General features: G+C 44.9%; 2 protein-coding genes across 3 annotated transcripts; one reads left to right on the plus strand and one right to left on the minus strand.

The window, feature by feature from the left end:
• Positions 1 to 36,075: 36,075 nt before the first annotated feature.
• Positions 36,076 to 94,730, minus strand: RALB (RAS like proto-oncogene B). 2 transcript variants are annotated; one of them, XM_045825900.1, is made up of 6 exons: positions 94,561 to 94,730; positions 93,838 to 93,976; positions 56,214 to 56,379; positions 47,968 to 48,176; positions 42,423 to 42,600; positions 36,076 to 37,626 (listed from the first exon to the last, which is right to left on the minus strand). In XM_045825900.1, exons 3-6 carry the CDS (start codon positions 56,325 to 56,327, stop codon positions 37,507 to 37,509), a joined length of 621 nt encoding a protein of 206 aa, XP_045681856.1. In that variant the 5' UTR covers positions 56,328 to 56,379; positions 93,838 to 93,976; positions 94,561 to 94,730; the 3' UTR covers positions 36,076 to 37,506. The 2 variants fall into 2 exon arrangements, with proteins under 2 accessions (XP_045681856.1, XP_045681855.1); XM_045825899.1 differs by lacking the exon at positions 93,838 to 93,976 and having other exon boundaries at positions 94,561 to 94,729.
• Positions 94,731 to 126,709: 31,979 nt separating this feature from the next.
• TMEM185B (transmembrane protein 185B) lies at positions 126,710 to 128,966 on the plus strand. The gene has a single exon (XM_045825897.1). The coding sequence runs from the start codon at positions 127,226 to 127,228 to the stop codon at positions 128,276 to 128,278; it is 1,053 nt and encodes a 350-aa protein (XP_045681853.1). The 5' UTR covers positions 126,710 to 127,225; the 3' UTR covers positions 128,279 to 128,966.
• Positions 128,967 to 144,179: the final 15,213 nt, after the last annotated feature.

Here is a 144,179-nt window from a genome sequence, read left to right on the forward strand (position 1 = left end):
TTTAAGGCCTCCACTAAGCGCTGGAAACACATGGCCCGCTGTCCTCCTACCCCATCTACACCGGGAGCAGAATGACAATTGGGCCAGCACCGGCCTCCTGGAGCTGAAACAGGAGAAGTCAGCGCTCGCATTCCTGTAACTCCTGGAACCACATGTAGATGCAAGGGTTGATTCCGTATGGCACTTTATCTAGATACCGGCAATCGGAGAAGACCGCATGTTACATACCCTCAAAAACCATCTTCACATCTCATCTCAAGCCAATACTTTTATAAGGAGAAAAAAAAAGGGTAGGTAAGGGGGTTGGAAAAAAAGTTAATTAGATAAGAGCTGTGGCCTAAGGGTGATTTTCCTAGTATATCTTTATCTGTGCATCAACAATTTATCTGCCATTCCCCCTCCCCCCGGACATCCTCCCTGGAACCCACTGGCTCAGATACCGCATCTATGGCTTGCAGACCCCTGGGGCACAAAGGTTGAATTGCTTGTTGACCTCCTGGAGTCACACACTTCAGTCCCTGGAACAACAGCTTTTCACACACATTCATCACTTAAGCCTATGAACTACCACTGAAGCTAAAATCTTTAGCCCTTGAGTTCCCCTTTAAGAGCTACTTGAGGGCTCACCTCTCAGATGGCAGGCTATTGGTACAATTTGGTTTACTTGAAGAATATGTGAGGGCTGTGTGGGATTTTCCTCTCTCATGTCATGGGTCTGGACACAACTCTGGGGCAGTCACTCAACCTGAGGTACCATGCCCCCCATATGACCCTTGGCAGTGGCCCCAATCCCCACAGCATTCCTGGGGAGGCACGTCTTGCTCACCAAAGCTGTCACCAACCTCCACCTCTATAGCAGATGAAATGAGTTTCCAGTGGCCTCATTTTCTCCCAGGGAGTACAACTTAAGGTTTGGAGGGAGAATATACTATTTGTAAATGTTCTAAAAATAAAAGAGCTTCAAAGTGGGAGATGAAAAAAATCACTTAGCACCTTGAGGTGCTTCATCAGGTCAGTAAGGCTCTGGAGTAGAAGCCATAGCTGAACTCATCTGAGGCCAGAGAAAGCACTAGTCACTTCCACAAGCCCTGGCCCAGCACAGTCCCTCGCACCCAGGCAGGCTTTCTTCTCTGCCGTCCCCAAGAACTCTGAAGGAGAAGGGAGGGATACTGGACACCTGCTGTGTGCCCTGGGGGCCTCAAGTTCCTCCCTTATTTAATCTTCTTAACAATCCTGTTAAGGTAGGTGTTATCACCATTTTACGAGTAGAAACTGAGCCTCGGAAAGATTAAGTAATTGCCAAGGTCAACAGCTCCAAGATGGCAGGGCCAGGAGAGGAATCCAGGTCTGCCCAAGCCCACAGCCCACGCTCTTCCCACTCTGGGAGCTGTGTCCAGGAACCCCACGTGTCTGCATGCTTACCACCCGATCAGTTGGCTCCAACTGCCAGGATGGCAGGAAAGAGAGACAGGGTGTGTGGGAGGGAGGTGAGGACCAGGGAGGCAGTGGGCTGGCCATAACAGAAGTATAATTTAACAAAGACAACAAGGGTTGGAACCACAGAAGTAGTTTTCCTTCTGTGCCAGCATGGAGACCAGCAGTGGTGGAGAGGTAGGCACTCTCAGAGAACCAGGGCAGTCACGTGACAAGAGGGAGGGCCTGGGGAAAGGTATTGAGTGCCACAGAATGGATAGGCATGGGAACTGAGAAGGCACTGACAACTGCAGCCACAGAGGGGCCTCTGAGCTGGTCACTAACAGAAGGCAATGGCAGCAGAAGTCAGATGGCCACAGCTGAGTGAGGAGGAGGAGGAGGCGAGGGAGCACAGATGGAGTGGACTTTTCACCAGTTCTGACACTGGCTAGAAACAGACACACGAGTAACACGATAGAGGGGACACTTCAATTTTTAAAAGAGAGGTACTATTTAAACATATTCACAGATGAGAAGGAATGGAGCCAGTGAAAGGTAAAAGAGAAAGTATCCACAGGGCAAAACTGAAGAAGAATAAGGCTTAATGGGGTCAGAATGGAGGACACAGCAAATTAGGTTAAGTTTGAAAGGAAAGACACTTTATACTCGAAGTCAGGAGAGAAGGGGAGCTTAAAATGCAGAAATACCAAGGTGAAGGGACTGAAACTTACATGGATGACACTGAGCACTGCCAAAAAGCAAGAAGCTGCAGGACCTGCAGAATGCAAGGTCAGGGGTGAGGGTGGGAGGTTCAGCCAGTCCATTAGTTAGGGTGAGCAATGCTAGCTGCTGTGTTGCTCTAACAGGCAAACCCCTGAACCTCAGGGCCTTAACACAGTGACAGTTTATTTCTCACTCATTCCAAGTCCAAGACCACATTGCTGCTCTACACAGTACAGGGCCCCACACTCCTCCCCTCTGGTGTCTGCTCTGCGCTCTGGAGAGAACGAGCACATGGGGAGTTGTGTGGGAAGCTTCATGGGCAGGCCTGCACCCCAGGCGCACACTGCCCCCAACTTCACACAAGGCAAGCCCAGTTTCAGAGTTACATGCAATCGAGATTAGTAAAAGTAGTCTGGCTGGGTGCCCAGGAGGAAAAGGAAACAGGCGTTGATGGAAACAGCCTTCTCTGCCACCAGGTAAGAGCTCAAATGAAGAAGAGAAGATTCCAGTGACCTGGGTTCATGAGTAGTAGCTATAAGTGATGGAAATGAATTACCTCACACTTAAGTTTTCTCAGCAAATATTTTGCAAAATCTCTGAAGATATTGAGTATATCATTCTCCCTGGGCTATCCTATGCTTCTAACACATGATGCAAAGCCTTTTCCATACATCTCTGCTACTGAGCTCTGCCCAGCTCTAGCTGTTTGTTGATCAACGCTGAAAATGTTCACTAGTTGCAGCAAAATGTCTTTCATGACTTAGAGGAATGAAGCCCTAACAATGGCATTTCAGATGTTCCCTCTAAGTCTTGAGTGCTATAGTCATCACTGAGCATCCCTCCATTTTCACCTCACCGGGCATATTGACAAGACTCCTGCCAGTTCATTACACCCAAAACAGCTACAAAAGATATGTGTGTAAAGAAGGCCTTCTGAAGCCTTGGCCAAGTGGCTCAGTTGGTTGGAGCAAGTCCCATGTACAAAAGGCTGTGGGTTTGATCCCCGGTTGGGGTGCATATGGAAGGTAACCAATTGATGTTTCTCTTTCACATCGTTTCTCTCTCTCTCTCCCCCACCCACCCCACCTTCTTCCCTCTCTAAAATCAATAAATACATCCTCAGATGAGAATTTTTTTTTAAAAAAGGCCTTCTGAAGATCAACACATCTCAGGGAGACTGTAATCTTTTCCCTTTGATGCTTGTTCTAGGAATTGTCTTTTTCAATAGTAATCCTAAGTGCCCCACACCTTCCTTCTACCACAAAAAAGGATATTATCTTCCATTTAAAAAGAAAAAGAAGAAGCTTCCCAGGCCTGATCTGGAAGGTTGTGCAGCTCCATTTTACCCCGCTCTTAGAAAACATAGGTGCTTTTTTGCCCACAAAGGCAGCCATGAAATCACTGTTAATAACCTGTTGCTTTAATCCAGCAGCTTTGCCATACATAGCTGTTGAAAACCATCTAAAAGCAAAAGAAGCACTGGACTGATGGATCTAAATGACCTAGGAGAGATAGATCCATGTATATGTGTTATATGGATCTTGCAAAATCTGTAACTGTGGGGAGAGAGGGGTGGGGAGAGAGGAAGAAAACAACTGTGGCCCAGAGGCGTCTTGAAATGAATGCTAGACTGTGTCTGGGTGTTGCTCAATGGAGACCTGCCTTCCCAGGGGCCTTGCCAGGCTCTGGTAAAGATCAGGCCCTGCTGATGGCTCATTTTATCCTGCTGGAAGGAATACGGGGTGCTGGTTCAAGGTTACAGTGTCCTTTGGGCAGCAAAGAACAAGTGATGCCAGGGCATGAGAAGGGCATCTCTCCCATGTGAGAGAGAGGTGAGCAGACAAGCATGTACCTGCACAAGGTGTGTTTACAGGAGAAAGCAAGGTGTCTATTTGCCTCCAACACATGTGGTCAGGTTAGGGAACAGAAGCTCATTCATACCTGATTTTTCCCAAAGCCTCACCCTTCTCCTTTAGTTACCTGGAGTTAATGACTACTACAAGGCAAGGAGCAAGGAGCAGGGGGCTCTAGCACTGGCCCCTTTTGGTGTAGGCACCCTTGCCCTGGGACAGAGAAGATGGGATCCTGTCCCCCCACCAAAGCCCTCCCTTCTGCCACATCTCAGCCCTCCCTGATAATGGACTTCAAAGTCCAACCAAAAACATCCACCACCCTCTAAAGCAAAGGCCCTCAGAGGGATAATCAGGGTGGTCATGTCGAAGTTGCAGTATCAGGCAGCCCAAGTTTCAGCAGGCGCAGGGGATCTAATGAGGCTGCGAGTGGCAGGCCGGAGGTGTGCAAGAAACTGCTAACTACCCTAATGGCTCTGATCTCCATGGACCTGCTTGAAGCCGTCACATAGACCTAAAGCACACAAGCCCTTATTTCATTACAATCAATAAAGACAGTAGGAAATGATTCTGATTCTGCTGGCATTGCCAAAATTGGTGAACATTCATTTAACACCCAGTAGAAGCCAGACAGCATGCCACTAGGAGGTAAAGAGATGGAGGAGGTGGGTCCAGCTGGGCCACATGGTCACCAGCCCCCAGCCTGGCTCTGCCACTCACTGTCTCTGTGACCAGGTCACTTACTTAACTTTTCTATGGCTCAGTTTCATCCTCCACTAATTGGAAACTAACTAGGAACCGATGAGATTATGTTGTATGTAAAGCAGCTAAAATGCAGGGCTACTGGTCATCATCTGAGTCAGGCCAAACTCATGGCAACTTGGGAGGAACTAACCAAGGCCAAGCCATTGTTCTTATCCATCTGCCCCCCTCCCATCCACTTCAACTGCTCCCTCTCCTTGCTATGTCCTGATTACAAGGATACAGACGATAGTGGGAGGATTCCAGCCTCCAGAGGCTCAAAAGGAGCAGAGAGCCAATGTCCACAACCATGAGAGGGTGGGGAGACCTCTCCCAGAGGGGTAGACCTGAGAGGTGACACAACCCACATTCACATTGGAACTGCCCCCCTTTAAGAAGCCAAGGCCCCATCCCCTGTATACCCCACACCTGCTTCCATCCCATCTCCACTTCCATGAGAAACAGAAAATCAATCAGCCTTTGTTTTGCCAGTTCTGTTTCCACACACCCCTCCCATTATATTCGAAAACAAAGTTTCCCATCTTTGCGTTGATTTCTCAGCCTACTTTTAAGCACAATAATAATAAGCTCCTCCAGGGCAGAGTGGAGGGTATGCGCCAAGATTGGGGCTTGGCGCAGAGCCCATGCCTTTCAGACCTGATTACTGGGCGAGAGGTCAGAGAGATGGCAGAGGAGGGAGGCCAAGAAGCCCACATCTTCCCCTGCCTTCCCCACCCAGCTCTCTAGTGGTCATGACCCTCACGCCCAGCTCCCAGGAGCCCCACATGAGCTGTGGATGCTCACAGGGCCCCTGTGACTGATCCCCCAGGCTTGACTAAGAACTGACTCTTGTACTGGAGTTTCTTTTTGCAAAATATAGTTTATTCATTATACTATTACAGTTTCCCCAATTTTTCTCCCCTTTATTCTTCTCTACCCTGTAGCCCACCTCTCACTATCATTCCCCCACCTTAGTTCATGTCCATGGGTCACACACATAAGTTCTTTGGCTTCTCCATTTCCCATACTATTCTTAACCTTCCCCTGTCTATTTTGTACCTACCCTCTATGCTTCTTATTCCCTGCTCCTTTTCCCTCATTCTTCCCCCATCCCCCTCCCCACTGATAATCCTCCATGTGATCTCTATTTTTGTGATTCTGTTCCTGTTCTAGTTGTTTGCTTAGTTCATTTTTGTTTTTTAAGTTCAGTTATTGATAGTTGTGAGTTTGTCATCATTTTACTGTTTGTATTTTTAATCTTCTTCTTTTTCTTAGATAAGTCTCTTTAACATTTCATGTAATAAGGGCTTGGTGATGGTGAACTCCTTTAATTTGACCCTGTCTGGGAAGAAGTTTATCTGCCCTTCCATTCTAAATGAAAGCTTTGCTGGATAGAGCAATCTTGGATGTAGGTCCTTGCCTTTCATGGCTTGGAATACTTCTTTCCAACCTCTTCTTGCCTGCAAGGTCTCTTCTGAGAAATTAGCTGCTAGTCTTATGGAAACTCCTTTGTAGGTAACTGTCTCCTTTTCTCTTGCTGCTTTTAAGATTCTCTCCTCATCTTTAATGTTGGGTAATGTAATTATGATGTACCCTGGTGTGTGCTTCCTTGGATCCAACTTCTTTGGGATTCTCTGAGCTTCCTGGACTTCCTGAGAGTCTATTTCCTTTGCCAGATTGGGGAAGTTCTCCTTCATTATGTTTTCAAATAAAGTGTTCGAGTTCTTGCTCTTCCTCTTCTCCTTCTGGCGCCCCTATGATTTGGTTGTTGGAATGTTTAAAGTTGTCCTGGAGGTTCCTAAGCCTCTCCTCGTTTTTCTGAATGCTTGTTTCTTCATTTTGTTCTGGTTTAATGTTTGTTTCTTCCTTCTGCTCCAAACTGTTGATCTGAGTACGGTTTCCTTCCCTTCACTGTTGGTTCCCTGTGCATTTTCCTTTATTTCACTTTTTATAGCCTTCACTTGTTCATCTGTTTTGGGACCATACTCAATTATTTCTGTGAGCATCCTGATTACTAGTGTTTTGAACTGTACATCGGATAGGTTGGCTATTTCTTCATCACTTAGTTGTATTTTTTCTGGGGCTTGGATCTGTTCTTTCATTTGGGCCATATTTTTTGTCTTGGTGCACCTGATAGGTAGTAAGGGATGGAATCTTAGGTATTTACCGGGGCGGGGCAACCTGCGTTGCTGTGTTGTAGCACTGTATGTGGAGGAGAGGTCTGAGAGGGAACAATGCTGCTTGCTTGGTTCTTGGTCACTTTCAGTCACTTCCTCCACTACCCACAAGCAAATTGGACCCTTCTGGTGCTGATTCCCAGGGCAGTGGTTTTGTGTACATTCTAGGATCCTGTGGATCTCTCCAGTGAACTCTCCTGTGAAGCTGGGAGTTTCTCCCGCTGCTGAAACCCACACAGGTTTCTTCAGTCAGAGGTTTTGAGGCTTTATTTCCCTGCACTGGAACACTGGGTTGCATGGTCTGTCACACTCTTCAGTTGTTCCTCTCAGTTTATCCCCACGCAAATGTGGGACTTCCCGGTCTACCAGCCAACACCTTGCTGCGAGTCCTTTCTACTCCGGCTGCCCATCTCCACCCCTCCCACCAGCCTGGATGAATGTTTCTTTTTTAACTCTTTGGTTATTGGACTTCCATGCAGTTCAATTTTCTGGCAGTTCTGGTTATTTTTTGTTTTTAAATTTGTTGTTGTCCTTCTTTTGGTTGTGCAAGGAGGCAAAGTGTATCTACCTATGTTTCCATCTTCTGTACTAGAATTTCTTATTCACCCATCCCCACCACCACCACACACCATCCCATCTAATGAAGTCACCTGACTGGTAGTCCCATTTTCTGCTCCTAAGGGGTACAGCTACGGAACCCCAGAAGGCAGGCCACACTTCATGGGTGGGGCCAATGGCAGGACATCAGAAAGGACTGCACTCAGACTCAAAAGGATGGATTCAAATCTACGCCTGTGCCTTTCCTTGGGCAAATCATTTAACACCGTGAGCTTCAATTTCTTATCTCCTGACTTCATAGAGATTGTGCAAGAAGTAAATGGTTGATGTTTTCCAGGTGGTTGACACTTAGTAGGTATTTAGTAAATGGTCACCATTTCTATTATATTTACCAGGAGGCATCAGGAGATCATCTTTAACTGCACTGATGAAAGAGAGGAAATTTCGACTCCCTTGTCAGGGTCAATAGGGAAGATACCTTGGTAACGGGGCTGGGAGGAGCCCTTCCCCCCAGTAGAAGTGCTCACCCACTAGGCAGTCTGGCCTGTTAGAGGCTCAAAAGCTCTGGATGATGGGGTAGGTGGAGGGATGTTATCACTAGAGAAGAAGGAACTGGGGTTACACACACTTGATTTAAAACAGAGAGAAGGTGAAAGAAATGAGAGCTGCTGATGGAAGTCCCAGTTTGGGCCTCAAAGCCCAAAGTTCAGGAAGGGAAGGGCCACAGGCCTTGACCACCACTCAACATCTGAGGACAGGAATGAGTGACAGTCATCCTGGTGCTGCCAGCACCAGCACGGTGCCCAGCTCATGGGGGTACTCACCACATATCTACAGAATAGTGGGATTAAGTCACATCTTTCCTAGCCTCCTGTTGTAGCTTAAGAGTATTTTCTTGGTAAAGGACAACAAGAAAGGACACCTAAATCATGTTTGTTTAAGGCAGGCACTGGAAACGAATGATGAATTAATATGAAGGGAGAGGGGTAGGGATCACGGAGCCAAAGAGACTGATTTCAGTTCAAGGGTAAGCCAACAACTGATGTAGGACTAACAGAGGTCTGGATTAGGAGCAGCACAGTGATGGGAGGAGGGTGCTGTGCCTGTTCACTAAGAGAAGAGAGTGAGAGAGGACCCCCTCCTGTATCCTTCTCCCAACAGCCTCCCCCACTCTCAGCCACCAGCCTTGGTGGTCCTGGAGTGTTTGCTTATTATCTAGTAGAAGGATGAGGCATGGTTTAGAGCAAGGTCAGCAAACTATAACCCATGGGCCACGCCTAGCCCACCACCTGTTTTCTAAATAAAGTTTTATTGAAACACAGTCATACTAATTCCTTTCCATATTGGCTAGTGCTCCTTTTGTGCTTTGAGAAGTTGTGACAGAGATTGTATAGCCTGCAAAACAAACAAACAAACAAACAAACATCATTTACTATCAGTCCCCTTACAGAAGAAGTTTGCTAGCTCCTCATTTAGAGAAAGGGAAAGGTAGGTGCTTTCTACTGTCTTGTCCCTTAGTAAATAGAGAAGAGTGGTTGGTCAAGTCCCTAGTTCTGAAAGTGGGGTCCAGGCAGCACAAAATCAAGCCAGTGAGGGTGACACTGGGCACTATGGGCATGCCCCTGCCCCAGAAAGGGCTGAGGAACAGAAACAGGGAGAAGACAGCCAGCACAAGGACTTTGTGGCTGCCCCATCTCAGAGGGGCCCTTGGCAGGTCAGCTGACACAGGAAGGCCTCCATAAGGAGGAAGACTATGAGTTCAGGTGTTTTAAAAAGGTAGAAGGACAGAGTTTCTATCGGAGAGGGTGAATGGAAAGAGCAGCAGGGGAGCCAGCTCATCCTCAGCTCGTGAATGGGTTCCTTGCTGCTGCAGTGGCCTGGCCAGTGCCCGGGCTCGCTTCTCCCCATCTCCCATAGACCACCCAGGACCTGGATGCCAACTGCAGCTCCATATCAGGATGGCCGTGATCCCTCAAACCCAGCAAACCTACAGAGCCCCTCAGCCTGCCCACGCCTCTACCCCAGGCAGTGCTTGTCTCCAATTTCTCCTCTCCAGTAATGGACCTCATCTATCCCATCCCACATGCCAGAAACACTGGCATCCTGATGCCTCTTTCTCCCTCCCCCACCTCAGGGTCCAATCATTCTCCAAGGCCCTCCAGGCCCACTGCTGAGATATTTCTGGACTTCCCCCAGCTTCATCTAGACGAGTCCCAACTCCATCCAGAGGAGTCCCCCTCCAGACATGACTAGCAGCTGCTGGGTGCCTCTGTTAAACCAGCAGCAGCTCCTCAATGCTTCTCTCACCAAACCCAGCACCTCAGCCTCTCAGCCTTGGCATTTAGGGCCACAGTCTCCCCACCTTATCCATCTACCTCACTTTCTGAAGAATATTCAGTGCAGAGGTTTTAGGGTCAAGGCCTGGTCCTGCCACACAGTGGCTGTGTGAATTCAGGCAAATCCAACTTCCCAGGGCCTCAGTTTACTCATCTCTAAAATGGTGCCAGTACAGAACCATGTCCAAGGTTGCTTCAAAGATTGATGGAAACACTGTTTATAACACCCTCAACACATAAACACCTCCATAATTACTGTATCCTTCTCTGTTCATGTCACTGTGCTCATTCTGTTCCAGTGATCTAATACTCACAGAGCACAAAGGCCACCCTATGTAGGAGCGTGGGGGTGGGGAATGAACGTAAGCCAGCAATCAAGTGATGCGGGAATAGGGCCATGGTGGGGCCATTTCCCAGCTCCGTGCCAGCAGGGGAGGCCGTCTGGTTCTACCCCGGGATGAGAAAAGGGGCTGTCAGGTGAAGTGTGAGGGCAGCAGGAGCGCAGTTCCATGAAGGAAGTGCTCCCACAAAACACAGCGCCTGGCAAGCCCACAGATGGGAACTGCTTGCCTAACCAGATCCCCCTCAGAGGGAAACAGGCAGCACTGTGAAGGGCCAACAACATCGGCCATGAGAAAGCATTTCCCCACATTTTTCCTGTCTTGGACTGAGAACGATGCTATATGGATGGCCCCCAGGGAAACAGAGGAGGCACCTCCTGCTGCAGAAGGGGCTGGCAACTGGACAGGGGGTTGATGGGCTGTGCAGTTGCAATTGGTCTCCTGCCTTTGAAGGTTATCAGCTAGCAGAGCGACATGACCAGACCTGTGCTTGAAAGAGCTTCATGCAGCATTAGTGTAAACGAACACACCAGCGAGTCAGTGATGGAGGGTGGTACTGTGTGAGCCGGGACCATAGACAGTGGAGGTCATCAGGCAGTAGCACACTAGAGATATGAGAAAAGACAGCACAATTCAGGGTTGGTCTCCAGGACCAGGCCAAGGGAATGGTGAGGATGCCTGCAGGTCTGTCCTGGAGGGCCAGCCCTGTTCCTGCCCAGGGCCTGCTGTAAGCTAGCAGGAAAGTGAGTCGCTAAATTGGTGACAATGCAGAGTCCATTCTACAGAGTCCAATGAGAGTCCATTCCCAAAGCCAGGCTGGAGAACAGGAAGGAAAGGATTATGGTTCGAAGGAAATAACATAATGATGGAGAAATGAGCAATGCTGTAACATGCACATGCGTGCACATTATGGGGGCAGGAAGAAGATACTGACAACGAAGAATATCAGGAAGGGAGAATCACTGAGAAGGATGAGGCATGAAGAATATTCTGGACAGATGGAAAAAGGCTTGAGGATAAGGAAAGGTGCAGACTTGGATCAATTGTTTCAGGACAGAAAAAGTTAGGAAAACACTGCCCTGGGTTATTTGCCACCTGCACAACAAAGGTATTCTCCCAGGTTAGCAAGAGCTGGCAGCAAGCCCCAGGATCCTTCATGAGGTTAGCCACATCAGCCTGCTCTGTTTTATTGCCTTTGTGTTGCCTCAAAAGATCTCACTACATCTGGTTGTGGCTCTTAAAAATATGCTTGACTTTCTTCTTAAAAATAAAACCCCAATCAAGGGATGAAAGAAAGTACTTTGGAGCCTGTCCAGGGAACCATTGCACACAGGTGGGGAAGGAGAAGGCTGGGGAAGACAGGGCAGGGAACAGGGCAGAGCAGGCGACTGGTTGACATAAGCACCTAATGAACAGGATTAGCCCGAAGATGTCTTTCCATACGCACACCTAGTGAGGATCCGTCATTCAGGACGTGCAGAAGGAGTGGTCCGGAAGCAAGGGAGAAGAGGTGTGAAAGGATGACAAGAAGCACACAGCTACTTTTAGCTAGGTAATAAGAGACTGCTATTAAAAGTCTGCTTTGAAATTTAAAGCAGCATATGGTCACAACTTCCTTATGTGCAAGGAGATTGCTTCAGCCTACTAAGTCCTGAACGACCAAGACAAGGCTGAACAGCAGGGTCTGGAGGGCAAACCCCCTGCAGCTTTTGGGGATGGGGTCCTGCTTCTTGCTGTAAGTCACACCCACATTGCTCTAACATTGTACAAGAACAAAAGGCACTTAATGAAAGGTGGTTTCCTGTGACCTCCCCACCACCCAAGCAGAATATACAAAAAGTACCAATGGGTCCGACTCCTAGGTCATGGGCAGAACCTCCTCTGACTACCAGCACACGGCAGGAATGCATCCACCCACCCGCTGCCTCAGACCTTGGAGGTCAGCTTGTTTGGTCTAAGAGAAGCAGTCCTTGAAGTAAAGGCCATCGCACTTGGCCATAGCCAAAGGGGCCCTCCACAGCAGCTACTGAGCAGGGCTCCCGTGGACACCGCAGCCATGTTTCTTAAACTCAAGGTCTGGGCACTGTCTGGGGAAAGGCCACAGAGTGGGATGCTTTCCCAAGGCAAGCACACCCTCTCCTCTGGCCGTGTGACCGTTCTGCTTACATGTCGTGTGAAGGAGGCGTGTGCTGAGATTCTGGTGAAGGGCTTCGGCTCCCCATTACTCTCCAAATCTTTTCTCAGTAAACAAAACTCAGTGTGGGAATAGTATTCCTATAAACTACAATACAAATTGATTAATGCCCTAAAAATGTGACTGAAACCACCGGCCCTTACAAACAGTGGGGCTTATGTTGTCTGCTGCACTCTCTAAAGGAACATTTCCCTGAAGAGTTTGTGTATTGTTCACCCTTTTCCTTGGCACACACACAAAGTCCCAAGCCTATAATAATGCACGTCATTAAACTAAACAACTGCATTTGGACCTTTTTCAAGCAAGTGATTCAGGCGAGCACTATCCTCACGGAATCAGTTTACAATGTGTTATCAGATGCTACCCTCCACTGGAAATGGGAAGGCCAGTCCCTCAGTTTTCTTGGTGAAGTGGACTTTCCTGTGGCCACTAGGTGGAGGTAACTATTTACAGAAAGGGACAATGTGGGCCTTGAAGCCACACAGGACTTAAAGTCTAAGTCTTCTGTGCACATGAATAAACAGTGGGAGGGGGAGGACTATACTGGAGGAAGCCCCCAGATGTGGTCAGAAAGGAATCCATTGCTCACTTCATCTGAAGAGACAGGAGGAGGGGGAGGTAGAAAAGCCCTTTCAGACCTGCTTGTTGATTCTAGTTTGCCTTTAGCCTTCCCCTGACCTGAGCATTTCTGGGAATCTGGAGGCCTGTGCAGTGCTGGCTCCACCACTCACTTCATGTCTGGCTTTGCAGGGCACTGTGCCATGTACCCACATGCCAATCAATGCAGCAGACAACAGCCTTGCTTGTCACTCAGGGCTGCGAGGGGGATCCCAGAAGCCAACAAATGGAAAGTATTCTGAAAAAATAAAATGTTCTTCAAACATATAGTATTAATTTGTTATTTACTATTAGAAAACCAACTGGTAAACTAAAAACAGGGACGTAAGGCATTGGCAGTGCAAGATATGTTGTTTCTCAAACTTATGCTATCTGATGCCTTTTAACATAGATTCTCTTTGATCAAATTTATTTCTCAGGTAACTTTAAAAAAATAAATTGTGGCCCTTGCTGGTGTGGCTCAGTGGATTGAGCACTGGCCTGCGAACCAAAGCTTCACTAGTTTGATTCCCAGTCAAGGCATATGCCTGGGTTGCAGGCCAGGTGCCCAATCCTTACTGGGTGTGCAATGTGGGTGTGCAAGAGGCAACCACACATTGGTGTTTCTCTCCCTCTCTTTTTCCCTTCCTTCTCCTCTGCCTAAAAATAAATAAAATCTCTTTTTTAAATAATAAATACATAAATATACACATACATACATACATAAATTATGGCACCCTGGCCTGGTGACTCCACTGGTTGGAGCATCCCCCCATGCACCAAAAGGATGCAGGTTATATTTCCAGTCAGGGCACATGCCTGGGTTACAGGTTTGACCTCTGGCTGGGGTGAGTGTGGGAGGTAGCCTATCGATGTTTCTCTCTCTCTCCCTTCATCTCTCTCTAAAAATCAATAAACATATCCTCAAGTGAGGATTAAAAATAAATTATTTAAGATATAAATCATGGCAAGGGATGTAAGCATGTGGTAATCAAGTCCAGTGCTTAGAAAACCCCATGCCCAGATAGAGGCAGGGTGAGTGAACCATGAGCCAGGGAGGTGGCCACGGGTGATGGCAAAGTGCCCCAGGGTTTCTGTCTGTGGGCAGTCAAGAGGAAAATATTTCATGCAATATTTTTTGAGGAACACTACCTCAGTTGAATGGTACATTCAGGCCAGTAGAGACTGGTACTTGAATAAAAGTACCCAATAGAGTTTGGTACAGTAGCAACAAGTCAAAGGCATGAAGGAAAAGAGGCAACTGTGCAAATGTTTAATCCAAAGTGGACAGGCAGAAATGTAAAGACCCAAAATTTGTTATAAAACATTTTCAATGATCTAGCTAGACTTCTGTTCTAGGGTTCACTAAGTTATGTTTGAATCTCTCTTTATGAAATAAGTTTCTGAAAAGTCATGTATGACTTTTCAGTCATGCACTAAAACAAATAAGTCTGGAACACTAAAGGAGAAACCGTGTAGGAGCTGCAGCCTCACCACGGGAGTCTGTGTGGAGTTTTTTGCAGCCCTGGCTCTTGTCTGGGCAGCCAGCACCGTCACAGGCACTGTGTCTTTGATCCTCACCACAAGCCTGGGAGACAGGCAACCCACAGTTCAGAGCCTTCGAAATAGGCTTCCTGCCTCCCTGATTTTCCAGATCAGGAAATTGAAGCACAGAAAATAAAGGGAATTTTCTCTTTAAAGTAGGCAAAGTTCTCATATGTAATGTGTTCATTATTTTTGTCAAACTATTGTTAATTATATATTTCAAAACTTGTTATAGCTCCAGGCTGAAAATTAGATTTAATATAAGTGCTAAAGCCAGTGTTAAAAAGAACAGACCCAAAATGGAGTCACTTTTGTTAGGCACAACCAAGGCTTAGGTTAGATATTATAGCTAACCTAATTATAGTTTCAGCATCTCCCAGAAGAACTTTAAACAAATCATTTTGGAATTCCCTGATCAACATCAGGGTACCCTGCCTGAAACAATCCTTCCTTTTCTTTTGCTAATAACTTCCTTGTGTTGCCCAGATTCTACCTGTAAAAACCTTCCATTTTCTGCAGTTCCTCAGAGAACCTCTCTACTTACTAGATAGGACGCCACCCTATTCATGAATGTTCAATAGAACCAATGAGATCTTTACATTTATTCCATTGAATTTTTATTAACACTAGTATAGAAAAGTATGCTGTTTCCAATTTTGAGGAGATGGAACATGATAAAAACTTAAAGAACATCCAAAAAAGTCAATTTAAGCCATTAAACAAATTATCCAAAGGACTTACTTAACTAGAGGGTGTGAATCATCGGGTAGCTTCCAGGTTGCACCTCTGCAGAGCTCCAGCGAACCCTGCCCTTCCTCAAGTCTCAGATTACAGGTCAGCACGCCTTGAGCCCAGAGGCAGCTAGCAAATAGAAGTCACCATGCTCTAAGCAGGGTGACCTTGCCCACTTGTAGCCACAGCAGTCTGGCTGAGAACTCAGACCAAACTACCCAAAGGAAGCCATCCTGGCCCCTGAGGTCTACCCTGCACTACAGGGTGACTAGCCTACTGTGGGGACAGAGCTAAGGGGGCGCCATGATCCTCCTCACTGGGTGCGCACACCTGCCTTTGTGTAGGGCCCTCCCTTGAGTGCAGACAAGCTGTGACTTGTTTCTGGCCAACAGCATGTGGCCAATGTGATGGGACGGCACTCTTTTAAAGATGTTACGTTGTAAGTTACATTGCCTTATACTTGCTAGCCGTCCTGTCATGAACTGCCCACAGAGAGGGCCACATGAGAGGGGGGCCGTGGTGAGGCCCTGGAACCTGAGGGAGGCCTTCAGTCACAGCCCGCCAAAAACTGAAGCTCTCACTTCAGCTTTAAGGAGACGAGTTCTGCCAACAGCCTGCAGGAGCTGGGCAGTGCATGCTTCCACTGTCAGACCCTGAGGTGGGAACACAGCCCAGCCAGCACCTTGGTTGAAGCCTGGGAGGCCAACTCAGCTGTGTCAGGACCCTGACCCACAAGATTTGTGAGATAATAATGTATTTTTTAAGTCACTGCATTTATGTGGCAATAGATAACTAATACACCAACCAATCAAGGGTGTGCAGTGTTAGAGACCAAACCTGAGCTGCCCCAAAGAACCAACCGTGCTGACAGCAGCAGAGCACATTTGGTAACCACAGGCACGCTGGCCAGAGAGGGGAGCTGCTGGCAAGGAGGGGAGCGCCAGGGGTCTGGCCTGAGAGACTCATGATGGCCTATTCACTACAGTGAGGCCTCATGGACAACATTCCAGATCTCCACAAGCTGGCCTCCATGTGCACCTCTCCTCCCAACTCACTTCCATCTTTCTCCTGAAACCTGCTCATCTCCCTGTGGTTTGACTCAGATGGTGACCATATGGTTACCCACAGCAGAAATCTAGAAGTCATTATGGACTCCTCCTCCTTCACCCCTACCCATCACAAAGTCTTTCTGATCTTACCTCTCAAAAATATCTCAGCTCCAAACCCTTCTCTATTTCTCCTCAGCCCTTGCCCTCCTTCAGACTCTCATTTTCAAATATCCCAACTAGTCAACTGTAAGAGGCTCACTGATCACACTCTCTCCAATCTCAAGCTCCTTTTCAAATATTGCTGTTGGAAATGAGTCCCATCACACACCATTTTACTCAGCATTAAGTACTGTTCATGTATTTATACACACTCATTAAACCTGTCTTAAGTCCCTAGAAAGAAAAGTGTCATCATCCCCATGTTAGAGATGAAAAATAATGCTCAGAGAGATTTAGTAACTCATCAAAGGGCACAGAGCTTTGTTGCTAAGTCAAGCTGAAGCTGTTATATTCAGGCCCCATGTTCTTTCCACAAGCTGCCCCTCAATACAAACAATCTGTACAATCGACCTGGCAGGTTCCCACCCGGGGAACCTTCCCACCCCTAGGAAGAGGTCCTGCAGGCAGCAGGAGGTGAAGGGGGCTTGGACCAGAGTTTCCTTGGACATCCTTGATCTGTTCCAGGCACCACAATGGCCTTGGTGCAGTCCAGTCTAAACCTGATCTGCCAGGCCATTCCACAAAGGCACTTCAAACACTGAACTGTGTCCCCACCCCACAGTGTGACTTCCAGCGACTCACCACCACCTGGCACCCCATAAGGGAGATAGAACCATTTCTAGTTCCCTATCCAGAGATGACTACATCGCTGTTCCTCTTAATTTTGCTCATATTCTCCCTTTGTTTTAAACAAACCTCATCTTTTCTTTGCCTCGTTCTCTTCTTTTTCTTCCTTCAAGACTCATCGTATGATCACCTCCTCCAAGAAGCCTTCCTTCTTTTTCCAGACTGACTTATTTATTCCCCCATCATTCTGCATAACACCAAGTGCATACTACTAGCACGGCATTATTGCATGGTAGGGCATATGTAGGCTAGCACGGCATATTATGACATGACTCTTATTGTTGGACATGTTTGTCTTCCCCAACAACCCAAGAGCTCCCTGAGGAGGTCAGGGTCGTGCTCTTCTCTATTTTGTATTACCAGTGCTTAGTCCAGGGCTTGAGACACAGTAAGATGTTGGTGGAAGTGGTGTCTCTGCCAATGAAGTGACCACCAGGGTGGCGGCAGCACTCACCACCTCAGCACCAGTAGTCTGATTAAAGGCAAGGCTCATTTTATTTATCATCAAAACCCTTCCATCACCCATTTTAGCACTCACCTGGCACAAATAGCTGCTGGATATACAAGGTCTGTCTGGAAAAAGTCCAGCCACTGTTTTTGCATGGCATCAGTGTAACTGGCAGCCAAGGAGAGTAGACTGGAATGGACAAGCGTGAACAATGACAACTTCACTATACTAGTCAGTGGGAGTGGTAGAAGCTATTGAGTGAGCATGTATACTGTATGGACGTCACATTCAAAATGAGCGAGTAGAGCCCTGGCTGGTATAGCTCAGTGGATTGAGCATGGGCCTGCAAACCAGAGGGTCGAGGTTCGATTCCCAGTCAGGGCAAATGCCTGGGTTGCAGGCCAGTTCCCAGCAGGGGGCAAATGAGAGGCAACCATACATTGATTCTTCTCTCCTTCTCTCCTTCCCTTCCCCTTTAAAGATAAATAAATAAAATCTTCAAAAACAAATGAGTGAGTAGAGCAATGAATCCGCATCAAATTTTTCACTAAGCTTGAACATTCCTCTGCAAAAACTATTCAGCTGATTCAGAAGTCTTTTAGGGATGATGCAATGAGTGCAGTGCAAATAAAAGTGTGGCACAAATGCTCCTAAGACAGTTGACAACCTTGAAAGTGATCCTCATTCTGGAAGGCCTGCAACAATCAGAACACCTGAGAATGTTGAATGTGTACAGGCTTCAGTCAACAAAGATCTGCAACTGACAGTGCAAGAACTAGAAGCTGATCTAAGGGTTCCAAAAACTACTGTGTCTGAGATTTTGACACAGGATATTGGCATGAAATGTGTTGTGGAAAAATTCATTCCATAGCTCCTTCTACCAAAGCAGAAGGAACATCATCCTGCAGTTGCTAATGCCTTGATTCAAACTGCTATCAGCGAACCAGATTTCCTTAAGAAGGTCATAACTGGAAATAAATGGTGGGTCTACAGCTATGATCTGGAAATGAAGGCCAGTCGATCCAATGGAAGTCAACTGGGTCTCCATGTCTGAAGAACTCATGGCAAAGTCACAGCAGGATCAAGCCCATTTCAACTGTCTTTTTTGATTGGGAAGGTGTTGTCCATCATGAGTATGCCCCTCTAGGCCAAACAATTAATAAGGAGTGTTCTTCATCAGTTGAAAGATGCAATATGATGAAAACAGCCACAATTATGGGCAACTGTTGATTGACAGGTTCATCACGACAACATGTCCACTCATGCATCATGTCTTGTGCAGAGTTTTTTGGTCAAACATCAAATCACCCAGGTGACTCAGCCCCCTTACCCCCAAGCTTTGGCACCCTGTGACTTCTGGCTTTTCCCAAAACTATAATCATCTTTGAAAGGGAAGAGATTTCAGACCATCAGTGAGATTCAGGAAAATACAACAAGGCAGCTGATGGCGATTGCAAGAACTCTGTGGAGTCCCAAGGTGTCTACTATGAAGGGGACTGAGGCATCATTGTCCTATGTACAGTGTTTCTTTTATCTTGTATCTTCCTCAATGAATGTCTCTATTTTTCTATTACATGGCTGGATACCTTCTGGACAGACCTCATATATTTGTCACATAATTGACTGTCCTTAGCCTACTCAGGAGTTTGCTGGGCTCCTTCCAGGGAAGAGAGTCCCCAGTCACCCCTGACAGCCCTGGTTACTCCACACACATTCACTGTTGGGCTACACCGCCTAGTGGACATTTACAAGCCTCTGGATAAAAGGAGCATGTCTGGGAGCAGTTGGAGACAGAAGACTGACCTCTAGTGGCCCTTGCTGGCTTTGTTGGTCCATGGAAGAGCATTTTCAGTGGGAAAAGATGCAATTAAATTCAAAGATTCTACTAGACTTCTGGTCAAGATGGCAGGGTAGGCAGACATGGCTCACCTCTTCACACAATCACATCAAAATTACAACTGAAATATAGAAACAACCATCACTCAGGAACATCAGAAATTGAGCTGAATGGAAGTCTGACAACTACAGAATTAAAGAAACCACATCCATCCAAACTGGTAGGAGGGGCACAGATATGGAACAGGCTGGTCCCACACCCACATGTGGTGGATAAAATTTTAGGAGGGATCTCTCAGGAGTGAGGAGTCCCAGACCCACACCAAGCACCCCAGCCCAGGGTTCCAGTGCCCGGAAGATAAGTCCCCACAACTTCTGCCTGCAAAAACCAGTGGGGATTGAGTGAGTTGAAGGAACTGCCTGGAGCCCCAAGCAGTTCCTTTTAAAGAACCCACACATGGACTCACCTACTCATACTCACTCCTTCTGAGCTACAGCACCAAGGTGGCAGCTTAAAAGGCACCAGTGGCATACAGGGAGACACTGAAGTGTCTGGCATCAAGGCAAACAGAGGCCATTGTCTCTTTGCTAAACCCTGCCCCAACAGAGCTGGTAAGCTGCTACAATGTGTGAGACTCCATCAATCTGGCTAACACTGTGTGACCCACCTTGGAGATCCCCAGGGGCTCTACTCACCCAAGCTACTTTTCCATAATAATGGCTGGTTTTGGCTCCTAAATCCTATTCAACAATCAATAGCTGGCTTCAGTGAGCTCCCACCACAGCAGATTAGAGTCACAACTTGGCTTCACCTAGGAATCTCCAAGCCCAGCACAAGTAGCAGCCACCTCAGACTGCTTTACAGCTCAGGCAGGGTGTTTCAGGCAAGACACAGGTGAGGGCTGATCTTGGCCTACACTACCTGGGAAACCCTAAGGTCTGTGCACCCAGTGGACAGCTATAGACCACACAGTAGCACCAGCACCCTGCGCCTGCACAGCTAATCCTCCACAGAAGGCAGAGGTTTGTGGTCAGTGGTCATACCCAATCCTTGCAGCTGACTGGCCTGGGTAAATCCCTCCCATTAACATGTCAACAGCAATCAAGGCTCAACTACAAAAGCAGGGTGTACTCAGCCCACACAAAGGGAATACCCCAAGTATCCAGCTTGAGTGATAGGGGAGGCTGTGCCACTGAACCCTACCAGACACCTACTGCATTAGGCCACACTACCAAGACATGGAGTCAAAGAAGCTCTACCTAATACATAGACACAAACATAGGAAGGCTACAAAAACAGGGAGACAAAAAAACATGGCCCAAATAAAAAAAAAAAAAAAGACAGATCAAAACTCCAGAAAAAAAAAACTAAACAAAATGGAGATAAGCAATCTACCAGATGCAGAGGTCAAAACACTGGTTATAAGGATGATCAAGGAACTTAGTGAGGACTTCATCAGCATAAAAAAGACCCAGTCAGAAACAAAGGATACACTAATTGAAATAAACAACAATTTACAGGGAAGCAACAGTAGAGAGAATGAAGCCAAAAATCAAATCAATAATTTGGAACACAAGGAAGCAAAGAACAACCAATCAGAACAAGAAGAAAGAACCCAAAAAATGAAGATAGTATAAACAGCCTCTGGGACAACTTCAAGAGACCCAACATTCACATCAAAGGGTTGCCAGAAGAAGAGAAAGAGCAAGAAATTGTAATCTATCTGAAAAAAAATAGTGAAAGAAAGCTTCATTAATTTGGTGAAGGAAATAGACATGCAAATTCAGGAAGCAGAGAGAGTCCCAATTATGATGGATGCAAAGAATCCCACTACAAGACACATCACAATTAAAAGGCCAAAGGTTACAGATAAAGAGAAACTCTTAAAAGCAGCAAGAGAAAAGAAGTTAGTTACCAGATGGTTGCCAGATGGGAGGGGAGAAGGGGAGAATGGGTGAAAAGGTGAGAGGATTAAGAACTACAAATAGGTAGTTACAGAATAGCCATGGGCATGTAAAGTACAGTCTAGGAAAAGGAGTGGCCACAGGACTTATACGCATGACCCATGGACATGAACAATGGTGGGGAGTTGTCTGAGGGAGTGGGGGCTGCTGGGTGAAGCGGGGCAAAGGGGGGAAATCAGGACAATTGTAATAGCATAATTGATAAGATATAATTTAAAAAGAAAAGGATTCTACTGTCTAGGAAAAGCACTTACTAATATATGATGATTCTGGCAACTGCAACAGAATAAATGGTCATGGAACTATATAGTAAATATTAAATCTACCTCTTTATTATTGGTAAAAATATCCATGTAGTATAACAGCAAATAAAATATTTATTAAACTCATTTATAAATGGTTTTAAAGTCTATGAAATTTTCAATTAAAAAAATGCTCTAAGAAGCTCTAATGGGCATTCCAGGTGATATAAATACAGACAACAGGTACATCACAGTGTATATATTTTTAAAGGTATATTTTAAAATAATTCATCTCTAAATGATACCTCCCCCCCAAAAAATCACTATTATTTTGCAACAACAGAATTTGAAAGAAGTGTCTACAAAATCCAGGGCTAGGGGAGAAGCATCAGGTTGCAATCTTCAGTGAGTCCAAGAGCACAGGCAGACCTCTGTGTCAGGAGTGAGGCTCACAGGGGCTGAAGAAGGAGACACCGACGACGACCACCACACAGGACTGTGGCTCCTTAGAAACCACCCACACGAATTATACTCGTCAGCACATGCTCTCTCCAAATAAAACTTTTAACATCACATCATGCCATTTTCCCATGGCAATTTGTTGTACTGGAAATTCACAATTGACTAAGTCAGTCTTATGCTCATTTTCTGATTTGTCTTTTGTTTTTGTTTATTTCTATTTTGTGCTTTGTTTTGTTTCACTTTGGGCAGGGTTGGGGGAGGTGTAGTAAGGAGGATGGCGCTTCTTTTTTCAGATGAACAGGTACAGTAGAAAGTGTTTACTTCCCTTTGTTAAAGAGAAGCTCTACCAGAATTCTTTCCTCCCAGATTTAACTCAGGAACAAAATTAATAACAATCTTGCATGATAACATAGAAATATAAGTCAGTCTCCTTTGGGTGTTTTCTGAACTGTGTATTATAAATCCAGGGCCTCCGAAATATTCACCACTCCCTGGAGACTCACTTTCAGGTAACTACCAGATTTGGTGTGACCTAGACCGAGCTGCCCTGCTCCATGCTCAGCCTGAGATTAAATCCTAGACTCACCATGTGTGAAACCTTCGGGAAGGTGCTCTGAGCCTCAGGCTGCGACTGCGGAACAACAGAGTAAGTCCTACTTCCCTCTGGATTAGATCCCTATAAAGTCCACATAATCAGCATAAAAAGCAAGAAAGCATGCCATACCCAAGAATAACCATTGTGAGTTTCATATTTACACAAGATGTGAGTTTCACATATTCAACAAATCTTTCTTGCACCCCTTGTACCTGCAGGCCCTCTGCTGGCTGCCTCTCATGGTTAGATGCAGACATTATACAAACAGTTCAAGAAAGGACTTAGAAGACTTCCAGCCAAAATGGATATGTAGGTAGACACACTGTGCCTCCTCGCACAACCAAAATAAGAACAATTTAAAAACAAAAAAACAACCAGTACTGACAGAAAATTGAACTGTACAAAAGTCCAACAACCAAGGAGTTAAAGTAGACACATTCATCCAGACCGGTAGGAGGGGCAGAGATGGGGAGCCAGGTGGAAAGGACTTGTGGCAGGGCAGCTGGTGGACCCCAGGCGTGCAAAGTGGCAGCTGGAAGATCCAGCAAGGCGGTGGATTGTAGAGGGGTGAGGCGCATCTGGTCCCACATTTGTAGGCAGATAAACCAGGCAAAACTGGGGGGCAAGACCCACCATGCAACCCAGGGTCCCAGTGGGGAAATAAAGCCTCAAAAGACTTATTGAAAACACCTGTGGAGGTTGAGGTGCTGGGAGAAACTCCCAGCCTCACAGGAGAGTTCATTGGAGAGACCCAGATGGTCCCAGGATGTACACAAACCCACCCACCCGGGAATCAGCACCAGAAGGGCCCAATTTGCTTGCAGGAAGTGGGGGAAATGACTGAAATCTGACAGAGAGCAGAGAAAGCACCATTGTTCCCTCTCAGACCCCTGCCCCACATACAGCATCACAACCCAGCGACATGAGCTATCCCGCTTTGGTGAACACCTAAGGTTCCACCCCTCACTACATAACAGGTGTGTCAAGACAAAAAAATGGTCCAAATGAAAGAACAGATCAAAGCTCCAGAAAAAATACAAGTAAGTAATGAAGAGATAGCCAACCTATCAGATGCACAGTTCAAAACACTGGTAATCAGGAAGCTCACAGAATTGGTTGAATTTGATTGCAAATTAGATGAAAAAATGAAGGTTACACTAAGTGAAATAAAGGAAAATGCATAGGGAACCAATAGTGATGAGAAGGAAACTGGGATTCAAATCAATGGAGTGGACCAGAAGGAAGAAAAGAATGAAGAAACAAGAATTCAAAAAAATGAGATGCTTAGGAAGCTCCAGGACATCATTAAATGTTCCAACATCCAAATTATAGGGGTACCAGAAGGAGAAGAGGAAGAACAACAAGTGGAAAACTTATTTGAACAAATACTAAAGGAGAACTTCCCCAGTCTGGCAAAGGAAATAGACTTCCAGAAAGTCCAGGAAGCTCAGAGAGTCCCAAAGAAGTTGAACCCAAGGAGGAACACACCAAGGCACATCATCATTACATTACCCAAGATGAAAGATAAGGAGAGAATCTTAAAAGCAGCAAGACAAAAGGAGAGGGTTACCTACAAGGGAGTACCCATAAGACTGTCAGCTGATTTCTTGAGAGAGACCTTACAGGCAAGAAGGAGCTGGAAAGAAGTATTTCAAGTCATGAAAGGCAAGGGCCTACATCCAAGATTGCTCTTTCCAGCTTAGCTTTCATTTAGAATGGAAGGGCAGATCAAGTGCTTCTCATATAAGGTCAAGTTAAAGGAGTTCATCATAACCAAGCCCTTATTATATGAAATGTTAAAGGGACTTATCTAGGAAAAAGAAGATAAAAAACATACAGTGAAACAACAGTAAACTCACAATTATTAACAATCACACCTAAAACAAAACAAAAAAAAATAACAAACCAACTAAGCAAACAACTAGAACAGGAACAGAACCACAGAAATGGAGATCACATGGAGGGTTAGCAACAAGGGAGTGGTAGGGGGAGAGAGAGGGGAAAGGTACAGAGAACAAGTAGCATAGATGGTAGGGAGAAAATACACAGGGTGGGAGGTAAGAATAGTATGGGAAATGTAGAAGCCAAGAACTTGTAAGTATGACACATGAACATGAAGTAAAGTGGGGGGATGTGGGTGGGAAAGGGTTCGTAGGGTAGAGGGAAGTTAAGGGGGGAAAATGGGACAACTGTAATAGCTTAATCAATAAAATATATTTTTTTAAAAAGAGAAAGGACTTAGAAATCAATTTCAGTTTTTAAAACTGCTTTCCAGACACAGCTGAGTGGTCTCTTACCTCTTTGGTGTATTAACTTCTTCATCTCATAAGATGAAAAGATTGCTAGAAAATTTGATAAGACAGCCAAGACATGAAATCCAAGGTTCTCTGTCACAACTTACAGTCAATTTCCTATAGAAAAAATCTGTGGGCCCTGGCTGCATGGCTCAGTTGGCTGGAGCACAGTCCTACACACAGAAGTGTGCTGCTTCTATCCCCTGTGAAAGCACATAACTAGGTGCCAGTTTTGATCCCTAGTTAGGGCACATATAGGAGGCAACCAATCGATGTTTCTCTCTCTCTCCCCCTTGCTCTCTCTCTAAAATCAATAAACATATACTCTGATGTAGATTAGAAAAATAATCATGTGTGGCATTAGTATTCCCTTTCCAAAGACAAAGGCCTAAGGAAGCTTCCCTGTGGAAGGCACCGAGCCACATGCCACAAGGAGGCATGGGGCGATCCTAACCCAGCCCAAGGGTGGTGGGTGGGGAGAAGAAATGTGGATGTGGGGAGCAAGGAGGGTCTGAAGAAGGGTCCGATGGGGCCTCTAAGGAGCAGGGGGCCAGAAACAGCTCTGTGAGGAAAACGGTGCCAGAGAAGGCTGTGAAGGGCTCAGGGCCGCCGTGCCCTTGGGGGCCCCGTGCCTGCTCAGCAGGAGGAGCATCTTTCTTGGGTGGTGGCCCTGGAAGATACAACTCTGTTAGGAATGGAAATAGAAAAAGATCACAGGCTGGATGAATTTCATGAGGAAAGGCATAGAGTGATGGAGACATGAGGGTACTGATCTCTACAGTCACCATTTGTACTTACTTCTGCTGACAGCAGGCAGGGGCACAGGCTAGGGGTGCCTAGCACCTGAAGACAGCTGCTAGGGCAGGGGTGCCTACATTGGACTGAAAAAAGGGAGAGACCCCAATGGGAGGACCACCACGACCACCACCAGACCCCCAATGACTGGTTATCCCCAAAGTATGTGAGGTCAGGAAAAAAATTGGAGGGAAGGAGAAGAGAAGGGTTAATGGTCAAAATAGAAAATGTACATTTGGCAGATACTGGAGAGGAAGGAGAGCCAGCAAGCATTACTAAAAAGAACAGGGCAGATTTAAGATGAGAGCTCTAGCTCTTATTTCACTTTGCCTCTTGGTACTGGTCCTTAAAAGACAGACACCACTTGGTAAAGAAATTAAGTGCTTCATCACTTAATTAAGTGCTTCATCACTTAATTAAGTGCTTCATCAAGGCTATATAATTTTACATTTGAACTATGTATTTCAATGTAGCAAAACTTAAGATCCTACAATAAGCCAAAACTGGTGTAAGGCCCAGAGACAGAGGGGAAGAGCGCATGCTCTGTGCTCTCAGGGCTCATGGCTGCCCACACAGGGGGTGAGGAGCACACAGAAGCAGCGGCTAAGTGTGCAAGTGGCTGGTGCAGAATGTCATGGCAAGCCACAGAGGAGCAGATGTGACAGGGCGTGGGGTAGGGAGGCTGGAGGGCAGGGAGGGGTTCTGCGGGGCCAGGCTAAAGGAAGGCTGAGGGCGCTCCTATGCTGGGGCTGGGTGCTGTTCTGTAGCTACCAGACATTTAGAGTGAAGAGACGACCAGGTCTGGGCTTTAGAAAGGTATTTTATTGTGTGTATATTATTCTTCAATATGCCTGAATTTTTTATTTTAAAAGAGTGGGTAAGAGTGAAGCCAATAATGGATAAGACCCAGAACAGAAGTAAAAGGAGAACCAGAAGAAAGCTAAGTCAGGGACACATTAGCAAATGCTATAAGGACCGAAAAGGCCTTTGGCTCTGCAGCAGGAAGTCACCCGTGCACTGGTGCCTGCCCCCAACAGCCAGGTGAAATGGAGGCAGGTGAGGCTCCCTCCCCTGGGCCTGAGGTAAATAGCATGTTTTAACCATTAAAGACAAAAAAGAAAAAAAAGGGGGGGACAATATTTTCCTACATCTACACAAATTCAGGCATCTCTGCCAAAAAAAAGAAATACACACACACACACCTCCAAAAGCTATTTATCCCTAATAAAGAACAGTTTGCACAGTACGGGTTGATGAGGTGGCCAACTGCATTTGGGGAACGCTGTCAGAGCCTATAAGGAAGCTACACTCGTCTGTGAGTCTCCATGACCAGCATATAGTCCCCTGCATGTCCCACACTTAACTAGCTGCTAGACCCTGAGGGATACCCATAACTCCTCCCAAGAAGCTGAGAAACAGTGGCCTGGAGCTACATGTTCAGTTGTGCAGAAATAAAGAAGTTTGGTGTCGACATTCTCATTAAAACCTACTTGTGGTCAATGAATTTAAGTCACACTCTGTGTCTGCCTATTTTTATCATAGATTTAAAGTAATGACATATGTTTGTTTTCACTGGGTAAATCAGATTTTAGGAAAGCTTTTCCAGTTGTTACTGAAAATATACAAGGATTATTTGGTGACTTGGTCTTTAAGACATTAACCAATCTATCCTTTTGGTTCCTGTACTATTCTCACCTTGAGAAATATTTGGCTTAATTACTAGAAATAATTAAGCTTGATTTCAAATATAAAGTTGATAGAAGCTAGCTTTCCTAAGGATTTTGGAACTTGAAAATCATTCAGACACCTGGCTCTTCTTTGCCTCCTGATCTTCCAGTCAGAGGGTGAGAGAAGGGATGCATTACAGAGAGCAACTCTGCCCTCAGGGCAGCTGGGGCTTCATTCCTGCTCCAGCTGAGCCATGTGCAGGCAGCCACTTCACAGCCACAGCCACAGCCACAGCCACTGGGTGGGAGGGGACCTCAACTCTGCCCTGTGTCTGAGCTCCTCAGACACAACCAATCATAGCATTCTCCCTTTATGAGTCACATGTGTGGCAGTAAATCATTATAGCAATACTTCTGACAACACTGCCAGTGTAACTGAGATTATTTAACTTAGCAGCCCAAGACTGAATGCCTAGAAATTAATAGCTACACTACATCAGAATGTGCCCCAGCACTTAAACTAGACAGAGACAAGAGTTGGGGGGTGGGGTGGGGGGTATTCCTGGAGGAAGGAGCTTTCTTCATAGAAAAGACTAGCCATAAACCCCAGTGCCTGCCCTGGCTGGTATAGCTCAGTGGATTGAGCGCAGGCTGCAAACCAAAGGGTCACCGGTTCAATTCCCAGTCAGGGCACATGCCTGGGTTATGGGTCAGGTCCCCAGTAGGGGGTATGAGAGAGGCAACCACACTTTGATGTTTCTCTCTCTCTCCCTCCCTTCCCCTCTCTCTAAAAATAAATAAATAAAAATCTTTAAAAAAAAACCCAGAGCCAAATTTAGTTTTAAAATGTTTACTACATCCTTTCCAAAAGTCCTCAGAAAGTGAAATGCATGTAGCTAACATATAAAAAGAAGTCAGGTGGTCCACACTAGCAATATGTATTTTAAAAAACAGCACTGCCTGGGAGCAAGACATTTCAATGACTGACAACTGGCAAACATCATTTTGCCCTGAGCCTGATGGCAAAAAACCCCTATAAAATCACTAACAGCACATGTAAGTTAACTCAGATTGCTTCAGCATACTAAAACAAGAACATCCAAAGGCAACCACATTTCAAAAAAGATAGGATAAACAAGAAATCACCACTTCACATAGCAAGTAATAAGCTCATCACCCAAGAGATAAAAGACAAAAAAGATTTAATGGAATCAAACCAGGCTCAGGGAAAATTCATGAAACCCTCACTATTTATTTTATTTTTTTAAGATTTTATTTATTTATTTTTAGAGAGGGAAGGGAGGGAGAAAGAGAGAGAGAGAGAAACATTAATGTGCGGTTGCTGGGGGTCATGGCCTGCAACTCAGGCATGTACCCTGACTGGGAATCGAACCTGCGACACTTTGGTTCACAGCTCGCGCTCAATCCACTGAGCCACGCCAGCCAGGGTTATTTTATTTATTTTTAGAGAGAGGAGAAGGGAGGAAGAAAGAAGGAAACATCAATGTGTGGTTGTCTCTCACGCACCCCCTACTGGGAACCTGGCCAGCAACCCACACATGAGCCCTGACTAGGAGTTGAACCCGTGACCCTTTGGTTCGCAGGCTGGCATTCAATCCACTGAGCCACAACGTCCAGGGCTTGAAACCCTCACTTTAAAGTTGATGGAAGACAACTGGCCAGACCCAGGTCTGACCGCATCAGTGAGGTCTATACTCCTACAGAACAGAGATTGCCATGGGCTCCCAAGTTCAAGATGTCCCATGCATAAGGTCAAATCACTGGTTTTATTCTACCCTTTATTCAACATTGATCTGCAAAAAAAAATTAAATATTTGTGAGAATGAAACCAGGTCACAATGGAAGTCTGCATGCAAATGTTAGTCCATCCTGCCTCCTGAAGCCTCCGTCCAAACCGTAGAAAAGAAAAACTCCAGAGGACCCAGAGAATGGGCAATGGCCACTAGTCAACACATGAGTGTGGCAAATTTAGGAAAGCTGAGGTCCAGAAGGGAACTGGCAAATGAAAAGAAGAAACAAAGGGGCTGTAGAGACAGGGGCGTTGATTTGCCTAGAGTGGTCCTCGATTCGGCAGCCTGAGCAGCAGCAGTATGGAGCATGGTGGAAAACAGTGAGAGCAATTAGAGGTCTGCCTGGGAAACAGTCCCTACTCCTACAGGAAAGACTGAGTCTGTCACCAGAGCTCTTCTCTGTAAAGAAACAGTATCCAGGAGTACCGAGGAGGCCAGCCTGGCAGCTGGCGCCACAGAGTGCATCTTCCCCGGTTTAGGTCGTAGGGGTTGGCAGCACTATGCCCGTCTTTCACATTCACCCCAAGGTCAAGCCTGCCATTGCACAAGCCCCGCTTGTGTACATGGAGCTCCTGGTGATCTTTCTGTTCCCTCATAAGCATTGGGTTGGCCAAAAAGTTTAGGTTTTTCCATAAAACAAAAAAATACATTTTTGATTTTCACCAATAACAGTATTGTTTTGGCTATTTTGAGTATGTCATCTATCTCTCGCATGGTATAACATTGACTGTTCTCTACTCATGTCTTGACTTGATTGCTATGAACTTCAACTGGTCTACCCGACCCTGGAGCATCTTCCAGCAAGAAATCTCCAGCATAAAACTTTGCAAACCACTTTTGACACATTCAATCAGTCACAGCACCTTCTGCATACACTGCACAAATCTTTTTTTGTGTTTCAGTTGCATTTTAACCTTTCTTGAAATAATGGAGCATAATATGCCAGAAAGGTGCCTTATTTTCTTCCATCTTCCATATTAAAATGGCTACAAAAAATTCACCAATTTTGATTTTTTAAGTGCACGTTGATATGATAGCTATCACAATACAATATAACAAAATAATTTTAAATGAAGTTAAAGGCAACTAAACACTATTAGAGCCATCTTATGGAAAAAAACAAATGAACTTTTTTGCCCACCCCATATATGGTTGGACCCGACAACTTGAGGAAAATTGAACCTTGAAAAAAATAAAGAACAGAATAAAGAGAAAAACTGAATACAAATTAAACAAAGGTAACTCTGGGAATTGAACTTTACAAAGCTCTAAAATCCTCAGAAAGTCAAGATATTAAATCCATAAGGCCAAAAACAGTTGCTATGAAAAGGAACAATTAGCAACAAAGCAAGCTTTTTTGTTCACCCCCTCCCCCGACACACACACACAAACACATAAGCAATGAGTTAGAAAATAAAGTTTGTTCCACTAGTGCAAGCTTCAGGAGAACAAAGAATTTCATGTTTTGGTCATTGCTATAACTTGAGAACTTAGAGCAGTACTTGATAAATCCCCAGTAATGCTAAGGAGAGGGAGAGACAGACAGGAAAGAGAGAGGAAGGAGAAATCTGAAAGAAAATAATGATGGAAAATACAGGAAAAGATGAGGCAGATATGAATCTAGGGATGCAAAAGCTGTTAACAGGACTTCTGAAAAGAAAGAACAGCAAACAGAAGGGAAGAATTAATCACAGAAATTACAGCACTATGTTATTTGACACGATGGATAAAGAGAATATCACCTACCAATCCAGCGGAGGGAGGGCAGTGCACCTATTTTAAAGAGATGTCAATCAGAATAACACTAATTTTAAAATCAACAATAGATGCACGAAGACAATGAAGCAAAGCTTCCCAAGATCAAAGGGAAAATTATTTGAACTTAAAATTCTATTCTAAGCCAAACCAGCAATTAAATAATGGGCAAAAGTAACAATACTGTCGCACACACTAAGAGACTCTGCAAGCTTACCACTAGTGCACCCTTTCTGAAAGTACTCCAGCAAAATGAGGGTAAAAACCAAAAAAGGAAGATATGAGATTCAGGAAACTGGGTTTAACCCAAGTATCCAATGAAAACAAATCTCAGTACAGCAATTGTGTGGAGGATCCAGAAGGCAATCAGTCTGAATTTGATCAGGCAACCAATGAGCTCTAAGTAGGAAGCCTTCAGGAAAATGGATGCAGATCCCAAGCAACGGAAGGGAAAAGTGGCATCAGGGAACAGACTGTACATACTTATCCTCTCACCAAGAAAAAAGCAATCAAACTTGCAAGAAAGGGGACACACTGCATAGGAAACAGTCTAAAGATGAAGCAAACTAAAATGTGGTGCAAGTCAGGCAACTGATGGAAAAGCCCACTGGGCCACTTGTGTGCTGTGACCTCAGACCTACGGGGCCGACTTAGTCACGAGTCATACTGCATGCACCATAATAATCAAATTGTTGTTGACTGTTACTCAACTTTCAGAATTAATCTATAAAGCAGAAAATCTTGAGTTATAGCAACAAATTGGAATATTCATGTCATCTACCTTGACAGTGTAAAAGTAGAAGGTAGAACAGAGAAGGAAGAGCTGAGCACAGCTGGGAGGTGAGATCTCGTGGTGATGGGCAGTAGTGTTAGTCATGGCCTCACCTCTCAGAGTGGGGAGCCAGGAGATGTTGTTAGGAGTTGACAGAATAAAAAAACGTAAGTTTAAATGTACAGTTGAAAAAGGTGTATATGGTAGAGGAATTAAGCACACTGATATTACTGTCAAAAATAGGGATGGGAGTGAGGGGAACAGTGAGCTAAATCCTCATCTACTGCAGCAAGCCGTCACCAGGAATGTCTGAGATGGAAAATCAAGAAAGAACAGTCCAAGGACAGTATTTAGAAACATGGGAGCACCTAACTCATGATCTGAGAACAGAAATGGTTCAGTAGGGCTTTTGAGGAGCAGGGCAGGGGCAGGGAAGAGCAAGAACAAGAGCTTCCATTAAAAGCACTTCTAGTCCATTAGAATTTTAAAGTACATGCACTTACAATTTTGATTAAACAATTTAATGAATTTTTTTTTAAAAAAATACCAGCCCTAGCTGGTGTGGCTCAATGGATTGAGCACTGGCCTGTGAACAACAGGGTCACCAGTTCAATTCCCAGTCAGGGCACATGCCTGAGTTGCAGGCCAGGTCCCCAGTAGGGGGCATGCAAGAGTCAACCAAACACTGATGTTTCTCTCCCTCTCTTTCTCCCTCCCTTCTCCTCTCTCTAAAATAAATAAAATATTTTTAAAAATTAAAATAAAAAATAAATAAAAATATCAAAATCAAGTTTACTACTATAACATTAACCATATAAATCAGTCTCTGTCCACTGTTAGTATTTATCCACTATTAAGCTTCAATGGTGTTATTGTTACAGAACACAACAAGGGGGGCCTGGGACAATATACTATTATTGAAAGAAGGCCCCGGGTCCATTATGTCCGCCGCCCGAGGAAAGACGTCTCTCAATGCCAGAGATTTGTGAAAAGGAAAGGAAATGTTTATTTAATGCTATACAGACTTCAAGTAGTGACCTAATGTCTTCATCAAAAATCCCAAAGTCCCTTAAAACACCCACAAACACAGTCACAGTCCTTCCTTCCTTCCCCCCTTTGCCCAGTCCAGAGTACCGTATCTCAGGAAAGGAAATAGAAGTCCATGGCTCAGGCAGTCCTCTGGTTCTTCCCAGTTAATACTCCATCTCGACTGGGAGACCTCCCTGGGTTCCCGGCAGCCTCGGCGGAGTCGCCGGGATCTCTGCTAAAACCAGGTGGTGGTTCCCCTTCTAAAGCTGTGGGGGTCCCTGCTCTGTCCAGGCCTCGTGGTTCTCCCTCTCAGGGCTGCGGGAGTCTCCACTCTGTCAAGGCCGTGTGGTTCTCTCTCCTAAAGCAGCACGGTTCTCCCTCAATGGCTGAGGTCCTCCCTATTCTGCTAAAGCCACATGGTTCTCTCCCCCCAGGGCTGCGCATGGCTCTCCTTCTCAAAGCAGCATGGTTCTCTCCCAATGGCCGCCAAGTCTGGGTTTTAAATCCCCGAGGCCAATCTTCCTCTGCAGCCTCATTTCCGACTCCTCCCACACTTGGCTTCACTTGCCAGAATTCATATCCTTCCAGCTTTACTGGGCTGCCATCATGAGTCTGGGCAGGTGTGGCCCCCATGTCCTGGAGCCAATCTTCTCCAAGCTCCCACGCAGGCGCTGTAGCTTGGGGGATCTGCCCCCCAGTCATGTCTTGGTGGGGAAGTTACTTCCATTCCCCTGGCTCAGAGATGATCACAGCTATTTAACATATCTAAGCGACCAGCCAAAGGCTATAGATATGTTAAATGACCACGCCAGAGGGTAGCTGCAAGGCTGTTGCTATGCAAAACAGCTCTCAATGGCCTTGCTCCATTTGTCCCTTCCCCCAACCCACACCCTGGGGGGTGGGGGGTGGAGACATCTTAAAATCTCCTGGACACCTTAAGTTCTGGACCCCACTTCAAATGCCCATTTGGGGTCCCCCCTCTTGGCTGCACCCTGTAACATTATTATAATGCAGTTTCTAGACCAACAGAGGTGAATTTTAGTTGTCATTTAATTTAAATGTATATATTATAATTCATCTAATCTAATACATACATTTTCCTCATTTTTATGGCATTGAAATCAGGATGCATTCACTTCATTTGCAGGTTTTTCTTTCTTTGTGGCACACACATTATGATGACGTCTCACAACCAACGGTGTCTTATATTTGCTATTTAGGATACTTGTATGACATCATACAACTGGTTATTTTCCCCCTACATCGCTTTATGAAATTGTAACAGGATCAGCCAAGAGGGGTGCCCTAAATAGGGATTTGGAATGGGGTCCAGAACTCAGGGTGTCCAGGAATATTAGGATGTCCTCACCTGCACAGGTGTGAGTTGGGGGAAGGGACACATGGAGCAGGGCCATTGAGAGCTGCTTTGCATAGCAACAGCTTTGCAGCTAACCTCTGGTGTGGCCATTTAACATATCAATAACCTTTAACTGGTTGCATAGATATGTTAAATAGCTGTGGCCATGCTCTGAGCCAGGGGGATGGAAGGAACTTCCCCACCAAGACATAACTGGGGGGCAGGTCCCCCAAGTTACAGTGCCTGTGTGGGAGCTTAGAGAAGATTGGCTCCATGACATGGGGCCATGCCTGCCCAGACCCACAATGGCAGCCCAGTGAAGCTGGAATGATACGGGAGTGCTGACAAGTGTGGTCAATTGTGGGGGGAGTCGGAAATGGGGCTGCAGAGGAGGATTGGCGCAGCAACTATTGGAAGGAGAAACATGTGGTTTTGGCTGAGTGGAGACTCCCACAGCCCTGTGAGAGAACCACACAGCTTTGCCACAGTGGGGACCCCTGCAGCTTTAGAAGGAGGAACCACCACCTGGCTTTAGCAGAGATCCCAGCGACACAGCTGATGGTGCCGGGAACCAAGGGAGGCCTACCAGCTGAGACGGATTACTGGGAAGAACTGGAGGGCTGCCTGAGCCACGGACTTCTATTTCTTTTCCTGAGATACGGTACCCCAGACTGGGCAAAGGGGGGAAGGAAGGACTGTGTGTGTTTGTGGGTGTTTTAAGGGACTTTGGGATTTTGATAAAGACATTAGGTCACTATTACTTTAAGTCTGTATAGCATTAAATAAACATTTCCTTTCCTTTTCACGAATCTCTGGCATTGAGATATGTCTTTCCTCTGGCGGTGGACATAACGAACCTGGGGGGTTCCTTTTAGTAATAGTATATCGTCCCAGGCCCCCCCTTGTTGTTTTGTTAACAAAATCATAGACTGTTTCATCTTCCCATTATTCTGCCTTTCCCACATTCTACTCCACCCATGCTCTGGCCTTGGAGTCTTTTCCTGAACACCTTGGGACCCCTGGACCAGCTGCTGTCTCACCTGGAAAGCTCCCACACCCCCAGCTGTCTCCTCCCATGGCTGGCTCCTTCAGATCATAAAGTCTTAGGTAAATGTCACCTCCTTGGCGCACCTTGGTGACCACCAAATTGAAAGCAGCTCTACTGCCTAGAAAAAGACCCTGTCATATTACCCAGTTTTATTTTCATCGAAGCACTTTCTGATATTTTCACTGATTTGTCTCCTTCCTCACTAACACATAAGGTCCCCGAGAGCAGATCTTGCCTGTGTTATTGAACACCATATTCCAGCACCTGGAATACAGCCTAGCTCCAGGAGGTGCTCACATATTTCTAGAATGCTTTAGAGAAATAACACCAGACCATGGACACAAGAGCTAATCATTTAGCAAGCAACTATGTTTCAAACTTGTAAATAATGTTGCCTCTTTATTTTTCTATGAAAAACAATCTCATATGTAAAAATTATTTTGTTAGGAAGATCCATTTCTGATTGCAACTCAGTTAAATGTAATTTTAGACATACTGATAGACATATACCTGTATTGATTATTGAATAGTTTCCAGCATGAAACAATTCATTCCATCCTTAATTTATCTGTACATGTTCAAATCTACCTACTCATGACCAGAAATGATATCAAACATGTAACAAAGTAGGATGAAAAGAACTAGGCAGTTTCAAGAGTGTGATTATCTTGAACTTTTTACATTTTAAGAAAGAGTAGTCATCTCTATCAAGGGAAAGATGAAGTTAAAATTACTGTTTGCACTTAAATTTTCCCACAGTCCAATTCAAAGAATTAATTCCACTAAAGTTTGTCTGATATTGCAGAACATCAAACAGGAACATAATGAGTAACTTACTATCAATTTATTTATTTGCATTTCATATGTATGACAAAGGATAAAATAAAAAGGCTGAAATCCTGAAAAAGTGTACTGTTTTTTTATTCAAAAGTCCATGATTCTTTGGGAGATTATACACGATTGTTTTCCAGTAAGATCATAATTTCTACAATTTCTATAGCAACCACAAATGCGAAAGGTTCCTGCTCTCCTCACCCCAACTCACTTTTGGCACCTATGCGTGAAATGTCACTTCTGAAAAATGGGGGAAAATGTGAATGCTGGGTTTCTATCACAGTACTCCTTTTCCTGATTGCTGATTTTGGAATATTGATTCAAGAAAGAGTAACAGTATCTCATCAATAAAAATCTTTTTCTAACTAACTTATATAGCTGTCTCAGGAAAAAAAAAAATAGAAACAGCAGCCAGTTCTCAGAGGTAAAGGAGCAATGGCTTATCCTTCCCAACTTCCAATTTTAAATTTAGAATTACTCGGCAATTCTACAAGAGGTAGCAGAATGTCTGGCAGGGGCTCTGGATTCAGGACTTTAGAATGCAGTTCTAACTCCTTACATTCTTCAGAACCCCTGTTACACTTGAAGAAGAGGCGCTCTCATCTCCGAGTGCAGAGAAGCCACCAGGAGGACAAATGTGTTGATTCCTGGTGGAGAAGAGGAGCCTAGCCACAGGACTGGCAATTAGGAGAGGATTTTTTAAAATCTGATTAGAAAAGTGCATCATTTATAAAGCATACCACTCTTGAGTCTTCACTTAGTCCATCAAAAAGAAGTTCCCAAAACAAGGATGCTTCAGGAGGGAGACAGCCAACATAGACTATCATGGTCCAATACTTAAATACAAAGAATACAACTCCTATTTTTCATATATGAGAAGGATTTATGAGCAAGGTATTGACCTCTTTGGCCCAACTCAAATTTATGTTTTTAGCTATGCTTCAGATCCACTGGATATTGCCAAGAAAAATCCCTCCCCCACAAAAAATCTGAGTTTTTCAGCACCCGTAGAGTTTAATGGGTCTTTCTGAGAACTACTGTTAAGCTGACAAGGGTTGGGGGAGTCTTACGCCACCCTTTCTACAAAACCTAATAAGGCATTTTTATTGCAAAACAAAAGGTGCTAATGTTATGAAATTCGGAGCGGGGGGCGGTGGAATAAGACTCTATGACAGTCTTCTTTCATTTGAATTAACACTGGACTATTTCCAACGTCTAGCACTACATATGTGGTTAAACTTCTGGAGGGGAGGGAGGAAGAAATGAAGGAAAAGGGAACTCCAAAACCTCCTGACAAAGTAGCCAATCCATCACAAGCTCAAGGGCTTATTTCTGCCAGCCACTGGCTCACAAATATTTTTCCCCATTTAAAGAAGTCCATGTGAATGAAGTTGGGGTGAGCAGGGAACACACCAAGAAGGAGACTGCAGCCTTCTCTGAACAACCCCACCCTATGTCCTTAGCGGCAACTGACTTCATCTGTCATTGCAGCATTCACAGTAAGCAACACCTTTCTTTAAAACTTTTCTTGTTCTTGCTGCTTTTCTTGCCATTCTTGTCCTTGTTTTCTGACATCTTCTTTGCTCTGATTTCTCTCATTAGATCAAAGAACACCTGGGTTGAGAAGAACAGGGAGGAAGAAGTCATTTAATGACTTAATAAAGCAATTAGACTAAGCACAAAGCCATACTTATTCCTATAAACCATATACCATCAAAAACAAAAAGCCTAGAGCAAGTAAGAATAACTTACATCAAACACATATTCCAACTCACCAAAGATATCATCTCAACTGATATCATACAGCTGGTCAACCTAAGGACAGATGCATCATACTGTTACTATTATTCAACGGCTTCTTTCAAAAAAATTGTAAAACCTTTTCTTCTGAAAAGTATGATGAAGGATAAAACAGCACTGAACAAACAGATCTATTATACTTAGTGACATCCCAAATACTGAGAGTGACAATAGTAATCAGACTTTCTAGCATTCCCAACCACCAGAAAAGGAAAATGATATAAGTATCTGGACCTTATTTAATCCTTATAAGGACCATATAAAGGTTAAGAACATCATTTTGCAGGACAGTGTTCCCAGCATAACTCAACAGCAGACTTGAGAAAGCAGTTGTGCGAGGGAGAGATGGGTAGGAGCTGGGGAGGGGTGAGTCGTAACCTAACAAAGGCTCCAGAAACTGGGGAAAGGGAGGGAGGGAGAGGTCTGGCAGGCTTCCCTGCCCCCTGCCGGTATACTCTGCCCTATTGCTGAGGAACAACCCCTCCTCCGTTCCTCATTCCTCACAATGTCAGATGAAAGGAACTCTTATCAAGAACTGAGAGACTTGGGGACTTCCAGCAAGATGGAGGCATAGGTGGATGCACCGTACCTCCATGCACAACCAAGATTAGAACAACAACAATTTAGAGGCAGAATAACACCCAGAACTGACAGAGAATTTATCTGAATGGGAGTCGGACAGCCAAGAAGTTGAAGTAGACCCATTCATCCAGACTGGTAGGAGGGGCGGAGAGGAGGAGCAGGTGCGGGTTGTGGTGCCCAGAGATCGGGGAGAACTGGGCGCATAAGGCAACCGGGAGCCTGTAAGCCTTCCAGGATGTGCAAGATTGCAGCGCAGCGGTGGACCCTGAGTACGCAAGTGGCGGCTGGCAGACCCAGTGAGGTGGCATTGTGGACCAGGGCAGAGCGCGCAACCCAGGATCCCAGGGGGGGTTACTGAGGCCCCAGGAGAGCAGAGCTACCGCCATTGTTTGCCCCCACCCCCACATACAACGTCACAATCTAGCGACTGCGGTGCCCAGCCCTGGTGAACACCTAAGGCTCTACCCCTCACCGTAACAAGAGCGACTAGACCAAAAAAAAGAGAGAGAGAGAGACACATGTCTCCAACAGAAACAGCTCAATCCCCCAGGACTCATCCTTTTGAGCGACCAAGAGATAACCAATCTATCAGATGCAGAGTTCAAAACACTGGTGATCAAGAAGCTCACAGAATTGGTTGATTTTGGGCACAAATGACATGAAAAAATGCAGGTTACCATAAAAGAGATGAAGGAAGATGCACGGAGAACCAATAGTGAAGGGAAGGAAACTGGGACTCAAAACAATAGAGTGGACCAGAAGGAAGAAAAAAACAACCAAGCAGGAAAGAATGAAGAAATAAGAATTCAAAATGAGGAGAAACTTAGGAACCTCCAGGATATCTTTAAGTGTTCCAACATCCGAATTATAGGGGTACCAGATGGGGAAGAGGAAAAGCAACAGATTGAGCACGTATCTGAACAAATAATAAAGGAGAACTTCCCCAGTCTGGCAAAGGAAATAGACTTCCAGGAAATCCAGGAAGCTCAGAGAGTCCAAAGAAGTTGGACCCAAGGAAGAGCACACCAAGGCACATCATCATTACATTACCCAAGATAAAATGGAGAGAATCCTAGAAGCAGCAAGAGATAAGGGGACAGTAACCTACAAAGGAGTTCCCATCAGACTGTCAGTTGATTTCTCAAAAGAGACCTTGCAGGCAAGATGGGGTTGGAAAGAAATATTCCAAGTCATGAAAGACAAGGACCTACATCCAAGATTGCTCTGTCCAGCAAAGCTCTCATTTAGAATGGAAAGGCAGATAAAGTGTTTCTCAGATAAGGTCCAGTTAAAGGAGTTCATCATCACCAAGCCCTTATTTTATGAAATGTTAAAGGGACTTATCTAAGAAAAGAAGATAAAGAAAAAACATGTATAGTACAAGGACAGCAAACTCACAATTATTAACAACCACACCTAAAGCAAAACCAAAAGAAACTAAGCAAACAACTAGAACAGGAACAGAACCACAGAAATGGAGATCACATGGAGGGTTAGCAACAGGGTAGTGGGAGGAGGAGAGAGGGGGAAAATGTACAGAGAATAAGTAGCATAGAATGTAGGTTGAAAATAGATAGGGGGAGAGTAAGAATAGTATGGGAAACGTAGAAGCTAAAGAACTTATAAGTATGACACATGGATATGACTAAAGGGGGGGATATGGCTGGGAGAGGGTGTACAGGGTGGGGGGAGTGAAGGGGAAAAAATGGGACAACTGTAATAGCATAGTCAATAAAATATATTTTAAAAAAAAAGAACTGAGAGACTTGTCCTTTGAATCCCACTGTGGTACATTTAGATAGATTACCATCTATCACATAGTTTGGGGTTTTGCCCTCTGCTACCAGCAATTGTACCAGCAAAAGTACTGACTATACCCAATAGACAAAATATGCCCCCCAAACCAAACATTTGAGATTTCTCCTAGAGAAGGACCAGACAAAGTGGGAGACAGTGTGGATGCTTTTATCATTGGACGTTCACACAAACCACAAGCTCCTTTTATCTTCACAGGTGGACCTTCTCAGAGGAAGCAAGACCACGCTCACTGAGTGTGGGATGTCACCAGCATTTACCACCAGCTTGGGGCACAGAAAAGGGCTCCCCCAAAACCCCTCACATTGGAGCAGGCACCCCTTTCTCCAGCATTCAGGAAAGCACCCCACCCATAATAGGAACAGTGAAGAGCTTCAAAAGTTACAGGGTTTTTTTTGTTCTAACGAAAGATGGGAGGAGGGGAATGGAGTATGTCCAACTTAAAATGATGACAAACATGTTCCCTGGCTGATCTTATCAGCCCTTTGTGTAAACTGTTTGCAAGTGAATACAATACTACCAGTCAGAAGTTTCTGCTGGTTCTTGTTTGGCAGGTCAAGCTGGTCAGGTGGAGGAAGGGGAGATGACAGGCTGCGGTGCAACAGCTCCTCCCTACCCTATCCCACCCAAAAACACACATCGACATCTCCATGCTGAGAAAGCCTTCCTGACTTTTTCAAAATAAGTACATGTCTGGATTTCCTATGGGTTTTCTAAAGCTGGGAACAATTTTATAGAGAGAAAGAGAGTTGGAATAGCACAAGAGTCAACGTAAGAGTCGGGATAACAATACAAAGAAGAATGTGGCTGACAAATGAACATCATATTGCAGACTACAACTAAACAGATTTATGTTGTAGGTGCTGCTCAAGTGCTTCTGAAGTGAACTGCTGCTATTATGACATTCTAAGGGTACCAGTGTTCCTCTAGCATCCTTCAAGCTTATCTCCGTAAGAAAGAGAAACATAAGCCCAGGCTGGTGTGACACAGTGGAGTCAATGCCGGCTTGTGAACTAAAGGGTCATTGTCAGGGCAAATGCCTGGGTTGCAGACCAGGTCCCCAGTTAGAGGTGCGCGAGAGGCAACCACACACTGATGTTTCTCTCCCTCTTTCTCCCCCTCTTCCCTTCTCTTTAAAAATAAATAAAATCTTTATTAAAAAAAGAGAAAGAGAAACATAAGCAGTGATCTAGGGGATTTAGCTGCTGAGGCTGCATAAGGCAGGACAGACATACTGACTGCTTGGTGCCGAAGTGAAATGGGTTTACATTTTACCAGACTATGAGCCATGCAGTAAGAGCCGATGAGTAAGGTGAAGGCACAGGGAAGGCCTCATTTTTTGAGGTTGTCCGTTGTAGCCAGATAACAACCACTTTGAACCTAGATTTACTTTTAAAGTCTTAACAATAGCAATCACTGGTAGATGGATTTTCAATTTGTCACTGTTCATCATTAACAGGACCATCTTTTCATTAGCTTCAGAGATTTGAAAGAGAAAATATGCTGAAGTTCAGTATGGAAGAGAAAGGAAATCCCTGCAGATTTGATTCTGGAGGGCAAATATTATTTAGAGGTTCAGTTATAAAGACACAACTCCTTGGCTCTGCCTGTGGATGAAAAGGTGAAAAGAATAAATCTAACCAATAACTCAAATGAGAACAAAATCAAGACACACTGAGTTTCTTCAGGGAACCCCCTAAATGGGACACAGCCAGCCCTGTGCCTGAAGAACAAGCTATGAAAGATGAGAGAGCATGGAGAAGTTACAAAAAAGTCCTCACTAAAGGTTGTGAATATGTGGTATGACTTGAAGCAAACTGAAGACACCAATTTTACCACAGGCTAATGGATATAAACAAGTTCCTATGCATCTCAGCATCACTATAATGGAATGACGTCACTTGAGGACTTGCTATACTTATTATATCCACCCTTCCAGCAGAGTCTGCACAAACAAATGGCCTCACCTCACCACCCTTCCAGGGCTGTGCCGACACCAGGCACCTCCAACAAGGCTTGCAACAAAGTGAAAGGACTCTGGGTTGTTTTAAAACAAGAGTGAAACCCTCCCAGTGCTTCTCATTATAATGACGTAGACACCTGGAAAAATCCCTAGTTCCCATAAATGGTTCCCTTAAAACAAAACCTATGAGATACCTAGTTCTGCTGTTTCTCAAGTCTGTTTCCAAGAAACTGGCGGAGAGCACACCCACCTTGTCCACATTGGCCCGAGTCTTCGCCGAGGTCTCTACATACTGCACGCCCCACTCCTCGGCTTTGCTCCGCGCCTCCTCCACTGGCACCTGCCTCCGCTCCTCCAAGTCTGACTTGTTTCCCACCACCAGCAATGGAATTTTATCTTCTTCAGCCTTAACACGGAGGATCTGTTCCCTAAGGCAGTAGTACATCAAATATAAAATCATCTAAAATGAAATGCTTCCAAAGGCAAAAGAAGAAATTGCTATACTTGCAGCATATCCCTAGGACACACTTCCGACCTAGATCCTGCATAAACCAGAAAAGGGTTTTCCAAGTCTGGTGCTCGGAATGACCTGGTGTGCTCATTTCATGCAGATTTCTAGGCCCCACACTTGCCCTGTGGGAGTAAATGCTTGAACAGGAGCCCAGGATTCTGCATATCAAATGGGTCCCCAGTTTATGCCCAGGTAAAAAAAGAAGAAAACACACACACACACACACACACACACACACACACACACACACAAGAACTGTAAAGATAAAAACAAGCTGAAAGAGTATCTTTATACATAAAATGCTTAATAAGTTCCCTGAAGAAATAAATTGTATTTCTTTGTGAGAATAAAAGCTATGAAATCCAGTGTTTTTCACATGAAAGGTTAACAGTCAATTAGTAGATCATGAAATCAATTTAGTGGGTCACAACCAATCATTTTTTCCCTCATTGAAAAAGAATAGGAAAGAAATATCAAAGGGAGTCTCTAGTAAGAACTTTTTTCATTTTTTTTAGCAAGTTTGGTTAGGAATTAAAGTGAAAATGAGGAAGCTAAATATCCCCTCAAGACTGGGAAGCAAGCACCTGTGAGCCATGGAGGAGCCCTCACTAAGTGAGCTCCAGGAGACCAGCTGAGTAAGAAAGAATGGTTCTGTGAAACTTCTGTTGTGATATCTGTATGTGCCTGTGCACCACCTTCCCCACCCCTCCGCACCCCCACTCCACTTAGACATAGTCAATGTCACAAGCCACAGGATGGGGACAGCTATGTTAGGCTGTATTGTAACTGTATTTAACTGTATTGTAATTGTATTTAACATACATTATTTTTCCACACAAAGTGAAAAGAAAGGAAATACTCCAAGGTCTATGAAAAAGTATTTCAAAAACATCTTCTCTAAAAGAACTGTTACCTATAGCACATTAAAATTTACCTCTACTAAAAATAATCAGCTATCTAAAGTTATTAATCAAAACCAAATATTAAAAAAATTAAATACTCCTCTTGCACTATTCTAATTCAGTGGGAACCCTTCAAAAATGTATTTTGTGGATATCTGCATTGATTTGTATATGATTTAGGATAATATTTTATAATAAAAATATTTCAAATTTCTTTCAGTCAACTGAAATGCCAGATATCAAATATTTTAAGAAAAATGAACAGACATTAGATGCTTGAAAACTGCTATCCCCTACATTTCAACATTTAGTACTTATGTGATCAATATAAATTATAAACAACAAAAACTGATAGCTTTCTGGCTCATTAGTCTTTTCTTTCTTTCTTTTTTAATATATTTTTTAAATTTTTAAAAAATATATCTTAGTGATTATGCTATTACAGTTGTCCCATTTCCCCCCCTTCACTCCCCTCCTCCCTGTACACCCTCTCCCACCCACATTCCCCCTCTTTAGTTCATGTCCTTGGGTCATAAGTTCTTTAGCTTCTACATTTCCCATACTATTCTTGCCCTCCCCCTGTCTATTTTCTACCTACCATCTATGCTACTTATTCTCCATACCTTTTACCCCTCTCTCATCCTCCCACTACCCTGTTGCTATCCCTCCATGTGATCTCCATTTCTGTGGTTCTGTTCCTGCTCTATTTGTTTGCTTAGTTTGCTTTTGTTTTAGGTGTGGTTGTTAATAACTGTGAGTTTGCTGTCTTTTTACTGTATATATTTTTTATCTTTTTCTTAGATATGTCCCTTTAACATTTCATAAAATAAGGGCTTGGTGATGATGAACTCCTTTAACTGGACCTTATCTGAGAAGCACTTGATCTGCCCTTCCATTCTAAATGAAAGCTTAGCTGGATAGAGCAATCTTGGATGTAGGTCCTTGCCTTTCCTGATTTGGAATACTTCTTTCCAGCCCCTTCTTGCCTGTAAGGTCTCTTTTGAGAAATCAGCTGACAGTCTGATGGGAACTCCTTTGTAGGTTACTGTCCCCTTATCTCTTGCTGCTTCTAGGATTCTCTCCTTCATTTTATCTTGGGTAATGTAATGATGATGTGCCTTGGTGTGCTCTTCCTTGGGTCCAACTTCCTTGGGACTCTCTGAGCTTCCTGGATTTCCTGGAAGTCTATTTCCTTTGCCAGACTGGGGAAGTTCTCCTTTATTATTTGTTCAAATAACTTTTCCACTTTGTTGCTTTTCCTCTTCTCCTTCTGGTACCCCTGTAATTCAGATGTTGGAATGTTTCAAGATGTCCTGGAGGTTCCTAAGCCTCTCCTCATTTTTTTGAATTCTTATTTCTTCATTCTTTGTGGATGTTTTTTTTTTTCTTCCTCTGGTCCATTCCATTGATGTGAGACCCAGTTTTCTTTCCATCACTATTGGTTCCCTGTGCATTTTTCTTCATTTCACTTAGTGTAGCCTTCATTTTTTCACCTAATTTGCGACCAAAGTCAACCAATTCTGTGAGCATCCTGATCACCAGTGCTTTGAACTGTGCATCTGATAGGTTGGCTATCTTTTGGTCACTTAAAAGTATTGGCTCTGTGGCTTTGATCTGCTAAATCTCCCCCCCACACCTCTGGTCTGGTCTCGCCTGTTATATATGAGGGGCGGAGCCTTAGGTGTTCACCAGGGCGGGGCAACCCAGTCCCTGGGTTGTGACACTGTATGTAGGGGAGGGGTCAGAGAGGGAACAATGGTGCTCGCTCTACTCTCTATTGGATTTTAGTCCCCTCTGCCACTTCCCACAAGCAAATGGGGCCCTTCTGGTGCTGGTTCCCAGGTGGGTGGGCTTGTATACATTCTAGGACCCTGTGGGTCTCTTCAATGAACTCTCCTGTGAGGCTGGGAGTCTCTCCCGGCACCTCAACCTCCACAAGTGTTTTCAATCAGTGCTTTTAGGCTTTACTTCCCTGCACTGGGGCCCTGGGTTGCGAGGTCTATCTCGCTGCCCGTTTTCACCTGGTTTATCTATGCGCAAATGTGTGAATGCGGACAGCCAGCTGCCTTACTGGGTCTGTTCATTGCCTCCCCTGGCCCGTGCCCGGGGTCTGCCACTGGTGTCTGCTAGCCTCCACCTGCACCCTGCACGCATGGATCCGCCAGCCACCACTTTTTCCTGCCTTGACCCCTCTCTGCCACCCACCAATTCTGCTCCTCTTACCGGTCTGGATGAATGGTTGTCAGGACTTCCATACAGTTCAATTTTCTGTCTGTTCTGGTTGTTTTTTGGTTTTTAAATTTTTGTTGTCCTTAATTTTGGTTGTGCGAGGAGGCACAGCAGTGTGTCCACCTACGCCTCCATCTTGGCCAGAAGTCTGGCTCATTAGTCTTACACAGGAATATAAAATTACCTGATTAATAAACATATTGATCCAAAAATGGAAGTACCAATTTCTGGTCTCTTATAGCAAAGCCTATTTCTTTAGTTTATAGAAGATGTCAAAGTTTCAAAATAGAGTATATTAACATTTTGTTTTATGTTGGTCTTTCCATTTGGAAGATAAATACAGAAATGGTACATTTGTAATGTGCTAACAGGCATCAAGTGACTGATTTTAATCCAAAGGCTCAGATAACCTACATGATTCCAAAGATAAAGAAACCTGGGCAGCTCTGAGATTTGTATCTAAATGTCAGAGTTCAAGTTGGAAGAACTAACTTCCCTTCCTTTTTCCTTTAGGTAGTCCTGTCCTTTCTCTTCTAAAAATCCCTCTTCTCTAAGTAACCAAAACCCTTCTTCCAAGATGAGATGAGACTGCTCCAACTCTACGAGAACACACAAATAGTGCAAGAGTTTGTGTGTGTGCATGTTAATCCAAGGGAGACAAGACAAGAAGGCCAGGGTGGCATCATCTATTCTCTGGAGATGACTCTTCTACTGCCCAACATTGTCTTTGTGGCGAGTCACAAAGCAATGAAAATCAAAAGGCTCAAGAAAGGGAAGAAAGTAAGGTAGTGTGCATCTGTTCTGTTTTACCACAAGGAGGCATAAAAACAGGATTGTGTAGCTGCAAACACAATTATGAGTCCATGGGCTATATCCACATACAGAAACCTCAAGATATGTCAGAGACGTCTAAAAAATTAAAGGACTTCTCGTCAGGAGTCCTAGTCATTTGACTGATCAATACAGCACAGATACCCAAAGTGTGAGGTCCTGCAACTCGGAGTCACTCCCTTATTACTTGACACTTTCTCAGCTGGTCTCCTGGAGTTCACCTCCTGAGGGCTCCCTCCATGGCTCATGGGTGCTTCCTTCCCAATCTTGAGGGGATATTTAGCTTCCTCATTTTCACCTTAACTCCTAACCAAACTTACTAAAAAAATGAAAAAAGTTACAGTGGGTTTTTTTTTCCTTTTTTAGTTCCCTGTTAGACTCCAGATCTGGATATTAAAGGAAAGAGTCATCGGGACAGATAGATTTGTGAGGAAGATAAATGAAAAAAAAAATTGTGTAAGAAAAAATGGGAAGGGCATGGTGGAAAGAGAAAAAGACACTTCCCATTAGAATTCCCATAAGAATTATGCCTAACGGCTCACTATTTCCTTACAACAAAATAAACTTAAGGTGTCTTTACCATATTTTCAAATGATTTAGAGCAGTGACTATTCCACCCACCATGTAAGGACCACCATGTAAGCACACTGTGAGAGGGCCTGGGGACACAGCACAATAAAGGGTGGAATTTGCAATCTAAAGCATCATTTCATTTCCTCAACTAACAAGCATATCTTCACATAAGGAAACAGAATCTCCGATGCTAAGTAAGCTTGCCCAGGGTTATTAAACTGGTAAGTGGCAAGGATTTAAACCCAGCTCTGTCCGATTCTAAAGCTGGGTTCTTTCTACTCAACTATGCTAAGTCCTTATGACAGCAGCAAATGGTCACTCTGACGCACATCTTTCACTCTGCTGACAATGTTTCATAACCTTCAAAATAGATCAAACTTGTTGCCTTTCTGGCAAAATTATCAAAAAGATAGAGTTAACTATTATTAATCACCGTCTCTCAGGATTTATAGGAAAACAAAACCATGGGCTCTTGAATGTATGAAACAGTTTTGTCCCCCTTACGAACAACAGACTGAGATAATTTATACTTAAAAATCATTATAAAACAGGGAAGTCCAAACAGATTGTAACAATAATGAACTATAATGTGCCAAGATTCAAAAACCCCAGAAAATTCGTTAGAAGGATTCTTCCTAATTATAGGCTCAACCCTCCACTACTCCTCTGAGCCCCAATTCCTTCTAAGTCCAGACATGTGAAAGGAAGACAAAAAGCCTCCTGGAGGCTGGAGGCCATCCCTAGCACACCTGAACTCCGCCGTTGCCGTGAATGATTCGTGCTCAGTAATTGAGAACACCAGTAGAAAGCCTTCCCCACTCCGAAAGTAGTTGTCTCGAATGGCTGCATAGTCCTCTTGTCCAGCAGTGTCCAGAATGTCTATCTGGACTTCCTCTCCATCAAGCACGACTTTCTTTCTGTAACTGTCAGCTTTGGTAGGTTCATAGTCTTCGACAAACTGAGGAAATATACAACATTATCAGTAATCAACACAATTTTAAGGGAAATAAAATCTGCCAAAAAAATAAATGTCAATCCAATTTTATAGATGAAGGAACCAAGCACACAGCAGAATACTGGGCAACATTACAGTCAGTATAAAATTATAATACAAACACTGGCAAGGGTGAGAAACAGGAGCTCCTATTCATAATCCACGAAACTAAACTCACCTGAAAAGTAATTTCACAAGAGGTACCAAGAGGCTTAACTAATTATATGACACTATAAACTCCAAGTGTATCAAAGATTAAATGTAAAAAATAAAACCCTCAAGTACCAGAAGAAAACGTGGGTGAAATCCCTTTAATACCTTTAAGTAATGAAAGTCTTTTTAATAACAATGAGTCAAAATCCAGAAGCCAGGTTAAAAAATATTTGATAAATTAGACTAAGTAAAAAAGTAAAAATACTTCTGTTTGGCACAACACCCTATAAACAAGGACCAATGACAAACAAGGAAAACGTATTTGAAGCCATATCACAAAGATTTTTTCCCCTCTCACAAAAAGGGAAGGGAAAAAAGATCAACAATCCAATGGGAAAAAGTGGCAACAAACATAAACAATTCACAGAAAAATAAATATTGATACATATGATATTAAGCCCATGAAGAAATGTTCATACTCAGTAATAAAACAAAAATTGTAACTATATGGAAATACTAGAATGGCAAAATTCCCAGCCTGACAACATACTCTGGAAAACGCACTCTTGTACATTGCTAGCAGAAGTAGAGAGCAGTACATCCTTATGGAGATGAACATGGCAACACCTGATAGAACTCGAGAAGCACTTATCCTCTGTCCCAAACTCAATAATGAAAAGATAAATTGCCCAATGAAAAAATAGGCAAAAGATCTCAATAGACATTTCTCTAAAGAAGATATACAAATGGCCAGGAAGCACATGAAAAGATGCTCAACATCATTAATCATTAGGGAAATGCAAATCAAAACCACAATAAGATACCATTTCACAACTACTAGGATGCTACAATCAAAAAAAGATGGATGACAAAAAGTGTTGACAAGAATATAGAGAAACTAGAACTCTCATACAGTGCTAGGGGAATAATAAAAAGGTGTGGCTGTTCTGGAAAACCGTTTTGCAGTTCCAGGATATTACGTATCCTAATAGCCAAAATGTAGACTGCCGATTGATGGATGGATAGACAAAACATGGCATATGCAGATAATGGAAGATTACTCTGACATCAAAAGTAAAAAGCAATGATTCATGCTACAACATGGATGAACTTTCAAAGCATTATGTTAAGTGAAAGAAGCCAGATATAAAGGTCACATATTGTATGATTCCATTCATATAAAATGTCTGGGACAGGCAAATCCATAAAACCAGAAAGTGGTTGTCAGGGACCAAGGTGGGAGAGAAAGCAGTAATGAGGAATGACTAATACACAAGGTGTTTGGGCGGAAGAAGTGATGAAATCTTCTAACCTCACAGTGGTGATGCTTGTGCACCTGTGTGGATATACTAAAAATCACTGAACTGTACACTTTAAAAGGGTGAATTTCATGGTGTGTGAATAATGTCTTAATAAAACTCTAACTAAAATCTTTTAAGTATTTTTTAAAGATTTTATTTATTTATTTTTAGAGAGAGGGGAAGGGAGGGAGAAAGAGAGGGAGAGAAACATCAGTGTGTGGTTGCCTCTTATGTGCCCCTCACTGGGGACCTGGCCTGCAACCAAGGTGTATGCCCTGACTGGGAATCGAACCAGTGACCCTTTGGTTCGCAGCCCATGCTCAATCCACTGAGCTACAACAGCCAGGTCTAACTACAATTTTTAAAGACTTAAAAATTGAAATGAAAATATCAACATGAACTTATGGGTCCTTTGAAGAAAACTCTTGAAAAAAAGACTTGTAATGCCAATTAGGAGCTACTAGTTCTGATGATTTTAAATCTAAAAATAAAAAACTGAAATATGTTTAGCATTAGGTTCTCTTATATTCATCCTAATAGTTATAAACATAATGGTATTATAATATACAAATGTATAATATAAATATATATATTATAAATATTATATAATAATAAATGTGAAAATTTGCTTCTGCTGCACAACAGTGTCCTTTTAACTCCTTTTCAAAAATCGAACACATGCCCAGCTCCCCTCCCCCTACAGTGCAAATCTCTGAAAACCTCCATAAAGCATCACAATTGCATATTTCTGAGCTTTTAAGGTTAATATCAACGAGAGTTCCATTGACTCCTTTGACACTAGAAGTTAGAATGTCCTGATATGACTGCATAACTCTGTGATAAGAAAAACTGTGCTTACTAATACAACATTAGATTACAACCTTGATGTTTCCATTTTTCCACTAGAAATAGGAAATCCCCAAAGTCATGGTATCTGTTAAGATGAACCATATCTCTGGCCTTGTAGGGCAATGTGCAATTCATGTCCACATGCCCAAGACACACAAATCTAAGTCAAACTTCATATACACCCCTGCGTACTAAGCCACATCTCAGCTGACTCTGCTAGCCACTATAAGTCTGAAGTATTTGCTGCCAAAGTCTCCCTGGCACCAACCTCACCTTACCAAAAATAGCAAATAGCTTAAAAAGTCTTCAAGTAGACAATGGAGGTATAGGTAGATATACTTTGCCTCCTTGCACAACCAAAAAGAGGACAACAAATTTGAATTAAAAAAAAAACCCAAACTACTAAAAAATCGAATTGTATGTAAGTCAGACAACCAAAGAGTTAAAGAAGAAACATTCATCCAGACCAGTAAGAGGGGCAGAGATGGGGTGGAGAAGACTCACAGCAGGGCACTGGCTGGAGGACCTGGTGGTCCCCCATTTGCATGCAGATAAACCAGGAGGAATAGCTGGGGAGCCAGACAGGCCAAGAAACCCAGAGTTCCAGCAAGGGGAAATAAAGCCTCAAAACCTCTGACTGAAAAAACCTGTGGGGGCTGAGGAGGCAGGAGAAACTCCCAGCCTCCCAGGGGAGTTCAGTGGAAAGATCCATAGGGTCCTAGAACGTACACAAAACCACCCACAGGGAATCAGCACCAGAAGGGTCAAATTGGCTTGTGGGCAGCTGGGGAAGTGACTGAAAGCAGGCCCAGAACTGAGAAAGCAGCTTTGTTCCCTCTCAGACCCCTCCTGGACATGTAATGGCACAATAGCAGTGACGTGAATTGCCCTGCCCTGATGAATACCTAAGGCTCCACCTTTTAATGTAACAGGTGCACCAAGACAAAGAAATATGGCCCAATGAAGAAACAGATCAAAGCTTCAAAAATAGAACTAAGTAATGAAGAGAGAGCCAACCAATCAGATGCAGAGTTCAAAACGCTGGTACTCAGGATGCTCACAGAAATAATTGAGTATGGTCCCAAAACAGACGAACAAGTGAAGGCTATGAAAAGCAAAATAAAGGAAAATGCACAGGGAATCAACAGTTGAAGGGAAGGAAACCAGGACTCAAGTCAACAATTTAGAGCAGAAGGAAGAAATAAACATTCAGCCAGAACTGAATGAAGAAACAAGAATTCAAAAAAATGAGGAGTGGCTTAGGAACATCTGGGACTTTAAACATTCCCACCTCTGAATCATAGGGGTGCTGGAAGCAGAAAAGGCTGAGCAAGAAACTGAAAACTTATTTGAAAAAATAACAAAGGAGAACTTCTCCAATCTGACAAAGGAAACAGACTTCCAGGAAGTTCAGGAAGCTCAGAGAGTCCCAAAGAAGTTGGACATAAGGAAGCACACACCAAGATACAACACAATTACATTACTCAAGATTAAAGAGAAGGAGAGAATCTTAAAAGCAGCAAGAGAAAAAGAGACAGTTACCAACAAAGGAGTTCCCATAAGACTAGCAGCTGATTTCTCAAAAGAAATCTTGCAGCCAACAAGGGGCTGGCAAGAAGGATTCAAAGTCAGGAAAGGCAAGGACCTACATCCAAGATGACTCTACCCAGCAAAGCTTTCATTTAGATGGGAGGACAGATAAAGTGCTTCCCAGACAAGGTCAAGTTAAAGGAGTTCATCATCACCAAGCCCTTATGATATGAAATGTTAAAGGGACTTATCTAAGAAAAAGATAAAAACTATGAATAGTAAAATGACAACAAATTCACAACTAGCAATAACCGAACCTAAAACAAAAACAAAAACAAAAAAAAAAACTAAGCAAACAACTAGAAGAGGAACAGAACCACAGAAATGGAAATCACATAGAGGGTTATCAGTGGGGAGGAGTGGAATGGGGGAAAAGGTACAGGGAATAAGAAGCATAAATGATAGACAAAATAGACACGGGGTACAAAATAGACACGGGGAGGTTAAGAACAGTATGGGAAATGGAGAAGCCAAAGAACTTATACGTACGACCCTTAGTTCACCCATGGACGTGAACTAAGAGGGGGGAGGGGAAGATGAAAGGGCAAGGGGGTGAGAATGTTGGTCAGAGGGGGAGTGCAGGGCAAAGATAAATAAAGTAGAGGGAAAAAATGGAACAACTGTAATAGCATAACCAATAAAATATTTTTTAAAAAGTCTCCAAGTATGTTAGGCCAAGGATAAAAAGGTCAAGATCTCTGCCTAATTTTTCTCCAAGTCAGAACTTAGGAAGAAAAGAATTCTGGGACTGTGGCTCTGTCCACAATCTAATTTTCATGGCAATCCCACCATATAAATTAAAAGTTCTTTTAAACTAAGGGTAAAGTGTTGGACCAGGAACAAAGAGTTTGAATGGTTTAGACCACGGGCATCCCCAACTTCAGGATTAAGTTTCCTTTTCTATGAAATCAGGTTTGACTGGATCATCCCTCAGGCAGGAGTTATCATACCTAGCCATACGTCAGAATTGCTAGAGGGCTTTATAAAAAGCAAGATTCCTAGTTCTCAACTCCAGAAATGTTATTCAGAAGATATTTTTTAAGAAGATCCCCAGGAGTTGTATGACTAGCTAGGTTTGGGAATCACTGCTAAGGTTTCTTCAAGTGCCAAAATTATGCTTCTGAAACTATACTGTCCAATACAGCAGCCACCAGGCATGTGGCAAGTGCTCAGTAACCACATGTATTGAACAGTGTAGCTACAGAACATTTTCATCACTGCAGAAGGCTCCATTAGACAACAGTTTTAGAAATCAATTAAAAGAGTTCCCCAAACACACATGACTTCATCTCTATTCTTCCCTTGTTCTGATTTAACTTTATCATTTCTTAATAACTGCTGCCTTCCAATCCTCAAATATGTTAACCTGTAAGAAAAATAGCCTAAGATCAAGCATAACTTTCCTTCATTTCTCTGAAGAAGCTAAAGAAAACAGCTCTGCATGCCCCTTTTCCCTCTCTCGTGTCACACACACACATACAAACACAGAATGAAAAATCCCAATGAGACTCCCAGCCTCCTACAGCATGCAGCCGTGCTGAACAGAAGGATCCTATTCTCAGAGCTCTACCTCTAATCCACGGCAGCACTATGGACACTGTGGACGGGGTAGTGTTCTCCTGTGTGCCGTAGGATGTTAAGAGCATCCCTGGCCTCTCTACACACTAGGTGCGAGTAGTACCTGCCCTCCAGTTGTGACAACCAAAAATACATGACATTGACAATTACTCATTCTTTAGGGGCACAGAATCCCCTTCCCTCATCTCATGAACAAACCACCTCTAATCCTGCCTCCTTCATCTTAATTCCTCTCCTCACCCTCTATTCTTCCCTAGGCTCCATTATAAAAGAAAAGTAAGGAATTTTTCCTAAGCAAATCAAGTTAATAAGCAAAAACAAAGACTTGGACTTCAAATTTTGCATTTCTTCTTTTATGCAAAAATGTGTGGATAAATTAAGCAGATTCTGCCAGATTTCCCTATTTTGGCTCCTACAACAAGATGAAGAAAAGCAAGCATCAAAAAACAAGTTTCTCACTATAAGAAAAAGCAGAGTTATAACCTAGGAGAGATTATGATTTTGGTCTGAAGTTTATTCATTTGGGGGTCCCTCTTTAAGAAAATACAAAATTACACAGATAATATTGGATAGAGAAGTGAATAGCCAGAAGGAGAAATCAAAACTCATTATAAAAATTTTTTAATGGGCAAATACACCCCCTCAGGTGACCCTCGGTAAATGTGCCTCTGTATGATGCCCTCCTCTTGAATTCAGGGGAAACTGTGACTGACTTCTCACCAAAAGAAGGTCGAAAAGGGCATGAACACGAATAGCCCATGACTATATTTCCTTGTGTAAGAATCTGTCTTAGCTAACCAGACAGACATTCCTCCTGGCCTTGAAGAAACAAGTGGCCAGGATATGAACATCTATGGAGAAGGCCTATAGCAGAGACCTCTCAAAGCTGTGGACCTCCAGCCTACGTTGTCCAGCTACCAAGGAGGTTGGACAAGGACCCATGCCTCAGCTGAGCTCACAGCCACAGCTGGCACTGTGCTGCATGCAGCCTTGTGAGTCCCTCAGCAAGGCACCCAGGTAAGCTGTGCCAGATTCCTGACCCCTGGAAACTGTAGGTAACAAATATGCATCATTTTAAGCTGCTGAATTTGTGGTAATTTGTTATATAGCAATAGAAAACTAATACAAATAACACATTACAAGATCCAGCAAAATAACATTTTTATTAATTAAATGCCTGGCATACCTCTAGGATACCTTCCTACTGTTTTGGGGGTTGCTGTATATTCTTTGATTATCTTGTCCTATGCCAATGATTTTGAAATATTTCCTAAAGAGAATTAAAAAAATAATTTAGGCTTTCCAGTAGTCTAGTTGATCCAAATTTCTTTTTTATTGATAGTTTAGAAAGGTTTCTTCAGCTTTACAACTACTTAACATGGCTAGCAATGAAACATTTAGGACTACTATCAAAATTAGGATACCTTTATCAAGCTTTCCTGTAAGATAAGGAAGAACTTTCCAGACCAGTTTCTAACTCCTTTGTTTCTTTTTTTTTTTTTTAATACTTTTAAGTTTTATCAGTGTTTCAATCCCTGTTCCTCTCACAGCCCACCCATTCAGTGCCAGGTGTCAGAGGACACACACACCCCCTCGGGCTCAGCTCCTCTCACGGTGCCTGGTGAGTCGGCACAGTGGGCAGTAAGAATTTTCCTGGAAGCCATTCCTCCACTGGGACAGATGGTAATAACCATCAAAGTGACTCTGAACCACATCAATATACACCACTAATCCCCAACTAAACATATCCTTAATCAGCTTCCCTCAGCTAAATCCCCAAAATGCCCATGACCACTCCAGCACCACCCAACGTAAGAGGAGCTGGGCAGATGGAAAATCTAGTGAAAAGGGATAATGATCTTAACTGACTGTGGTTCTGACGGCTTCCTTCCACAAATTTTGTAAAGCATGTGCCATGTGAAATATGATGCAAATGAGAGAGGTCCCGACAGTTAAGCTCTGATCCAAACCGTCACCAAGCAGGGGCACTCATCACCACAGGAATCAAGCCTGTCTTGTCACACTGCACTCAGCGCAAGTTACATTACCCACATCAAGTGATGGAAGTTTGGGGCAAGGGTAGTGCGTGCTTCACCTTGCTGCAGGGAAAACCTAATGTTTATCACTTGAGAAAAAATTAAGTCTTATGACAACTTAGCTCCCCCTTCCAATAGGTCCTAAAATTGACTATTATAAAGCTAAGTACCGGCCTGTTCTATAGAAATAACTGTACAAAGGTCCCCCTCTCCTTGCTTGCTCCTGCCAGAAAGACAGCTCAAATAATAACAGTGGAAATAATGCAAGTAGGGGCCTCTCTAATCCCTGCCAGAGTTGAAATTAACCAAAAAATCAGCAATCCAGATTTTATGCAGGTGATGCCCCTTATAAAACTATTAAGAAAGCACCTCACATGAGTTTGCCCCGTGATCCTCCATGCACATGGGGGAACAGGCACATGAACACTGCTGGAGAGGGAACACTGCCACAGCAGACAGGAGGACAAAGGTGGCCTCTGCCTGGCATCACTTACCTCATCATACATGAACTGAAGCGTCAGGGCCGACTTGCCAACTCCTCCACTGCCAACCATGATCACCTTGTGCAGGGCCAAGGAGCTCTGGCTCTTGCTCTTATTTGCAGCCATCCTGCTGGTTTTCTGAGGTTATGACACACAGACAGAAGACCCAGTTGAAGAACTGCCAATGAGAAACACAGAAACTTAGAGTTGGTTTGGTGTCAACTCAAGTGAAGTACATATACTCCAGAAAAGCCTAATCCAGATACTCCATCAGACAGTAATTCCTCTCAGCTCCAGGCACAGGTAAAGCCCACCAGCAACTCTGGAAGTCACTTACCACAGCAGGGCCAGACCAACAGCAAGTCAAGAGAGAAGAAATGGACATAGGCCTGTGTTACAGGGGAGGGCAGGGAGATGACCTGCCACTGAAGGTCGATGTGTCCTCAGCACTGCTTCACCAAAGGGAGGTGCAGTTACTACGAGCCCCAGTGCCCTAGCCTACCCCCAAGTCATCTGGAGCTACGGGGAACACCAGGACTTGGGGGCCTCACTCTCTGTATTCTCACTCTACCCCAACCCCGTACCTCTCCCTCCCATCACACACCCCCACATGGCCCTCGGAGACTGGAAACTCAGAGGTCACCTGAAAAGGGTAAGTACATGTATTACTTTATAATAAGCACCCCTTCATGACACATGAGAGAGTTAAAAGAAAGCGAACTAAATTATTTACTTTACACATATTTAAAAGTGATGAACTGAGTTAAATGTTCCTAAAAATAACAATCTCATTAGTCAAAATCAGTTTAACCTCACAGAGTGAGACGAAATGAGTAGAGTCCCCTTGAATTATGGGAAGATAAGATATTCTGAACAAGTGAATTTAACAGATAGTACCTAGAACTTATTCCAACCCAAGTGGTGATTTCTAAAAAAATACTATATTTATTGGCTGGGTCCTGGGCTGTGAAACTACACAGCTCCTTTACCCGGCAAAGCTCTCAATTAAAATAGAAGGACAAATAAGAAGTTTCCCAGACATAAGAAGTCTAAAAGAATACACCTCCACCAAACCAGCTCTGCAAGAGATGCTAAAGGGACTGCTTTAAGGAAAGGAAGGAAAAGAGAGGGAGAGAGAGGAACACAGGTACGTAAATGGCAATGAATAAGTACCTATCAATAATAACCTTAAATGTAAATGGATTAAATGCTCCATTCAAAAGACATAGAATAGCTGAATGGATAAGAAAACACGACCCACACATATGATGCCTACAAGAGACCCACCTAAGGATAAAAGACCTGCACAGGCTGAAAATGAAAGGATGGAAACAAATTTTCCAAGCAAATGGACAGGAAAAAAAGGCAGGGTAGCAATACTCGTATTAGACAAAATAGACTTCCAAAAAAGGGCCATAAAAAGAGACCCAGAAGCTCATTTCATAATACTCAAGGGAAGAATCCACCAAGAAGACATAAATATTGTAAATATATATGCACCCAACATACAAGCACCCAAATACATAAAGAAAATCTTAGAGGACTTCAAGAAAGATACTGACAGCAACACAATTATAGTGGGGGATTTTAACACCCCACTCTCAAAAATGAACAGATCTTCCAAACAAAATGTCAACAAAGATATCGTGGCATTGAACAATGCCCTAGATGAAATGGACTTAACTGATATATACAGAGCCCTTCATCCCAAAGAAGCTAAATACACATTCTTTTCAAATGTACACGGAACATTTTCAAAGACAGACCACATGATAGGATACAAAACAAGCCTCAAGAATTTCAAGAAAATTGAAATCATATGAAGCATTTTCTTGGATCACAAGAGACTGAAACTAGAAACCAACCCCAAGGGGAAAAACCAAAAAAACACTTAAAATCATGGAGATGAAATAGCATGCTATTAAACAATGAATGGGTCAAGAATGAAATTAGGGAAGAAATCAAAAGGTTTCTGGAAACAAATGAAAATCAACTCACAACAACCCAAAACTTATGGGACACACCTAAGACAGTCCTGAGAGGGAAGTTCATAGAGATACAGGCCTACCTAAAAAAGACAGAAACATTTCAAGCAAACAACCTAACCCTACGTCTACAAGAACTCGAGGAAAAACAACAAAGACAGCCCAGAGCAAGCAGAAGGAAGGAAATAACCAAGATCAGAGCAGAATTAATTGACATAGAGACTAAAAGCACAATTCTAAGGATCAATGAATCCAAGAGCTGGTTCTTTGAAAAGATAAACAAAATCGACAAGCTTTTAAGCATACTCATCAAGAAAAAAAGATAGAAAACCCAAATAAACACAATCAGAAATGAAAGAGGAAAGATTACAACTGATTCCACAGAAATACAAAGAATTGTAAGAAATTACTATGAAGAACTGTATGTGAAGAAATTTGAAAACGTAGGTGAAATGGACAAATTTCTAGAAAAATATAATATTCCAAAACTAAATGAAAAAGAAGCAGAAAACCTGGACAGACCAATAACAGCAAAAGAAATTGAAGAAGTAATCAAAATATTCCTGACACACAAAAGCCCTGGACCAGACGGTTTCACAGGAGAATTCTACAAAGCATTTAAGGAAGAGCTAACCCCTATCCTTCACAGACTATCCAAAAAATCCAAAAAGTTGGAAGACTCCCAAACTCTTTTTATGAGGCCAACATCATCCTAATCCCAAAACCAGATAAAGACACAACAAAGAAAGAAAACTTCAGGCCAACATTGCTGATGAACATAGACACTAAAATCCTCAACAAAATACTGGCAAACCACATCCACCAATATATTAAAAAGATCATACACCATGACCAAGTGGGATTCATTCCAGGGATGCAAGGATGGTACAATATTCACAAATCAGTAAATGTAATACATCACATAAACAAAAGCAAAGACAAAAACCACATGATCATATCAATAGATGCAGAAAAAGCATTTAATAAGGTACAGCACCCATTTATGATAAAAACACTCAGAAAAGTGGGAATAGAGGGAGCATTCCTCAACATAATAAAGGCCATATATGAGACACCTACAGCCAACATCATACGCAATGGGCAAAAATTAAAATCTTTTCCACTAAGATCAGGAACAAGGCAAGGCTGTCCACTTTCACCACTTCTATTCAATATAGTACTGGAAATTTTAGCCACAGCAATCAAACAACAAAAAGAAATAAAAGACATCCAAATCAGAAAGGAGGAAACAAAACTTTCAGTGTTTGCAGATGACATGATAGTGCACATAGAAAATCCTACAGACTTGGTCAAAAAACTGTTTGACCTGATAAATGAATTTGGCAAAACAGTGGGATATAAAGTCAATATCCACAAATCAAAGGTATTTCTGTACACCATCAATGAAACAGCAGAAGCAGAAATCAAGAAAAAAAATCCCATTTGAAATAACAAAAAGAAAAATAAAATATCTAGGAATAAACTTAACCCAAGAGGTAAAAGACCTGTATTCAGAAAATAACATAACACTGAGGAAATAAATCAAGGAAGACACAAACAAATGAAAACATATACCATGTTCATGGATTGGAAGAATTAACATCATCAAAATGTGCATACTACCCAAAGAAATTTACACCTTCAATGCAATACCTATTAAAGTACCAATGGCTTATTTCACAGACATAGAACAAACACTTCAAAAATTTATATGGAACCATAAACGACCGTGAATGGCTGCTGCAATTTTGAGAAAGAAGAGTAAAGTAGGACGGATCACAATACCTGATACTATACTATATTACAAGGCCACTGTAATCAAAACAGCCTGGTACTGGCATAAAAACAGGTACATGGACCAACGGAACAGAACAGAGAGCCCAGAAATAAACCCAAGTCTCTATGGTCAATTAATATTTCACAAAGGGGGCAGCAACATAAAGTGGAGTAAAAATAGCCTCCTCAACAAATGGTGTTGGGAGAACTGGACAGCTACGTGAAAAAAAATGAAACTCAAGTACCAACTTACACCTTACACAAAAATAAATTCAAGATGGATAAAAGACTTAAATATAAACCGTAACACCATTGAAGTCCTAGAGGAGAATATAAGTAGGAACATCTCAAATATTTCACGCAGAAACATTTTTACTGACATGTCCCCTAGAGCAAGGGACATAAAGGAAAGAATGAACAAATGGGACCTTATCAAAATAAAAAGCTTCTGCATGCCTAAAGAAAAGAGAACCAACTGTATGGGAAAACATATTTGCCAATGATACCTCAGACAAGGGTTTAATCTCCAAAATATATAAAGAACTTACACAACTCCACTCAAAGAAGACAAGCAACCCAATTAAAAAATGGGCAAAGGACTTGAACAGACACTTCTCCAAGGAGGACATACAGAGGATCCAGAGACACATGAAAAGATGCTCAATATCGCTAGCTATCGGAGAGATGCAAATTAAAACCACAATGAGATACCACTTCACACCAGTCAGAATGGCCATCATAAACAAAGCAACAAACAACAAGTGTTGGAGAGGTTGTGGAGAAAAGGGGACCCTAGTGCACTGTTGGTGGAACTGCAGACTGGTACAACCACTATGGAAAACAGTATGGAACTTCCTCAGAAAACTGAAAGTGGATCTGCCTTTTGACCGAGCAATTCCACTGCTGGGACTATATCCTAAGAACCCTGAAACACCAATCCAAAAGAACCTTTGCACCCCAATGTTCATAGCAGCACAATTTATAATAGCTAAGTGCTGGAAGCAACCTAAATGCCCATTGTAAATGAATGGATCAAAAAACTATGGTACATTTACACAATGGAATTCTATGCAGTAGAAAGAAAGAAGGAGCTCCTACCCTTTGCAACAGCATGGATGGGACTGGAAAGCATTATGCTAAGCGAAACAAGCCAGGCAGTGAAAGACAAATACCATATGATCTCACCTTTACCAGGAACCTAAACAACAAAACAAAGAAAGAAGCAAAATATAGTCAAAGACATTGAAATGGAGGACAGGCTGACGGTGACCAGAGGGGAGAGAAGAGGGAATTTCAGGAGAGAATGGGAAGGGTTTACAGGAAGAAATATGAAGGACACATGAACAAAAACTGGGCGGGGCGGGAGGGAGTGGGAGGGAGGTGGGGAAGGATGGGTGGGTGGGCTGCAATGGGAGTAAGAGGCAGAAAACTGTACTTGAACAATGATCAAAATTTAAAAAAGAAAAAATACTGCATTTATTTACTCTTAGAGATAAGGGAAGGGAAGGAGAATTAGAGGGAGAGAAACATCAATGTGTGGTCGTCTCTCATGCGCACCCTACTAGGGACCTGGCCAGCAACCCAGGCATGTGCCCTGACTGGGAATTGAACCAGCAACCCTCTGATTCACAGGCCCATGCTCAATTCACTGAGCCACACCAGCCAGGGCCCAACTGGCAATTTTTATTTTAATAATTTGTGTGCAAAAATCTCTCTACTTCACGTATAAACAGAGTAAGGGAAAAGGACATGGGCCCTAGTCTGGCTCTGCCGTTTGTAAGCCATGTGACCTAGAACTAGTCATTTAATTTCTCCAAGCCAGTCTTTTTTATCTCTGAAAACTAGTAAACCACCAACCTACCTTACAGGATTTTTCTGAGTATTAAAATGAAATAACATGCCCTGGCTGGTGTGGCTCAGTGGATTGAGTGCTGGACTGCAAAGCAAAGAGTCACTGGTTCAATTCCCCATCAGAGCACATGCCTGGGTCCCCAGTAGGAGGCACAACAGGAGCAACCACACATCAATGTTTCTCTTCCTCCCTTCCCCACTCTCTAAAAATAAATAAATATTTTTTAAATAATAAATAAATAAAATGAGATAACATGTGAAAGACCTAAGCACAAAGCCTAATACACACTAAAAACATAATAAAGGTTGGTTTTCTTCTGAAAAAGTAACGGAAAATACCCTACTAGAAAAATAAATATATATAACACACATACAAACACAAATCATTGGGTTACATAAAACAACATCATTTATAAAACAGTGGTTTCCATCTCTGGGTGCACAATGGAATCACTTGGAGAGCTCTCAAAACATCCTGATGCCAAAGATTCTGATGGAGTTGGTCTGAGATACAGCTTGGGCTGAGAACATCTGAAAGTTTCCCAGGTGACTATTGTATTATAGTAGAACTCCAAGGTAGGGAACATCTTGTACAGTCAAGCTTACAAGAAAGTAAGAAAGCCCCATGCTTGGTGTTGGGAACAAGGAAATTAAGAACTAAATTTTAACCTTAATAGACAAGAACCACATTGTAGCTGAAAAGAAATGATAAAAGAGACAGAGTACAGTTAAAGCAAACATCCTGTGTCTGGCAGACGCTCTCCCCTGGGTAGGCTAGATAAGCAGTGCTTTGTAGTTTTTAATGAGAAAATAGAAAACTAGCTAGCTAGAGCCAGGAGATTACTAGGTTAATGAACAAACATCCTGCCTTCCTGCCTTATGCAAGAATGCTTGGTTTGAAATTCCCTCGCGCAGTCTGTAAGCGAATTACTAACTGCCACGTCTGCTTCTGTATAACGCTTGCTTGCCTGCCCATATATAAGAACGTAGTTGTAAGCGCTCGGCGCAGCTCTCGTTTGCAGCTCCTTGTGGGCACTGTGTCGCTGGACACTTTGAGAGTTCGCCCCTGTGCAGGTTAAACTTGGCCAATAAAGTAACATCTTTGATACCCTGAAAGTCTCTGATATTTGTTCTGCATTTGCTGGATGCTACACTTGGCAGGAAAAAAACAACAGTAAGAGCTGGCATTTCTGCAGCCCTGGATGGCTGCTATTCTTGGTAACTTTGGATTTAATAAACATGCAGGGCTAGCAGACAAGCCCTGTGCCAGGTAGGACTTAGAACTGAGATAGCTTTTCTGATTTTGATAGGGGACTCAAGACTTGGAAAATTTTAGCTTCAAGTAAAAAGTTAAGTCTAGCAAGTAATATATATGTTAAGCTTTTGTTTCAGAAACTACAGATAAGGCCCATCCTTATCTCCTGGGAAAAACAGCCGATCTCCTGGGGTACTGATAGAAGATTACCGCCTGGGGACTTCCGAACCTTTGTTCCAGGGAGAGCAGATGACCACCCCTCCCCCTTGGGAACAGCTAACTGCCCAGGACAGGAATGTTGCAGCTTCTGAATCCCAAAGCCCTCACCACACCTTGTTTGTCCTCCCCTTATAAAAGATCTGGCCAGGAAAGAGAAGGGAATATGGTTTGTTAAGGTATGAACCCGCCATCTTCTTGGATCACCGGCCATCTGAATAAAGCACCCATAAAGATTCAATCACTGTCATTGCTTATTGGGTTTGGTGGTAGTGACAGGCAGCCTGAATGCCAGTGTCTTTTCCCGTTACAATTTGAGACGAGGAAAGATAAGATCCTTGAAGGAGCACACCTTCAGGTAAAGAATGAACCAGAAAAACATATTTCACCAACAGGGAAAGATGGCAAGCAAGCTTGAGCTCTGACTGCAGAGAAGTATATTCTGAAAATCTATAACCACAGCACTCCTCCAAAGCCAAGAAATTCACACAAAAAGTAATCCCAGGCTGGTCGCAGTGCTGGAAACCAAGGCAGAGTGCAAAACACAACCTCTCTGTGGGGACAACATGCAGTGAAGATGGCTCAGGAAATTCATAGCTAAAGCCCACAAACAGGAACCCACCAAACCTAAGACACCTAAGAAAATCACCCCACAGAGGAGTCAGCATATGTAACAAGTAGGACTTCTCAGACAGCTATTAAAAGAAGCATTAGCTCATCATCTTTTTTAACAAAATCAAAATATAAGAAAAATTACATTTTCAAAAGACCAGGAGTTGAACAAGAAGCACTCTGAATGTCTAAAATATTTTTTTAATATTTAAAATGAAAGGTAATAAACACTGTAGGGTAGGAAACCCATCTTAGGTCACTGGCAGAGGCTCCAAAATTAGACTGACAAAAGGCAGATTAATGAGAAAACAAAGAGAAGTGAAAAGAAAAAACAAACAGAAGCTTATTAATGTGTGCGTCTTGCATACACACACACACAGAATGCAGTGATGAGCAATCAAAGGGACTGATTAGAACCTGGGCTTACAAAGTATCTTAACAAAAGAATAATACATTTTCTAGAGAAGTGACAAAACACAGGAAAGAGGCTTTGCACTTTAGGGGTGGCAAACTGTGGGAAGGTAAATGCATGGGGAAACTAATAAAAGCTGAGGGGGAGCAAGGTTTGTTATGCAGATTCCTCTGGTGCTTCTCTGGGCTAATCAGCATATAGAGTTGTCTCAGATGAGGAGGAACTGCCCTTCCCTTCCCACGGAAAGGGGAAGGCAACTAGCTTCTCTTCCTGTTGATATCTTTCTCAATTGCCTTTAGCTCAAAACAATCCTTATGCCAAAGTGGCAGATTTTAGGGTGGCATACTCTAAATTCCATCAATCATCAGTAGAAAGTTTACAAAATACACAAAACTATCTTTAAGAGTTAAATCTTCAAGAAAAGGTTTACTTATGTTCAGCCTGCTCCATTTAGTAAGGATAGATAAAACACATGAAAAAAACATACAAAACTACATAAATATGATCTGAAATTGGTTTTAAATATAGGAATACATAGATAGAAATACTAGCAAGAATACACTGCTAATAGTGAATACCCATGGGTGACAGGACCACAGGTGGTTCACTTTCCTTTCTAAGGGCCGTTGTCACTGCTGCTGCCTGTGGAGACAGTCTGCTTCCTTCCCCAACACTGGCCCATCCATTTATTCACTTACACTGGGTCTTCTTTCCACTCTCCCTTCTCTAATTATGTGCTTTTTAATAAGTGTTCTAAGCTGTAGGAAACCGTTCTGCATGGCGTAGTCCCAGCTCCCACTCAGAGATGCACAGGACCCACGCCCATAGATAGGTTCTCCTGTGAAGAATCAGGCCTGCAGTGTGCCTAGGCCCCTTTGAGTCTTGCTCTTGCTTAAAAACCCCCTCACCCTGAATTAAGGACATTTACTGCAAAGTAACTTCCTAAAATCCATGCTAAACTTTCCAAGGATGAGTGTAACGGTTCAACCGCTTTTGCCTTTTCATTTGCAAATATCCCTCTTCTGTGATGTGATTAGCAGCAGCATGGGGTCCTTTGTTTTCTGTAAAAGGTAACCACCCAAAGCAAACCTGTGCATAGTAAATGAGGACCATCACATAATGGGCAGAGGGGAGAAATAAAGGCCTGTCGTGGCAGAGGCCGTGGCTTTTGCTCCCCTTGAGAGAAAAGCCATGCTGTCCCTTTTCCTCCACCGGACTCAGTAGCCCATGTGAATGTCTCATTTCATCCACAATGACTCAGACACTGTGGCCGGTGTCTGCATCACTAAGCCATTAACTAGATAATTATGTGCATTTGAATTGTGACTAAAATAGAGTAAGTGGGGTAAAGGAGTAGGACCCCCAAAAAGGCTTTAGTTTAGAAAGTGAAACTGCTTCTGGCCTAGTTTTTCTGGTCTGCAACTGTTTCCCATAGAACTGAGAGGGTGGGGAATGAGGTTAGAACCCCACTCCCCCCAACCAGTAATCTGTCACATAATTTCTCTGAAGCAAACTTACTGCTAAGAATTATTGTAGCTATTTTAACAAATGGACAGAAATAATCTTCTAGGTTGAGGAGGGGGGCTTTTATAAATACATGTAATTCTGAGCTGTTATTTTCAAAAGCACAGAATCAATTTTCTTAAAAGAAATCACAAACAAACTGAAGGCTGTTCACCAAATTCACAGACATTTGTCAAAATGTGCTGAAAGCTCGAAACTGAAATAACCATGGTAGCTACTTCTGATCCATAGAACTGCATCAGTGAACCTGACATGATGAGGGGTAAGACGGGAGAAAGGACGCTAAGTGCCCATCACTGAACCTACCCTGGAAATTGGAAATGCTTCCTCCAGACTCCTATTATAGGAGAAAATAATCTGCTATTTGTTTAAACTATTGTTAGACTATTTATTGTTGTTTTTGTTTTACTTTTAACGAAAGCATTTCAAAAACAGTGTTTGCACTCCAGAAACTCAAAGTCTAGTGGTTCAGGCAGATTAGTAAATGAATGTAGTACAGGATGATAAATCCTATGGCAGAAATATGCAAGGGGTGCTCCAGGAACACAGGAGAAACATCTAAATCAGACTGGATGGTCAGGGAAATTTTAAGGGAGCAACATAAGAACTGGTATTTGACTAGATAAAGAAAGGAGGAACAATACAAGGAAAAAATAATTAAGAAGGTTCATGTTGATCTGTGTTTATTATAGATATGCATAGCCAATATATGCATTATTAAAAATAATACCAGAATCCTGTTCCTCAACATTTTATTATGAAAAGTTTCAAGTTTTAAGAAAAATGGAGAGAGCTGCACAGTGAATCCATGCACCCAGCACCTGGATGCTACAAGTCACATTTTGCTCCACTTGCTTCATCACACACAGTCATCCAGTCCCTCTACTCACCCATCGGTCGTCTTATTTTCTGACATATTTCATGTGAGTTATAGACATCAGTGCAATTCATCCCTGATTTCAGCATTTTCAGCATATACATTTTGCGCAAATCAATTACAATTCACCCATTGCCTTCACTAACAACATCAGAACTCTTTGTAAGGGGCTTGCAAACCTGATCTCTTCAATGAACTATTTGCACCTTAGCCAATACTTGAAAGGCACAACACAGCCCTGGGCCCATAAGACTTCGTCCTGGCATGGCTCTCAGGGAGTCAGAGAAGACTTTTACAGGGGACCTCAGAAACACACCAAAAGACACCCTTTAATATGTACCTACTTACTAACAGAGAACCTCTCTAATCTGATTCATTTATGTCCAAAAAAAACCACTTAAATACTACTTTGTGCCAATCTGTGGGTCTGTGCCCTTAGAAAACTCAATCTCCTAAGGAAAGATATTTTAATATAATGTCTCACAGGCAATGATAAAGATGGTACGTGGCATACTGTAAAGCGTAATGAACTCTGGAAAAAGAGAATCAGAAAAGGCTTCAGCACTGACTAAGAGTTCACTCAGCAGGTGGGAGGGGGCGCCTCCCCATGCATCACACAGAGCACCTGCAAAGCAAAAAGGCATAAAACATCATAGTGGGTCGAGGTACCACAGAATATTAAATCATAAGGTGTGGTGGGGAAGTGACTGGGTGGTGAGTCTCAAAAGACATGACATGTTCATCTACAACTGAGCTTAAAGTGTTGCCTTAAGAAATGCATCCTAGAGAAAAAGAGGGGCCATTGGAAGGTCGGCACTCTGGCCCAACTTCACTTGTACAGCATTGGATTGGTAAGAATAAACAAACACATTTAGATGGCTTGGCAGGGAGGCAAGAAAGATGGGAAATGCTTTTTATGTAATGTTCTATGACACAGTAACATTAGATAAGGCTCTCTACCATTTAGCATTAATTCAAATACCAGAACACATATTCACTTGAGAAGTAAAACTCTGAAAGCAAAGCACAGTGTATAAACCATGCAGAGGAGTATTAGGAGGAATGGGGTGGTGCCTATTGAACCTTAGTCTCACAGGCTAATATAGTCATTAGCCTTTTGCTAAACTTAAGATAGGAGAAGATGAGCTGGTAGGTAGGGTCCAAATACCACCTTGTCTATCATAGGGTTATCATGAAAATCAAGTAAAAAGTTGAAAATGAAGAGAAAAACGTCCTCCTTCAGCACCCCATACAACCCGTGTCCTGCACAACACGGTGCACAAAGGCGCGTGGGAACAAGCCAACACTGCACATACGCAAAGGGTGGAGTTCAACACTTTTTCTCCAGAGAGTGTGATTTGAAGGTGATCTGGACATTATTAGGAGGTCTATCATAACTTGGAGTTTCCTGAAATGGTATCCACATTTTTAATCCTTTAAATAACAGTAAAAAAGGAAGACAATCCTAATCTGAGACAACTGAAGCACCAAAATAATTAAGGAAAGTAATAAAAACACTGAAAACTTAGGAATTCATGAATCCATATCTATAATAAATATTATACACAAGGGACAAGGGAGGGCTCTTGCTTACAGTAGAACACCAAAGGTAGATTGATAAATGTAAAGGGTGCATCTGAGTTGAAAAATCAACACTTTGCAACTATTATAGTAAGGATTGGCTCAGGCAGGAATCATTAATAGGTGCTACATCTAAAGGGAAGATTGGATGAGTAACAAACTATCTGCATAGTCTTTTTTTTTTTTTTACAATTTTTTTCATTGTTTTTCAAGTACAGTTTTCTGCCTTTTCCTCCCTTATCTTCATAGTCTTAAAGTGTCTCCACAGCCTCCTTAAGAATCAAAGTCTTCAGTTGAACAAGCAGCGAAGTTTACTGACACTAGTATAAGTGTAAAGGCAAATCCCAATTATTCATGCAACTGCCTGATACAATCCAAATTAGGAACAATCTGATCCAAATCAGGGTCATGCAGGAACCTCCTCTAAAAAACAGTACTCCCAATATAAAGTAACACAGGAAACAGACGCATCACTGAGATTGTGAATGCTGAAAAATGAATAGGTAAAACTGTCTATTCCATAGACATCATTTTCATTCATATTGAAAATTAACATGGGCCCTGACTGGTGTGGCTCAGTTGGTTAGGCATCATCCTACAAACTGAAAGGTTGCCAGTTCTTTTTTTTTTTAATATTTTATTTATCTATTTTTTAGAGAGGGAAGGGAGGGAGATAGAGAGAGAGAGAGAAACATCAGTGTGCGGCTGCTGGGGGTTATGGCCTGCAACCCAGGAATGTACCCTGGCTGAGAATCGAACCTGGGACACTTTGGTTCCTAGCCCGTGCTCAATCCACTGAGCTATGCCAGCCAGGGCACAGGTTGCCAGTTCTACTCCCAGTCAGGGCACCTGCCTGGGTTGCTAGAAGCAACCAATAGATGTTTCTCTCCCCCTCTTTCTCTCTCCCTTCCTCTCTCTCTAAAACTAAGTAAATAAAATCTTTTTTAATAAGTCATTTTAAAAAAGTCTTATTTCTTAGCATGTAACACCAAATTATTACACAGTTGTAACAAAACAAACCAAGGGACTATGTAAATGAGTGTGCCACTGTGTGTCAGAATATGAGTTGGCAGCCCCTCACTTCCTGCACTGAATCCCAACAGCACTGTCATTTTAACGACACAACACATACTTGCGGTTATCTGTCTCACAGGCACTCCTTGCTCAGGGACGTAGTATCTTACTCGTATGTGTCCCCAGGGCCTACAATTCTAGCCTACAGTATATTAGAGACCTAGAAATGCCCAGAGAATAAATAAAGGAATGAATGAATAATGAGGGAAGAGTTTTAAGAAGTAAAAATAAGGACATATATTAAATAATATCCCATCACATACACTATACCACATTTCTCATCAAAGTTCCATTAAGAAAATGAGTGTTCTATTGTGAACAATGATCCTAGAAGGTAAGCCATTAAAGCAGAAGCCCTCCCCAAAGGTCCTGTTTGTAGTTTAACAATAAATGCTTGTTAGCTACAAAAATAATAATTAAAAAACACACATATACATGTGCACGCACACTCGAGAACCAATTTGAAGAGATCAAAGATGGACAATTCAAGATATATAAAGATAATAAATGCAGTGTTTTGAAATGCATCAAATTTATTCACAATGATACTAAAAAAGAACATTATTGGTCACTTTTGGAGGTCTAGTAGAACAATTCATTATTTTAAAAATTGGTAAATAAAGGGAGAATTCAAACTGTACCATGTGGTGACCCAATAATAAATGAAGCAAATTTCCCTTTACAAAATATTCTAATGAATCAAGGAATGACAGAAATTGGGGTATCGCCACTTTGCAACTCCTCATGAATTAAGAAATCTAGGCACTAAGCTTCGAGAGCCGCTGCTAACATTACCAGGGGGCAGGGAGGGAGGCGGGAATATCTGGCATTATGAACATCTATTTTTTTAAAGATTTTATTTAATTATTTTTAGAGAGAGGGGAAGGGAGAGAAAAAGCGAAACACCTATGTGCGAGAGAAATATCGATCAGATGCCTGTGGTAGGCCCTCAGCTGGGGACCTGGCCTGCAACCCAGGCACTGAACCAGCGACCTTTCCATTTGTGGGACAATGCCCAACACACTGAGCCACACCAGTTAGGACCATTATGAGGAGAATCTTGAAAAAAGACACAACCATCAATGTTGTGATCTTGACCACCCCCTCACCCAAAGCTTTTAAGACTAATTCCAGAAGTATGGGAGACAGGAATATGTTGAACATGATCACAGAGACCCACCATCAGCAATATATAAACTGTAGGAAGTTCTATGAATAAGCCACTCAGTTTCTTCAGCAAATACATTTCAAGAAAAAAGAGAGACATAGAGGGAACCTATAAATTATGAGATCTAAGAGACATATAAACTGACTGAAGCATATGGACCTTATTCGGATGCTAATTTGAATGAATAAACACATAAGAAAATTGGGAAAATCTAAACATGACTGGATTGCACAATATTAAGGAATTTATTGTTTAAGAAAATTTCAAATGACTTCGTTTAACCTCATTACAAATGAAGTTAAATGACAAATGGGGTTTGCTTCAAAGTTATCAAGGGGGTAGAGACTAGGGATATAGGTGAAATAAGAGTGACCATAAATTGGTAATTGTTGAAGAATTGTTGAAGCTAACTGATGGATACAAGATAGTTCATGATACTACTCTCTTCACTTCTGTATATGTTTAAAAATTTCTATACTAAAAAAGTTATAAAAAATAATGAAGACAAAAATACAGGTGCCAAGTCCCACTCTCCTGGAGATTCCAATTCAGGGACATGGAGACCTGGCACCTGTGTTCTCAGGCAGTCCAGGTGATTCCAATACACACCTAGATTGAACACCATTCCATTAATTTTAAGCTCTCTGAGAACACATTCTGTATTTTGTTAACTACTGTTTCACCCATTACCTATCACAGAGGACATACCATTTTTCTCACCTTAATTCTATAAGAAGTAGCATACACATCTGTACAGAATGATGAATCTAACTTCAAACATAATTTTTATTTTCTAATATAATCAGTTGGCAGTCTCACAGTTAACACTACGCTACCAAACTTTGTTTATACATGGGTATGTTGCCATGTTTAAAAAAAAACAAAACCCAATTCAAAGTTCACAATCTAATTCAATTTTTGTGAGTTTTCTAGTATCTAAATGAAGATGACAAAGTATCACCACTCAACACTCTGATGTCATCCTAGAGACAGCCTCTTCATTTTTCATTCATCCCATCAAGTGAATTCTTTCCTCTTCATGTTTACCTACTAACGAGAGATCCTTGCTCTTCACACAGTCTTCTATTTATCTTCTGTTCTTCAAGTTCAAGTACAATCATTTTCACATATTCACTCTATAGTTTTAAAGTCTTCAGAAATAGGCCCTGACCAGTGTGGTTCAGTTGGTTGGGCATCATCTGGCAAATCAAAAGTTTTCCAGTTCAATTCCCCATCAGGGCACAAGCCCAGGCTGTGGGTTTGATTCCCAGGCATTCAAGAGGCAACTGATTGATGGATATTTCTCTTTAATATCAATATTTCTCTCCCTTCCATTCTCCCTCTCTTCCCCACTCTCTAAAAATAAATAAAATCTTTAAAAATAAATAAATAAGGTCTTCAGAAACAGGGAGCCCTAAATAAATGAGAAAAAAAGTTTTTTTAAAAAATACTTTGCCTGGAAAAGCATATAATTTTACCAAAAATAGGGCAAAATAATAAGGATTTAAAATGGTATGCTCACGTCAAATAGTGAAATAAATTTAAAGAAAAAGGAATGATTCTGACTTAAAAATGCATTCTTGGATTTTCACAATTTAGAACAGAATAGAAACTCTAGAAACCAGAAAACAAGTTTTGAAAATATTTTATTAAATTCTGTTAATACTTAGCCCTGGCTGGTGTGGCTCAGTGGATTGAGCACCAGCCGGCGAACCAAAGGGTCACCAGTTCAATTCCCAGTCAGGGCACATGCCTGGGTTGCAGGCCAGGTCCCCAGGAAGGAGCACATGAGAGGCAACCACACATTGATGTTTCTCTCACTCTTTTTCTCTCACCCTTCCCCCTCTGTCTAAAAATGAATAAAATCTTTTTAAAAATTCTATTAATACTTAAATTTTAATTTTTAGTAAGTCAGTTTTAGGAGCTTGTTAGTACATTTATAGCAACTTTTTGTAGTCCCAGTTTATACCATCCATAAAAACATATGAATAAACCATGTTACATCATAAGTTCCAACTGAAATGCTTATTATTTCTGATGTATATACTCACAGGACTTACTATTTAATTTCTCCTGAGGATGGTCACTAACCTTTATATTGAGGAAAAAAGTACAAATTGCTCCATCTTCTCTGAACAAAACCTAGAAATTCAATTCAGGACAATTTTTTAAAGATTTGCTTAAACACTCCAAATCTTCCATTTTATGTGGCAGAAGAAAGTATCTATGGCAAAATTCCATAACTTCAGATTAAGTGTTGTCAAACCATACTTCTATTAACCCTGTAAAAGAATAGGTATATACTTTCACATACTATTTTTATGTTTTGCCACAAATCACTAAAGCTTCTCTAAAGTCTTCCCAACTCTCCTCCAAAATAAAAAAGCAGAGGACTACTAAAGTAATGGCACATTAAGAACAATGACAGGCCATTTGGGCAAAAGTACATCTGGCAAAAATGAGCTTAAATATAGACAACTAAATAATGCACAATTTTTTCCAAATATGCAACTTAAGATACTATCTGGCTAGCATCCCTTTTCTAGAAACTGCTCCCTTCTGCCATCTTCATGGTTATTACAGGAGAGAGGAGGGTGTGAGGGAGATAAGATGTGCCATGTTGGTATGGGAGAAACAGGTCCCAAGGAGGGCACTGGATCTGAACCAGGGTATGGGCACCAGGCTGAGAGGCTGGTTCCATGATGGTTCCACTGGGAAAGGAAGCCCCAGGCAGAAGGAAGAGAGCAGTAGGGGTACCACAGCCCTTTAGACAATGCACACTGCCCCTTCCAAAAGGAAGGGCAGTTCCTCAGTGCCAGCTGTTTGCTGGGATTTAGGAATGTCAGGTTTCTGATTTCTTAAGAGATGCTAGGAATTTGGATTTTTATGTGAAATCTCCCCTTTTAAAAGTTAGTAACTAAATCAATTTTTAAAAGCACTGTGAGCAAAAAAAAAAAAGCATGTCTACAGGCCACTTTTACAAGTTGGCAGCTATGTTTTTTCCCAAGAAAGAAGGGCTGATCTACAGCAAGAGAGACAGAATCAGCACATGAAGACAGACAATGCAACAGTCTTGGCAGCATTCGGGGTGCTGGTTCCAGCTGTTCCTGAGTCCCAGCCACATCCTTGACCCCTTACTTGGCTTGGTTTTTTGTTCTCTTGTGAGTCACTGATGTACACTGGTATCCTCCCAATAAATTCTCCTTTGTGGTGTGAGCTCATTTACCTTGCGTTTCCATCACTTCCAACCAAAGGAGTCCCAGCTGACTGTACTTACAGCTTTAGAAGTGGACGTACAATTCAGTTCAGGGAATCAGACCCCGGTAGGGCTAAAGGAAAAATCTGACACAAAAATACTTCCTTCAGAATGAATAAAACTTGAACTCTACTTATAGCCAAGTCCAGCTAAAGGTGTTTTCAGGGAATTCAAATATTCTGCCCCCTTGTATCATTAGAAGTCTTGTCTAAAGTGAAAGAAACCACAATTTTAAAGTAGCTTAAGCAAAAGAAAAAAAGTGTTATTTATTGGCTCAAATAACCACATATCTAGGAATAATGCTTATTTCAGGGGCTCAAATGATGTCTCCAATTCCTTTTTTCTTCCTGTATCACAGTCTCCACCTCTCCAACCTCATGGCCTACTACTCTTCCCCCACCCAGTGCCCCATCCCAACCCAACTCTTTTCCCAATTATCATCCACAAATTTAATGCCTTCTCTTACAGGTTTCTCTTAAATGTCACTTTTTCCAAGAGGCCTTCTGAGATCTCCACACCTCAATAAGGCCCCCTTCCTCTTCTTCAGCCCCTTTGCTTTTTTCACTGCAGATCACTCACAATTCATTTCTTTTTCTGCTTTTCACTTATTTCTGCTACTACAATTAACTTCCATGAGGGTAGGCACCAGGTCCACTTTTTTCCTCCTGTAGGAATATTTCCTTTTACAATCACACAAATCATGCTGCAACCTAAATATCATGAATTTTACCCAAACTCTGGTCACCATAAAATCTAGTATACAGTGTTGACTTAATACTTGGACTCATCCATATCTTATATCATTACTTACGGTGAAAAGCATAAAAAAATTTAAGTGATTATGTTCTTTTTTTAATGTACTTTATTGATTATGCTATTACAGTTCTCCCATTTCCCCCCTTCTCTCCCCTCCACCCTGTACACCCTCTCCCACCCACGTTCCCCCCCTTTAATTCATGTCCATGTGTCATACTTGTGAGTTCTTTAGCTTCTACATTTCCCGTACTATTCTTGCCCTCCCCCTATCTATTTTGAACCTACATTCTATGCTACTTATTCTCTATACCTTTTCCCCCTCTCTCCTCCTCCCACCCCCCTACTGCTAGCCCTCCATGTGCCCTCCACTTCTGTGGTTCTGTTCCTGTTCTAGTTGTTTGCTTAGTTTCTTTTGGTTTTGCTTTAGGTGTGGTTGTTAATAATTGTGAGTTTGCTGTCCTTTTACTATACATGTCTTTTCTTTATCTTCTTTTCTTAGATAAGTTCCTTTAGCATTTCATAAAATAAGGGCTTGGTGATGATGAACTCCTTTAACTTGACCTTATCTGAAAAGCACTTTATCTTCCCTTCCATTCTAAATGAGAGCTTTGCTGAATAGAGCAATCTGGGATGTGGGTCCTTGTCTTTCATGACTTGGAATATTTCTTTCCAGCCCCTTCTTCCTTGTAAGGTCTCTTTGGAGAAATCAGCTGACAGTCTGATGGGAACTCCTTTGTAGGTGACTTTCCCCTTATCTCTTGCTGCTTCTAGGATTCTCTCCTTCGTTTTTACCTTGTCTAATGTAATTATGATGTGCCTTGGTGTGTTTCTTCTTGGGTCCAACTTCTTTGGGGCTCTCTGAGCTTCCTGGATTTCTTGGAAGACTGTTCCCTTTGCCAGATTGGGGAAGTTCTCCTTTATTATTTGTTCAAATACGTGCTCAATCTGTTGCTTTTCTCCTTCCCATTCTGGTACCCCTATAATTTGAATGTTGGAACGTTTAAAGGTGTCCTGGATGCTCTTAAGCTTTTCCTCGATTTTTTGAATTCTTATTTCATCATGCTTTCCTGGTTGGTTGATTCTATCTTCCTTCTGGTCCACTGTATTGTTTTGAGACTCAGATTCCTTCCTTTCACTATTGGCTCTCCTCCGCGTATCTTCCTGCATCTCTTTTATGGTAACCTGCATCCTTTCATCTAAATTGCGCCCAAAATCAACCAATTCCGTGAGCTTTCTGATCACCAGTGTTTTGAACTGTGCATCTGATAGATTGGCTATTTCTTGGTCACTCAAAAGGATGAGTCCTGAGGGACTGATCTGTTCTGTTGGAAACATGTCTTATGTTTTTCCCTGTCTCTCCTTTTTTTTTTTTCCCCCGGTCTGGTCACTCTTGTTATGGTCGGAGGCAGAGCCTTAGGTGTTAACCAGGGCTGGGCACCCCAGTCACTAGATTGTGACATTATATGTGGGGGTGGGGGCAGGAGGGAACAATGGCAGTAGTTCCATTCTCCTGGGCTCAGACCCTTCTTTGGGATCCTGGGCTGCAAGCTTTGCCCTGGTCCACAATCGCTGTCTCACTGGGTCCACCAGCTGCAGCTTGCATACTCAGGGATCACCGCTGCGTTCTTGCGCCCTGGATGGCTGTCACGTCGATTTCGCGCCAAATTTTCCCCGACCTTGGTGCGCCGCCAACCCGCACCAGCCCCACGCCCGCCCGGCTCGTCGTCTCCTACCAGTCTGGATGTACGGGTCTACTTCAACTTCTTGGCTGTCCAACTTCCATTCAGATAAATCCTCTATCAGTTCTGAGTGATATTCTATCTGTAAATTATTGTTGTTCTAATCTTGTTAGTGCAAGGAGGTACGATGCGTCTGCCTATTCCTCCATCTTGCCGGAAGTCTCCGATTATGTTCTTATTTCAAAAGCAAAGTGTGAAAAGTGGGTAACATTAATATTTAAAGCTTTGAAAATTTGTCGACTTCCAGCAAGATGGAGGCATAGGTGGACACACCGTACCTCCACACACAACCAAGATTAGAACAACAATTTAGAGGCAGAATAACACCCAAAACTGACAGAGAATTTATCTGAATGGAAGTCAGACAGCCAAGAAGTTGAAGTAGACCCGTTCATCCAGACCAGTAGGAGGGGCGGAGACGAGCAGACGGGCGCAGGGCGCAGAGTACAGGGAGAACTGGGCACATAAGGCAACCGGGAGCATGTAAGGCATCTGGGGCGCACAAGATCACAGCGGGTGGATGCTGAGTACGCAAGCGGCAGCCGGCAGACCCAGTGAGGCGGCGATTGTGAACCAGGGCAGAGCGCGCAACCCAGGATTCCAGGGAAGGGACTGAAATCCCAGGAGAATGAAGCAACCACCATTGCCCCCCCCCCGCCCCCACCCCTACACTCAGGTACAACATCACAATCTAGCGACTGGGGTGCCCAGCCTCGGTGAACACCTAAGGCTCCACCCCTCACTGTAACAGGAGCTACCAGACCCCAAAAAAAAAAAGGAGGGAGAGAGACATGTCTCAAACAGAAAGGCAGATCAATGCCCCAGGGCTCATCCTTTTGAACGACCAAGAGATTGCCAATCTATCAGATGCACAGTTCAAAACACTGGTGATCAGGAAGCTCACAGAATTGGTTGATTTTGGGCACAAATTACATGAAAAAATGCAGGTTACCATAAAAGAGATGAAGGAAGATGCACAGAGAACCAACAGTGATGGGAAGGAAACTGGGACTCAAAACAATAGAGTGGACCAGAAGGAAGAAAGAAACAACCAAACAGGAAAGAATGGAGAAATAAGAATTCAAAAAAACGAGGAGAAGCTTAGGAACCTTCAGGACATCTTTAAATGTTCCAACATCCGAATTATAGGGGTACCACATGGGGAAGAGGAAAAGCAACAGATTGAGCACGTATTTGAACAAATAATAAAGGAGAACTTCCCCAGTCTGGCAAAGGAAATAGACTTCCAGGAAATCCAGGAAGCTCAGAGAGTCCAAAGAAGTTGGACCCAAGAAGGAACACACCAAGGCACATCATAATTACATTAGCCAAGGTAAAAATGAAGGAGACAATCCTAGAAGCAGCAAGAGATAAGGGGACAGTCACCTACAAAGGAGTTCCCATCAGACTGTCACCTGATTTCTCAAAAGAGACCTTGCAGGCAAGAAGGGGCTGGAAAGATGTATTCCAAGTCATGAAAGACAAGGACCTATATCCCAGATTACTCTATCCAGCAAAGCTTTCATTTGGAATGGAAGGGCAAATAAAGTGCTTCTCAGATAAGGTTAAGTTAAAGGAGTTCATCATCACCAAGCCCTTATTTTATGAAATGTTAAAGGGACTTATCTAAGAAAAGAAGATAAAGAAAAAACATGTATAGTAAAAGAACAGCAAACTCACAATTATTAATAACCACACCTAAAGCAAAACCAAAAGAAACTAAGCAAACAACTAGAACAGGAACAGAACCACAGAAATGGAGATCACATGGAGGGTTAGCAACAGGGGAGTGGGAGGAGGAGAGGGGGGGAAAAGGTATAGAGAATAAGTAGCATAGATTGTAGGTTGAAAATAGATAGGGGGAGGGTAAGAATGGAATGGGAAATGTAGAAGCTAAAGAACTTATAAATATGACACATGGACATGACTAAAGGGGGGGATATGGGTGGGAGAGGGTGTACAGGGTGGAGGGGAGTGAAGGGGGGAAATGGGACAACTGTAATAGCATAATCAATAAAATCTATTAAAAAATTGTCCCTGAAGAATTTGACTATTTTAAGATTGAACTTATTATGAAGTTATTGTTATTAGTTATGACACGGGCCCTTGAAACAGAGATTACCAGATTATTAAGTAAAGTAAGTTTATTTATTAAACAAGTGTCAGAGTAAACAAAAAACTGTAGCCTTAGTGATTTGGTATTTCAATACAATATGCAAAGACCCTAGAGCAACCTAGTTTTTATAAGATCTATCATTTTACCCTCTGATTTAAATAATGACTTCTGGTCATTTGGTTGTTATTCAATGGACTGTGATTTCTGACTGACTGACCCTTGTGGTGGAGAGCAGAACCTGAATGGCCAAGTGACAGGACTCCATGCAAGTGTCTCGGAACCCCTCAGCTCCAGGGCCTGCTGGTCACCCAAAGAAAAATTTCTTATCAGTTGGTTAACAATCTTTAACAGATATAAACTCAATACAGCTGAGTACAGCTGACTGTACCCTCAGTACAGTCCTGCACCTCTGTTAAATCTTTCTATTAAATGAAATCTTTCTATTAACTCGGCCTTGACTACTCTATTTGATAAATTTGTGTATTTTTACTGCTTTTCATTAATTGTGGCATTCCAGTAGTGAGAGTCCTGGCAAGGTAACACAGTTCTCAGTTCTCCTTCTGCACACTTGGCCTTTCCTACACACACTGACTTAAAAAAGGAAACTCAAATTTTCCCTCCCCCCCGAACAGCTGCTATTGTCATTAGCATCAGGGAATAGAATATTTTTGTATTCTCATGAATGTATGACTCCACTCCCATGCTTGTAAAAATAAGGAAGTTGAATGAAATGATCTAGGTTCCTTTCCAATTTTTTGTTTTAATCTTTTCTGAAATTAAATCTTCAAAACAACTTAGTGACCGTGTGCCTAAGGAAATTTGTTTTACGTGTTTCTGTTCCCTAAGGAACTTTTCTGCATCTGTTCTCCCACCAAAAGGAAAGTAAAAACCAAATTAACAAACTAAATTAACTAAAACAAATCCCAGAAAGCTCTGAAGCTAAAGCACCTGTATCTAAAGCACCCTGCTTCTGGTTCTTAACTTTATGCGTATGTTATTCCTTCTGCAAGGACTGCCCTTCCTCCTGATGAAGGATTACCTGTAATTTCACACTCAACCTAAATGTTTCCCCCACCACCTTCCTAATTTCCTCCCCCAACATAGCTGACTCATAGCTGTTCCCAGTCTAAGTAGACCCCACACCTATCAATGCAGCCTACTCTTCCATGGAGGTAAACCAATAATCTCCTGGATGAGGTCTACCCATTCATTTTTGAGTGCCCAGTGTGCCTGGTACTTCAGAGATGCTCAATACGTGGTGAATAAAAAAATGAGTTCCCCATCTGGGGGCTATGAGGCCTCAAGAGGACAAGTTATTGCAGGTAAACTTTGAAAAGTCAACTTATCTGATGACTTTCCTGAAGTACAAAGCACCAAGAAATGGTGGGAATTAATTTGCAAGCTCTGATTTTTTAAATTTCATTATATTGTATTTTTTTCCATTACCATGTATCACCCCTATATCCTCCTCCACTTCCATATACCCTCCTTCCCCTGCCCCCCCACAATCACTACACTGTTGTCCACATCCAAGCTCTGACTTTTTTTAACTGTATAGTTTTTCTGAAATGAAGTCCTCTCCCACCATGCCCTCACCCTCAACGGATCTGGGGATTTCACTGGCCTTAAATAAAGAGTTCTACCAATTTATATAAGACAAACTCCAGCTCCTTCTTCCTGCAAGAGAAGCCTCAGGGACAGTAGAGCTAATTTATCTCTCAATAGCTGAGGATCATATTTGGAACTCACATACATATCCCTGTTCAGAATTATTTACCTAAATAAAATCCTGTTTAAAGATTTGCTATTATTTCCACTTCTACTAGTATACTGCATACATTCAAACAGAATTTGTATAATTTGCATGGTCACTTAGCTAAATAATGGCACGGCTAGCATTAGAACCCCAGCAGTCTAGCTTCAGAGTCCACACTCTGAGCCACAATACTGGGCTGCTCCATTAGTGGATTGTGGTGGGGTGGGGAAGACCTTCAAACTTGGTGTGAAATACTGGAATTGATATTGATGGCACAAAACTATGGATCAGAAAGCTCATTAAACAGAGAGAAATGCACAGGCAACTAGAGCACAAGTTCTAAAACAAAGACCTGGGAGGAAAGTGCAATAAAAAGCAGTTACTGTACATCCCAAAAAACTGAAAGCAGGACTTGAATACATCTTTGTACAACCATGTTCACAGTGGCATTATTCACAGCAGTCGAAATGTGGAAGCAACCTAAGTGTCCATTGATGGATGAATGGTAAACAAAATGTGATACAGTAGACATTATTCAGTCTAAAAAGGAATGAAATTTTGACACATGCTACAACATGAATGACTCTTGAGGACATCATGCTAAGTGAAATAAACCAGATATAAAGGACAGATACCATATGATTCCACCTGTATGAAATACCTGGAGCAGTCAAATTCATAGAGATGGAAGGTAGAATAGTGGTTGCCAATGGCTAGGGCAGAGGGGAGGATGGGAGTTGTGTTTAGTGGGCACAGGGCTGTAGGGTGCTATGATAAAAAATGTTTGGGAGAGGGACAGTGATTGTATAACAATGTGAATGACTAACTGTACACTTATAAATGGTTAAAATGGTAAATTTTATATTACATATAGTATAACACATTTTTTTTCCCTGTCCCAAGGACATACTTGAAGGGACAAAGCTGGTGCCATTTGCTATTGCAGCACCACTTGCCAAGCAGGCCTATGACCTTGTTTAAACATGGCTGCCATTTTACTCTTCTGAGCTTGTCCCCAGGACTGGAAATGATTGGAAAGCACGAATGGAATGTGACTAAGGGCTCCCTACAGACACAGACAGAAGGTAACATTGGGACTGTAGCCCCATGTTACAACAGCCCAAGGGCCTCCCAACAGCACCCCCACCCTTTTATCAACCCAATTATAATTCAGTAAAAGCCCAAAACCCTCACCCCTCAATGCTGGGTATTGTATCTCTCCACACGATGCCCCTCTCCTTTCTTGGACAGTGAATAAAATCTTTACTCTCTACATTTTCTTCTCTTTGTGAATTCTTTCATAGACTGCATCACTGACCATCCTAACAACTTGAAGTCTGGGGTCTACCATTAGGAAACTATTAACCTGGGCTAAGCTGTTTCTTAGCTTCAGTCTAATCTATAAAATATAAATATCTGCATCCTCAGGGTTACTATGAAGATTAAATAAGAAAACACCTACAAGAATGCCTGGCTCTGAATAATCACTTAACTGTTTTCTGAATAACACTCTGATATTTTAAAAAGTCTTGAGAAAGAACTTGGAGCCATGGAGAGATAAGGCAAGGGACACTCCTTTTTCCTGACAGCTAAGGTGACACCCATCTAGATCACCACACTAGAAAGGAAGAATTCTGGCTTGTGGACCTCACTGAGTCACTCACTACTGACTAGGCAAGTCACCTCACCCCACTTCTCCTCAGTTCTTCACCCAAGGAACAAGGACAGTATTTGCCCTGCCTGTCTCACAGAGTAACTGGAAAGGAATGAATGAGGAAGTATGTACTGCTGAAGAACCAACGCAAATGAGTAAATTTGAAAATCTAATTGGCTTTATTAAGCAACCCATCTAACAACTATAAGGGCACATGGAAGATATACAAAATGGAAGGTTCCTATAGGCATAAAGAGGGTGGGCAAGAAAGTTAAACAACTGAATTATTTCAGGCCAAGGTCACCTTCCCTTAGGGAAAGGGAGGAGTCTTATCAGGCAGATGACCTCACTAGTGCTGACCAGGGAATTCTAGATTGATTGGTCTAAAATTCCACTCCTGGGAGAGGCTAAAACTGCAATTAGTTTAGGTATTAAGTCTTGGAGGGGCTTAGCAAAAGTGATTCCATTTTGGAGCTGCTGTTTCTTTTTAATAGCACTACAGACTTTGAGAGCATTTTCAATACAGAAATAAGAGTAGGAGTATTATCATCATCAACAGAGGTCCTTCAGACCTTCCTTCTCTATTACCCCAAAAGACAGTCACAGGCCTTCAGAGGCATTATTGATGGGCATTTCATGACCTGCCCTAAGTCTCCTCAAGCAGGTCCTGAAATTTATCTAACAGAAACAGTCTTTCAATTCCTTCTCTTCCCTGCTGCGTTGGTGTACAAAGACTTAGGGAACCAAAACCAGGAAACTGCCACCTACCCAGCCAAGACTTGGCAACCACAGTGTTAGAACAGAGTTCACCATTCTCTAAGAGGGCCACATACTGCTGAATATCCTTCTACTGAGTCACCACCGAAGTGCAGGCATTCCCACTCTTCCCTCTTACAGAGAGAGATTCTCATACCATCAGAAGGGCATCCATCCCCTGAAATGACTAATCCTACCACCACACCATCCCAAGCCCTTGGAAACATCAGCAAACTCTTCAAGACCCTCCACCTCTTCTAAGAATGTTCCTCTACCTGCTGGCTTTCCCTGAGACTTGGGTGTGCCCTGGGGACACAAAATCTTAAGCAGATGCCATATGCCTCAGGGCCAAGAGGTAATAAGTGCCCTTCCTCTTTCTCCACTGTCACTTCCAATTCAGTACTTCCCTAGGTCCAATAATCTCCTCCTTCCTTAGGAAGTGGTTAATGCCCTTTTCCCACCTGGCTGCTGTCATCTTATAGACCTCCTCATTTCCTTATTCACTGATGGTATTTGCTTCTGGTTCATTGACTTCCTTTCGACCCAACTCCTGGCATCTTCCTCAGTGACCTCTATGTTCATATGGATGGCCTATCTAAAAGTTTGGCATCTCTCACGTCCTCGACCTTCTCCTCTCCAGAAACTTTTTCCTTCATGCTACCTCACTCTGCTAGGGGTATACGCCAAACTTCATCACTATCAGGAAGTTTTCTCCCCTAACCATCCACCCTCAGCCAATACCTTCTAGTTCACTTGCTCAAACACCCACCCATCTCTTGACTCCTTGACACTTGCAAGCCCTGACCTCCAGTCCTTCCTGTGCACCAGCTCCCTCTGGGCTCAAATTCCCTCTTTCCCCAGCCTCCACACGACTGTCGACATTATAAAAGCCCTCCTGCAAATAGTCACCTCCCGCACTCCTTCTACCAGGCTCTTCACACCTGCACCTGGCAGGCAACTGCTACTGTCTAGAGGAAAAGAAAACCATGCAACCAGCCATATATGAACCTTCACATTAAAAGCATTTATGATCACAAACCAGAAATGGACATCCACTCAATACTTCCTAGGAGTCTTACCATGATTCTCCCCTACACTCACTCTCCAGAAACTGTAACAGAGAGGTCAGACCAAACTGCTAGAGAAGGCAGGGGGAGAAAACCCCTCTCTTTGAATGGACTGGCCACTGGAGGAAGGAGACTGCCCAGGCACCCAGGCAGTTCCTGACTCAGCATAAGGGAGCTTGTACAGAACATGTGTCACTAGAGACTTTGCCCCCTTCCTAAACATGTCAACCAAAAAAGGGGAAAAGACAAATATGACTGACACTGGCCTTCATTAATTTAAAAACTCAACACTCCCACTGACTTCCAGAACACATGGGATTCTGGGTGAAACTTTTAAACAAAAGAGAGGCAGAAACTCACTCTCAGGTCTCTTGGCCATTTAGCTTCTTTGACTCTTGCTTTGCCCTGCACAGACAGGAGCAGCGTCTGCTGGGATGGCTTAGGCCTTAGGCCCTGCACAGCTGGAAGCCAGTTCCTGAAGACAAGGTCCCACACAGATACATTTCTCGCTGGGCTCCAGCCCTTGGGACACTACCACCCAATATAACATGGCACATGGATCCTGGACTACTTCCACTTTCTCACTCTAAGAACAACACACGAAGACATGAGCTGAGACATTCCTCACAAATGAAGCTTCCTCTGAACAACTGTCCGGAATAATCTGACAACACAGCCCAGACCCTAAAAAGACAGGAACTGCTAGAAGGCAATGACAACTCTCTCTCTCTCTCTCTCTCTCTCTCTCTCTCTCTCTCTCTCTCTCTCTCACACACACACACACACACACACACACACACAGGCATAAAGCTCTAGAGACAAAGACCCATTTAAATAACAACCTTAAACTGCAGATAAACAATAATGAAAAACTTCTGGGCATGGATTTGGACTTTAATCTTCCTGGGGATGACTGGTTTTCTGGGCTTTACAGAAAAGATGGACTCAATCAGCTCGAAGCAAAAATATTCCCAGCCCCCTCAAATTGGGAACCCTATTAATAAAAACCTATTTCCTTTCCCCCAAAATCTTCATATTATACATATACATGGCAACAAGTGGCTGGACCCCATACTGCCCAACTATAAGATGACTTTACCCCATTTTCCCCTACAGAAGCCTTTAAGCACAAACTCCCTCATCACTCTTCCACCAAATCTACAAACCTATCAGCATCCATGCCCATCTCCTCCTTGTCTCTGGTTACATGGAGAGGACACTCCTGCTCTCAGCAAAAGCCATGCCCTCCACACAGGCATTGGACTGCATACACCCACCACCCCAATCCTGCAGTGTCATCCCAGCCATCATCCTCTTTTCGTGAATCGTCAGTCAGTCTTGATCTCTCTGCAGGATCATCTCCCAACAGCCTACAGCCTCCTTTATTTAATCTTCATCTTGAACACTCACATTTTTTATTCCTACATATCCCTTTGGCAAGTGACACTATTTCCCTATAGCCCTGGTTATCTATAACAACTCTCCTCAAACTTTAATGTAGATACAAATTTCCTGGGAATCTTGTTAAAATGTATATTCTAATTCAGTAGGCCTGGGGTGGAGCCCAAGGCTTTGCACTGCCAACCTGCTCCAAGATGATGCTGCTGGCCCACAGACCCCACTAGAGTGGTAAGGCTGTACTTCCTTACTACTTCATTGATGAAGTGCCTTCTACTCTGGCTTCCTTGCCCAGCACAACTTCATGGAAACTGGTTTTGTCAAAAACATCAATAAACTCTATGTTGCAAACGCCTATATAAACATTTCTTTCTCTTCTCCCATCCTCTTCCCCTCCTCCTTTGAAAAATGAGCATGTAGCAAAGGTGACAAAACTTTGCCTGTAAAGGGGAAGGCCCTTAGCAGGCCAATTCAAAGATCCCTCTGGATATCTCCCTCCAGTCTGTTGCTCCAGCCTCCATAGCACCACATCCTCCCACAGTGCTTGTGGTTTCTCTAGCATCTCATTCTCTGTGTGGTTTGCTAGGTCTTCTTCCTTTACCTGGCTTCTAAATGTCAGCGCTCCTCAGAGTTCAGTTGTACACCCTTCTCATTTCTACGTTCTCTTGCTCCGTGATCTCATCCATACCAACAACTTTAGGTGCAGCTCCCAAATTTTTCTGGTATAGCACAGATCTCTCTCCTGACCTCCAGACATGTATCCTTCTAACTGCCACTTCTCCCCACAAGGGTACCCAGCAAGAATCTCACACTATTCCCAAATCGATTCCTGATTCTTGACCCCCTCCCTCGCCCCTTAAAATCCACAGCTCCACTAATCCCATTTAGTAGTTACTGGAGTAACTAGTCATATACAAGGCATTACTAAAAACCAAAAACTGGAGAGTCATCTTTGATTCCCATTGCCTCTCCCCCAACTCAATTCATGACCAACATGACTACTTATGAGGCAGGATAGTAACAAGCTAGAAAAATTCCTTGGCAAGTGGTATAGGGAAACTGAGACATAGTTAAATGACCGAGCAATTTATAGTCTGAAAATAAATCCCAAGGTCTTATCTTCCCTAACCAAGGACACAGGAACAAATGGTTTACACATTCTAGACCAGCAGGGGGCAGACCCACCTCAGTCCCAATCCCTCTCTGTCCCTCTTTGGTGATATTCCTTGAAGCATTCCTTTATATGCTGATTCATTTTCATGTATCAGCATATAAAGGACACAACTGGAAAGCTAATGAATATACTATGGAGATCCTCCCTTGAGGACCCCCCTAAAACTCCCACCTTTAGGAAACAGATAAAAACCCTTAAGACAAAGAATCCAGAGCATGCCCACACCTTCTCCCCACCTTCTTTCCTCAGGTGTTGGTTCTTGCTCTCTTTCTCCTAAGCTCTCAGGGTCCCCACAAGACTTGCTACCAGGACAGCAGCTGGCAATGGCAGGTTGTCCTGGGCAAACCGCCTGAACTCATTTCCAAGGATCCTCCTTTTGCCTCTGTAACTTGTTTCCTGAGTCCACGCACTTCTCACTCACTTTTTCCTCTGTAACTTCCTTTCTAAAGGGCCAAGGCAGCCTCACCTTGGCATGACTCTTTCTCACATTTCCAAAAGGCCAAGGCAGCCCCACCTAGGCTCACTCCTGTTGCTGTGACCTTGCCTCTTCTATCTTAAGCCCTTCCTTTGTCTCACTGTCCCCAGCTTTAATAAAGGTACTCTCAAAATCACCTGGACTCATGTCGTGAAATCCTTCCTACACAAAGTCAAGAACCCACTCATTCCAGACAGTGCCAGGGTGGACCCGCCTTGGTCCCAGTCCCTCTCCAGTGACAGTTCTACTGATTCCATCTCCAAAATAAAGTTTGAATTCCCCATTTCTTCCATCTCCTCAGCCACACCCCAGTCCTAGCCACCAACCACTTAACAGCCACAGCTTCCTAACTGATTTCTCAGTGCTACTTTTGTTTCTCTTCAATCTGTCTCCACAGAGCACATACGGTGAATTTTCTAAAACTGCAAATAAAAGTGTGCCTAAAGCTCTTTTAATGGCTCACCATGAGTAAAATCTGAACCCTCTGCTCTCCATGGCCTACAAGACCACACATCAACCAGTCCCTAGCCACTTTTGTCTTCTTCCACTTCCCAAGCAGGCCAAGTGCTCCAATCACTTTCACCCGCTCTACTCTCCTGTAGTATTGCCTTTAGGAAGACTGAAGCAAGATACAATCAAGAAACTGAAGAAAGATCCTTGTGGCTGCCTACAGCAAAAAGAAAAAGATAGAGTCTAGTATGAGAGGAAACTAGAGGAAAGTAAAAGCCAGGTCAATTATGGCCCAGTAAGCCCAGTGGTTTAGAGATTTTAGATTTTTTACTGAAAGCACTGGAAAGCCATTGAAGTGTTTCAGGCAGGTAAGTAACGTAATTAGACTTGCATGTTGAAAAGATCGTTCTAACTATAGTATGGAGAAACAGAGAGGTCCCAAGCAGATATGGGAGATGCAGCAGGCCGGACCAGAGACAGTGACAGCCTAAGGGGATAACAGTAGACATGGGGATCACAGCTAGATTCTACAACTACTTAGGAGGCTGCACTACTGTGACTTTTAAGAAATATATTTTGGTTTACACTAATGAGGTGATTTTTGGAAAGCACCTAAGTAATAGGGAGCTGGGTGCCAGGGGAACCAACCTTGAACAGAGGGTTGGAACTTTTGGTCCCACCCTCTAATTTCCAAGGAGCAGAGGGGGGCTGGAGGTTGAATCAATCACCAATGGCCAATGATTTAATCAGTCATAACTATGAAATCTAAAAGGAGGATGTCAGAGAGTTTCCAGGCTGGGGAACCAGAACGCTTCCATGTGGCACACCATGCTGGGTCCCAAACTCCTCAAGGACAGAAGCTCCTTTGTTCAGGACTCACCCTACTATGTTGATCTACGTTCTTTCATATCCTTTGCCATATATCAGTAACCTAGTGAGTAAACCAGTTTCCTCAGTTCTGTGAGCAGTTCTAGAAAATTAATCAAACCCAAGGAGGGAGTTGTGGGAACCTCTGATTTACAGTCAGTCGTGGGTCATAAAAGTACAGATAACAACCTGAATGGAAGACTGACATCTGAAATCCAAGGAGGGGGTCATGGGAACCTTCAATCTGTAGCTGCTTGGTCAGAAGCACAGGTAACAACCTGGACTTACTACTGGTGTCTGAAGTGGAGGGCAGTCTTATGAGACTGAGCCCTCAACCTGTGAAATTTGATGCTGTGAACTGCAGGATGCCGGGCTGGTGATTGAGAATTGCTTGGTGGTGCGGGGAACCCCTCCCCACCTCACCCCCACACCACACTAGTACTGGGTGTAAATCCTTTTTAGAAATTTTTTTAAAATATATTTTGTTGATTATGCTATTACAGTTGTCCCATTTCCCCCCTTCACTCCCCTCCACCCTGTATACCCTCTCCCATCCACTTCCCCCTCTTTTAGTTCATGTCCATGTGTCATATTTATAAGTTCTTCAGCGTCTACATTTCTCATACTATTCTTATCCTCCCCATCTGTTTCCTACCTACAATCTATGCTACTTATTCTCTGTACCTTTTCCCCCTCTCTCCTCCTCCACCTCCCCAGTTGCTAACCCTCCATGTGATCTCCATTTCTGTGGTTCTGTTCCTGTTCTAGTTGTTTGCTTAGTTTCTTTTGGTTTTGCTTTAGGTGTGGTTGTTAATAATTGTGAGTTTGCTGTCCTTTTACTATACATGTTTTTTTCTTTATCTTCTTTTCTTAGATAAGTCCCTTTAACATTTCATAAAATAAGGGCTTGGTGATGATGAACTCCTTTAACTTGACCTTATCTGAGAAGCACTTTATCTGCCCTTCCATTCTAAATGAAAGCTTTGCTGGATAGTAATCTGGAATATAGGTCCTTGTCTTTTATGACTTGAAATACTTCTTTCCAGCCCCTTCTTGCCTGCAAGGTCTCTTTGGAGAAATCAGTTGACAGTCTGATGGGAACTCCTTTGTAAGTTACTGTCCCCTTATCTCTTGCTGCTTCTAGGATTCTCTCCTTCATTTTTACCTTGGCTAATGTAATTATGATGTGCCTTGGTGTGTTCCTTCTTGGGTCCAACTTCTTTGGACTCTCTGAGCTTCCTGGATTTCCTGGAAGTCTATTTCCTTTGCCAGACTGGGGAAGTTCTCCTTTATTATTTGTTCAAATACGTGCTCAATCTGTTGCTTTTCCTCTTCCCCATGTGGTACCCCTATAATTCGGATGTTGGAACATTTAAAGATGTCCTGAAGGTTCCTAAGCTTCTCCTCGTTTTTTTGAATTCTTATTTCTCCATTCTTTCCTGTTTGGTTGTTTCTTTCTTCCTTCTGGTCCACTCTATTATTCTGAGTCCCAGTTTCCTTCCCATTAGTGTTGGCTCCCTGTGCATTTTTCTTCTTTTATGGTAACCTGCATTTTTTCATGTAATTTGTGCCCAAAATCAACCAATTCTGTGAGCTTCTTGATCACCAGTGTTTTGAACTGTGCATCTGATAGGTTAGCTATCTCTTGGTCGCTCAAAAGGATGAGTTCTGGGGCACTGATTTGTGCTTCTGTTTGAGATATGTCTCTCTCTCCCCCTTTTTTTTTTTTTTTGGACTGGTTGCTCCTGTTACAGTGAGGGGCGGAGCCTTAAATGTTCACCAGGGCTGGGCACCCCAGTCGCTAGACTGTGACATTATATGTTGAGGGCGGGTCAAGAGGGAACAATGGCGGTTGCTCCATTCTCTGTGGGATCTCAGTCCCTTCTCTGGGATCCTGGGTTGCGCGCTCTGCCCTGCTCCACAATCGCCGCCTCACTGGGTCTGCCAGCTGCCGCTTGCATACTCAGCATCCACCCGCTGTGATCTTGTGCGCCCCAGATGCCTTACATGCTCCCGGTTGCCTATGCACCCTGTTCTCCGCGCCACGACCCTGCGCCTGACTGCTAGTCTCCGCCCCTCCTACTGATCTGGATGAACGGGTCTATTTCAACTTCTTGGCTGTCCGACTTCTATTCAGATAAATTTTCTGTCAGTTCTGGGTGTTATTCTGCCTCTAAATTACTGTTGTTCCAATCTTGGTTGTGCGTGGAGGTACGGTGCGTCCACCTATGCCTCCATCTTGCTGGAAGTCAGAAATGTTTTTAAAAATAGCAGAACTTACTGAACAGATAGAATTGGAGACTTTTTTTTTAAGGCTTAATATGTGAAAACTACCACATTGGCTAAAATCCTCTCCTAATACTAGGATCAGATAACCCATAATAAATGACTGGCCACCAATCCTTTCCTGTTTTTATTAGGAGGAAGTGGGTGGAGAAAGGAGGAGGAGGATGGGAGAGGTAGGATGAAAGAAAAGAAAGATAAGTTCTTTCTTTTCTAGCTCACAAATTAGGGCAACGAATAGGGAAAGGGCCAAAATCTCAGAAGTAAGGAAATCAGACTGTACTGACTTTCCAGGCCTGCCTAATGGTGATTCTAAGTGTCTTCAACTGGGTCGGGATGAACAAAAATGATTCTCAGAAGACTTCATTGTCTGAAGTTACAATTTAACATGATTTGTGAACTCTCTTATTGTAAATATGCTAGATTCAAAGACTTTTGTTACATGAAAATATCAGAATGTTTAAAGATGAAAGGAAAATCAGAAGTCATTTAATCAGGCTTCAGGCTCAGGACTCCTTAACCCTCCTCTCTACCTACAGACACCTCAGACAGGTTTCATTGAGAAGCTAAAAGAAAAATGCCCTTCAAGCCAGATACAATTAAAACATATCTGGGTTTCAAAAGAGAAATGAGGAATTGCTGAGCAAAGAAATATTGTCCAAATGCTTAAAATAACTGAGGGCGGGCACTTTGATTTAGGTCCACCAAGATTTTTTCAGTTACTTTGCCAATGAGTTTTATTTTAAAAAATACATGAATGATTAATGACTAATTTTAAGCTATTCATCAAGGAGATCATTTTGGCAATAATTTTTTATCAATTTGTTTTAGGATTAAAAATACTTGGCTATTCCATTTGGTTTAGAGGCCAGCAAGATTTAAATTTCTAATTTCCATATTTGGCTAATTAATTCTAGCATCTGACCATGAAGAACCAGAAGAAAATAAAAAGTTTCTAGAAGAGTAAAAACTCTAGCTATATTTAACCTCCTACAGTACATACTTTGGTAAGCATATGAAACAAAGATTTTTCACAATAATATAAGTTCTAAACCTGAAAAAAATAATTGTGGGAGCTGGCATCCATAATGCCAGTGATCCTCAGGCTCCCCTTGTGTGGTCAGTCCCTCCCTCCCACATTGCACCAGGTCTGGTCTATGTGCTGGTAAAAGTGATGGTATGTCACTTCCAAGATCAGGTATGAAGATGCTGCAATTTCTATCTTGATCATCCTCTGTCTTTCTCTCTTTCTGTTTCCCTTTCTGTCTCTCTCAGATCACATGCTCTGGGGAAAAGCTGCCATGTTGCAGAGTCCTATGGAGAAGCCCACATGGTGACGAATTCAGGCCTCTGGCCACGAGCCCTGTGAGTGAGCATCTTTGAAGCAGATTCTCCAGCCCCAGTCACACCTTCAGATGGCTCCAACCTCAGGAGAAACCCTGAGTCAGAAATATCCAGCCAAGCTTCTCTCAGATTCCTGAACTTCAGAAACTGTAGATATAACTGAGAACTGAGATAATAAATGTCTGTTGTCTTAGGTGGCCAGGTTTGGCATGATTTATTACACAGAGGTAGAAAATTCATTCAAAAGACAAACAAATGTAAAACTACTATATTTATTTTAACTCATGCCACATGCTAAGTAAAAGTATGTAACTTGGGCTATTTTAATTTGGGTCTGACCTAATTTAGTAGTTTCTATGTCAATTCCCAATCTAGTGGACCTAAAAGATGCTATATATAAGTTGCCCACAAACCAATGACAAAAGCAATGATGACAATAATATTTTATACTTATTGATTAATAGCACTTTCTTCTGCATTTATACTTCAATTTTTAAAAAGCAAAAAAAAAATCCCTAAAGTTTCCTCTGCAACCATAACAGAGAACATTCAGTTCTCTGTAAGCAGTTACTTTCTTTAAAAGTAACATACAGTTGAAATTGAGACCTGGCTGGCATTTTGTAGTTGGCCACAGTAACTACATACTTTGGCGTTTTAATACTCAGCTTCCACACTCTTCATCTTTCTTTCCATTCTCACTCATCCAAAAGCTCATACATCCTCTGACCTACTGGCCGCTCTACTGTTGAAATATCTAAGAATATGTACACATATACACCCATATTTGTGTTCCTAGGTACCAAAAGAACTGAGGAGCTAAAGGTCAAATATTATCTCCAAGGCCAGATATTTATCTGGTGTTGGTTAGATCAGTGAGTCTGTAACAAGCAGATAGCTGATACACAGTAAACATTAGTTGCCCTCCTCCTCCTTACCCACCCCACCATCCTCCCTGTGAGCTCCATTTTCTCTGGTACTTTGGCTCTCTCATTCAGACTTATCGTCAGCCACATAAATTCACTTAAAAAAAAAATCCAGGTGTCTTGCATATATATGCACAGGGGCTATCTGTTTAGAAGTACGTGTAGCCAATGAAAAATACAACTCTTGCACATCTTGGGACAAATACACTGGAAATGTTAGAAGAGTTCACCAAGATCTCTTCCGACACTATAGTTCCAGGTTGCTATATTGATTCCAAATTTAGCTTTCAGAAAAGGTTTCCAGTGATGTTTCCAAATCCAATGACTGGATACAAATTTAGTAACTGAATGCAAAGAGGTATTGTGGGATTGGGTGATATGGCACAAAGGATTATCTCAACTCTGGATTAAAAATTTCCAGTCTCAAACCATCCTCGGCTACGGCATGAATTTAAAACTTTTCCACTTCTTCCACCTTCTACCTAGACCTGTTTAGATCCCATTTGAGCCTCTAATTTTTGTTTTCCAATATCCACGTGTCTAGGTCCCATATTCCCAAAAGAGATCTAATAATTTATATCTCCACTTTTTTCCACACAAAATCCTGGGAAAGCTTCTACTCCTCAGGCGCAGGGAAATCTTGCTGAGATCTCAAATAAGAGAACCCACTTTTCCAATCAGAAATAAAGTAAATGGAAAAGGAAGGAAAGACCCAGTTGTGGTCAGAGAAAAGTACACTAGCTGACTCCATTATAACCACACACAGGAGATGTATATCCCTAGCCTTATTCCCATCCCTATCTCCATCCCACCCCCACTACCACAGAGAAGTGAAAGCCATACTCAAAATCACACCACTAATAAAGTTTCGGAACCATCAGCAAACCTAGGTGTTCACACTCTGCCCTCCAGTTCTTCCCAATATTCAGTGCTACCATTCACAGTCATCCCATTTCTGGATATTCTAATTATTTTGCTGCAGGTCTAAGAAACATTGCCTTAACCTTCAAGCTTTGCCATCCAAGAATCTTGTTGTTTTGCTTAAAACATGGCTCATTTACATATCTAAAAGATAGGCTGTCCCTTCTGATCATCAGTGCCCACTATCCATCCCCAAAACTTAACAAAAAGAAATGAGGTTAGGAAAGTAGGACAAAGCAGAAAGTTCACTGTTCTTGGAACGGTTGAAATCAAGGCACAGATAACTCAAATGAATAATCAGCCAAGCCTCTTTCACTGACAATTCTAAATCAGTCCATCATACACAAGAACTTCTCCCCAGTAGACTCACCTGAAAACAGCATCAAAGTTACAACGTTCCCAATATTCACCTGAAAATGGGCACAGACAGGACACTTCGAACAAGCTGCCTGGGCGCAGCTATCTCTGCCACTACCAGTTCTGAACCACCCACGAATAAAGTTATTTACCTATAAGGGGGCAAGAAGAGAGGTGCTGAAGCCTAGTCCAGGCAAACAGTTCAAGTCCATTGTGCTGCTTCCTATTAGAAGCCACACCCCGTGCCAGCCCCTATCACAAAGAAACTGAGGGAGCAGGGGCAACTTTATGCTCATTTGCAAGGCAAGACCAAAAACAGACCGAACAACTTTTAGAACGTGGCCCTGTTCAGTCCAAGCACAAGATCTTAAGGTACTTACAAGTTCTTGCAACACTTTAGCGGTAACTAAGGCACTGAGGAAGTGGACCTTCCTCGGGCTGGAGGCCCGAAAGGGCAGGAAGTGGAAGCAGAGGCCATTTGTGGGAAAAGGGAAGGAGCGGAGAAAAGGGAGAGGCTGGGGAGCCGCCCCCATTTCCTCAGCTCCAGATCGATCTAGGAGGCCCGGAGGCTTTCTCCAGGGGACCTCCCGGGCCGCTGCTCGCGCGCGTCGCCCTTCGGCGGCCTGGGGGCGCGACGTGTCCGACGGCCGGACAGGGTAGACACCCAGCGCCGGGCGGCCAACTCCACTTCTCCAGCCCGCCCCTAAGGGGTCCTGCCAGACCCGGACTGTCTCACCTGGGACCGGTCTGGCGCAGCCTCAGCCGTCCGCAACCCGCGAGCCGCTCTTAAACCCACCCCGCCGTCCCCTGCGCCTTCTCCAGGGGCCGGACCCCAGCAGTCCCCAGCCAATTTGTCATTGAGCAGCAGGAGATTGCTTCCCCACCCCTGAGCGCGCCCCCGGTGTCGCCTAGGCAACCCCGCCTCTCGAGAGCGCGCCCTCCCTTCCGCTCCCACTCCCTGGAGGCCCTGCCCACTAAGCACCTAGTAGCCAATCTGAAGCAGAGCTTCCAAGCCCAGGAGGCTGGGGGTACTCTTCGCCAATGACAAGCGGTCACCAGCGTGGGGGTTGGGGGAGGGGGGGGGAGGGGGGGAGGCGGGCTCGGCACGCCTGCCCCGCCCCCCTCCGTTTCCCTCTCTCGGCCGCGGGCCACGTAGCACGTGACCGATGCTGCAGTGGTGGAGTCTGGAGGTAGTTTGGGGATCGTGGGTATGGACAGATGAAGGGTGCTCCCATAGTGGTTTTAGGTAAGGGCGAGGCCAAAGTAGTGGAAAACAAAAGGGAAGGGCAGACCTGAGGCAGAAAATCAAGGAAAATTAATGATGCGGCGCGCAAGTGTGGAAGGGTCCAGGCGACTGTCGGAACGTCCGGGTCACCTGAGGAGGGAACTTCGCCTGTCGCCAAGACTCTTTTGGCTAATGACATACCGGGGAGATCCTAGCAATACTTTAGCCAGGTCACAAGGTCAAGAGTCCTAGCTCCAGCCATAGCCTTGAGGCAGGAAGTGCAGTGGAAAAGCTCCAGGCCCACAGCTTTCTCCCCCACAGCCTACCCCTATCATCGCCCTCCAAAGCCCCGAACTTGTAATTTTCTCTCCAAATAGGGCTTCACCTCGGGTTGATTTTCCCAACTAACCTCCACTTCCTAGAGCTGCATCCTACCCCCACCGCCTCCGCAGGATCTTTGGCCCCACTGACCCTTACACAAACCCCATGGCACAACATACTGTATTGCAATTAATTGTTTAAGTATCTGTCTCTAATCTCTGAGGAAGGAAAATAGTTCTTGTTCAATTCGATATCCACTGCAGCTGGTACTATGTAATTCCTTCGTTGTTGATAATAATACATGAGAGTACACGTATATTCTATGAGAGGCCTGATGCCTTGGTTCAATTGTTAGGAAGAAGCAACTAAGGGATCGAGGCCCTCCACCAACAGCTGTCAAAAAGCACGCTAGCTTTACCTTAGTCTTAAGTAACAGGCTGAACAAAAAGCATGTAACCAGAAGAATATCCTAGTGTTAGTCTACTATCTTAAGGATTCTATTTTTACCCTTCTTGTATACTTTAAAGATTTCTATCGCATGCTAATTATATGACAGAAACTCTGCTAGGTACTATAAGGGAGAAGGGGTAGGAGATTTCTCAAGAAATAAGCTCTCTGGTATTATAACCTAGAAAAAAAATCAGACCCAAACCTTTTCCTATGGAGTAACAATTAAGTGCACAGGTTTAGAATTGGGAAAGATAGATTCAAAGAAGGGTCCTACAGTATAACTAGCAATTACTTAATTAGGAAGTTACTTAATTTCTGTGGCTCAGTTTCCTCAGCTGCCCAATAGGAAAAACATCTCCACACTGTAGGTATGAAGATTTAAATGATATTACATATAAAGCTCTCAGTGCAGTGCTAGGAACTTGTTGAGTACTCAAGAAATGTTAGCTTAAATTATGATTGCCACTAGAAACCATGATGCATACTCTAGCCTGTTATAACCAACCTAGGGCCATCATTTCCTTCCAAGGCCCATTGTAACTGGGAGTGTGCAATGCTATCATTGTGCAGCCAACACTGTACAGCCTTGTGGAAAATACTTGTTGTGGCTGTACCATTTGATCAAATCCAAGTTTAGATAGGAGAATCTGTAGCAGCCTGTCCAAGTAAAATGAGTAGTTCAGGGAATAGGAATGGGAACAGGGTCATGGGCACTGAGAAAGATTGAACTTCCTAGCTCCCTATTATTGGGTGAGGCCATGTGACTAGATCTAACCAATGACTTGTGAGTGGAAGTAACACACAAATCACTTTTGGACTGGAGAATTTATTTGCCAATGTAAGATCCTCCAGAGCTCTTCTCTGTGGTATGGCCCCTGGGAATGTCTGGGCATGTGGCCGCTGCATCAGTACTCAGTGAGGACTCACCAACACCCCTAGCCTGTAATGGACTTTTAGCATGACTGAGACACAAACCTTTGTGGTTTGAAAGGACTAAGATTTGGAAGTTGTTTGTAATGGCCACAGAGCTCAGCCTGCTCTGACTGATACAACGCCTTGAAGTGTGCCAAGTTGGGGACACAGTTGTGAACAACTCAGACAAAAGAACAGATTAACAAATAAGCCAGTAAACAAACAAGCAATTCTATAGTTACAAATTGTGTCAATGAAAAGTATTTGAGACATGAGTGGTCAAACACTTCTCTTGGGAAATGACATTTAAGCTAGGACTTGAAGGATGAAAATGAATCAGTCTTAGAAAAAGTCAGACATGAGGGAAAGGAGAGGAGAATATTCCCAGCAGAGTAACAGTCTTGCACAAACTCCTGAGGCCGAAAACAGCTAGGTACCCTTGAGGACAAACAGGACGCCTGGATGGAGTGCTGGGTCAGGGAAAAGGGGCCACACAAAAGGGAAAGGGAGGTGGGAGGCAGATTATGCAGGTGAGGGCCTCCAGGTTATGATAAGGAGATTGGCATTTATTCCAAGTGTGAAATTATTGAGGAGATTTGAGCCAGGAGGGTGGCATGCTTTGATTTAGGTTTTAAAAAGATCACTCTGGACTTCCAGCCAAGATGGAGGCATAGGTAGACACACTGTGCCTCCTCACACAACCAAGATAGGGACAACAACAATTTAGAAACAGAATAACAACCAGAACTGACAGAAAATTGAACTATATGGAAGTTGGACAACCAAGGACTTAAAATAGACATGTTCATCCAGACTAGTAGGAGGAGCAGAGTCAGGCAGCCGGGTGGAGAGGGGTCAAGGAACAAAGAGCACTGGGACCAGCATAAGGCATCCCGTGCACCTAAGACCGCAGCAGGCGGACCCTCTGCAAGCAGTGGCTGGCAGACCCTGGCAGAGGGAGGGGTGGTAATGAGCAGACCCAACAAGGCGGCGATTGTGAAGCAAGGCACTGCTCGCAAGGTGTCTGGATGACCAGGCGGTCCCAGGGTCCCAGCGCCAGGAAACAGACCCTTGGGGCACTGATTGAAAACATCTGTGGGGACTGAGGCACAGGGAGAGACTCCCAGCCTCACAGGAAAGGTCATTGGAAAGACCCATGGGGTATACAAGCCCACCCACATGGGAATTAGCACCCAAAAGGCCCAGTTTGCTTGGGGGAAATGGCAGAAGGGACTGAAGTCCAACGGAGAGTGGAGCAAGCACCATTATTCCCTCTTGGACCCTGCCCCCACATGCAATGTCACAGCACAGCAACTGGGGTGCCCCACCCTGCTGAACACCTAAGGCTCCGCCCCTCATACGTAACAGGTATGACAAAAAAAAAAGATGTCTCAAACAGAAGAACAAATGAAAGCCCCACTAGCAGTACTTTTAAGTTACCGAGAGAGAGCCAACCTATCAGATGAACAGTTCAAAACACTGATGATCAGGATACTCACAGAATTGGTTGACTTTGGTCTCAAATTAGATGAAAAAATGAAAGCTACAATGAGTGAAATGAAGAAAAATGCAGAGAACCAATAGTGATGGAAAGAAAGCTGGGTCTCACATCAATGGAGTGGACTAGATGGAAGAAAAAAACATGCAATCAGAAAAGAATGAAGAAATAAGAATTCAAAAAAAATGAGGCTTAGGAACATCCAGGACATCTTGAAACATTCCAACATCCGAATTATAGGGGTGCCAAAAGGAGAAGAGGAAGAGCAACAAGTGGGAAACCTATTTGAACGAATAATAAAGGAGAACTTCCCCAATCTAGCAAAGGAAATAGACTTCCAGGAAGTCCAGGAAGCTCATAGAATCCCAAAGAAGTTGGACCCAAGAAGGAACACACCAAGGCACATCATAATTACATTAGCCAAGGTAAAAATGAAGGAGAGAATCCTAGAAGCAGCAAGAGATGAGGAGACAGTAACCTACAATGGAGTTCCCATCAGACTGTCAGCTGATTTCTCAAAAGAGACCTTACAGGCAAGAAGGGGCTGGAAAGAAGTATTCCAAGTCGTGAAAGGCAAGGACCTACATCCAAGATTGCTCTATCCAGCAAAGCTTTCATTTAGAATGGAAGGGCAGATAAAATGCTTCTCAGATAAGGTCAAGTTAAAGGAGTTCATCATCACCAAGCCCTTATTTTATGAAACGTTAAAGGGACTTATCTAAGAAAAAAAAAGATAAAAAAGCTTGTATAGTACAATGACAGCAAATTCACAATTATTAACAACCACACCTAAAATAAAACAAACTAAGCAAACAACTAGAACAGGAACAGAATCACAGAAATGGAGATCACATGGAGGTTTAGCAACAGGGGAGTGGGAGGAGGAGAGAGGGGGAAAATGTACAGAGAATAAGCAGCATAGAAGGTAGGTAGAAAATAGATAGAGGGAGGGCAAGAATAGTATGGGAAATGTAGAAGCTAAAGAACTTATGACACATGGACATGAACTAAAGGGGGGGAATGTGGGTGCGGGAGGGTGTGCAGGGTGGAGGGGATTGATGGCAGGGTAATGGGACAACTAATAGCATAATCAATAAAATATATTTTTAAAAAACAAAACAAACAAAAAAGATCACTCTGGCTGCTTTATGGAATATGGACTGTAAGGGGCAGATGTGGGATGGAGATTAAGAGGCTATTCCAGGGTTCCAGCAAAGTAGGGTTACAGGGCCATAGGCTATAAAGCATAGGTGGCAAACACAAGGACTGCGGGCTGAATTTGGCCCTCCACCTTGTTTTATCCACCTCGGCACCTTGTTTCTACCCAGTGGCAGCACCAAGCTCTGACTTAACTGTTAAGGAGCAGTTACATTTATATAGCCCTAAAATTACATTCAGCCCTTTGAAGGCAACCTCGAGGCTGATGTGGCCCGCCCCCCACCCCGTGAAAATGAGTTATCACCCCTGCTGTAAGGGTGATATAGCCTTCCAGAGGCACAGGAAGGTAACAGGACATTTGGGGAGTTTGCAGGGGGAGGGGAGCAAGAGACCTGACAACCTAACCCAGGGGTCCTCCTTCCCAATCCTAAAGGAAGCAAAAGCCAGGTTGGAAGTTGCCCCCCACCCAGAGGTACTCTGACTCCAAGGAGACAAGGGCTCAAAAGCCAGGCAGGAATGGGGGAGGGTATGGAGAAGACTGCTGACCAATTCCTAGAACAGCAGCCAGCATTAGGGACTTCCTCCCATGAGGTGGCAGTATTTTATAAATAGATGGTGTTAGAAAGAATCTGACAAGGTCTGGCATCCCATCCGGGCATTTGATACTTGGTGCCCACCTGGATTAGAAAATAAAGGCGACTGCCAATCTATAGGTTGGGCAGCAGCGGGGAGGTGATTTTTTTGACTCCTCAAGTTTACAAAAAAAATCTATAAGCAGCAAAACTAGGTGGAGTTCATCTTCTGCACTGTGGTCATCTTTCTATTGTTTCCCCAGCCCCCAGTGTCCAATGTTCTCTCTCCACTTCCTGCTATCTTATTGTATTTTCAGTAGTGGGTCTCACAGGCTCATTCACACATGGGAATAAAGGAGTAACGGCAGCTCAGTGGGTACCCACTCCTTACTGGCCATTTTTATCATCCAGTTGATGAAAACCAAAAGTCCTAGACCAGGGGGAATACTGGAGTGATGGAGTGACTTACCCCTCCTTGTGAAAAGGTATTGAGAGGTTCTCTTTCCTCACTGTCATCTTTCTATGTTGTCTCTACAGCCCCAGCCAGCCAGCAGGAACTAGCCAGATATTCCTGGGAATTGCTCTGCTGGAAAAGCATGTAACTGAGGAAAATTGTAATGGTAAGAAATTGTAACCCACCCCACCATTCTTTTGACATTGTTTCTGTAAGTGCTGACTCTGAGTAATCTGTAGCTTGTAGATAAAAACAGCATGTTTATATAAGAATCCTCGGAACTAACTTCAAAAGATACAGACCCTGACCTTCAAACATCTCAGCTCCAAGACGTTTGCTGACCTTCAACCACAGATCCAGGATGATATGAAGTCAGGATGACTAAACCAGGATGAAGCACACCAAACCATCACTTGCCTTACTGGAATGGACTGTGCTAATCTGCAGGTAGAGAACTGTTCGAGCCCCGCCCCCCACACCCTTGCCCCTTGATCTCTTTGTTCTGTTCCCCTCTCCTTCCTTATAAAATCCCCTGCCTCCCCTGAGAAGTGGAGATGGGTTTTAAGACATGAGTCCCCCATCTTCCAGGTTGCTGGCCCCTGAAAATAAACCACTCTCCTTTATATCAGCACCTGCCTCTTGAGTATTGACTTTCGTAGTGGCAGGTAGCTGGACCTGCGTTTGGTTACAGACGGAGGCCCAAATAATTAGCTAGGGCATGAGCTTTCTCCTTAAGAAAATAATCTCCTTGGGAAACACATTAGAAAAAAAATTGGTTTATTTCTATTTTAAATTATTAAACTAGCTGGACTTATCTTTCTGACATCATAGTTTATGAAGAATTATCTCCCAGAAATGAAGGCAGCCCTGTTTTGTCATTGAGTAATAAGACTTCATTGTTGCTAATCCCCACTACCTGCTGGCTCATGTTCTCTGCTTCCTTCTATCTGCATGGAGACACATGCGCCCTGTTTCCAAAAATCACCATAAATAGCCACCATGGATCTGATACTCACCTCCAGGTAACCAGATAAAAGGCCCTGCTTTTGCAGGGTGACAGCTGCAAAGCACTGATTGTGAGATAAAATGAGATTCAGGTGTCTGGATTCTGTGCTGAGCTCTCTCCAATGTGAAGTATTACCCACAGTCTCCCAAGAAGCTGCCCTATCTAGCAGCATGAAAAGACCCTGTGAGCCCTCCCGCTGGCCCAGCTAGTATGTTCTCCTGACCATGTCACAAGGTCTTTGTGAATGCTGTCTCAACCACAAATGTACTGGAGGTCTGCACTCAGCCACAGAATGCCTCCTCAGCCTTCCTCATGAACTACATGGCTCCTCAGACACAGGAGCTCTTGATGGCCCTGTCTCTGCCACCTGCCTTCCCTGGGGAACCACCTCTTCCTTTGCATCTCACCTGTTTAGTACATGATGATGACACCTCACCAGATCCAGGTCCCCAGCCCAAGTGTTCCCCTGGTCTGCAAAAGAATATGACCCATGGAGTCATCCAGCTCTGGGCAGCTAGAGTGACAGAAAAAAAGGACACAAAACTTGAGTTAGGAAGAGAGAGGAGGAAAGCAATGTTGGCTGAATCCCTCCCATGTGCCTGGCACTGTTAGTTGCCGTTTCCTCTCTCATGACCCCTCACAGCAGTCCCTCTGTGAGCTGCTATTCCTCACTTGATTGATGGGGACCCTGAGCCTCAGGGGCCAACAGATCACAGAGGACAGAGGGGTAGAGCCCAAGGTCAAGCCCAGGCCTGACTCACTCTGGAGTTTGGCTTTGTACACACATTCCTGTGACCCTGTTGTGCGGTCCTGGGCTCTCCAGGCCCTTTATTCATCTTTACCTCCTGGGCTTGAGGCTGACTCCAGCTCTCCAGGGAGAGGAGTAGGACTGCATTTCTGCCCTTCTCTAGCCCCTTTCTCTCCCCATCACCTAAGCCCTTGCCCCACTCACCCCCATCCTGCCCCAACACCTGGGGAGGGTCAGTGACCTGCTGGGACTGGGGCTGGCCTCCAGCTGATCCCCATGCAGCCTCTGCCTCTCTGCCCCTCCCACCCACAAATGTCATACTACTCTGCAGTGATTTTTTGTTAGCAACACGTTTTAAAATGTGGTTTTCTTTTTTAACGGACAGCATTATCTCTTCCCTTGCATCTGCTCCCAAGAATGGGGCCAGGTCAAAAGGTCAGGGGTCTGAAGAATGTGGGATGGCTCAGGACTAGAAAGGAACCACTAAGCCAGGAGACCCCTGCTTTGAAAAGAAAGATCTGTAAAGTCACACGCCCAGTCCCTAGATATTCCCCCCTGAAGCAAGACCACCAAAACAATAAGATCTGGGATAGACATAAACATAATAAAAGACAAAAGTCACCTGATGATGTCAACAGATACTGAAAAAGCATTTGGTAAGGTACAGCACCCATTTATGATAAAAACACTCAGCAAAATGGGAATAGAGGGAGCATTCCTCAACATAATAAAGGCCACATACAAGAAACCTACAGCCAACGTCATACTCAATGGGCAAAAGCTAGAAGCTTTCCCCTTAAGATCAAGAACAAGACAAGGATGTCTGCTTTACCACTTTTATTCAACACAGTATTAGAAGTCCTAGCCCCAGCAATCAGACAAGAAAAAGAAATAAAAGGCATACAAATTGGAAAAGAGGAAACAAAAACTGTCATTATTTACGGATAACATGATAGTGTACATAGAAAATCCTATAGACTACACCAAAAAACTGTTCCACCTAATAAGTAAATTTGGCAAAATAGCAGGATAGAAAGTCAATATTCAGAAATCAATGGCATTTTTGTGCACCAACGATGAAACATCAGGAACTAGGAAAAAAATCCCACTTACTATAGCAACAAAAAAATAAAGTACGTAGAACCTAACCAAGGAGGTAAAAGACCTGTATTCAGAAAACTACACAACACTCAAGAAAGAAATTAAGGAAGACACCAACAAATGGAAGCATGTACTATGTCCATGGATTGGAAGAATCAACATAATTAAAATGTCCATACTACCCAAAGCAATTTTCAGATTCAAATGCAATCCCTATTAAAATACCAATGATATATTTCACAGATTTAGAACAAATATTTCAAAAATTTATCTGGAAGCAAAAATGACCCTAAATAGACACAGCAATCTGGAGAAAGAAGAACAAAGTAGAAGGGATCACGATACCTGACATCAAACTGTATTACAAGGCCACTTTAATCACAACAGTCTGGTACTGGCATAAAATCAGGCACATGGACCATTGGAACAGAATAGAGAGCCCAGAAATAAACCCATGTCTTTATGGTCAATTAATATTCAACAAAAAGGGCAGAAGCATAAAATGGAGTAAAAAAGAGCCTATTAAACAAATGGTGCTGGGAGATCTGGACAGCTACATGCAAAAAAATGTAACTAGACCAATGTACACTATGCACCAGCACAAACTCAAAATGGATAAAAGACTTAAACATAAGGTGAAACACCACAAAAGTCCTAGAGGAAAACATAGGCAGTAAAATTTCAGATATCCCATGCAGCATTATTTTTGCTGATACAACCTCTAGGGCAAGGGAAATAAAGGAAAAAATAAACAAATGGAACTACATCAAATTAAAAATCTTCTGCACAGCTGAAGAAAACGGAAAAATAAAAAGAGGATCAACCACACAGGAAAACATATTTTCCAATGATACCTCAGACAAGGGGTTGATCTCCAAATTATCTAAAGAACTCATATGACTCCACTCCAGGAAGACAGATAATCCAATTTAAAAAATGGGCAAAGGACCTGAACAGACACTTCTCCAAGGAGGACACACAGAGGGCCCAGAGACATATGAAAGGATGTTCAGCATCACTAGCCATCAGAGAAATGCAAATTAAAACCACAATGAGATACCACCTCACACCAGTCAGAATGGTCATCATAAACAAATCAACAAACAACAAGTGCTGAAGAGGATGCGAAGAAAAGGAAACCCTAGTGCACTGTTGGTGGGAATGCAGACTGTGGAATTTCCTCAAAAAACTAAAAGTGGAACTGCCTTTCCTCAGCAATTCCACTGCTGGGATTATACCCTAAGAATCCCAAATCACCAATTCAAAAGAACCTGTGCACCCCAATGTTCTTAGCAGCTTGACCTACAATAGCCAAGTGCTGGAAGCAAACTAAGTGCCCATCAGTAAATGATTGGATCAAAAAAGCTGTGGTACATTCATACAATGGAATTCTATGCAGCAGAAAAAAGGAACTCCTACCGTTAGAGACAGCATGGATGGAACTGGAGAGTATTATGCAAAGTGAAATAAGCCAGGCAGTGAAAGACAAATACCATATGATCTCACCTATAAGTAAAACCTATTGAACAAAACAAGCAAACAAACAAAATAAAACCAGAGGCATGTAAACAAGGAACAGACTGACAGGGACCAGAAGGGAGGGGAAAGAGAGAAAGGGAGGAAAGAATGGAAAGGGCCTCATTAAAGAACAAGTAAGTGTACCTGACCCATGAACACGGACCACAGGGTGGGGATTGACTGTGGGACTGGGAGTGGAGGGAGTGGGCAGGTCAGGGGAAAGCAATTGGTGGGGGTGGAGGGGGGGATTGGCACAACTGTAATAGAACATAATAATAAATAAATAAACAAACATTATGAAAAAAAATGTACATCTCTGGGGTGGGTCAATTGTCCAGGATAATTCTCTTTCCTGGAATAGATTTTTCTGTAGCGTTTGTTCTTTACAACAGCCAAGAAGAAATTTGGCAAACAGGAACAAAAATAAAGCAGCACTGAGGTTAGTGTAGCCCCAGGGGTAGGAAAGCTGCATCCTGTACATGTCCCCACAGAGGCCAGGCCCCCACAGGGAAAGTTCCAGAAGGATGTGGTGGCTGGGGTCACATTCCTGCATGGGGGAGGGGTGCACACGAGGCCTCCTTGCACAACCTGTGCAGGTGACACATCCAGCCTTGTCACAAAGGGTTGTAAATCCCAGGAAGCAATTTCCTGCCCAGGCAGTTGTGCAAACCCTGACCCAGCAGCATGGTGAAGGGCCGACTTCCCAGAGGTCAGACCCTGCTCTCTGGCCCAGTGCCTGCCCTCTCCTCAGCTCAGGAGAGACCCAGAGCTCAGAAGGCCCCAGGGATGTGTTTGGGGTGGGTGAGACCATGGGGAGCCTCTCAACTGAGACCAGGGTCCACCCTCTCCCCTCAGCAATTCAGGCTGGCACCACGCCAGGTCCTGTGCAGGACATCTTACAATGTCATCTCAGGCTCCTTCATTGTTACATAGTCTAAGAGGGAGGTGTGGTTTGTTATTTCTAGATAGGACAGTCAGGGTGAGAAGCAGAGCAGGCCTCAGAATAGGTGTGCCTGACAAAATCCATGCTCTTTATCCCAGTCTCTACTGCCTTCCTATCCACAGCTGCAAGGCTATGTGACCTCGGACAAGTCACCTACCCTCTTGGACTTCAGTTTTCTCTGTACCATGATAGTCTTAAGCCTATACAGAGCACCTGCTATGGGCAGGAGCTATGCCAGACACCAGCTGTCAGGGAAGAGTCCTCCTTCTAAGGTCCTAGCTCTAACCCTTCAAGAGGGAGGCCACAGCTTTGGCACAGCCCACTCCACTCCCTGACTGTTGAGACCTCTCAGGGCTCCTGGTCCCCAGAGTTCCCAATCCCATCACTCACAGCCTGAAGCCATCTCCTTGGAGGAGCAGCTGGTATCTAAAAGGGCATGGCTAGAGAATCTCTCCCAGGTTGCCTGATGCTGAAGCACAAGAGATGGGGTCCTTTGGTTAACCGGAAGTTGTACCTGATGGCTGTTGTCAGCAGCTCATATTTAAGTATGAATTCCTATAATCCCTCCTATGCATCAAAGTGCCTGTTATTGTGTTCTGCCCCTAGCAATATTTGTGGGTGGATGAGGAAATGGTTGGAGGAAGGGTGATTAGGAAGCTCAGGGATGAGGAAGTGCTATTCGCAAACTGGAGGTGCCCTGCTGAGGTAGGTGTGAGGTGCTAGACATAGAAGAGGGTTCTTAGCCAGAGTGCTGTCTTGGTGGGAGTCTCAGGAATACAGGCAGGAGTCAGGGAAGGTGCATGCAGAGAACAGCATGTCAGGCCTGGAGCACAGACCCCAATGTGTTGAGAGTGCCAGTCTCTCACTCCAGGCTCTGCAAGGCGCACAGAGTGGCATCAGGCCCTTGACCGTCCTTGCTGACACCTGATAATTAAGGTCCCTGCTGTTCACAGTGGGTAGTCTGTGACAGGCTGGGTGGGCCTGGCCTTAGACAACCTGGAACACCCAGAACATCCATCCACCTGCCCCTCTCTCAGAGGACAAAGCCCCAAGACTACTATGGTTAGATGCAATATTGGGGACATACTTACACTATGAAGTATTCATTGTTGTTCTGAAATTCAAATTTAACTGGCACCGTGTACTTTTACTGGCAAAGCCTGACAAGCTCAGGGATCTCTGGGTGGACAAATCTCAGTGGCCCACAGCCACCAAAACTGTCACAGCCACAGGTCCAGCTTGCTGGGGAGGGACACCAGAACAACAGGCTGCAGAACTGTCTCAGGCCAGAGAGACTTTTCCCCAAGACATGCAAGCATCTCCACCAGCAGGGACAGCTGGGGACTCAAATGAAATTGTGTGTGGCTATGCTACCCCTCAGGGAAGAGGATGGAGGAAGGTGCCCCTCTAGCCCCAGGTCCTCAGGGCCTCACAGCCCTTCTCCTTCCCCTCTACTTCCTGAAGCCCTTTTTCTAAGGAATGTCCCCCAGCCTGGACCCATTCATTACCTCAGTGGTCCCCCCTTAGGGGCTGGGTGACCAGAGGTGACCAGCCATGGCCTCCAGCCTCTCCAATCCACCTCCTTTTCTGAGAAGCTTTCTCGATGACTCTGATCTGTCCTTACATTTTCCTTACCAGCTTTCACTGGTTCCTCTTCTTGTGGGTATGAGGGCTCCCTGCTAAAATGCTAAGACCCCTACAGGCCGAGTGCCTGATGCTACAGCCTGACACACAGGAAGCAGCTCTCACCCAGAAGATGAAAATGATTTAAATGTTGGTTTGCCACATCCTAGCTGAGTAGCCCTTGGATGACACATGGCACATCTCTGAGCCTCAGTTTCCTTGTCTGCAAGGAGAGCTAGTTCGCAGAGGTTGATGGGCGATTAAAACAATGCAAAGGGCTTGGTGTGAGTCTGGCCTATAGGGGACTCTTGGCCCACATTTGTTTCCTTAGTTTTGTTCTGTTCTAATATTTTTTAAAAAAAGATTTAATTGGTTTTATTAAGAAATTCATGAATCAGGAACGTCTGTCTAGCAACTGGAAGGGTTCTCCCTATTATTATTAGTTTTCATAAAATTCACCATCTCAACTATTTTTAAGTGGACAGTTCACTGATGCTAAGTACATTCACATTGTTGTGCCATCACCACCACCCACCTCCAGAACTCTTCCTTTTCCCACACAGAAATTCCACCCCGATCAGATCATACACTAACTCCCCAGTCCCTGCTCCCTGCCCCTGGCAGTCACCATTCCACTTTCCTGTCTCTGTGAATGTGACTGTCCCAGGTACCTCGTGTCAGTGGAATCACGTAGTAATTGTCCTTTTGTGACTGGCTTCTTTAACTTAGCCTAATGTCCTCAAGGTGCATCCTCGTTGTTGCATATATCAGAATTTCCTCCCTTTTTAAGGCTGAATGCTATTCCACCGTATGTACAGACCACATTTTTTTTTACCCATGTATCCATCAGTGAACACCTGGGTGGCTTCTACACCTTAGCTACTGTGAGTAATGTTGTTCTGGACACAGCTGTGCAAATATCTCTTTGAGATCCTATTTTCAAATATGTGGGGGTTTACCCAGATGTGGGGTTGCTGGGTCACATGGCAGCTCTGTTTTCTGAAGAACCTCCATACTGTGTCCCACTGTGGCTATACTAGTTTATATTCCTGTTAACTGTGCACAAGAATTCCAACTTCTCCACATCCCTGCCCACACTTATTTTCCATTTTCTGATAGTAGCCATCATAATGGTGTGAGGTGGCCATCTCCTCTCTTTCTAGACCCTGCTCACACCAAACAATCCGTGCTGTTTGACCTGCAAACTGGATTTTTTCCTGAACTGTCTCCCCTGGTCCTCAGGCTCCCTGGGAGGCAAATGCGTTCTTTCTCTCCCTGTGGAGGACCTCAAGCCTTGTAATTCCTGATGACCATTTACAACCCAGGTCACCTCTGTCCACCCTAACAGAGAGCAGCCACAGAGCACAGGATTCTCACCCTGTGAGAATCTCGGCCCCTGAGGCTTTCTCTAATGGTGAGCACGCCTGACAAACCCTGTCAGCTCCGACTGAGCCAAGGACAAACTCAGCCCTGTGACTGAGAGGAGTCAGGGGCCCTATGGCCACTGCTCCTTTCCAGCTATCAGCACTGACTTGTTTCTGTTCCTGGTTCCCAGGAGAGAGGCTTCCCTCTTCCCCTGGGGCCTGGCTCTCATTGCCCCACCCAAAGGCAGAGATGGTGGCAGCCTGAAATCCCACCCTGAGGGCAATGCTCCCTGGAGTCCCCACCACTCCCCTTGGTGTCTAGAAGTCAACCTCTCCTTGGCTCAGCCACACATACAGTAGCAGGCATGACCAAGGAGGTCAGGACAAGGAAATGGTGAGTTCTGAGGGAGGGAAGGAGTGGAACGACCTAGAACAAGAGTGTGTATATTCTGCTGTTCCACCCATCAAGGGGGATGCTTCAACATGGCTTTGGAGCCAAGAGACCTGTGTCAAATGCCAGCTCCATCAATACATGCTATGTGACCTTGAGCAAGCCCCTTCACCTCTCTGAGCTTCTTCTATCACATGAGGATGATAACACCTGAATCACAGGGTCACCATGCAGCTTTGTGGGACAGTCTGGGCCCCCCTCAGTGCACTCACTTGACCACCATTATTTAATGTGGAAACCCACCTTCTTCTATCCCTATGCCCAGTCCCTCCTACCCCACACACATTTAGACCACCAGGTTGGAGGAACAAAACATGAGATTAAAGGATAACAGCCTTCCTTTTTCCGACAGGAGTTGGCTTATTCATCAGGGAAAAAAACACCCTGCTCTACAACACCACCTCCACGCCATCCTTTCTTTGTGTTTGGGCTTCTAGGGAAACAACAGGCTGATGGTGGTTTCCTTCCAGGATCCCCCACCCACCCAGAAATTCCCCAACAGCTGCCAAGCTCAGTGATAAGAAAAGTAAGCAATTTCCAGAAATAGGTCAGCACCTTTCAGAGATGTGGAATAGAGGCAACACCTCTCCTGTGTCCTGCTCCTCACCTCTGTACACAGATGCAGGCCACCTGGACCACACTCCCATTAGCACTGGACCTGGGATGCACCAAGGAGGGAGATATGGGCCAGATAAACTTCGAGGAGGACTGAGATGGTCCTTACCTCCACTGCTTGTCACAGGTGGGGGAGGGGCACGCATTGGGCACCCACTAAATACCGGGAACTCGGAGACATAGAGATTCTGGCATTCCACACTCATTCACATAGTGATTATTACTGACCACAAACCAGCTGCTGGGCACTGGGCTGGGTATTAGGTCACAAGAGTGAGCAAAACAGACCATTGTGGGATGCTGGGATGGGAACCCAGAGGAAGGCAAGGCCACCTTTGCCCAGCCTCCCACCCTGCCTTTCCCCACCCCCATGTTGCTGGTCTTCAAAGCTCTCCACTCTCTGCTTCAAACTGCCTCAACTGAGGGAGCAGTGAAAACAGTGGGGAAAGAAAGTGAAGACCAAAGTCCGTGAAGGAGAACCCACCCAGTAAAATAAACATGGTGCTCAGTGTAGAATTTGATCACAACCACCAATGCAAGGAGGTAGGAACACACAGGGAAATGAAACCAGGGGCCCTAGAGAAGATCCTGCCCACCTCCCTTATCCAGGTCAAGTTCAAGATAACTCCAAATAGAAAATCCAAACTTTCCACCTTTTACTCCAGGAAAAGTAATGTGAGGCTGCAGGGGTCAGGGAGGCCTGGGCCAGGGTCTCTAACAAAGTCTGAGTCAGGACCACCTGCAGGCAGCCTCCCCTGGGCTTGGCACCCTCCCTCCACCTCCCACCCTCCAGGGTCTGCCTCTCCCAACCCACTCCACACATAATTAAGAGCAGGTGTTTCACCTCAACACCTTTAGTGACTCCCCCACCTCCCAGGTAGAATCCAGGCTCTCAGCCACTGCAAGGCCCAGGCCACCAGCCTCCACCCCAGCTGCTCCCAGACAGCACGCAGCACTCCAGCCCCTTTCCCCAGGCATTTCGCACTCCCTCCTCCTTGTGCCCTACTGCCTTCCCTCACTCCTACCACCCTAATCCTCTCAGTTGTCTCCGCTTGTCCTTCATACTCAACCAGTGACTTCCCTGCTGCCCCATTCCCTCCCCAGAAGTAAGGTGCCCCTTCTCCCAGCTTCCTTAGACCTGAGAGGCCAGAGACTGCATCTTATGTCCCTATCCCTGTGCCTGGAAGAGAACAGGAAAAGAAGTGAAGCATTTATTGAGTACCTACTGTGTGTTGGCCACTTTCATAAAAGTCATCTCAAATAATGTTCACAAGAAATTCATAATATGGTCTGTCCCATTTTATAGCTAAGAAAGAGGCCTCGGAAGAGAGAACTTCAGGGGACTTCAGAGCCAAGAGTCATCATAGCAGAGTGAAGCAGACAGCCAGATGTGTCTGGAGAGAGGTGTAGCTTGAACTGGGCTTGAAAACTGAAGGGGATTCTGGCAAACACAAGGAGGGAGAGGGAAAGAGAAGGAGGGCATTTAAGGCAGGGGGTATGGAGAGAAACAAAAGCCCAGAGTGAAGAAGCCCAAGAAGTGATTGGCAAGGCTGAATACCACAGCTTAATAAAGGAATTGGGGGTGTATTTAGAAAAATCCATTGGAGTAGAAAGCAACAACAGGATGAATATGAACACCTGGCATGCCATGGAAACAGGGAAGTTTCTGAGCAGGGGTAGGTGGTGTTTGAGAGCGGAAACCATTGTCAGCCTCCTCGTGGAAAGCCCTTCCCAGGAGGTGGAGGGGCCAGCACGAGACAGCCTGGAATCTCAGCCTCCAGAAGTGGCTCTGGAAAGCAAACCCACTGCCACCACCCTTCATGCCTCACCTCGCCTCTGCTCCCCGCAAGCTGAGCACTCTTTAACCAGGCTCCCTCAGTCCCTGCTCCGGCTGGGGTCAGTGTTCCTTAGGGGAGTGTGTGCACATGCACCTGCCTGTGTAAACCAAATGTGGGGCTGTTAGCCTCTTTCTCTGAGGTCCACCCAAGATCTGCACACAGTTCTGGCTCCTCAGAAGCTGGCTTCCCTAACTGGCTGCAGCAAAAGCCCCCGGAGCTCCCCAATCAGCGGGATAGCACAGGCCCTGAGTCTGGAGAACTATATGGAAGTCCTCAGGGAAATGAGGACTAGCAGCCCCATGACTGATAAGGCTCACCTGTCTTGCACTGGCTGTCAAACCACCCAAAGGAAGAACAACCCTAATGGACAGAGGAAGCCCCAGACAGTTACAATTTGAGGGCACCCCCAACTCCTGATTACAGCACTTGTTCCAGAATGATCAGAGGGGATTTGTGGTCCAGCTCTGGCTCCCTGGCTCCAGGTTAGCCCCAGGGTTCCTGTGTACCCCAGAGGCTGAGTCTGTGAGGAGGCCAGGCCAAAAACTGACCACTGCCTCTGCCAGCCAAGGCTCTTCCAGGCACATGGCTCTCACCCTGGTTGACCCCTCAGCTCTTGAATTGACCTTGTAATGCGGCACTTGGAACTGCCAGTGGGCTGAATGGGGACTGTTACTTGATGTGCAAGAAAAGTGGGTCTGCGGGAACCTACGGAGGAGATGCCGCTGCCTTGAGGGCTCCTTGCCCCAGATGCACCCCCACTGCATTTGGGAAGGAGGACAGACTAAGAGAGAAGGAAGCACCCCCGGCAGCCTATCCTACTTGGCCACAGCCAGTGCTGAGGGGCAGACAGAGCACACTACCTGGCTCTTCTACCCTAACAAGTGATTGAAGATTTGGTCAAATGACCAGTCAGGCAGATTTCCCCCCAATCCCCACATTAATTGGTTTTGGGACTCAACATCTCAACCTGCCAAGTTGGAGTATCCCACAAGGCCGCGGATGTGTAAGCCAGGACCCTGAAGCCCATACTGTCAGACAACTGTGCTGAGCCTGCTTGTGCAAGCAGCTGGGAAAAGCAGTTCTGGGGCCTGTGCGGGAGGTGCCCAGGCTGGCAGGCTTCTGAGCTCAGGGAGACCCTACAGGAGGAGCTGTCAGCCAGCCATCCCGATGGCTGCTAATGAGCAGACGTGTTCCCAGTTCTCTGCCCAGGGGGATAGCTGCACCTGGGCTGGGAGAGCTGAGGTCACCTGGGGCTCTGCAGCTCCTGCCCTCTTCCTGGTATGGCTCTGCCAGGCCTGGCCACTACAGCTCCTTGTCCTATAGGTCCAGCCCAGCAGAGTCAGGCAGAGGAGGGCAGAGCCACCTGCTGGCCCCCTTCTCCATTTCTCCCTCTTCAGTCTTCCTTGGGAAGAAGGAGTTTATCCAGGACTTAGTTATATATTCCTACACCATACTTGGAACATACTAGGTGCTCAATAAATGCTTCTTTCTCCTCGGTTGGTGGTGGGGGGCTGCATACTGATGTTCAAAGCTGGACTCAAGGCAGACCACCTGAGCACCCAGCTCTGCTGCTTTGTAGCTGCCTGAGCTTGAGGAGTCACTAACTGCTCTGAGCCTCAGGGTCCGCTTATGCAAATGTTTAGACAATGATTGTACCTACTGTACTGTTCCATGTATAATGCGCACCCACATGTTTGACTCAAACTTTCAGAAAAAAAAATCCTTTGTTCTAATTTTTAATTCATTTAAATTCAATTATGTAATTTATTTATATTTAGAAACAAAACCAATTATCATATTCCAGGGTATTATTTTGCATACAAATACCATTATTCTAGAGTTACACTTTTAATGCACAAGCATAAATAAAAAAATTAAAAACATTTACACAGATACAGAATTAGTACTACCCATGTATAACGTGCATCCTTATTTTTCTTTCAAAAATTTGGGGGGAAAAGTGTGCATTATACATGGCAAAATACGGTACCTCACAGCCTGTAACAGTGCCTGGTTCATAGTATATGACAAATAGGTGTTCAATATTATTTATCTTAAGAGAGGAATCCAGCTGTGTCCAAATGAGGACTTAGGACAAAATAAAAGCTTGAATCCAATTTTAGGGGGTGGGGACATGGACCCTGTAGGCCTCTTCCCTGACCATTGCCTCTCCCCTCTCATATGCCAACTAGAGACAGGGCTCCTGGCTCTGAGAAGCAGTCCCAGGTGTTGGCACCAACCCTACCTCCCTGGTGGAATCCAGCAGGAAGAATGCCTCTGTCACACAGTGGTGGGCAGTTTCCAGCACAGATCCAAACAGTAAGTAACTTTTCCATCAAAGAGGCAATAAAAGCATACTCCCTTCTCCAAAGCTGAATACAAAATGCTGATCTTGACAGAGTTTAGAATGCAGCTTTGGAAGACCTCTTCCTAATCTAAGAAAAAAAGGGATTAGGTTGACAAGGAAGCACTGCAGCTGGCAGTCAGCATGCCCCAGACTCTGTCAAAGGGAATCACTGGATAAAGACAGAAAGACTGATATAATAAAAACCCCCTCGCTAGCCCTGGCTGGTGTGGCTTACTGGTTTGAGTACCAATCTGCAAATTGAAAGGTTGCCAGTTCAATTTCCAGTCAGGGCACATGAACAATGATCTCTCAAACATTGATATTTCTTGCCCTCTCTTGTTTTTCTCTCTCCCTTTCCCTCTCTCTAGAAATGAATAAGTAAAATCTTTAAAAAATAAATAAATAAACCTTTTCTAAATAGGAGGGTAGCTAACAGTCAGGGAAGGCTTTCCACCTGCCAGCACTGGTCTGCACTTCCCAAGCCTGCACTCAGCCCATCAGCGTGGGTTCCAGCATCACCCATTTTACAGTAAAAGAAAACAGAGGTGCAAAGACCAAGCTGTTTGCCTCAGCACTCACATCCGGTAAGCAGCAGGGGTGGGATCAGACCAGGGCTGCCCTGCAGAACACCGAGGCTTTAACTCACAACTCTACATTGCAAACACAGGCAAGAAGCCACTCCCAAGGACACTAAGCCAGGAAGCAGCCTTGCCAGCAGACAGAGGGCAGGACAAGAAAACTGGGAACACAACCACATGACCTAAAACTGTGCCCTGCCAGCTCTGCTGAGGGCATCTGCTTTTGTTACTGGTTGGGGCTTGGCTCTGAGCAGGTCTGCCTCAAGCTAGCTGTAGCATGTGGGTTCTTGACCTTGTGTAGGAAAGATATCACAACATGAGTCGAGGTGACTATGAGGTTACACTTATTAAAGCTGGGGCCAGTAAGAAGAAGCAACAGGAGAGCCCAGGCTGAGCTGCCTTAGCTCACTGGGAAGTCAGAGAAAAGGGGCCCTTGAGGACAGGTTCAGAGGATTAGCCTGGTACAAGCTGCCAGCTGTCCCTTGCCTTAGAGTTTAGGAGACCATGCCTCCCGGAGTGTCTTGAGGCCTTTATCTCTCTTGCCTTGCAGGCAGGAGGCTTAGGGGAGGCCTCAGGGGAGAGTTTCAGCAGAATATTCACCAGTCTTCCAGTTGTGCCCTTTAAATGTCATGGACTCGCTGATTGGTCAGTGACCGGGGCGGGGGTGGGGGGGGGGGCTGGCCTTTGGTCGGTGCAATTGGCCCTGGCAGCACCTACCTGGTTTTGCAGATTTTCTGGCCCTGGAGCTGAAATACAACTGAGGCCTAGATGTTATCTCCAGGGAGGAAAGGCCAGGGAAGAAAAGGTTACCCTGGGGGTGAGGTTCTTATTTCCCCAGTGTTGCCCCCTGCCAGGCACTGGGGCCTTCTGCCCTGGTGACCATCTGCACCTGGCTGTAAATTGCTCAGCTACTGTGTTCAGCTATCTGTCTCAGTGTCCCTATTCCACTTGCCAAGAAATTTTCCTAGCTTCTCACCATCCTGTCTCACTTATACAGAGAAGAACTCAAAGCCTGGTGCCAGTGCCTGCTGTGTACACTCAGGGAGCAGACACGAGCCCAGACAAATGTCCTGCTCTCTCCAGCATGTCTTGTTTGGTCCGCATGTTCAGGTGGGGGGATGGAGGGAAGAAATGACCAGGTGATTACATCCAGATTTCTACACTGAAAGGTTAGGACAACACAGGAGCTACTACAAAGCCTAGCTCAGAAAGTATGCAAAATCTGCTTGTTAGATTTGTGCTAGCCATGATTTCAATGCTCTGACCAAGATCACAAGAAAAGGAGAAAAACCAGCTGCCCAGGAGTGTGTCATCCCCTCACTGCCCTGTCACCTAGCCAATGGCCTCACCCAACTTGCCACTCCTGGTGGCTGTGATGAGTGAGCAAGGCCACTGAGCGGCCTCATGTTCAGGGGCCACATGCTGAGGGATAGGGCAAAGTCCCCTCCAGCCACCTTTCCAAAACCCTACTCCCAGGAACTGCCTAAATTATTACATCATAAAGGGGGTTCTTATCCATCCACCTCTATTCACCCAAGGTCCATACACACATTTCTGTAATGGCTAGGAATGGGTGACTTCAGAAATAAATCTTTAAAAACAACTTCTAACCGGCTGTCTGGCAGAAACCCTCCAGAGTTCTTCCTAAATGTACATCCAAGTAGATGTTATCCCCTCTCATTCCTGCACTACTGTGGGACACAGTGGCGCAGTGCAGGGACACCTGGGCTCCAATCCCGGCTCTGTGACCTTGGTCAGGCACTTGGCCTCTCTGAGCCTCCGTGTCCTCCCTGTAACGTGGCCAAACCTCCCACCGCACACACCATGCTGAATAAGCGGTGCTCTTCTTCCTGTATCACGCCATTGCCATCATTGCTCTAGTGCACAATGAAAACTGTTTTCTTGCCTCCTACTTGCGAAGTCCCTTTCAGCCCAAAGGTGGAAAATTGTGGCCTATATTTAGTTCTAAATGTGGCCCTGCTTTTTGTTGTTGTTGCTGTTAATTTTTTTTAAATCCTAGGTATTCTTTGTACCTCTGCCCCATACATCCTCACCAAACCCCCTACCCTCAGCATATAATTTAGGATGCTGTCTTTTGCTGATACATCTGTTGTTTTGGTACTAATGGTCGCATACAACTTTTAATGAGTTTTTTAATCACCCACTTAGAAAATGCAAAGTCAAATCTCTTTCTTCAATCCCTCTGCTCTGTAAAAGCACTTGGAGTTAAGAAATTACCCGTCTTCCCGCCATTGTTCCCTCCTGTCCCCGCTCCCGCCCCTGCCCCCACATATAACGTCACAATCTAGCGACTGGGGTGCCCAGCCCCAGTGAACATTTAAGGCTCCACCCCTCACCGTAACAAGAGCGACCAGACCGAAAAAGGAGAGAGACAGGGAAAAGACATAAGACATGTTTCCAACAGAACAGATCAGTCCCTCAGGACTCATCCTTTTGAGCGACCAAGAAATAGCCAATCTACCAGATGCACAGTTCAAAACACTGGTGATCAGAAAGCTCACGGAATTGGTTGATTTTGGGTGCAATTTAGATGAAAGGATGCAGGTTACCATAAAAGAGATGCAGGAAGATACGCGGAGGAGAGCCAATAGTGAAAGGAAGGAATCTGAGTCTCAAAACAATACAGTGGACCAGAAGGAAGATAGAATCAACCAACCAGGAAAGCATGATGAAATAAGAATTCAAAAAATCGAGGAAAAGCTTAAGAGCATCCAGGACACCTTTAAACATTCCAACATTCGAATTATAGGGGTACCAGAATGGGAAGGGGAAAAACAACAAATTGAGCACTATTTGAACAAATAATAAAGGAGAACCTCCCCAATCTGGCAAAGGGAACAGTCTTCCAAGAAATCCAAGAAGCTCAGAGAGCCCCAAAGAAGTTGGACCCAAGAAGAAACACACCAAGGCACATCATAATTACATTAGACAAGGTAAAAACGAAGGAGAGAATTCTAGAAGCAGCAAGAGATAAGGGGACAGTAACCTACAAAGGAGTTCCCATCAGACTGTCAGCTGATTTCTCCAAAGAGACTTTATAGGCAAGAAGGGGCTGGAAAGAAATAACTCTCATGTTCTTATGAGAGAAAAATCTAAGCCTAGCAGGAACCCCACAGAATTTCACTTTCTTTCTTGGGTAAGAAGCTGCTACATAAGAAGGAAAGGATTTCTTGGTTTAGGTTTTAATTCTATACTGTATCTTTGGCCTCAAAGATTTCTTTTCAGTTTACATTTAGCTGATATGCACTGAGAGCAAATGATGTATGTTTAGTTGATGTGCACCCCAGGTCTCAAGGTTCCTCCAGAGCAGGGCACTGAACAGGTGCTCAAGGTTTATTCTAGACCAAGTCCCAGCCCAAGTCCCAGCTTGCGGTTTCTGGTTTCATCATGAGTCAGCACCAGGGAAACCTCCTAGCTGTGATGAAAGCAGGAGGTGAGCTCCAGACCAGACGTGCTCAGTAAGACACCCATGGAGGCATGAGGTGTTTGATGGGGAGAGAAACACGGACTGTCAGGGATACAGACTTTTTCCCCCTCTTCTTTTTATTTAAAGAGAGGGAGAGAAACATCAATGTGTGGTTGCCTCTTGCAGCCCCCAACCGGGGACCAGGCCTGCAACCCAGGCATGTGCCCTGACTGGGAATTGAACTGGCGACCCTTTGGCTTGCAGGCCAGCGCTCAATCTACTGAGCCACAGCAGACAGAAGAGGGCTACAGGCTTTTCAGGGGCCATCAGACTGAGGGTTCTGAAGCCTGGCTACACACTGGAATTATCCAAGGAGCTTTAAAAATATTTGGATTCCAGGTCCCAACCTCAGGGACTGTGATTTGGAAGTCTGGGTTGAGGCCCGGGGTTTTGCCAGCAGTACTGCATTTGGACCTGCACTTGGAGACCCCTGACCCACCAGCCTCCTTAATTTATAAAGCAGAACTGGGCCCAGGGTAAAAAAGTGCCCATCACCTGGGGCACTTATTTTAGTTATGTAATTTAAGTTGTCCTTTAGTCACAACCCATCAGATACTGATGCAGACCTGAGGGTGACTCCACTTCCTTCCCTGCCAGGCACTCTTCTCTTCCGAAGCCGAGCAGGGTGAGGGAGTGAGAGCAAGAAGAAATATGCCAGGCCCTACATCTCTATTACCTCATCTCTACCCTGTGAAGAGTATTATTAATCCCATTTTACCGATGAGAAAACCTAGCTCAGAGAGGCTGAGTCATTCGGCCCAGGACACACAGCTGATGACATGACAATGCTAGGATTTGAATCCAGGTGGTCCCTTCTTTGGATCATGCTTAAACACACCAAGGGACTTCTCAGCACTGGTCTAGTCTAGAGTCTGTTACAGCCAATAGCACAGCCTTCTCCCCAATCACCCACATGGCCCAACCTTCACCCTAGAGCTCATTTCCAATGCTGCTTTTTTCTAGTTTTTAGTTGACTTTTCATTGGTTTCAGCCCAGTGACCTCTGGTGTGTTCTCTTGCTCTTTCACAGTTGTTCAGTGTTTCATGCTTGTGCCCTTTGGCTGTATGCTGTGTACTGGTGTAACCAGTCCTCGGGAATCGGGGCCAAGGGCCTCGCACATGCTGGGTCCTAGTAGACAGTCTGACTACAGCAGGTGAGTGATGAATGAATGTCCTGAAGCATGGCTGGGGCCCTGAGGCTCTAAGTTAATATTTCTCCAATAAAAGCATCTGCCCAGGCTCACAGATCAGGAGCAGCAATGGGTCTGAGGGTGTGAAGAAACGAAAGCAGCTGGTGTGGCCCTAGAAGCCCAGTAGATGGTGAGATAAGGCCAGAAAGGTGGGCTGAGGCCAGTCAAGCAGGGCATTGGAGGGCAAGGGAAGGTATCTGGATTTTGTTGTAAGAAATGAGAAGCCACTGAATATTTCACACAGGGAGTGTCGCTGCCATGTTGTGCTGTGTCGTGCACTGCTAGCCTGACAGCCCCTTAAAGGCAAAAGCCCCATGCTGTTCATTGGGAAACTCCAGGGCTTGGCTCAGAATGATGTGCAGAGGTGTTTAATTTATGTTTATTTATTTATTTCTGTATGGCACTTTGTATCAGTCAGTAAAAGCATAAAAGGCAACTCAGAGTGAAATTAGGATTAAAATTCTACAAGTGTTTCTTTCTGCCCCAGTAAACTCATCATTCATCTATAGCACACTATCTCGAAATTCACAGCAAATCCAGAGAAAGCCGGACTGAGGATTATCTTTGTACAATAAAAAACCTTTTGCTGAATTAACTAACAGTACAAGCAAGAATGGGGAGAAAACTTAAATTCCACATGCAAACTGCTCAAAATATTTTAGTAGTGCCAATTTGAACACAAACGATACCTGAATGCCTACCATTTGTTTAACAATATTCCACAATTCAAGAAGCTTCCCACCCATACCCACAAAAAGTCAGTTTAAATTATTAATACTTAACTGTATTTGAATGCCTAAATTAAGTTTTCCCAGTGCTCTCTTTATGGGTCCATAACATTTGGAGGTTATCGTGATCGACAACAAACCAGCCACCAACTCCACAGGTGCACCCACACGCATCAAAACCAGTCCTAGGTTTTAGCTGATGTTGAATCTCATGCAGCCTTTTTACCCTGGGTCATGTTAATTGTTCACCTTTGTGGAGGTTTCCAGACCAAAAAGCACCACCAGGTGCTGTCAGTAGAGGCAGACTCACACCCACAATTTGTGGCACAAACTCCATTTCTGCAAAAACGACACACAAGAAAGGGGAAAAAAATCAACCTCTAAAAACAGTAGGCTTCTATATATCAAGACTCTTTAGAATATTCATTGCTTCAACCTGGTAATTCAATCTCTGGGAATTATGCTGAAGGACTCATCTAAATGATAAAGAAGCCGTGTGTAGGGAGAAAGCCCACAGTGCTCCTTCTCTCAGAAAAACCCAGAAAGAACCGCCATACACAGCGAGGGAATGGGTAAGCAAAGTACTGGGCAACTCTGTGATGTAATACTGTGTGACCATTAAAAAGAAGCTCCCAACATGGTTATGGTAATCTGAGAAATGTTTCTAGTTGTGGTACTTTATCACATTTCAGACACCTACTACACATGCCACTATGTCATGGGCCACAAAGTACCCAGGGTATCTAACACGAGGCATCTAAGTAAAGCTGGGACCCCAAAGGGCCATTCCCTCCATGTATGGTGAATGACAAGCAGCCATCAAGCAACAATCATGTCCCATCCTAGCCCTCGTGCAGGGCAGAAACAAAATCACCCGAGAATGTGCACAAATCTGTACTCACAGAGGCTGGAGTCTGAATTTGCATTACAGACATGGTCTGAAAATACCTCAAGTAAGTGCTATAACTGAATTTATCATTATTATTTTAATCCTCACCCAAGGATATGTTTATTGATTTATAGAGAGAGAAAGGAAGGAAGGGAGAGAGAAGTAGAGAGAGAGAGAAACATCCATCGGTCGCCTCCTGCATGCACTCTGACTGGGGATCTAACCTGTAATTTAGGTATGTGCCCTGACCAGGAATGGAACCATAACATTCTGGTGTATGGGATGATGCTCCAACTTAGTGAGCCATCCAGCCAGGGCTGAATCTAATTTAAATTTAATGTAAAGTCTTCTCAAGGTAGCAATACCCCACGTGACCATCAGAAGCAGACAGGAATCTTTGAAAGAGCTGAGTTTCAAAACAGACTGGCAGCGCCTGTGAAACACTAGTCGTGCCGTGCAAGATCTAAAGATATGAAAATAAGCAAATCTTAGGATTAATGCTAAGCAAAAAATGGAATAAAATATGTGGTCAATGACATGTCTTTACAGAGGCGATCAACTGGAAGAAACATTAAAATGTTAACAGTGATTTTCTGTAGGTGGTAAGACTAAAGATTTAATTTTTCCTTAAATGACTGCATTTACTAGATTTTCCTATAGTGAGCATCTATTTAATGACCATATAAGAAACAGGAGAAATAAAACAGGGTGACATAAGTATGGACAGGGACTTTAGGTGAGGTGATCTAGGAAGGCATCTTGGAGGTGACACTGGACCTCAGAAGGGACCAGCATGGGAAAAGCTATAGGAACTGTTCACTGCTAACAAGTGGGCCTAGGTCACAGGGCAGATAATTGACACACATTTGCTAAATGAATACATGAGTTAAGAAAAAGCTGGTAAATCTCAAGGGATCCCAACCAGAGTCTGGCTCTTCAAGGGGGCCATTCTCACTGCAGTGAGCTGGGGAACAGGGCCCAGGTACCAGATAAACCAAAAGTAGGGCTCAGCTGAACATGTATGTGGCTGTGAGTTTAGCAGAAAGCATGGTCATAGCATTAGGCCTCATTTCATCTGTTTTCCTCATTGGTGAGGTTAATGCCTTTGTCACCACACTCCCTCAAAGTTAGCTTCAGAATTCAGTGCTGTGAAACATGGAGCCCAGTGCAGTAGGAATGGCTGATGTGCTCTAGGAGGTCTAGCCTAGCAACACCTCCCTGCAAAACCAAGCTCTACTGCCTTTAGGCAGACTATTCTGTCTCCAGAAGCTGACCTTGCTCCACTGCTCACCATGAGAGAGATTTCACATCAGCTCCAACCTTCCTGCCCGCCTGTGCTTTCCCAGATAAGTTTACTACTAATGAGCGTGTGCCAGAACCCGCAGATGCAGAAATGAAAGATGAGTCCCTGTCCTTGGCAGAGCCACTGTGTGCCTGGGACAGCCAGAGTAGCAGACAGGGGATCACGACACCCCGAGAGAGGACAGGCTTCCCAAAAGAAGGGACGCCTAATCTACTGCCAAGACAGTAACAACAGCCACCGCCAGTGGGATAATTGTGCGTATTCTGGGTTTTTGTATATTGTTTCATTTCACCCTCACAGTTCTGTGAGGTTATCTCCATCTCACAGAAGGGACTTGAGGCTCTGTGCTTGCCAAGGTCACAGAGCTTGGAGATAGCACCCACACTTGCACCTCGGCCTTGAGGACTTGGAGACCTTGACCCTGGGACAGTACCATACTGAGGAGTGGGCGGGGAGGTGGGGGACAGATGTAAGAAGAGTGGGAAGGAGGCTATTGCAGGCAGAGGCAAGAGCCTGCTGCATTTATGGACTAGAGACCAAGGGTGACAGTGGGGGCTAAGGCTGACACAGAGGGCCAAGCAAGCTGTGGCTTCCTTGTAAAGAAGCTCATGGAAACAAACTTGCAACGAGGTCTGGAAGGGAAGATGTTTCTGGACTTTCTTTTTCTTTTTTTTTAATCCTCACCCAAGTATGTTTTTATTGATTTTAGAGAGGAAGGGGAGAGAAACATTGATGGTTTGCCTCCCAAATGTGCCCCAGCTGGGGATCAAACCTACCTTTTGGTGCACGGGACAATGCTCAGAGTCGCCCAGCCAGGGCTCCCTGGGCATTCTATACAGGTCATCCCCCTGCCCATGCCATGCACCTGGAGGACATTCAGCAAACCAATCCAGTCTCCAGGGCCAGGGGATCATGACTGAATCCTGACTCCAGCCCAGGTTCCAGCTGCTGAGGGGAGTGGGCCTGGTCTGACCAGAAGCTTGCCCAGATGTCACCAAGGGCAACCAGGGAACCCAGTGCTATCACCTTGGTCTGTATGGAGGGCACTTGGCAAGAGCTCCTTCTGGAAAGCCAGGTTCTCCCAGAGAATTGACCCCTCCTGAAGCAGGCTGTCTCCAAGCTCAGGGTAGGAAGAGCTGTGTGGGGCCTAACAGTGGCTGCTGAGCAGAATGCTAATACTGCCCCAGCAATTCCACCCACCTCCCCAGGTTAGTCAGTCCAACACTAATAGAGGTACTGCTGTGAGGGGACTTTGCAGATGGGATTGTGGTTACCAATAAACTGATCTGAAAATAGATTAGCCTGGATTATCTGTCTGGGCCCAAGTACTCACATGAGCCCTTAAAAACAGAAAACGCAGAAGATGCAGCAGAAGGGCCAGCTGGAGTGGTTCAAAAGCATGAGGTCACAGTGGCGAGCACAATCCCCCATTGTGGCTTTCAAGAGGGCCAGGAAATGTGGGTGGCTGAGACTGACCCTCAGCTGATAGCAGGGAAATGAGAAGCTCAGAGCTACGACTCCAAGGAACTGAGACTCAAGCTGACAACCAGCTAACCACCCTGTGCTGACTCTCAGACTTACACAGACTGCAAGGTAATAAGTGGGCATTGTTTTTGTGGCAATTTGTCACAGCGGTGATTGGAAACTGGTAACTAATTCATGAGCAGACAAATCACCCTGGTCACTGTGTGGATGATACAGGGCCTGGGATGCTGGCAGTGAGCAGACTGGATCTGGTTGTTGGTCCCGCACTGTTCAGAGTGAGGAAGGAAGAGAACCACTGGATCTGGGATCTGGAACAGGAGTACCACAGGCATTAGGGTCAAATTAACTCACACATTCCCTCCAGCAACATTTCTCAAGCACTTGCTATGATGAACTCTGGTTGGATGTCTAGAACTCAAATCTCAGGGGGAGAAAGATGGCCAAACAGACTCAACCTACTGAAAGGAGTCCCGTGGGAGGTCAGTGAAGGGTCACCAGTCCACCAGATGTCCAACAGGTTTCCCAGAGCCTGAGGCCCTGTCTTGGGTCTTGGTGGTCCAGAAAGGAGAGAGGCTAGGTGGACAGGCCACTTCTGAGCAAACAGCAGAGCCACGCCTGAAACATTCAGAGGAAGGTTAGCAGACTGGCAGGAAAGGGACTTAGGCAGCAGGTGGACAAGGGCCAGCTCAGGAGAACCTCCCAGGTTAGAAAGGGAAGTTCGGACTGAGGATGCTAAGCACTGGGGAGACATCCCAGGAGCCCATGCACCCTGACTCTGGATACAGGCAGACCTGTACTGGTAGACTGAAGCACCAACACCCCTACAACCCCTCTGTAAATGAAGGAGTCAGCATTGTGGTTTGTGTACAGCCTCACGGGCAGCTGTCTCAGCACCTGGTACATAGCAAACAGTCCATGTGAGCTTTAAAAGTAAATATAAAGACAAAGGCAGGTCCCTGAGAGACTGACCACACCAGGGACAACAGCAAAGAAGAGTATCCAGTGTAGAAAACTGGGTCCAGCCTGTGGGCACAGGAAAGCCAGCTGAGGGAATGGCAGACAGAAGCCCCTCTCTACCTATGGCTTTGGCACAAACTCAGAAGCAGGCTCTGACCTCCCACAGGAGTAGGGCAGCAGAGGTACATCACATTTGATGGGCCACCTTACAACCCCTCTTCCTGGATGAGGAGAACCAGACATTTGTTTTAAATGGAGATTGTGGGATAAGAAAACACACCCTAAACCCCTGTCTGGCACGAAGGTGGCAGCAGAGGCCCTGAGGTTGTCTGACTGCAGAGACAGAATTTCTGACAGTTCCAGCAGAGGGCCTGGCTCTGTAGCAGCCTTCCTGTGGAGGCTCGGCAGGCCCCCGCCCTCCTCAGGCTTTACTTTGCCCAGCGTGGTCATATTCACAGCTCCCACTTCTGGAAATACAAAGTACTTTCTGTGTATTGATTCATCTCAGCCTCAGAACAATCCTATGTCCTTTTATTAACCATTTTCATAGTTGGGCTGGAACAGGAGTTTTTAATTTTAAATTATTTTTAGCTGACAAATCCCTACTTGAAATACTAAAAGAAAAATCCATACAGGGAACAGACTACAGCAACTCTGGAGGGGCAGAGGGAGGAAAGTTAGCGCCTCACTTGGCTGACATTCTCCCCCCAATGACTCCCAAGGGGTTCTTTGGAATCAGGGGCCCTTAAGACACATCCACAAGATCTGAACCCTGAGAACCAGCAGGGCTCACTGAGCTGGAAGTCCCTTCCCCAGGACTATCCAACTGCCCCAAGCTAAGGTGGAAGATGGAGAAGTTGTGGGGAGATCCATGAGGGCTGGGACTGTCCACCACACACCACACTACCTGAACATCTTGCTGACACTGGCCAAGGGAAAGCCAGCTCCTGGATCTGGACCAAGGCCCCCATTTCTATCTCAGGAAGCCCTTCCTCGTTACCCCAAAGAGCCCCTGACACCAGATGTGTTCCTCTGATGGCCTCCCCCATCCAAGCCCACTATTGTTGGCATTCCACACCCACTGCAGGGAATGGGACTACATGGGACAGGTCAGGGCTGAAAGGCAGGAAGGAGAGCAACCAGGGCTCCCCTGAGCAGGGGAAGAGTGGAGAAGAGAGGGAGGAGTTCTCTAGGGCCTGCCCTGCTGGCCAGAAGGGTGGTGCTCCACATCACAGACCTGCAGCAGCACTGCTGGCCCATGGAAACCACTCAGGCCAGCCCCTAACTTAGCCGTCCAGGAATCTGAGGCCAAGACAGAAGGGGGCGAATTTGCTCAGGTTTCTTAGTTGGTTGAATGACGAGACCTGGACTAGAACCCAAATTTCTTAACCTCTGGTCCAGTGCCCTTTTCCCAACCTTGTGCTGTTAGAATCAGACTGGGGCAGGGCCAAATAAACCAAAAGGAGTATTAGGGGCATAAAGTCAAAAGCCCTGAATTTGAGCCCTAATCTGCTAGGTGACCTGGGGCAGGAAGGACCTCCTCTTTCGATAGTTTTCTCAACTGCTTCCCCAAACCTTGCCTAGGGGCTCTTCGGGGTCTAACACTGCCTCCCCGCCCCACCCCTGCAACACCCGCTTCCACCTCTGAGGTGAAAGGGGCTGGTAATAAGCAGAGCTGCTGCCTAGACGCTCTGCCCAAGCCATTTCGTAGGCAGCATGAGAAGTCTGCTGACCCACCAAACTCAGTCCAGCCCTGGGAGCCATCTATTGCAGGCAAAGCCCCTCACCTTCCCCCGTGCATTGATCCCCCACTCTGGCCTCTCTCCTAGGCTCAGGGGCAAACCCACCGCCTGACTTGCACACACCTTCACACAGGTACACCGCCCTATGCATTCCTGGTTACCCGTACCCACTGCCTCGCTCACAAACTCCCACACGCCTCCCACCAACGAGTGAAGACTCGTGCCCACGCTGTTCCCCTCCGCAAAACCGGCGTTGGCGCCTCACCGCGGGACACGAGCCCCCGGGTCTGCAGCCGCAAAGGGTAGGGCTCCGGAGGCGGGCCCGCCCCCACCGGCTTCCGGTCCTCCTGGGCCCCGCCCCCGCCTGGGCGCCACCCCTAGGACGGCTGGGAGGATGTGAGCTCACTCCCGCCCGGGTGCTCGCGGCACCGCCAGGAAGCGTCCACGGGAATCGCGGCCCACTCGCTGCCAACAGGCCAGCCGTGGGAGTCAGCAGCGCGCCACGCCCCGAGCCGAAGCGCCCGCCCGGTTCCTGCCAGCACCACACGCAGTAACAGCCTTCAAAGTAGGTATGGAGTGAAGGCGGACAGCAGCCGGGCAGAAGCGGGAACCCGCTCTGACACACCGCGCCATCAGGGGCCGGTGGGTAGCTGGGAGGGTGAGGGCGTGCATGCCACGCCCCACCGCGCTTCCTGCCGGTCCACGTGACCGCGTGCGCACGTGCTCCAGTTGCTCGGCCCCGCGGGTAGGAAATTCGGCCTGGCCACCCTCTGCTGCTGCCCACCTAGAGGCGTCGCAGGCCCGGCGGGGAAGGCGGCAGGCCTGGGAAGCGTTGGAGACTCAGCGCCCGCCAATCAGGGCTAAGCAGCACGCCCAGGTGGGCAAGCGGCGGCTTTGCCATGAACCCCAGGGGCCTGTTCCAAGACTTCAACCCGAGTAAGTTCCTCATCTACTCCTGCCTCCTGCTCTTCTCCGTGCTGCTGCCCCTCCGCCTGGATGGCATCATCCAGTGGAGCTACTGGGCCGTCTTCGCTCCCATATGGCTGTGGAAGCTTCTTGTCATCGCAGGCGCCTCGGTGGGTGCGGGCGTTTGGGCCCGAAACCCTCGCTACCGCACCGAGGGAGAGACTTGCGTGGAGTTCAAAGCTATGTTGATCGCTGTGGGCATCCATTTGCTGCTGCTTATGTTCGAAGTCCTGGTCTGCGATAGGGTAGAGAGAGGGACCCACTTCTGGTTGCTGGTCTTCATGCCACTCTTCTTCGTATCTCCCGTGTCGGTGGCTGCCTGCGTGTGGGGGTTTCGACATGATAGGTCACTCGAGCTGGAGATACTGTGCTCTGTCAACATCCTGCAGTTCATCTTCATTGCCCTCAGGCTGGACAGGATTATCCACTGGCCGTGGTTGGTGGTGTTCGTGCCCCTCTGGATCCTCATGTCATTCCTCTGCCTGGTCGTCCTCTATTACATTGTCTGGTCCCTCCTGTTCCTTAGGTCTCTGGATGTCGTGGCGGAACAGCGGAGAACACACGTGACCATGGCCATCAGCTGGATCACTATTGTTGTGCCCCTGCTCACTTTTGAGGTTCTGCTGGTTCACAGATTGGATGGCCACAATACATTTTCTTACATCTCCATATTTGTCCCTCTTTGGCTTTCATTAATAACTTTAATGGCCACTACATTTAGGCGAAAAGGGGGCAACCATTGGTGGTTTGGTATTCGCAGAGATTTCTGTCAGTTTCTGCTTGAAATTTTCCCATTTTTAAGAGAATATGGGAATATTTCATATGATCTACATCATGAAGATAGTGAAGATGCTGAAGAAACATCCATTCCAGATGCTCCTAAAATCGCTCCAATGTTTGGAAAGAAGGCCAGGGTAGTTATAACCCAGAGCCCAGGAAAATATGTTCCCCCACCACCCAAGTTAAATATTGATATGCCAGATTAAACTCAACTTCGAGAGTGCCCATAAGTATTTAGAAGTCAGACACACGTGCCCAAAATCCACCTTACTTTTTGCCTTTTAATCCATCCCAAACCTAGAACTGAAACCAGGCTCCAAACACCGTCATCTCATGCCTTGTTGGAGTTTGATGCCTAACGGAGACTCATCAGTATTCGCCATAGATGTAGGGGGTTATATGAATATACAGCAGTGTGTGTGACGTGTGAGAGGATTCACTGGGTGGGTGCTTAAAGAGCTGGCTGGGAGCAGTAAGTTGAATTGTTTGAGTAGTAGGTCCTGAAATGGAATAACTATACAGCTAAGATTTTGTTTTTGTTTTTTTTTTTAAGTTGTATTACAACTATCGAAAGTTGTTATAAAAAGTATTTTTGTACACTGCTAGCCTAAAATTGTATTTCAGATTGTGCCTGTTGTGACATAATTGATAGCAAATGTAAAGAATTCTCTCTTCCTTTCTTGTGTATAAACCTCATAGTTGTTATTTTTAGTGTTCCTACTGTTAAAATAATTTTTCTTTGGGCTTTACTGATACTGGTCTTTGATAGCCTAGTAGGAGAATTTTTCTAATGCAGTGAATCCACACATATATGATATTTATATGAATATTTTAGTAATGTAATATATATGTCGAATTATAGTTCTATGCAGTACAATATATTATGTTGAAGTATTTTTTTAAGTTTATATGTGAAAATATATGTCTATTGCAGATGTTCTTAAAGGTCGCTTAAACCACTCATGTGTATCCCATGTAGGGTCTATCAGAGTACTAGGCATGAATACAGAGATTGAAAATCCCCAGGATCTTAATAGTCAGGTGTGAGATGACTCAGTCTGCACAGTTTTAAGTTCCCTCTTAGAAGAAGAGAGACCACCATCTTTTGGGAACAGGTGACATACTCCAGTGTGGTGCCAGACCCTAAAGTGACACTGAAATCAGCACCTTAAATTTTCCCACACAGGTGGTAACATCTGTTCAGAGACAACTGAAGTAAGCAACAAGTGGTTTGTGCATTTCTAAGGATATTACAGTATTAATTGGCCATAACATAAAGTGTTACTTGTTATCGGACAACTCAAGATAACGGCCTTAACCAGACATGGCCAACAGGGTCAGGTATTATTTTAAGGTCCAAACTTTTTGAACTGTCAGCAACGGGAAAATAAGTTTGGGGTTTTTGTTTTCTGGGGACTGTGTGTGTGTGTGTGTGTGTGTGTGTGTGTGTGTGTGTTTAGTAAGTTTAATGTTTCTGTAAGTACTGGTGATACCCAGGGAATCAGAAAGTCAAAAACCAGATCCTGGGAGAGTAATGTTCTTCTGACTGAGAACAAATAAATACTTTCAAAAGGTGATTAAAATAAAAAGGAATATTGATATTATGGGGGAGAAGCCTGAAGAGAATTCATTTTTATTAGCAACCTAGTAAAAGTGATCTAAATTGAGCTCCATATGAATTATGTAAATAAGTTACCAGGTGAGAGGGCATGCTAGCAACAAATGCTAGCAATAACAGCCAACCATGGGAACCTGAGTATCTGAAAGCCTGAGGGTGCTGCAGCTCAGTGTAGTCAGCTAGGACTGAGCCAAGGTTACATACCTGCACACACTGTCAGTTTACACCAGCTGTCAGAATGTGGGAAGCAGGCCTGAACTGCAGTGGATATAACATTTTGTAAGCAAAGATTCATTCATTCATTTTCTCAAATATTTGTTGAGAACCTACCCACTCTGAGCCAGACATAGTGCTAGGAAGTCCAGATACGTTGGAGTGCAATCCACATGTGACTGCCCACGTGCACAAAGTGTACAATTAAAAGTGGCAAGAAGATTGGGCCAATCACAGCAGTCTACCTGTGGAAGGTAAGCCAAGAGCAGGATATGCAAAATGCATGGAAGGATGCTACTGGCCTCAGGGTGACCTTCAGACCCATCTTTGTTTTCAGGAGCCCAGGGTCCCTGATCACCCCTCCATCCACAAATCATATCAAACATGGACTTACTCTTCAGTGAGGTTTAGGAGTAGAAGAGGAGGTTGCTGGAGGAATCGATGGGCAGATTTGGGGGCAGCATGGGATTACCAGTACCTCCTGGCCACTGTCATGCTAAGGGTTCACTGGGCCTGGAACAGTCTCCTAACCTGACCTGCTCTACCCCAAAGCAGCCTACTGTTGGAGAGCCCATGGTTGAATGTAATTACAAGCTTTCTCACCCAGGTAGGTCATCCCCTGTCAGACCCCTTTCCTGTCTCAAGAAAGTTATTCAGTCTGCAAATGAGTGCCGTTTCAGCTGTGCCTGGGGATCTACCTTATTGCCATGCACCTCTGAGTATTCACAGTATTTAGCATGTGTCAATTCTGTAACTAGTTTTTCCTATATGATGCTGTATTAGTCAGATTTTGCTGCAAGATAACTTCAGAAATCTCAGTGGTCCACAATTACAAACTCTCACTCTTGGGTCTACAAGTTGGCTACAGTGGTTACACTTCAAGCAGTAGGTCTGTAGTGTAAACTACATCATCCCTATTCTATTCTGAGTTCCTGGTGAAGGAGTAGCACTCCCTGCGGCATGTTCTTTCTCATAGCAGAAGCACAAGAGGCCAAGCCACACCCTCCAAGCACAAATATAGCCCCTGCTCACAAGTGATGTGTGTCAAGTGTACTCGTTCTGCTGGCCAAAGCACAAGGCCAAATCTAACCTTAGTGGGGTGGGCCAGTATCCACCCAAGAAACAGTAGTACAGTCTGCACAGGCATTGCAAGATCATTTTAAAGACAGGAAAGGAATCACAAAATTTGTGGTAGGTCATGAATGATTTTCTTTTTTGGTTTACAAACATTCTGTAATTGTTGGAAGTTAATTGTTTATTACTATAATTATTAGAAGGGAATCAGAGAGGGGTGGGGGTTAGGAAATTGGAGGCAAGATGAGGAAGACTCTGCAAGGGGTCTGAACCCCTTGTAGACCGGAAAGGCATAGGTACCATACAGGAGAGTTTTGTGACAGTACCATCTCCAGGGCTGCAGGATGCCTTGGAAAGGTCAAGCCTGGGTACAGGCAGACCAGCTGGGCAGGAGGCCCTGGGACTTAAAGAAGAAGCAGTCTAGACAGTCCTGGGCAGCACACTAGATGAGGGAGGAGGCAGGCCTTCCCAGCCAGTCCTCCTCAGCAGTCTGCATGGCACATGACATGCCCAATTTAGTAAACTGTCAGGAAGATAGAGGTGGCTTACAGCCTCACAGGAAGGCTGGGCTCTAGCTCAGCAAGCACACAGGGATTGAGAGTTGTGTAGTCAGAAACCCCGGTAAGGTTGAACCTCCGGGACCACTGGTGGGGATGCTGCGGCTGGTGCCCCACCATTGGCCATGTGACACTGCCACCTAAATAGTGCCACCAGTGTCACCCCCCACTGCCAGTTATTCCTCAATTGTCTCTGCCATGTGAGCCCAAGATTAAAATATTACCAGGAAAGAGGATGTGATTAGGACACCTCAGGAATGCATTCATTCTACAGCTCCCTGAACAGGAAGAGAGATTGTCTGGCTGCTTTAGCTCAAGAAGGAGGCAGACTCTGCCAGAACACACTCAGCGGGGGATTTGCACAAAAAGCAAGGGTGTCCAGATGTTGGGAAACCAAAGAAAATGACAGAGGTGTGTTACACGGAGTCCCTTGGCTGCCTGACACACATCCTTCCCGTATTCCACATCCAAAATACTCTCCTGTCTAGCATGCAGTGACTGGCCTCACCACTGAACCCTGGCTTGCCCCTTCCATGAGGGAGAAGGGAAATAGTCCTGAGCTGTTTCATCAACTACTTCATCCAACTCTTAATCTAGGACATTTGGAGTTGTCTCTTCCTCTTCTGTTTTTGTCATGGTCCTCTCCATATATTCTAGAATGTGTGCTTAAAGCTGACTACTACAGCATCTCTCCACAACGTGGGCCACAAAGCCCTGGAGTCCTCGAAGTCCTCCCCCAGCTACACTTCTGGCAGAAGCCAGCTCTCTTCATCTTCTTTAACCAAGACCACAGACTGCAGCAGATTGAATGCACAAGCAGATAAGAGAATGCAACTGCTGTCTATTAAGCGACATTAAAGCTTTGCACAGATGCAAAACAGATGCCACTCTTCTACTCACCAATTTATTTTTGGAAAATATGGATATTTTTAATTGTATACAGAGTGAATATGTAATGGATTTATGGGTTTTTTTTTAGTGAATTAATACATTTTTAAAGCTATTGGCTTTCATTTCTACCATGGTAAATGTTGCTGTAACTCATGTATATAGAAGCTCATTGAGGTCCTCAGCAATTTTTAAGAGAGTTGAAGGGCTCCTGCTGCCCTGTATTAAAGTGGGGGAAAGATAGAGGAAAGGAAATTAAAATGGGGTGAAATATATTAAAATCCATATGACATACCAGGGAAGGAGAAAATAAGAGGCCACCATCCTTTCTGCAAGAGATCAGAGAATGGTTTTGTCCTCAGAGAAGATGACACTCCATGGCCTTCCACCAGCACCTTTTTTGGGTGGGTTATTTAACCCAGTGGGGTAAGTCATACCTTCCTTCCTGGGGCCAGAAGCCCTTTGCTGGTCCTGCTGGTGTCTGTCACTTAATTTAACCTAGAACTAAGAGGAGCCCTAGGGCCTCCTGGATTCTGGCCACAAGCCTCCCTCCATTTTGTGGCAGCAACACAATTTTCCCTAGACAGCCCTTTGAAAGGGGTGCTGGTGCTGGCTGGGTGATTGACCCTGACTACCAAGAAGAAATAGGGATAGACAATCACTCCCCGCCAGGGCTCACAGGCCACCCTCACTGTATTTTCAGGATGTCCTGTTTGCTAAATAGTTTCACAAAAGGGCAGGGCAGGCCAGGGGAAGGGAAGTGGTTTTGAAACCTTTCCATAACAGCAGCTCAGAGTTCTCTGTAGGCCCACCCCCAGGCCCTCTGCTCTGCTCCTCAGCATGTGTCACTGTCCTCTCACTCTGCACCCAGGCCTCACCCACAGCCAGACACTTCCTCCTTGGGGCATCAGCAACACTTGTGCAGAATCTGAGGTCACGTGGGCCCTTATGTCCCTTGTCCCACCCCAAGCTTGCTGGTCCCCTTAAAGCCCTGTCTTAGGAGCCTGCCCTCCTGGTCAAGGGCTAGCCCATACCCCCCAGTGTCACCAGCCCACCTCTTCAGGCCTCCCCTCAGCCTGAGCAGCTCTCTAGGGGTCATACATGGCCAAAGTCCCTCTCCTCTTGGCCACTCTGGCATTTCGACTTGGTCTTAATAAGCTTTAACTAAAGGTAGTGAGTAGTGTGGGAAGTTCAAAGAAAGACTCAAGGGAAACCTTTCCAGGAAGCCAGTTCCCCATCCCTGCCTGACTCCTCCCAACCCCCCCGCCCCCCCCCCACCCCCCCCCCCCCCCCCCCCCACACACATGCTGGATAACCAGCCACCAGTGAGAACAAGGCCTGGTTCCTCCCTCCTGTTTGTGGCAATAGCCCCAGTCCAGGGCTGATTCCCAGACAGGGCTGCCCTGACCTGTCACCCCAAAACCTGACCTCCACCTTTCCAGCAAGTTTAATGACAGGACTGTCTAGTTGCAGGGTGTTGTTCTTCTGATTGTTAAATATTTTGAACATCATAGAAGGTCCTTTCTCTACTCAAGGCCTGGCTTGCCCTTCTCTCCATTCCAACTCTGCTTAGTCTCCCACTTCATCCTTGGTCCTAGACCAGCTCTTGTCCCCTGGAATAGCACACCTGATCCTGGTCTCCTGATTACCCTGAGGATCATGCTGGACTCTGCCCTACCCAGGGGTACACACTGTAACTCATGAGGGCTCTATACAAGTCAGGTGCCCTCCCAAGAGCTGGCAGATCGAGGCCATGGCTGCCTTGGCCCAAGCCCCACCCTTAGGAGGCCCAATAGGGTTGGAATATCCAGTCTGGGATCATCTCCAATGGCTACTATCCTCCCAAGAAGCTTTGGGCAGAAGTCATGAGGGGGAGGCAGGGCCTTGCCTGGCATGTCCCTGAGGCCCCACTGAGCCAGACTGTGCTTAAGGAGCCTTAGCAGGTAAGAAGAGGGCGTTTCAAAACCAGCCATGCAGGCTGCCCAGTGCTCTACTGCTAGCCTGGGCCAGCCCTGGGGATCCGGGGAAGAGGCCCAGAAGAGAGGGTGTTAGCCCCTTCCTCAGGAGGACAGCATGCCCCTGCACCACAAGGTCAAGTGACAGCCATGTGACAAAAACACACTGTCAGCTTTGGCTGCCATAACCAAATATCATAAACTGGGTGTGGTATTTTTGTTACCATACAAATTTATTTCTCACAGTTCTGGGTGTTGGAAGGCTGAAACGAGGGTGACAGCATAGTTAGATTCTGGCAAGAGCTTTCTTCAGTCTTGCAGAAGGCCACCTCTCACTCTGTCCTCACAGGCAAAGAGAGACGAAGCAAGCTGTCTAGTGTCTCTTTTTTTTTAGTATATTTTATTTATTATGCTATTACAGTGGTCCCATTTTCCCCCCTTCTCTCCCCTCCAGCCTGCACACCCTCTCCCACCTACATTCCCCCACTTCAGTTCATGTCCATGTGTCATAAGTTCTTTAGCTTCTACATTTCCCATACTATTCTTACCTCCCCCTGTCTATTTTCTACCTACCTTCTATGCTACTTATTCTCTGCACCTTTTCCCCCTCTCTCCTCCTCCCACTCCCCTGTTGCTAACCCTCCATGTGATCTCCATTTCTGTGGTTCTGCGCCTCTTCTACTTGTTTGCTTTGTTTTTGTTTTTGTTTTAGGTGTGGTTGTTAATAATTGTGAATTTGCTGTCATTTTACTGTACATGATTTTTATCTTCTTTTTCTTAGATAAGTCCCTTTAACATTTCAAATCATAAGGACTTGGTGATGATAAACTCCTTTAACTTGATCTTATCTGAGAAGCACTTTATCTGCCCTTCCATTCTAAATGAAAGCTTACCTGGATAGAGCAATCTGGGATGTAGGTCCTTGCCTTTCATGACTTGAAATACTTCTTTCCAGCCCCTTCTTGCCTGCAAGATCTCTTTTGAGAAATCAGCTGACAGTCTGATGGGAACTCCTTTGTAGGTTACTGTCTCCTCATCTCTTGCTGCTTCTAGGATTCTCTCCTTCTTTTTAATCTTGGCTAATGTAATTATGATGTGCCTTGGTGTGCTCTTCCTTGGGTCCAACTTCTTTGGGACTTTCTGAGCTTCCTGGACTTCCTATTTCCTTTTGCCAGATTGGGGACATTCTCCTTTATTATTTGTTCAAGTAACTTTTCCACTTGTTGCTCTTCCTCTTCTCCTTCTGGTACCCCTATAATTTAGATATTGGAACATTTCAAGATGTCCTGGAGGTTCCCAAGCCTCTCCTCATTATTTTTTTGAATTCTTGTTTCTTCATTCTTTTCTGTTTGGTTGTTTCTTTCTTCCTTCTGGTCTACTCCATTGATCTGAGTCCCATTTTCCTTCCCATTACTGTTGGTTCCCTGTACATTATCCTTTATTTCACTTAACGTAGCCTTCATTTTTTCATCTAATTTGCAACCAAATTTAACCAATTGTGTGAGCATCCTGCTCACCAGTGCTTTGAACTGTGCATCTGATAGGTTGGCTATCTCTTCGTTGCTTAGTTGTATTTTTTCTGGAGCTTTGATCTGTTCTTCCATTTGGGCTATTTTTTTTTTGTCTTGATGCACCTGTTATGTAGTGAGGGGCTGAGCCCTAGGTGTTCACCAGAGCGGTTCAACCCAATCCCTGGGTTGTGGCACTATATGTGGGGCAGGGGTCAGACAGGGAACAGTGGTGCTTGCTCTGCTCTGTGTCAGATTTCAGTCCCTTTCACTGCTTCCCCCAACCAAACTGGGCCCTTCTGGTGCTAATTCTATGTGGGTGGGTTTGTGTACGTCCTGGGACCCTGTGGGTCTCTCCAACGAACTCTCCTTTGAGGCTGGGAGTTTCTCCCGGCACCTCAACCCCCACAGGTGTTTTCAATCAGAGGTTTGAGGATTTATTTCCTCACGCTGGAGCCCTGGGTTGCAAGGTCTGTCTTGCTCCCCAGTTTCACCTGTTTTAACTGTGCGCAAATGTGTGACCACTCAGTCAGCCAGCCGCCTTGCACGCCTCACTGGCTCTGCCCATTGTCACGTGGTGCCCAGGGTCTGCCCACTGCCATCATCTTGCATGCCCAGGGTCCACAAGCCACCACTTTTTTCTTTTTTCTATTTTTGCCACGACCCCTCTCTGCCAGGCCACCCGACTCCGCCCCTCCTACCAGTCTGGATGAATGTGTCTATTTTAACTCCTTGGTTGTCAGACTTCCATACAGTTAAATTTTCTATCAGTTCTGGTTGTTTTTTGTTTCTAAATTGTTGTTGTCCTTATTTTGGTGGTGTGAGGAGGCACAATGTGTCTACCTATGCCTCTATCTTGGCCAGATGTCCTATGGCATTGTGTCTCTTCTTATAAGAGCACTAACTCCACTACAGGGCCCCACCTTCACAGCCTCACTAAAACTGATTCCCTGCCTTCCAAACACCCCTTTCCAACCTCGATCACATTGGGAGGCAGAGCTTCAATTTATTACTTTGGGGGACAGGGACACAATTCAATCCATTGCACGCATGAAGCACGGAAGGCCCAAAGAAAGGGAACCAAGCCTAACATTCATTCAGCTCACATGTCCTGACCACCTACTGTGTACCAAGGGCAGTGGTGGTACTCAGATGTGAGATAACAGAAAAGACTGGTCTCTGCTTCAAGCTCCTGGCACAGGGCTCCTAAATCTCTTATAGATTCCTAAGTGATAAGGGTACATTTCTTGTTCAATGAAGCGACCCTGAGTGGGACATGGGATGGGGGCTCATCACCAGAAAGACCAAACTATGGTTAAAAGCTTAGAATTTTCAGCCCCTGCTCCCACCCTCTCGAGAGAGAAGAAAGGATAGAAATGGAGTTCATTATTGATCATGCCTACCTGAAGAAGGCTCTGTGAAAACCCAGTAGCAAGGGGTTCAGAGAGCTGCCAGGCTAGTTAGCACACCTACCACAGGACAGTGGTGCACCCCAGCTCCACAGGGACAGAAGTTCCAGCAATCAGGGCCCTCCCAGGCCCCCCACTGCATCTCTTCATGTGGATCTTCATGTGCATCCTTCATCACATTCTTTAATGACTGGTAAGTGTGTTCCCCTGAGTTCTGTAAGCCACTCTAGTAAATTAATTGAACCCAAGGAGAGGGTCACTAGAACCTGCCATCTATAGCTGATTCACCAGAAGCACAGGTGATAACATAGAATTGCAAGTGGCATCTGAGGCAAGACTGAGACCTAGTGGGATCAGGTGCTGTCTCTGGGTAGATGGTGTCAAAATTGAGTTGAATTGTAGGACATCCATCTGGTGATGCAGAAAATTGCTTAATGTGGGGAAAAACCCTCTGTTCTGTGACCAGAAGTGTCAGAGCAAAGTGTCCTGTGTGAGCAGTAAAGGAGACTCACAGAAAGACAAGGGCAGACTGAGGTGAGTTTTTCTGTTACGAGTGGGCTCGCCACAGATGAGATATGGCTGCTGCCCTGGAGAGATTCCCAGTCACCCACAGGGCACCCAGGCTGGAGAGCTGACACAGATATAGTGATGCAGGTACTAGGGGAGCAGAAAGGGATGACCTGAAACCCAGCAGGCCTCGGAGGGCAGCCCCAGGAGGCAGGAGTGGGGTAGTGCTCAAGTGTGAGCGGGCCAGCCTGGTGAAGACACAGAGGTGTCTCAGCATGGGTGGTCCAGGGCCATGAAGAGAGAGGAAAGATCTGTCAGAAAGTCTTGGCAATAATTAGTAGTGTTAAACAGTGAGTTATGTCCTCAGAAATCCAGAGGTAGAATGATCATTGAACAGCATTCCCTGATCAACAATTCACCAAGGAAGGCAGCCTTTGGTGGTTCTGCTGTGATGTCCTCACCCTCAGCTGTGGTGAGATCTGCCCCCAGGGTCCCCAGACACAGCTGCAGGTGTCACAGACAGACCAGGTGGTGGCCCATGGAGGGGAGCAGTAGTTCCTCTTTGTGTCTCTTTTTACCAAGAAAAGCTTTCCCAGGGGCTCCTCTGCCATTCTGCTAGGCCGGGCGTGGGACACAGACTGAAGCCCTGGCAAGGGTGCGCTGCCCTGGTGAGGGCACGGACCGGTCTGCCAGGCCCCTGAGCCTTTAGGTGAAGTTGGGGACAGGAGAGGACTGGGCCAGCAGGCAGGCAGAGGGGCGCTCAAGGTCCTTCCACGGCCCTTGGGAGGGACCCAAGGCTGGGACAGGGAGCAAGCAGAGGGAAGGAAGCAGGTGGGCAAGTCAAGACCGGCCTCCGGAATGGAATGTTGAATACCCAAAAGGCTGTGGAAACTGCCAAAGAATTTAAGCAGATTTATGTTTTAAAAGGTCATCCTGTCATAGCAAAAAAATTGGAAAGAACCTAAATGCCCAAGAATTGAGGATTAGTTATAAGTACATTATACATACAGAGGCTGGAATATTATGCTATTTCTTAAAAAGATGTTTTATAAAGAATTGTCAGTGTTTAAGAAAATTCAATATGATACTAAATTGGAGGTGGGCAGGGAAGGAAGTGCCGCATACAAACAATGTTTAAAATATTCACAGGAAAAATGCTGGAAGGAAATAAAGCTCTGGTCCAGGCGCTTTATTGTCCTACTTTTCCGTACAGTGAGTGCATCTAACTTGATTATTCAGAAAAGTGAGTAATTTAGAGTCTTGACAAAGTCCGATTTTCCTGGGGACGGTGAGTAAAGGAGACAGGGAAAGGTATGAAAGACATTTATGTGGAGATCTGAAAAGAACTTGGGAGGTGGAAGAAAAAGTGAGGAATTTAGGGCAGGCTGAGTTTGAGATGTGACCCAAGGGGTGAGGTGGGAGACAGACAATTCAGGAATACTTTCTGGCGGGCAAGGTGAAGGTGTTTTCAGTCAGGGACCACCGTGTGGAGGGCTGAGGGCAGCAGCAGCCCCCACAGGGACCCCCAACCCTGGGTCCCTGTCTCAGGCTTCCCCTTCTGCTCCCCTACTGGCCTTCCTTCCTCTGGTTTAAAAAAAAAAAAAAAAGCCACCGAGTCACCTGAAACGGCCAGCCTCTGGTGCAGCCTGCATTCAGTACCTCAGAGAAGGTCTCCTCTTCACCCCCTCACTTCTAGGACCCCGAGCCCAGCCTGAAAGCTCCAGATCCTCACAAGTCCTGCTGATGTGGGCCTCACCCCAAAACACTGCTTCTGAGTCCTTGAAGCAGTTTGTTTCAGCTCTGGAGAGTGTGGCCCACATGGTTATCCACACTTCTGAGAGTCAGGGAGTGGAGTCCAGCGCGCACTGACTTGTGGCCCCCGCCCCCCCACCCCGCCCCGCCTTCCCGTTAACTTTGGCATTCAGAGGCCACACAGGTGCAGCCATCAGAACTCACCTCTACCACTGCAGGGCCACACAAAGGTCTTTCAAGACAGAAAGAGCTCTGGTCAGAGGCAGGAGGATAGGGTTTGGATCCCCCCTGAGATCCACTGACCCAGGACCGGCCACTGACTTTCCTGAGCCTTGGGGAGTAGATAAAAGAGCATCCACCTATGGAAAAGTTTTATGAGAATTAATTTGAGCCAAAATTTTGAGAACATGCCTGGTTGTAAGATCTCAATGGACAGAAGAAATGCGCCAGGGAATGGCATTTTTGTAGTTTATTTTACACATTTCATAAATTATTTAATGGATTAATCTATCCATTGGTGGTAGATTGAGGAAGTGGGAGAAAGCAAAGCAGAGGGATCTCTGAGATGGGAGAAAAAGCAAAATGGAGATGGGTGGGTACAGGACAGTTCATAATGAACATTTATAGCACACAGGCTAACAAGATAAAAACGAGGGGTTCTGTGGTCTAATGCTCTGCTGTTCCTGTGCTCTGACGCCAGTGCTTGTGCCTGCCAGAGGTCTAACAAAGGAAACTACTCTGACCTTTCAAAAGTATGTTATCCTAGAAGTGCAAAAACAATGTGCTGGGCTCACTGAAGGGAAAAACTGACCTTTGCTAAGGAAGCTGTAGGCCTGGGACCTGACTACCCACCATGACCTGCCCAGTTAGGAATTTGAGATCAGCCCATCCCGTGTGGTTTCTTCCAGTCACGGAGCGTGTCAGGCCTGCCATATGCCCGCCCTGAGCTCACCAGCTCTGTTACGTAGCCCTTTTCTCATTCAGGGATCAACTTTGTAAAATCACCACAGTGGTCACCTCCGTGAGCAGTGAGCCAGGCGGCTCCGTGCGGGGGTGGGGCGGGTGGGGGTGCGGGGAAGCCCAGTGAGCTCCCCACCAGGCACTCCCACCAGCAGGCCCTGGGCATCCCCTCCAGTGGACTGAACCTCCACCTGCCAGTCCAGGGCCCCTCCCCAGGCGGAGCATTCCTGCACTTGCTTACAGCACCCATGTGCCTGGCTCTGGCCTAGGCCATGACCTCCCAGGGTTTCCCTCACTGCCCCCTCTCAGAGTGTTGGCTGGCCCTGCCTTTGTTCATGTCTGCACCCCACTGTGCCTAGAGTCCAGTAGTTGGGCAAACAAAAAATTCTTGAGTGGGAGAAGGGAACTTTTGGTGTGAGTCCCACCCTGGGGAGCCAGGTGACTCACTGACAGACCCCCAAAGCTGGCTACCAGGACAAGGGGCAGAAGCACAGCCAAAGGCAGCTCACCTTAGATGTGTATTACTTTTTTTGTGGTGGCCATAACAAAGTACCCAAACTAGGTGACTAAAAACAGACACTTATTCTTTCAGACACGGTTCTGGAGGCTAGAAGTCCAAAGTCAAGGTGTCAGCCGTGCTTTCTCTGAAGGCTCTAGAGAAGAATTTTCCTCACCTCTCTCCTAACTTCAGGTGGCTTCCGGCAATTGTTGGCATTCTTTGGCTTAGAGATGCATTTCTCCAATCTCTGCCTCCATCATCACATGGGTTTCTCTGTGTGTCTGTATCTCCATGTCCAAACCTCCATCTCCTTACAAAGACCCCGAATCCATCAAGACTTCACCTTAACTGGGTTACACCTGCAAGGACTCCACTCCAAATAACACTGTAATCCCAGGCCTGAGGTTTGGGACTTGAACAGATCTGTTTGGAGGACACAATTCAACTCCAACAGGAAGGGTCACAGTAAGTGGCCCCATCTTCAGGGATGAGTAAGCAGCAGGATTTCTGTCAGTTTGGGGAGACCACCTCTAGTGGAAGAGCCACCTTTCTCTTGCTGCCGGGGCAGCAATAGTGTGAGCAAGCTGGGCTTCTCCGCTACCTTCAGCTCCCTCAAGTCCCCAAACAGCACCTGCTCACAGCACGCTGAGTGGGGAGCGCCTGCCCAACAGAGGGCTCACTGCTGGCCCTAAACAATGCCCATCCCCTTCACAGACAGTTTACATTTCACCTGAGGGCCCAGCAGGTAGGACACCTTCACCTGAGGGACACTAATTGGGAGCCTCAGGCTCCCGAGTTGCCCTCTGGTGGAACTATGTTGGGTCAGGAGGTCTTTTTGCAGATCCCATCCAGGTAAATTCAGTCCCTATTATCAAGCTGGTGAAGTGGAGAGGCAGGGCTCTGGGACCAAGCAAAGCGGTCAAGTGATGGGTTGCATCCTGTCTACGGAAGTACCAGAAGGAAGCCCTATGTCACATGTACACCACACCCTTCAGTGGCCCAAGCAAATGACAGAGCCACCCACAAAGCTCCTCTTCCAGATTATCATCAGCCTCACCCTTTTGCTAATAATGGCAACTTCCAGAATCTGGCCATGCCTACAAGGCCCAGGATAAACCTGCAGGCCTCACCCCAGCATACTCTCTGTTTTGCTACTACTAAAGGGCAGCAGGAGATAGGAAGAGTCCTGCTCTTCCTTGAAGTCTCAGCTCTAGCACCACCTCCAGGAAGCTTTCTTGGCACTCCTGCCCACTTAGAATGGATGAGGCATCTCTGGCTTCCTCACCTCAGAGCACTTACCCTGCTACAGTCACTCAATTGGCTTCCTTCCAGGGCAGGGACCACCTCAAGTGCCAGGCTGCCACTGCTGTCCCTAAATCAGTTTAAGAATAAACAGATGGGTGAAGCAGTGCATCTGTACCAGGTCCTGAGTCACCTCTGGATTGTCCAAAGGGGATAAGAAGTGAGAAGCTGGAACAGAGACGAGGGAAGCCAGGGGGAGCAGGAATGGTGAGAACCACCCAGAGTCCCTCGGCAGAAAGTTGGGCTCAGCAGGCAGGGCAGAGCTGTCACTGGGAGTGGCAACAGGAGGGCAAAGTGCGATGCCACAGGAGGAGATGGGCAAAGGCCAACCAGAGCGACAGACACATAAGTGTCGGATAGGGCTTGATGTTTTGGCCCCAAGAGGCCTACCAGAAACTGAAAGTTTGGCACCAGGCTCCAGGGACAGAACAAAGCCCAGTGCCCTTCTGCACGTCCTGGACCTTCCATTTCCTTGGACTGAGAGGCCTCTGCTGTGGTACACAGACCCTTCTGGCCAGAGGGAGCTGCGGTTGGGGCTGAAGCTGGGGCTGACCCTTTGGCCATAGTGGAGCTGGGCCTGGACATCAGCAGCCCACCCCTGAGTGCCCTGTCTACCTGCAAGCACTTCTGGGCTCTCCAGGCCCAGGGTGGCTGAGGTTCCTCAGCTGCCCCGCTGTGGTGGGTTGTGGCTGCACTCCACCCCCAAACCTGCCACCCTGCCCTGGGAGGCCCGCTGCCTTGGTTCCTCAAGACTTCGTCCCAGCAGCACCCGAGGCCAGGATTGGCAGAGTGCTGCATAGTGCCCAGACTCAGTGTAGGGCGTGGGGACCAGGAGCAGCTCAGCAGCCCTTCCCACCCCCACATTCCCCTAAGGAGACCCACTGTGCCTCTGGCTCAGGGACCATGCTTCTGTGTCTTGATGTGCTAGTTGGGTTCAGGTCAAAGGCCTAGGAAGATTGTGGGAAAGTGATGGCCACCAGGGACCTTGAGAGGGGTTGTTTGCCTTGGCAAACCAGCCTGGACAGGAAGTCCCTCTGAGTCAGTGATCTCTTTCCTGCTGCCACCTGTGACACAGGGGCTGGACTGACTTCCGATCCTTCAGAAAGTTCACCATGGACCACTGGCCGTCCGGCCCCCCCCCCTCCAGCTGGGGAAGCAGGACGAGCTCTTGGGTGGACGCTGACCAGCATCACCTCCTGGGTGGCCTGCAGACTCCAGAAACAAGACTACTCTCAGGGTTTCTCTTATCCCACCCACGAGCCCAGGGCCTATAACAACCATGATGTGCCACGTGGGAAAGTACGTTATCACATCAACCCCCATTTTATCCTTCAGCTCTGAAACTGGAGGTCTCTTTCTTCCCCTGTCCCCAGAGCTCCCTTTGAGAAGACTCCCCACATTTTCCATAATCACTTGTGCAATTTCTGACTTCCCCCAAAGTCGCTCTGGGAGGGCAGGGACTGCTGCTCTGAAAAGATGGGCTATGCATGATAATTCATTTCTTTTTCTGAATGAGTTCAGGAAGGACTTAAATTTTCTGCCAGAGCAGTTTCTGCTTCCCTTCGTTCTAATTGCCATGTTTCTGAATTCAGTGCCGATGTCTCAGCTTGGAGATTTTAAATAAGATTTTGAAATGATCCCACTATTTTCTCTTCTTCAACTCATTGTGTGTGCATTCAGTTTCCTTTTTCAATTATACTTAACAACTTTCAAATATACTTAGCCCAACTGCATTGGCTCATTTCTTTCCAGCTGCCTTGGTTCATCTTCTGTGAGGCCCCTGTGGTAGCGTCCACACCCAGGCCTACTCCCAGGCCCCACCCCTGTACCTTTCTTTCAGGGTCCTGAGTTTGTTCACTCTTCTT

Source organism: Phyllostomus hastatus, unplaced genomic scaffold (assembly GCF_019186645.2).
Source record: "Phyllostomus hastatus isolate PE091 unplaced genomic scaffold, TTU_PhHast_1.1 phas_scaffold_60, whole genome shotgun sequence".
Lineage (NCBI taxonomy): Eukaryota > Metazoa > Chordata > Mammalia > Chiroptera > Phyllostomidae > Phyllostomus > Phyllostomus hastatus.

What these genes read in the sequence shown, in the direction of transcription:
- RALB (XM_045825900.1), bottom strand. Translation starts at nt 56,327, where the DNA reads ATGGCTGCAAATAAGAGCAAGAGCCAGAGCTCCTTGGCCCTGCACAAG. An exon ending in ACGGCAACGGCGGAGTTCAG is followed by an intron (nt 42,601 to 47,967) that starts GTGTGCTAGGGA and finishes CTACTGCCTTAG; the next exon opens with GGAACAGATCCTCCGTGTTA. An exon ending in CTCGGGCCAATGTGGACAAG is followed by an intron (nt 37,627 to 42,422) that starts GTGGGTGTGCTC and finishes TTCTCAACCCAG; the next exon opens with GTGTTCTTTGATCTAATGAG.
- TMEM185B (XM_045825897.1), top strand. Translation starts at nt 127,226, where the DNA reads ATGAACCCCAGGGGCCTGTTCCAAGACTTCAACCCGAGTAAGTTCCTC.